The 144,179-nt window shown below is 34.4% G+C and overlaps 2 protein-coding genes and 1 long non-coding RNA gene across 3 annotated transcripts; 1 reads left to right on the forward strand and 2 right to left on the reverse strand.

The window, feature by feature from the left end:
* Positions 1–21,094: 21,094 nt before the first annotated feature.
* On the forward strand, positions 21,095–119,986 carry LOC149904963 (uncharacterized). Its single transcript, XM_090106738.1, has 12 exons — positions 21,095–21,255; positions 38,389–38,469; positions 58,033–58,110; positions 58,516–58,662; positions 82,783–82,863; positions 98,912–98,997; positions 99,211–99,363; positions 99,556–99,678; positions 100,621–100,734; positions 102,353–102,536; positions 103,035–103,202; positions 118,356–119,986. The coding sequence occupies exons 1-12, from the start codon at positions 21,232–21,234 to the stop codon at positions 118,560–118,562; spliced, it is 1,446 nt and encodes a 481-aa protein (XP_089962864.1). The 5' UTR covers positions 21,095–21,231; the 3' UTR covers positions 118,563–119,986.
* Positions 69,818–70,910, reverse strand: LOC149904964 (uncharacterized). The gene is made up of 3 exons (XR_016457145.1): positions 70,443–70,910; positions 70,273–70,350; positions 69,818–69,900 (listed from the first exon to the last, which is right to left on the reverse strand). It is a non-coding gene; the product is annotated as an uncharacterized LOC149904964 (long non-coding RNA).
* Positions 119,987–129,959: 9,973 nt separating the features above from the next.
* LOC149904965 (uncharacterized) lies at positions 129,960–132,262 on the reverse strand. The gene is made up of 2 exons (XM_090106513.1): positions 131,315–132,262; positions 129,960–129,974 (listed from the first exon to the last, which is right to left on the reverse strand). The coding sequence occupies exons 1-2, from the start codon at positions 132,260–132,262 to the stop codon at positions 129,960–129,962; spliced, it is 963 nt and encodes a 320-aa protein (XP_089962639.1).
* Between the last annotated feature and the right edge of the window lie 11,917 nt (positions 132,263–144,179).

The raw sequence follows: 144,179 nt of genomic DNA on the forward strand, positions 1-144,179 counted from the left end.
TTATAAGGATATTGGCCGCTTTCAATTTCATATCGATAATTCCTCCATAATGGACCATTGTGAGCTCAAATATATTCTCATATCGCTATCCTAAGTCTAATTTAGCTTCGGAAAAATTTATTTTCTCGAAGAGCTTACCTTTATTTTTTATAAAAGAAAAATTTTTGACTTTTAAAATAAATGCATTATTGGAGATGAATGCAAAAACTGTTGTTGGACGGATATAAAGAGAACGCTTCGGATAAAGAGAACGCTTCATGAATTCGATATTTTGATGATGCTTGAAGATGATACTGTTATTATATTTATGTATGTATGGTTACATTATTATATCTTCACATATTATTATAATCTATCCTTTTTAATCCATACTTAATATTATAAATGCGAAAGTAACTCTGTCTGTCTGTCTGTTACTCAATCACGCCTTAACTACTGAACCAATTTTCATGAAATTTGGTATGGAGACATTTTGATACCCGAGAAAGGACATAGGCTACTTTTTATCCCGGGAAAATGACGCAATCCCGGAAATCCCACGGGAACGGGAACTATGCGGGTTTTTCTTTGACTGCGCGGGCGAAGCCGCGGGCGGAAACCTAGTGTAATATAAATCTGTTTTAAATGCATATAAAATAAACTTGTTTCTGGGATTAAGATTTTTAAAACCCATTTTAACGTAACATTCATGTCTTTGACCTCGTAACAACTACTTTCCGCGATCTCTCCGCTAAATTAGCCTTTCATTCCCTCAGCTCGTGCTCCAATTATTTTCATAATATCATACGCTTTACTCATATTTTATATAAAAAAATACAATCAACAAACAAATAGTGTTATCACAATAGAGTTCTATCGAAAAAAAAAAAAAGAATTATCTGTAGTGTATGTCAACAAAAAATACGTATAAATGTGAAGTAAAATAATTTCATATCCCGGATATTCGTATAAAAAGTTTTATTTGAAACTTGGCGATGCGCAGTTCGTTGCAAATATTAAAATCGGTTACATTTACTCCATTTCTCGAATATCGCAAGCACAGTGTAAGTTGTAGTGTTACATAGACAACACACTCTTTGCTCCTCCAAGTGTAATATGTATGTAAATGATGTGCCCGATTATACCGAGCCAGATCTTCTCCAACTTTACTGAACAAATATCTTTATTGATTTTTTTTCCTAAACATTATAAACAATTTTAATGGATGGGTAAAAAAATTTCGCTGCGTAGGTACTAAGTAAAACAATCCATTCTTCAGTTTTTCATAAAATTATTTTTATTATAATAACATAGCAATCTAAATTTGGACGAAGGTATAGTTAAAAACAAAGCCGAGAAGGGAAAAGTTTATTTTAGCCTGCAGTTTTAACGATCTGTTGTTATTTCCACATTATCCACGCACTACATATTTGAGAAGCTGAGCGAGCGATGCTGATATAAGGAGATGTAAAAATATTCAGTCTGTGTACATGCAGTCATTGTGAGCGGATCTTCTGCCGATTTCCAATTGATGCGACTATCTGGGTTACCGGCTATGATCTTTATTCGCAGATATACGAAACGATGTTATTTACCATATTATCTCTGTTGGGCTTTGTGTTCTAAAGAAAATAGACTAAGTAGTAAAGAGGATGGTTTTATATTATATACGATAATAAAATATTGAAGCAGCCTCTAGGTACATTGTGTTTTGCGTTCTTAAGATTCGTGTTTTTGTTGTTAAAGTTGGGAGAACTTTTATACAAAGCCTTTTTCTTAACGTAGAAAATCACAGAAAATCATGGGAAATTAACCAACAAAATAGTAATGTGATAAACATTACTATTTTGTTGGTTAATTTCGTACGTTACGTTACGTACGTAAGATAAACATTTTTTCGTGAGTAATAATTGTTAGCTAAAACCTGGATTGGTAAGGAATAAGGACTAAGGACTTCCTTTGTCTTTACATGACATTTAGCAAGTAAATGCAAATCTCTGCAAATCTTATTGAAAACGATTTTAGTCGCGTGCGGCACCTAGTAACCAACACAAGATAATAATAGTGGAATATTTTGTAAGGAATAGAAAGCAATCAGTTTCGTTTGTACAAAGCCCACTCGTATTGTGGTCGCGGGAACAAAATATACTTATGAATACAAAAGCCCCTTGTAGTAAGCGATTCAGTTATAAGTTTCGCTCGACCAAACAACGGCCGAGCTGAATTGATTTTTCCCAAAATAACAAAAACAACATGTCAAAATAGAACGAGATTCCCAGCCTGGGCTTGGCGTTGAATTCTCTTTGACCCGCCAATGCAATATTTCATTGGACAGGTATAAATAAATAGATAGAAAAAAAAGCTTTGTATTTCAATTCTTGTAAGCGAACTCTTCTTTGTTTAAAGCAACAACAGTTTAAAAAAACTAGCACAATACGTGTACGTGTGTAATATGTACCTTAATCTGTGAATGAATATGAATAAATAACAAATGTAGAAAGCGTTCGTAGTTCTCACCGTTGTGATTCTAAACAATATAATATTTTAATATAATTCTGTGAAGTTTAGAAAAAAAAAATAGTAAATAAAGGCTGCACCGTTTTAGTGTGATTCTAAACAATATAATATTTTAATATAATTCTGTGAAGTTTAGAAAAAAATAATTATACTTAGTAACAGTTAAGTAAAGGCTGCATCAATTGATGGCAACCATGATAGGATTATGTAAGACTAAACAAAACGAAGACTTGAAGGAAAATTAATCAGCTTACACTCTTCAATAATGAAGCGATCAGAACTCGATATTGAAATTTCCCCGGGGAGTCGAACCCGGAAATCATCCTAGCCTTTCAGTTCAAATAAAAAATATTGATAACATAACATTGTAAAATGAATAGCAATTTTAAAGTACTATAGTATAATGTAAGAATCTTGAAATCCCATGTTTCTTCTCGTCGAAAGAAGATACGTTTTTTATCTATTTCACTGAACAATCTTCATCTGATATACCTGGTACTGGTGACCTGTTATACCTGTTAGATCTTTGTTTGAGTTTCCTTCAGGGGATTGTATATGCCTTCGTAGCATTAGGTACTTATTTTTAATAATAGATACAGCGTTTGTGGTGGAAATTAATAAAATAGTTCGTAGGCGTAGAAATACAGAAAAAAGTGAAACTCGTGCCTGTGTCAAGAATGTATTTAAACTTATAAACTAAGGTGGCTAATGTAAATAACAATAATGTAAAATTTGATAATTTATACAAATAAATAACTTGTTTCATAGTAAGAATATTTGTTTGTGGAGCCTACGTTTATGGCGTCAGTTACGACATAACGCGACGATTATTCTGAACAATATCCGCCAGAAACAGTTCCACTAAATAATAAATATACGTCGTTCTGTGCGTGCGAGACCGAAATAGAATGGCTTAGCTATGAGCCCCTTTTTGTTCCTACTTTTAGAAAAAATAGTATATTACTAAATACAATTTTTATTAACTGGAATCATGAAATAGTTTATATTATGTTTCATTCTCAGGCTGAATTGGTAAAGATGTTGAAAAATTGCGCACTTAAATGTAAAAAAAATAATGTCGATACATAAGAAACAAAAATCACATAGAATAATATACTTTATAAAACGTTGGTTAGGTTAAAATATAGCAGAGGAAATGTTTTGAGACACGTTAATGTATATTTGTAACTTATTAACTTACCGCTACATTAACTCATTAGTCTGTTAAGGAACAGCAAACCGCAGTATAGTGAGTAAGAGGTAGGTGGTTACATCGGGACCTTGCCTTTGAAGGGTTCTTATGTAAATAATACTTGTACGTGCTGTATTTCATATTTTCTAAATTGTTATTACTACGGATATCATTTTCTGCCTTGAATTTAATAAAAATGTGTTCATCATACTTTCGTATTAAATAATGGATGTGTTTCATTTACATTTATATATTTATATGAAGGTATAACTTATTGTAGTTACCTTTAGTGTTTTAATTATACTCGTTTTAATTTTAATATTAAGAAACGTCCATCAATATAACACTAAATTGAAACATGTTATACTAGTGTGTCGTAAAAAGTAATGATTTTGAATAATATAGCCATACTCTAGCAAAAAACCTTTTATAAATATTTGACTAGTCAACGTATTGTATACGAGATTCTGAAATAGGTTGGCAAGGATACAAACAGAGCTAGTACTCTTTTATAAAAATATCTCACGCAGATGTAACTTGGTTCATCCGATGTTGAATATGGCATGTTTCATGCGAGACCACAGAATGTTCATATAAATGTTTGCCCGATTTTCTGGATGTTCTTTTCAAAACTAACCATATTTCACCGAAACCGTATGTCGTTACAAAATTATAGAAAAATATTGTGGATGTAGCGAAGTCCATTTTAAATTTAATTTTAATATATTCCTTGAAAGATGCGATATGCGTTTCTCGGGAAACCACTATAATATTGTGTATGAGTTAAAAATATTTCATTCTGTATCTGCAGTAACAAATTACATTTTGTGATCTATGTTTTGTAATCCATCTCCAGACGTTTCATTAAAATATGTGTTTCGTTAAAGTATGTTAGATGTTAGATGTTATTAAAATTTAAAATCATTCTGCAATATTTAATTATCTAAACGATACAACGCAACAGGTCAAACTAGAACTACGGTATTGCAGAAAATTGTCACTGCAAAAGATCCCAATTACATTCTAATAGGATTAGTACATAGGACCTTTTGTGTTTAAACCGAACAAATGACCAGAGGCAGGCAACGGCTGAGATAATGAACAATGCTAGTAGCTACGCGCTACGAGCTACGAAGCCTACGAGGGCCATCCGTCCACTTAGCGGGAGGCTTAGTGGGCACGTTCCAGCCTCCTATCTAATCTGTGACCTGAATTCTTAATGCTTTTATTGAATTTTAGTTGTACTAATTGTGGTTTGTTTTGTATGACAATAAAAGAATATTATTATTGAATTATGCATATCATTACGAAACTGTATACACAATATTTTTGGAAAGGAAAAAAACATTTATCATGAATATGACGCAAATTATTGCTTAATCGTTTTCTCTACCATCAAAAAAATGTGATCAATTCTTTAAAGTACAACATTTTAATAAATGAAATTCCATTCAGAATGAAAGTATACCGTTTGGCCGTATTAAAGAACATACTTCACTACAACATGTAAAACTAAAACATTTTCTCATAACATCAAAATCAGTAGTTGTATAAGATTGGATGTAAAGCGTTCGTTGGACCGTGAACAGCGGAGTGGTTTCCAGTTGTTGCTCTTTATTTACGAAGTGCACTTCTTAGAGCAACTCGATCGCTTTGGGATGTATCAAAGGCGGACAAATGCATCGGTTTTGTTTGGAACGTTTCAATAAACTGCCTTGAAACTTTGTTATGTGTTATATTTGATGTTAAAAGTTAGTACATGATTGTAAACATTATTTAGTTCATGATAAAAAAGTTGTCTCTATTATTACTGAAACCATATTACAGAAATGGCCTTCCTTATCTTATTACATTCTGTATGATTTATCAGAATGTCTTGTTACATATTATGTATTATTCCGCTCGTTATCATTAGTGAATTATCGGAACTCACCTCATTACGCTAATTCAAGAAAATTCAGTTATTTAACACATTCATTCCTATAGATTCCAAATTCGGTTAAAACATTATTGAAGCATTCAAATGTTATAAAGAAAGATTAAAATAAAATATTAAAATACGAAATAAAAATTACATAGAAACTAGAAAATATTTTATGATATTACATTCACTACTTTAACGATAACCGTCATTTTTATTTCCCACTTTATACGTTGAATGAAAAATCGAATATTGCATTAGACTATCGGGAACGTTTTATAGGGGTCAAAGAACAGTCAATGGCTATATAAATCTTATAAATGACAACGTATTGAATGCGGAACCACGTAATACTTTGAGGCATGGCATAGAGCAGGGCAGGAAGAAGCTTAGGCAGGAACGAATTGGCTGGTTTGCACCATGATCCCTCGTAAAATCTATTTCAATTTGGAAGGAGAGAATAAAGATTAATTGTGAGGAGAATTGGATTATAGTTATAGGATAAGATTTCAAAAATGAGAGACAGCTTGATTGTTTTGCCATACTTGTTCTTAAGCGGATAAAATTTAAAAGTACTAAGAATTTTTTACCGTCTAAGCAGAAAAAACGAAATAATCTGTATTTCTTTTTTGCGTACTATGAATAAATGATGCTTTAGAAAATCTACGGTCTAATAATTTCTCATTTTATCATAAGCCTAGTGCCATTGTGCATTCGGTCACGTATAATTTTAAGAGCTGTCTAATAAATTATCTGTATGGCTTTAATGGGCATTATTTAAGTTTAACGTCTGCTCCAAGCTATTGACTTAGCTGCGATTAGTGCTGCTGGTAACGGATGATCTTGCTCCTAACTAACCTTGCAGTTTAATGTCTTGTGGAAAGTCTTGTAGATAGGACACTAACTTCCCTAGCAGATAGGACACTTATAGTTTCACTTTAAGGAATGCGCAGTCAAATGACTTCTTCAAAAGCCCTTTTCCGACCTAATTTTAGTGCATTTAATTATGGTTATTCTTTACGCCTTACATAATATATTATTATAGCTGTTATTCAAAAACTAAATTATTTAATCTATAAGAATATCAGAGTAAAGGTTTGTACATAAAATGTTAAATTTTTTACCTTGTTTTTATTGTCTTTACATGATTTATTATCATCTATATCGTCAAAATTCTAACGGTTTTGAATGTAGTTTGTATTTTTTAGAAGCGCTTTCGACCAAAAGAGCAAAATTCGTAGTTTATACTACACGCTTGTCAGATTACCTTTACAATGTACGCACGGTAGCTGCTGCAAAGCGCTGAGCTGTGATCGCTGTAATGCTTCAGGCATGATTGCAGGGAAAAGCGAATGCGACAGCGGGTAGAAAATCGAGTATATGATAGTACAAAGTACACACACATACAAAGTTAACAAAACTAAACGAACATATTAAAATATAACAGGCATTGTCTGTCATTCATTAATTTATGTCCAGACATAATATGGCTGGACACCCATTTTTTTGGATCATATTATCATTTTATTTAATTGTAGTAATGTAAACTGCTAACTTCTTGTTCTCACATTAAAATTAATACGACACTTAATATTTTGATATATGGGTGCAATGAACACTGCATCTATCTACTCTCACTAATGTTACATTTCTAGGTAAACATTCTCACCCTTTTTCATTGTATTTTATAGAGATTTCCACCATTCCATATTCATAATATTGACGATGTATGAGCTTACACAGGAGCATAGCAGCGCTGCACACAGCGTTTTGTTAATTAGAGTACAAGTTGCCAGCGCACGAAAAAACATTAAAAGTAATGGTGTAATAAAAACTCTTTACATACCTTTTATTTTGAATTATATTTTTTTTAATTTAAAATGCTTGATGCTTTGTTTTTGCTTAGTTCCGTAAAAGCAACTTGAAAATGATATCACTAACTTAATTTGTAAATACATATGTAATTTCATTGTTTCTATATTATGTGTCTTTTATTATTTCTGTGTATTTCATAATATACTGATTGTTTGAAGTGGATATGAAAGAACGTCCAACAAGCGATAAAAAAATCATTCTCTCCATCTAACGTTGACCTTGAAGTAAAATATATTAACATTATAACTTCTTATGTATAATAATTATGTTATATTCTTAGTATCGTTACTTATAAGAAGATGTGATGTTAACAAATTGTGTGAATTATTATTCCACGAAATATTTAATTTCTCTAATTAATAATTCGTTGTTTACAAACAAAACGTTCATAACACATAACTATTTTATTACTATTATATCTACAGTACATTGGATCCAACAAGCACGTGTAGCATCTCCTAAGCTATAAAGAGACTCTCAGACTACAGCGACAGCGACGCGTGGATAATCCCGGGCCTCGGGACGCGGGACGCCGCGCCGCGGCATGAATATTCACCCGGAGATCAGTTAGCGATCTCCCCACGATATGTATCTGATGCTTATTTGTGTATGTAACCTATGTATTAACAACGTTCACGAACATTTGTACTGATAGATTTACTTAGTGTAAGCGTAAAGATTTAGTATGTGGGCAATCCCTATACTTCGATTTGGGGATTTATTTACTTAAAAACAATTTTTGAAAGTACATAGAGTCCATAAGCACGCTCACATCAGTAAACTTCGAAACGTTGGCTACAATTCAAACCAGAATTTTCCTATTCCATAAAAGATAATAATTCCCAACCTTTCATCTCCTTATAATAATTATGAAAATTTATATCACATAATGGTGCCGATAACCTCACCTTCTCAGCGAAATGGTCAGCTCGCTCGGATTAAGTAAATTGAAACCGTTTCGCAGAAACATACGGACAGAGATAAGAATGAACCGAAATAAATTACCCTACCCTTCCGCAGAATAAAGGGGAAAATTATTACCTTCTGAATTGTCATTTGTACGTGAATTATTCATACGTTTTATTATGTTAAACAGTTTTTTGTAACGCGTTTTCATGGATTAACAAATTAGCGGCTTATGGCCAAATTGTAATTAGGGATCACGTAGAAGCCAGCAGTTATTATAATTTGAGATGTTTTTTTTTAATATTCCTTCTTCTTTAATCTAAAAGGGTTGTATCATAGTTATATTCAAAAATATATCCCAAAAGGATTTAAATAATACTATTTGTTTAAATAACATACGCACATATTTCGGAATTATTATAACAACAGTTAATAAGATAATAGATTTCACCTGGTTACCTTTACGCATACGTAACAAAACTCGGACATGAGTCTACCTAGATTGTTTCCTTGGCTATTCAAAAAGCTCACAGAATACCGAATTGTCCTTCTCACTCTCATAATATGTGTAGCTTAAATGAAAGATGATAGTGTGCTATGAACGCAACACGTTATCCTAGTGAGATGTGCACGGTGCCGCTGGCTGCAGTCAGGGGACTCACATGAATATGCAATAGCAGCATTGCTAGAGGATGCTTAGCTGCCTTTGTGAAGGAACCAATCTTGTGTGTTCTTAGCTTTTTTAATTATGCATTTTTAATCATAGGTTATTTTTATTTCATACAGTTATTTGGTTGAGATATTCAGAAATTGGATCGAAACGATTTAAATAAACCCTGCAACAATTTAAAATAAAGAAGGGAAAGAATAGTAAATAATTGTTATAAGTTTTGTTATTTTTTTGGATTCATATAAAATGAAGCATTAAATAAATATAAAAGATAAATCTATATAAATTTTTAGAAACATATTTCTTTATATAAAACTAAAATGAATGTTAGCTTGGTCTCGCTGACATCTGCGACTCATTAAATATTGAGATCCAATCGGAAGCTCAAATCTTTGAAACATAGAAATAGAGTGGTTCTTGTATGATGTGATGCTATCATAGCGAGAGTGGAAATTATTCATTTATATGTATTTTTTCGTTTGCGAAGTTGTGTTCTCATTTATAAAATAGAAGAAATGTGAACACAAAAAGTAACGTGAACGGGAAAGCATCACATACGTAAATTATTCGATTGTCATTACAAGCGACTTATTTTATAATATAGATTTTAAGAAATTATGTAAACTTGCTCGATGTTTTTCAAATGATCAATATTACCAATGACCTACTTATATTGTGTTGAAGTACCTTAACATAAAAGTGACACTAAAATATATGAAAGAGCATGCTCTATTGTTTGAAACCATATTAAAATATTTCTAAGTCCCTGATTAAAGTGGCCATTGCATTGAAACAAAGTAAATCCTGTAATATATGACAATTCATATAACGTAAAGCTTGCGGATCACAGAACACAATAGTGTAACTGCACACGTGGCCCCGATGGTGACACTGGCTTTAAACTGATTTACTGCTCTGTAGTCATACAATATTACGTAAGTACTAGGTCTCCGCCCGCGGCTTCGCTCGCTTTTCGTTATAGCCGTTCCTAGTACAAATAATAATAAAAAGGATAAAATTAATAAAATAATAAATTGTCTTATCAATTACATCCCCTTTAAGTTGAAGTTTTTCACACACAGTTTTTAACATCTATGTTAAAACTAGGTGTAATCAGACTACCATGATACCTACTAGACGACAGCTTTTTATTAATAATCTAAAGGTTTTTGTTTTGTCTTTATTTATTTTTTCTTGCTTACTATTTCTCGAGTTAAGACTAAATGTATATCCAATTATATAATTCAAAATTTGAAGCCATAATACAATAGGGACAGCAAGATTAACCATTGATGTAGAAAATTAGAAGTTCAAAATGGCCAAGTTTAAACAGATACAAGAGATTGGGAAACTGCAGCTAAATCTTAAATTGAATTACATACACGAGGTACAGCGGAATGTTGGCGAATCTCATAGACATACTTTGGTTTTGAAATTAGCTAAGTAAAGAGTGATAATTTCAGGCGATAAAAGCTTTTATAATAATACAAAAGATTATGTAGTCTCACTTTTTATATTGAATTTATACAATCAATAATTATTAGTAAAACACTTTTTTTTAACAGGGAAAAAACAAGGTAGAGTATTTAACACATTCGGATGTATATTGTAATACATTATCTGGAATTACAAATGAAAGATAAGCAGCAAAACTGTGGTCAAACATTGCAAAAAGCAAAAGCAAACATTTTTAGAAAAATACGCAAGAGTTATAATACTAGGGATGATAAAGATAGCACACTTGATTGACTGACTTGACAATGACGATTCAAAAGTACGTCTAAAAGAAGTCTAATTGAGTAAAAAAATGTTTGAGTTGGACTTTTGTACTATTACTTTATTTATTGCTCCATCTAGTTCGCTATATCCACGCTGTATCTCCACTGCACAGTACACTTCACGTGCGAAAATACATCGAACACAATAATCTAATCACAGTTTGTTACTATTCGGAAACGACACGACTTCGCACTCTCCTGCTTCATTATATTACCAACTCATATGCAACTGCAGATAATTGAAGCCTTTCAATAGCGACTAACTGAATACAAACATTTGTTTATTAATTGTTGAATGTTTAAAAATGAATAATATCGTGACAACATGTTCCCATGGTTCATAATCAAAACAAGTAATGTAATGATGTTAGTTGGAAAAGAGTGGATATTAGACGGATTTGGATACGACATGAAAAACAAATTATCAGTGTTTTAACAGATAATTTGTTTTTCAATAAATAAGAAATAAATTGTTAAAAAGGCGTATTATGTTTCATTTCATTTGTTTTGGGTTGAACTAGTATTCTTGTTACTGTTTGTTAATTATTCAACATAATATTTCAAACTCTCCCACAAAGTAATTGAGAGTTGAGACAATCACAATATTCGCTAAAGTTGTATAGTCTGTCGTCGATTCATATAATGCCAAGAAACGGCCTAACTATACAAGTTCAGAAGTAAACTACGAATTGTTATTTTTATTGCACTAGGACACAAATAATGATTATTGGAGGCTGTTTCGTTCCCGCGGGAAATTAAACGATTCTCTCTTATTGAAATGCTCTCACATTTAAGCCGCTTAAGGTTTTCCTCCCGACACAGCGTCGCTTCAGTGATTGCTGAGAAATTATCGCTGAAAATAAATAAATACTCGCTTTACCCGCGGCTTCATTTACTTTTAATTGTAGTGTGAATGTCAAACATTTTAAATCTATGTTGGATTGTAGCTTAAATAAAAATGGCTAACAATGTGTTGTGGTCACAGTAAAATATCCACATTGCAAAGCCATGACGCGTTGTACATATTATACAATCTGTTAGCTGACTCGACTTAATAATCTGTGTGTTATTGTTAAGCTTTGGCTATTATTATTTTATTTTCCAGAATTCGTCGATACTGAATAATTATATTAATTTTAAGTGCAATCTTAAATCTGATTTTTAGAAAGAGCCTTTCGAAAGATAACTACTTACATAAAAATTATAAATATATTTCTTCCATTACCATATTTTAATATTAGGTAAACATAATTATATGTATAAGGTACTAGATTTCATCAAAATAATAATATTTTCCATATCATTTCTAGAAAAGTGCAATAAACATTAATAATCATTAAATTCATACAATATTTCAGATTTATAAAACGAGTAGAATAGAATTCATAAATATATAGGTTGCATATAATAGAGTGCTCATCATTCATGCTATTTTTCATTCATATAAATCACAGATAAATTATGTAAAGTGTACTTTCATTTCGCTGGAAACATTCTCACATATTTGAGTTTCACTTTTCAACTTTAATTAAATTCCATAATAACGCTAATATTATGTACTTTGGAAGAGATGTGGAAGCTAAACTTATTTAGTCACGACCTAGGGAATATGGAATGAATAAAATGTTAGCGTGTGCGATTTGGATAAGAAGTTTATTTAATCTGAAAGTATTTACCAACTTTAAGCGATGGACTATTTTTAAACACTTCCTTAATATAAGCCGAGTATAAAGTCCATATTATAATGACGGACCTTAGAAAAAGACTGATAAGGACGGCTCTAAAAATCCAAATAATATAAATAATAAAATATAAACCTAATTGAGATTAAATATGAAGAGTTGAATCGTCTGACTTTCGTCTCATCGAGTACAAAAAACAACGGTTAGATTTTATGCTTATGAATTACCAACTATTGTAACATACTATTTTTTGTAGTCTAAGCTCCTTTTACATTTAAAATCATTTGAATCTTTTTAAAAACTATAAAAACATGATGTTTGAATCTAAGCATTAAAGTCTCTGCAACGTTGGTCATCAAAATTGATCGTATGTACAATCTTAGTTTGCCGTATTATTTCTTCTCAGTTAATTTAGCCTAGCACCAAGGAAAGCAGTAAGCCGACATTAGCGTCACATATCAGCCTGTCAGCTGACGGCGGCTGACGGCGGCTGACGGCAGTTGACAGCGTGTTCTGAACGCAAACGCTGACTTGCCTCAGTTATGTATATCAGAGGTCGGAGATGCCGCGTTATTTGTCATTATTTTCTGTGAATGTTATAACTGATAACATATTAATGCGTTAGCAAAATTTCTACAATATTATATAAATGTGAACATTGCGAGCTGTTATTTAAATTCTGTAGTTTTTGGTTACACATCAAACACATACTTCATTCTAGATAATGTTTCTGAATTTTATTTTAGGATTGCGATATCATCATTTATAGTACAATAAAACGTATTATATTTCTATTATTCAGGTATATAACTTGAATCAACGGACGGATAAATGTCTCCTGTAACACAGGACATTTCCTAGCATAGGAGACATTGTTCAAATATTACAATTAAGTAATTGTACCTACAGCTATGGTTTATGTTTTACTTATATGAAAGTTATCCCATAATTGCATGTACATATATATTTTTTGTTGTCAAATAAAGAGTTTATTATTTATTATTATTATTTCTAGTTAAGCTCGTGGAGAAAACACGTAAATATTTACCATACTTACTATGTATATATAATAATATATACCATATTATGACATAAGTGATCTATAATATATAGCTAATATGTATATGCAAACTTTTAACTTAGGGTTGATATACAAAGTATTTTTAATTAATAATAAACGCTGTCTACATTTCAAAATGAGAGCCACAGCAAAATAGCAAAGCACTGCAAATAAGAGCCTTAAATGCATGTTACATAAATAACTTTGCATTAAGCTTGTCGCATGTCAAGCCTTTACTTTAAAAACCATACAAAATATATGAACGTCAATTTAATTGAGAAGCGTTGTTACAAGTGACAGCATTACATAAATCACGGCATCATACGAGGGCAGAGACGTATTGTAGTCTACGAAGAGAGGCCTCAAAGCAGGATTAGAGAAATATCATATTGTGTAATAAAGATATACAATAGATTTAAAAGCGTGTGTAATTTAGATTTCATAACACGTATTAATTGTATAATGGATAATGATAATAAAATATCATATGAATTTTTGTATCTTTATAAATATTCGATAGGGACAATAATAAATTTAATACTGACCGATAATATTGATAAAAAATATAAGCACGCCATGACATGAAACCTTGTACGATTACCATTATTATTCCTCCGAGAAACCGTGAGTCCGGCTCTGTCGTGTTACCTCCTTGTTATAAATAATACGTGAAAGTTTATCACGGCCTGTAATATGTTGCATATCGTGTGCAGCCATCGCGCTTAAAATTCGAGGTATTTTCATATTTGTCATAATCTCATGATCGAATACATTATGCATTACCTTAATTTCCTTGATGATATTTAAAAATATTATGTTCTACGAAAATAAAAATTGTATATTATGTACATAATATGTGTACCTAAATACCTATTGTATAATATGTGAAGACTTATCTGCAATTTTCACAATCTCAAATATATAAATTAAACATCTTTTAGACGCTCTTTTAAATGGCCGTTATGTAGGTATTCGTAACACGATAATTAAATTAGCACTATTTTTTTATTTTTCGTTTAGTAATTTTAATATAATATATGTACATATAGTATATACACATACGACAATTTTTATCAATTTATACCAGAGTCCATTCAGGTTTAACAACAGTGTACTTCTTGTTAAGGGCGCGTATAAAGTCAAATCACCAATCAACTTTTAGTTGATACGTGTAATATTCAAGACCAAATATAAAAAATAAAATATATGTAAAACTTGATGATATTTTCGATTATATTGTCAGATCAAAAACATAAAATATTGAAATTGACTCGATAGAAAAAATTCACGAAGTTACCTCTAAATTTCACACTTTTACGTTTTTTACTGGACATGGTAATACTTATTAAGATTTTTTTTTCATAAACAATTATATTAAAACATTTGCAATATATTTGTCAGAGCATTTTGTGTAATTACTTTTAGTTTTGGTTTAATCACGATAAAACACTTTTGGCGCTTACTATATTTTTAATTACGCAAGAAATCATCTTCCATCGCACGTTCCGGGAGCTAAAAACATAATTCTATTTCATACATCAGACGCTATCGCTCCGTTGAGACGAGTAGACCACGCTAAAATTGCTGCGCCGTGTTTTATAATTACGCCGAATATTGATTTGTAAACAACAAAATGAGAAACGAGAACTAAAAAAGATTCAAATTGAAAAGATAACTAAATGTCGAAGGTAAGTTATAATAGTATTGTTATAATATTAATAAATAATAATTATAATATAAAAAGATAAGTCTTGATTTACCTATTTGAGAAAGTTTAGTTTCTGTAAAATAATTTCCGCGGGCTGAGTAGGTATTGACGCGATAGCAGCAGCAACTATAGATAGGTAAATAAAATTCATAGTGGTACCTAATTCTTACAGTCGCGGTGCAATCAATCAAGTCAAGAAAGATTTATATTATTATTATTACTATAGGCAGATCCTATGTTCGCTCCAGTAAATAATAATATCAATAATATGTAAACCGGTTGTGAATAGTACATATATATTATATGTATTTACAATCTGTATTAGATAATCATACATAACATCTATACATAGGTATAACAAATTCGTACGAAAGTCAAAACTGTACTTACATTGAATAGGTATTTTTTTATAATATACATAATATGTATATGTATATATATAATATATTCATAATCTGTATTACATAGTAATATGTAGTACATATCTATACATAAATATAGTTTTTAGAATTTTTGTACGTCTGTCTGTATGTATGTCTGGGCTCTAATTTTGGTGCAGATATAGCTTGAGACCTGAGAAAGGTCATAGGATGAGTTTTATCCCGTAAATAAAAAAAAACTGTCTGTGTTTGTCTGTTTGTTTGTACACGCTAATCTCCGGAACTACTGGACGGATTTGAATGAAAGTTATTTTGTTGTGTAGGTACTATTATATTATCCGGGAAATATAAAATAATAATTTATTTTGAAAACTGAAACACCTGATGCAGAACCGCAACAGACCACCTAAACTATAGATTCATTTGAGAAAGTTTATCCAGGCGAGTTTGGATATTATTATTTGTGTAAATTCTGTAAATTCGTTTCGGGAAAATCGGGAATGTTTTATAATATTATATATATATATATATATATATATATATATATATATATATTATAGTATTACTATAGGTAGATTCCTATGTTTGCTCCAGTAAATAACCAATACAAGTTGTGAATAGTAACTACACATTATATATATTTACAATCTGTATTAGATAATAATATTACAATCACATAGGTATAAAAAAAAATTGTACGAAAGTAAAAACTGTACATTGAATATTTTTACGAATACCTACTTGGGGCGTGATTTTCAATCGATATAGGAGCCAAATTATAGAATTTTTGTCTGTTTGTCTGTATGTATGTCTGGCTCTCTAAGCTCTAACTTTGATACAGAGATAGCTTGAGACCTGAGAAAGGACATTGGATAGGTTTGTTCCCGTAAATCCTAAAAAAACTCTATGTGTCTGTTTGTTTGTACACGCCAATCTCCGGAACTATTGGACGGCTTTGAATGAAAGTTATTTTGTTGTGTAGGTATTATCTGGGCAATATAAATATACAAATTCGAAGATCTAGAATGTATGATGAGGGACCCTGAGATCACACTCTAACATTTATAGGAGTGACGTCAACAAAAATTGTTGCGTCTGATGGAAATTTTCTGTTGATTAAAAAAAATCAAAGATCTGGAACATCTGATATAGACCCATAAGAGCCCAGCTACACATTTATAAGAATGATTTTATTTTTAGAATAATTGCTGAGTCGAAAAATGTCGTACAATCTAATAGTCCATTGAATAAAAAGTTCTAGAGTGCGTGAGTTAGTAACGTAAGATGTTTCTTCGGAAACATGTCAAGAGTCCCTAGGTAATAAACATACTAAAACCCCGGGCCACTAGGAGGAGCCCCGGAGTGGGGGGAGGGGGAAAATGGGTCCATTTTTTCATTTTTCGCTTAAATCTCAAAAACGGTACATGTTAGAGAAAAACTTTCAAGGAAAAGTTGAAAGGCCATAAAATTATCTACAAGTTGTACCTGAATCATTTTTTCCTATATCCTACCGTTTCTTAGTTATACGCAGTAAAACATGATTTTGGCTCAAACAATTTCCACATCAATCGATCAAAAAATATTTCTTTCTTCAAAAAACTCAAAAGTGCAACTTGTGACCGGTACTGATAGATTGCTCTTAATTAGGTCTATAATTGGTAAAATAAACACATTCCTCCATGGAAGCCTTTAGGAGGAATCGATTGTCAAAATATTATATTATGGTAGTTTGAGTTACTGAACTTGATCTTTTTATTTTTTTCTTCCAAAAAACTCAAAAGTGCAACTTGTGACCGGTACAGATAGATTGCTCATAATTAGGTCTATCATTGATAAAAATACTAGATTCCACCATGGAGGCGTTTACGGGGAATTGAATTTTATTAGGGTAGATACGATACTTGAACTTTTTATTTTTTTTCTTCCAAAAAAACTCAAAAGTGCAACTTGTGACCGGTACCGATAGATTGCTCATAATTAGGTCTATCATTGATAAAAAAACCAGATTCCACCATGGAGGCCTTTAGGAGGTATTGAATTTTATTAGGGTAGTTACGACACATGAACTTTTTAACTAACTACCCTAATAAAATTCAATTCCCCGTAAACGCCTCCATGGTGGAATCTGGTATTTTTTATCAATGATAGACCTAATTATGAGCAATCTATCTGTACCGGTCACAAGTTGCACTTTTGAGCTTTTTGGAAGAAAAAAAATAAAAAGTTCATGTATTGTAACTACCCTGATAAAATTCAATTCCCCGTAAACGCCTCCGTGGTGGAATCTGGTATTTTTAGCAATGATAGACCTAATTATGAGCAATCTATCTGTACCGGTCACAAGTTGCACTTTTGAGTTTTTTGGAAGAAAAAAATAAAAAGATCAAGTTCAGTAACTCAAACTACCATAATATAATATTTTGACAATCCATTCCTCCTAAAGGCTTCCATGGAGGAATGTGTTTATTTTACCAATTATAGACCTAATTAAGAGCAATCTATCAGTACCGGTCACAAGTTGCACTTTTGAGTTTTTTGGAAGAAAGAAATATTTTTTGATCGATTGATGTGGAAATTGTTTGAGCCAAAATCATGTTTTACTGCGTATAACTAAGAAACGGTAGGATATAGGAAAAAATGATTCAGGTACAACTTGTAGATAATTTTATGGCCTTTCAATTTTTCCTTGAAAGTTTTTCTCTAACATGTACCGTTTTTGAGATTTAAGCGAAAAATGAAAAAATGGACCCATTTCCCCCCTCCCCCCACTCCGGGGCTCCTCCTAGTGGCCCGGGGTTTTAGTATGTTTATTACCTAGGGACTCTTGACATGTTTCCGAAGAAACATCTTACGTTACTAACTCATGCACTCTAGACCCCCCCTTGGAGGGACTCATTCAATGGACTATAACCAAATTAATCAAAATAAAGTTCTGGAGGAATGTGTGTCGTCGACTGCGTATGTTTATTTAAAAATAGTATCTATACTCGCTATTTCGACAGACTTTTTTTACGGATTCGTGCTCTATACTGTTTCCCTAATATTGTTTTTTTTTATATATTACATACAGACAGTTTTTTTACTGTTTTATAATATGTATCGATTATCATTAATAATTATAAACAAATAATAATAAAAAGACATATTACATAATTTGTGATGATTTCAACTTCACTGTTTTATACAATTATTTTAGACAACATACCTACTAACTACCGAAAATACGCGTTGAACGAGCGAAGAATATTGTGTATAATTTAGCGTGCGATGAACTTTACGTACGTTGGATGAGCCGGGTGTATGAGGGTATTGTGAGGGCGCGCGGCATGGCGCGTAATGTGCGGGGCTTAATCGTAGAATTATCTGGCTTTATACGCACTCTTAATACATAACTGCAAGTAACAATCTCAACGAATAAGGCAATAAGACATTAGAGCAGTCTCCGTCTTCGCAAATGAAGCCGGGAACAAAATGCGCGACGCCGCGCAATCAGCGAGTCTCGACGTCTCTCCTAATGTTTGTTACATCACGGAGTTATGAACAGAATTATCTTATTGTGTGTGCTATTTTGTAGCCTTGATTATATGAAAGGCGCAAAAAAAATGTAGAGGATAATGAGTTTTGAAAATATTAGACAAAATATTGCGCATTATTTTTGCACTACCACATTTTAAATTGTATTTTATTGAACACCGATTTCTACGCTAAAAACAATAAAGAATGAACAAAACGAAGGAGGAAGTTGCAATCAGGGAATATTCAAAAAGTCAAACACAAAACCTTATTCAGCGCATGACTCTACTTTTTCGTATGAAGAAGTTTTATAAGCAATGTAATAATAGTAATTAATTTATAAAATACAAGGAATACATTGTATTTATGCGAGGCGATATTGGCAAAGGTCACTCACCCCGTTTAATTGTAGGCAGGATCCGATGTGACATCACAATTCGGTCCGACCGGTCCTTGCGCGCGGCCGAGTATCGAGGCCTAGGGTTGCTAAATACTACAAATATATAATCAATAATAAATTATGTAATAAATTGATTTGCAATCATTTGAATTTCAAATACGATAATACGACAATATGGTAATATTTTGTTACTTCTACACGGTTGTTCATTATATCATGTGTCAGGTATCAATCGTTAAGGTTTTATGAAATTTTCTCCATGATTATTTTTCCGAAGGCTTTTAGTTTATTATCCGTAGATTTAAGTTTATAATAAAATTCGAGTTAATATTTTAAACGATTGTTTGTTTTACTATATAAATAAAATAGATGTTTATCTGCAAATTTGTATATATTGCTGGTAAAAAAAATCATTACATTAATCCTACAATAATTGTTGTCTTCTGTTAAAAAAGTTTAAACATTGTAACATTGCCCAGGCAACAGTATTGCTAAACCTCATTCTAGTCACAGTGCATGGTCAATTATTGAAAGTTATTGATGATTTGAATAGAGCCTTTCATCAAGATGTCGACAAAGGCTAGCTCAATATAATTTAAGATGCAGATTGGTTCATCGAACTGTTACCTCGTATGAGGTATCCTCTGCTTACAAAGTTGAATTCCGTTGAGAACTTACTAATGTTCGTTTTAAAGGTAATAAATTTTTATCTAAATGAGGACTACGTTTACTTAAAAATGGTACTAAGCTATAGGCCGCGTTTTTATAATCATTTACTCCGCCACTCACACACGAATTTAATTTAAACGAAACATTTCGCTGCGAAAGTTTCATAACGCTGGTGTAACAAAATTGGGTTACAAACACCGTAACAAATTTTCATTTATTATGTAAGAAGATGATAGGACATTAGATAAACCGTGGTATTACGCCATTTTGTTTGTAGCGCATAACTTGAAGCTTTCGCCTTAAGTTTGTCAGCCAAATATAAAGTTGGTTATTACAATGACTGGATGTAACTGACTTCAGACATTGTTACTTCTAGTTTATAGGTCAGGCAGAACTTCGTAATCCGCGGATTTGCTATAAAGTTGCTTGTTTGTGTATTGCTACAAGTATTATAAAACGTAAGTGCAATAGAAATTTTGATGAAGTTTCATTTGTATTATATTTGTTAAGTTAATAAACATAATATTATCTCATAGCTAGAGTCATATAGTACATTTTAATTATTACAACAATTCAGTAAAGTTGATAGGAAAAAAATCAACGTTTTTCGTTCGTTGATATATTTTAAAAGGATATAATAAAATAATGAACTGTTTTAGAAAAACTTTAAATTTAGAAATACTTAAACGACTGTGGATGGATCTTTTATTACTTAATAAATTTGATCTTTTGTGATGAGAAGGCATTTTTTTTATTCTTCGTCATCGTTCCAATTTATTTGATGTTACGGTTGCCAACCCTAGCAAGACCAGTCAAGCCAGCTCGGCGGGCTGCGCACCCGCACAGCGAGCGCCCGCGCCGCCGGTCGCGCTCCCCGTCCGTCCGTCCATCGGTCCGTGCGTCCGTCAGTTTGTTTATTTCGCTAATGTGTGTTGTGTAGTGCTCCCCTGGCCCGTGGGGGGATGTGGCCAACATCGCAACATGTTGGCAGTTCGCCATGCCAAGGTATGATGGTTTTTTAAAAAGGCTTTTAAATATTAAAGTTTGCGAGTAAGGTGTATGTTTTTGTACATAGGTTTTTTTGCTATACAGGTTTTGAAATGCATCTTATGCAATATTTTTAATGTTATTAGACAGAGCGTTAAATAATAATATTTTAATAATTGAACAGATAAAACCAATGTTTCTATTATCCATTATAAAAGTAACCTAACTTAATAAACTTAAGCTTGAGCCACGGGGAATTTTGTGAAAAAATTTCAGGCGTTGCGAAATCATACGCATAACACGTGCGTATTAACAATAAGCTGTTATTTAAATTTGTCACATAACACTTTTTTATGTATTTGTATAGAACTGTTTGTACTACTGTTGTAAATTAAGAATAAAGAGAGAATATAAGTAAATCATGCTTGGCTAGGATATACCAAAAACACACGACTTAGTATTTTCAAATGGATTAAAACAGTTGAAAAAAAAATACCGTCTATATCATTGTACAAGCCACCATCTCATGATTAGTTGGAGTATAACGTACAATATACAACGTACTTGAGTACTCTAGAATCATTTAAAATGAACAGTGCTATCTTATTACAAAGAAAGCTGTGCCATTTCACCGTGAAGGTCGTCATAAGGTGAAAGAGCGCTTGTATTATGAATTCGAAAGCCCAGGACCTACTTTAGTGTATTGAGTACATAATTATGTAGGGCGGTGACGTCATAACAATAAGTATTAAATTAATAAACCCATTTATTTTTATTACTTTATTTCAAACACATTTCTCTCCAAGAACGACTTCAATATTATTTGTCCTTGGAAAAGTCAATATTTATAAATTCCTTTCGTAAATTATAAATGTCTCTCTCAGAAATATTTAATAAATTAATTTATCAAACTACATATTTTCACCGTTTCTAGGCTTTTACGTAGGATCTAATTTAATTACACGAAGAGACTTATTTTCTAATTACTTGATAATATTATAGAGCCTATGGGTAGAAGTAAGTATAATTTGCTAAGGAAATATTCCTGTTGTATCTTTTTATCTGTGTCGACTGCTCTCCCCTTACCTCTTAACCTCAATATCATACAACGCTGTGGTATAATTAACTACAGCCCTCTAATCAATAAGTAGCCTGTACTTATACCGACATAAAAGATTATTAATTGATTGAAAAGTAAATGTCAGCCATTTTGATATTAATGTAGATTGCATCTACATATATATTTATCTATATAAATATGAAGGAAAAAGCTAATTTTACCTCTCGAATGTAAAACCTTAATGTTTTGAAGTAGGTATATGATGCCAGCTCAAAGGTAAAATATAATAGAAACCTGCAAGTAATTGTTTTCTCTTTAGTGTTCAAAGAGTGGTTCTTAATTTTCATCTTAGAAAACGACAAAGTAACTACAGTAACAGGAATTATAAAAAGGAAATAAACTAAGACCATTTCTGTTTAATTTTCGCCACAAATGCACACTATGCTGTTTTGTTATCTCAAGCATAATATAAATAAAAATAGGTACGTTGTTATGGTTAAGAACAACAATTATGAAGCGCACGTTGTTCCGTAACTCGCTTCAAACAATTATGTTAAACACCTTTGAACAATAAAAAGCTCTATAATTATGTACAGTTATGCACAGGTGCTTAAGCTGCGAAAAATAATCAGTTTAGTACCAATAACAAACTTAATGTTTTAAACATAAAGAATGACCAAAATAAACAGATAATTGTATACTTAATTACTCGATGATCAATTAAGAGATAATTAATTATAAACAAGCACGTTTTACTGAAATTAAGAAATTGAATGTTAATTTTAAATAATTAATATCCCGGCCCATTATTTTTCGTTGGGTTAATATCATTAAAATGTATGCAATTTGATACTTAAATATTAAACGTAATAATTACGGAAATAATTAACAAGATTTTAATAATAGTGCAGCAAATATAAAAATAAGACTTGCAAACTTTAAAACTTGCGTAATATTACGACGATTAATCTTGTTTCATATTTATTTTTCTTCAGCTATAGAAATAATTTTTATAATAAGATCCTTTGCAATGTAATATTCAATGTGATGATATTAAACTTTACTATGTCGCAGAATTAAACCAATTTTGTCAATAATCTTAATATAGAGATTACCAAAACATCTCAAGTGCTTCAATACTACAATAATTTGGAAAATCCAAAAGTGCACGCCTCATAATTTTTTTTTAATAAATATTTATTAATTATTATTTTTGTTTATTTAATAACAATTAAACCACATCGAATCAGACCCTGAAAAATGAAAGGGTTCTATTCCTGAGCATACTCAAGCGTAAGAGAAAAAGAAAGACTCGATTAGTAAAGTATTTCGGTCGCTATCGTGTTAACAAGAAAAAGGATCCGCACATACAGACACACGGACGTCCAAGACAGAACTTTTTTAAACTGTTTTTTAACTAGTTTAAATAACAAAAATGACATCAAAAATATCATGAACGTTAAAAATAGTGTTTTTTCTTAATATGTGTGTGTATGTATTATCTTACAAGTGCAATGTATGATACATAAAGACATTTTAAGTTTGAAAAATCAGATGTTTTGCGCGAAGTGACAGTAGTACCCAATGATATTATATATAGAAACAAGAGGTAGATACGTCATCAACGCACCAAAACTGATTCCGTGAATTGGTCCTATTTGGGACCAATGCAATCAGTCAGATTGTCACCGGTCCCAGTGAGCGCATGTGCCGATAGGTACATTAAAGTTGTCGAAAATGCCTTCCTGTGTGTTCAGAAAGTGCACGTATTCGTGCAAAAAAATAAAGAAAGATAAAGGAATATCATATCACAGCAAAATATATTAAATTATTACAGTTTAAGAGTAAAAATAACAATTTACAATTCTTTATTAATGACACTTGCTTGACACGTGTATTGAAATAATGAAAGGGATAAAACATTGCTTCAATCACTAGTGTGACAAAGCTAGCGTACACTGTGTTCAAAGATTATCATGTAGACACGATTATTGAAAATAGAACGGTTATTTTATTAATTTCAATTTGGGTAAATACTTGATTAATTTTATATTTAAATCCACACAGTGCATATAATTAACAAATATATCTATTTATTATATACAATGAAATCGTGATGGCAAAAATGTTTGTTTGCAAAAATGATGTTGAATATACGTATAGTTACATTGAAGAAAAGATTATCGCTACTGACGAAAAATGCTATTTGCTTTTCTGTAAATAGCTATTGAACATAAATTTTATTTGTGTTTTAGATAAAAAAGGCTTATACTTCATCCTTTCTTTTATTTCATCCTTTTTTTTCATCTAGGCACCACTATTATTATAATTATCCTACAAGTTGGAGTGATGACCTTGTACGGGTTTCGGGAACTGCCTTGAAACGAATAGCGTAAGATCGGTCCTTATGGAGTTCATAAGGAGGACTATATGCAGTATGCTCAGCAGTGGGTGATTATCGGGTGAAATGTGATGACCGAAAACGAACACCACAGCTAGTAATAAATACTTAATACAGTTAAATATATCTCCAAAAAAGTTTTTTATTTTTTTTTCATTTTAATACGACATCATAATAATCATAAAATAGTAAATGAAATTGTCACATTTATTTACTTGTGCAGGAAACCTAACATCTTTAACATTGAACCTTCTGTGTCGTTAATCTATGCCAATTACCATGGCAACTATTTGTTTATTTATATTTAATTGGTGAATTCTTATGACTTTTGCTTACACCTGCGCGGAAGTGACAAACTATCTTTTTCTTTTTTGTTTATATCATTTTATTAGAGCCATCTCTCTTATACAGTCTGTCAATGTAATAAATTAAGTAAAATGAAAATTGTATTTGTGTGTGCCTGACACTGCATATGAAGCATTTTTTTTGGATATATTGTGAGTATATAACGTATCTATACATAAAATATCATTGGTAGTACCCACCTCAACGCTTCGCTTATGAGGCATGCAATACGTGTACGCTCGTAACATTTTTTCATAGTAACGATGACAGTGCAAGTGAGGGACAGCATTCCTCTCGGCCCTCAGAGGCTAATTGTACCTCACAAAAAGACGCATTGACTGACATACTGACAACATTCATTTTATTTCATTAGTTATAGGTACCGTTGTTAGCGCGTATTGATATGACCTATATTTCAATTAAGTTGAATGGATACGATGTGGATGCAGTTTTCTCTATAATTTTAAAGGAACGCATTTAAATTTTTAATAGGAATTTATGAAGATCATGTAGAGCGATATACCAATACATAGAGTTCTTTATTCCTATTATTGGAGGTATTCATATAATTTGAATACTTTATCCAGTTTTAAATCAATCTATTAGATTTCATACATTCACTCCTCTAGCAAAATTAAACGAGCCTAATTAATTTGGTGGCAAAATTTCTATACGAGTACTAACTCCATAATATTCAAATGCGACCCAGTGCCTCCATTTCTTCTAATAATACTAATTACTTGTAACTGAATGAGCTCTTAAACTTTACGTACGTCGTAAAATTATAATTACGTTTATCGTTTTATAGGTAAATAAATAATTAAGTGTTAATAGTTGGCTGGGCCACAAATGTTTACTTAACTGAAATGCGTATAATGTTGTTCATATGATCTCCATGAAATGTTTTATTATAATTTTTCTTATTATATGACAAATATTTATAAATTACAATAGCAGGCATACAGTTGATTCGGGTGGTAAAAAAGGAAGCCTGATTAAAAATAAACCTCTCATTATCTACTTAAAATATTTAAGTAGATGAAAGAAAGCATTATTTATAAATTAATCATATTATATAATATTTAATGTTCAATTCAATACATAGTAGGAAATATTAATAATATCTACTTTGCATAATTAATAAAACATGTTTGACAAACGTAATTTCACGCAATGTCGTTAATAAAAGTATTATTATAATAATTTACAGCATGAGAACGCTTCATAATATGATGTTTGCATAATGTATGTTAAACATTTTTGCATTACAATTGGACACTAAATAGTAAATTATTCCGAAATCTAAATGCGCTCTAGATAGAGCGGATTTTGGACATTTTATTATATCTATATATTTTTAAATTACACTGAAAAGTGCATAATAAACTATATCTAAAGTAATTTTATAAAGAGGAAAAAGATTAGTTTTTTTGTTTAAATCTACATACCACATATAATTTTCAAAATATATCTCACCTACCTACACAATAGATAGAATCTGCTGTTACATAGTATTCCAATTGAGAGGTTCAGAAAGGTATCTACGCTTTAGTGCAAAAGGCAGGATTCCTATCTACCGATCCGCGAAAACCGGGTCATGAACATTCTTTTTTATTTTATAAATAAAAAGTAACATTATCTTTACATATACCTAATGTAAATAATTATACAACCTCTTTAATATATAATATATCGCCATTGATTTGCATTTTCCTACTTAGAATCTAAAATATAGCTCATCTACAAATAGCTTAGATGTTTATATCAGGTCAAGGGTACAAATGTGTAGATTTTCAAAGGCCAAGTTCAGTTCGGCCGCGGGCATCGCATAGTACATCACAATATTACAGCCTTAAAGGAGAGTGAATGGCTCGCACAATAAAAGGAGCGAGTGTAATTATAGACCACTTGATGGACCGGTCCGACGACGTACGATACGATGGGCTTTGCAAATTTTTTTTTTTTTTTTTTTTTTTATAATAACCCTGGCAATAGGGCAGGCGACTCACTTGGTGGTAGGTGATAGACGCCGCCCATGACGATCACAGCGTTAGGAACACTGCGATCGTATTGCCGGCTTTAAGAAGGATATTGGTTTTTCAGGAAGGTGTAGGCTCTTTGTTTGAAGGTTCCCATGTCGTACTGGTTGGGGAACACGGAAGGTGGTAATTTGTTCCACAGGAGTGTGGCTCGGGGCAGGAAGTGCCGTGAGAAACGCACGGTTGACGAGCGCCATGCATCCAGGTGGTGTGGATGATATTTTTGCTTGTGTCGGGCAGTGCGGTTGTGGAATTCTGCAGGTGGTATTAAGGCAAATAGTTCCTCAGAACACTCCCCGTTGTATATGCGATAGAATACGCATAGAGTCGCAACATCGCGCCTCAAAGCCAGAGGATCCAGCCGATCGGTGAGCTCAGGTAGGTCGACAATGCGGCAGGCACGACGCTGAAGGCGGTCAAATGGAAGTAACTGATACTGGGGTGCTCCAGCCCATAGGTGAGAACAGTACTCCATGTGTGGCCGAACTTGAGCCTTGTAATTTTAATTCACTTCACTAGTTATTGAGTATTGGAGTTATAAATGCAGCTTATGATTCGTTGACAGGTTATTCATTGCCAGTAATAAGTAATAAGTTTATGAAAATATTAATACTAACAGAATAAATAAAATATAGTCAAGTCAAAATGTGTGTTAAAAATTATTGTTAACAAAACTACGTACAAAAACTTTCATAGTCTATTTCTTCAACTACACATTTTATTCATTCCATCACCTGCCTTTTCCTATTCATTAAAAATTTCATCCAAATCGGTGCTGTGGTTTAACCATCAACACCGAACACAAAGACGTTCGCATTTTGCACATAAAGTAAATACGAAATATAGTAATGCACAACTAAGCATTGCCTAGAGCTCAAGGAATGTTCTGTGACACTTAACGCATTGTGATTCCTCGTGGAATTTCTTTTTGATCTCGACTTTATGTTAGCTAGAACTTATTGTCCCACTATGTTTATAATATATCTTATATACATTCTTAGTTTATTTTAATTTAAGCACCAATAATAATTATCATCTTACCGTAATATTTATATGAATCTGTTTTTACATCAGAATATTATACCTACATTTCTCTTTCCAACCGAATTCTCCCTCGCAAAACGTGTGATTATGTACAAAAACCCGATATTACAATATTAAGAATGCAATAGATCACGATAATGCAGCTTCGCACGTGCACCGAACAGTCTGCAGATATTTTTGCTAGACTTTATGTCTTTCAATGGATTTTGAAGTACGCTATCTGAAAAATGGCTTCGGGATCATCCAGAATACGCTTAGAATTGGAAAGCAACCGACCGAAGGCGATGGAGTCACTATTTTACCATTACTTTGTTAGTTGATTGTATGTATTTTTCAACAACTTTGTATTAAAATGTACGACAAAACTTAGAAAAAGCCCCACCTGTTATCATATATTACATTGAGAATGTACGTACCTACAGGCTACATCTTCAATAAAACGATAGATTCAAATCTTAATTTGAAAAAAATATTCACATCATTGTCCTGAAAAGTAACTTTTTGTTTCAGTTTCGTACAGTAACGAAAATGTGACAACATACCTTGAAATAGTCTGTTGTGTTAACTTGAGTTCCAACTGGTCCGAGGCTTGCAATTGTTACGTGTGATTTATTCCCATTGTCTAGTGTACAAAGGAAGTGAAGCCGTTCCCACTATAAGCCCCATTTTATCTAAATAAGCGTAAAAACCTTTTCCGCTCCGTAAACAATACTCGGTAATTAATTCCATCAATTCCCTGTAGATACCATCACTTAATAAGAAGCATTGTATTGTTGTAGACAGAGAGCTAGTGATATATTTGCTATTTGATTGGATACATAGTCCGGACTGCATATTTATTTACTTACTTATTTGATATTTCTATTCATCAAGTGCACTGGAAGATATTTAAGCACATAAAGTCTGAGTAGGTATATCAGGATTTTAGATTTTTGAATGAAAGTAAGTAATCAGTATTTTAATTCAGTATACATGACAGACCAAAGTGAAAAACGTGTTGAGTACATAGGATTACGCACAAGGATTACGTATCACCACAAATTTCAATGTGTCAATGTACATGATGTAGAGATTTCAGCAGCTGGCTCCTAGTGCATTAGAATGATCCGCTAAGTGTTAGCAGCCGTACGAATAATGGTGATAAGTAGCTGGAACTTTGCGAGTAAATAATATGAAAATGAGTCGAAGCCAGATGGCGCTGGCGGCGCAAATCATAAAACACGCTCAATTTATTTTCAGTACGCGGGAGATTATTTGAATTATTCGATAATTATAGAAACACAAAATCGTCATTAAATGTATCAAAGACTTGTGTTAAGTTTGTGATAAAATTCATTCAATTTATCGTCAAAAGAATACGTCTCTATTTTCCATATTATGTCACAGATAATAATGTTTTCAATTTTTTATTATAATAAAAACATGTTTGGAGAATATTTCTATCTTCACCATACAATTTGACGAAAATGCGCTTTTTATAACGTGAGTAATTAAATTAAAGAACTGTCAAAAGCGGTTAAATAATTATAATAATATAATATATTTTATAGCCTTTGAAACGAATGAAAGAGGTGCGAGAAAATACAGAGCTAGAAAATCCCCAGCGACATTAAAACATAAATTTTAATTCAGTCTTATTTAACACGAAACGTTTTTATTTTCATTTGGGGCTTCAGCTCAAAGAGATTTGGCGATTGTGAAGTGCCCTGCTTTAATAGAGTTGTCAAAGGACGAGAAAAGGTTACAAGATATTTTTTAATGTAATTTCACATCATAACGTAGAATATCATTAATTATATTTTCCAGTTAAGAAAGTGGAAAAATAATCTTGTCTTAAAGTAAGGAAAATGTAAAGAAATGCAAAATTATATTATTCTGGGGACTGTGGTCTGTGGCTACTTTACAAAAGGAAAGAAATTGGAATGATATTATTATTTATATTATGAAAATTCAAGCAATTAAATTTAAAGCTAAAGATTTGTTCCTTGAAAGCTCTAATCTCGAAAATCATACGAGTAGAGCCCGATTTCAAAAATGCTTTCAGTGTTTGATAATACCCATTTATTAAGAAAGGCTGCATTATAATATTATCATGACGACGACGCGGTTGGCGCAGTGGTAAAGTAACTGCCTACTGAGCCGACGGTCCCGGGTTCGATCCCCGGTCAGGGCAAATATTTGTGTGATGAACTCAATTATTTGTTCTTGGGTCTGGGTGTTATTATCTATATATGTATTTATTAAATATTATATTTATCGTCGCCTAGTACCCACAACACAAGCCTTAATTGAGCTTACTGTGGGACTAGGTCGATTTGTGTAATAATGTCCTATAATATTTATTTATTTATTTATCATGACGCTAAGACCAATAGGTAGGAGCGAAGAAATGCGAGTGAAACCGCGGGGCACATGTAGAAAATCAATTGACACTGTGTAATTTTGATAAATTGAGGTGTCGTGTAGTTAAGTACATAAGCAATAGTGTAAAATTGGAATCCCAGGCAGGTACTAATATATGTATATGTCACCTTATCACCAATATATTTTCGTTCTTCGAATCACGTCATTCCAGGCTAACAAATAAATAAATAAACATACAGTCAAACATTAAGCCCTATTTGAAAAATGTATACTTCAATTTATTTAGTGGGCAAGTTTCGCAGTCAAACGGCGCTGTAAACCATCAAAGGAACGGAAGGACATTTCAGAATTCAAAACTACTTAAAATATAATGACGAGGTGCAGTGCAATTGAAGTTTTTCTCAAATAGCAGTTGTAAGTTGTAGCCAATTGGAAACTAAAAGCAATTTCTTCTGCAAAGTTTGCGAGCCACCTTGAATACCTAACTAGCAACGACCCGACACTATTGCTTTAGTTCTTTGATATTTGACGTGTGCAAAAAGTTCACTAACTTCCAACTAAGTGAGAAGATGAAGTATTTCATAGCGAGTACAATTAACTTGATGTTCACTTTAACGTTTTTGCTGTGATCAAATAAGACTACAAAAGAGTCATCTGCGTCATGCTCTATTTTGATAATTTAAGAACTGTGAACCAAACCCAACCACCGATTTTATTAATACAGTGTTATTTAATTAAATTGGACAAAATATATTTGTGAAGCCAAAACAATTGGTCGAATTCATAAAGTATTCATATACCCTAATACCTGTATGAAATCAAATTAATTTTATGGGATCTGAAAATTATAAACTTCTAGGCTAGGTAGCGATTAATTATTATTCAGTTGGGGAGAAATCAGTTTCGCTAATAGCAAAACTGAATTTCTTAACATTGATATAGTTAGTAAGTAATTTATTTTTAGATGAAATCAAATTATTAAAGTTCAAAGTTCTTGCATCAGATTAAGACTGATAGTTGAATAGAAGATTTCATATAAAATATATTATGATAATTAGTAATCTTCGTACATGATCCAGTTAAAATGTTTTTTATAAGTAAGTACCAACTTTCACAAATTCAGATGTGTTTCATGTTTGACTAACGAATATGAGAAAAATAATCCATACAACCAAGCCACATATTACTATGTCAGCAGAGCAGCGAAAAAAAACTAAAAATACCAATTCCATCCCCTTAATCAAAGTTTTAAACTAATTTCCCTACGAACGGATACTCACGATGCAAAGTTTATCTCGCGCCCAACAAACATTTTCGAGTGCAATCTGCACAGCCTCTTGAATTAAACTGATGGCTGCTTCAACTTCTACATTTTAAGAAGCGTACAATCGAACGAAATGTATTGAACACAGCAAACTGAGCATACAAATATAACTCGTATTCCGTAGGTGGACCAGCTAAGTTTGCGTGGAGGATTATCGAGTGCAACTTGAAACTTCTTTGATTAAAACTTCAGATCGCAAGAGGCAAGTTGAGTGCCGACTGTCTATGATGGATTCGAATGGAATCAGTTAAAAACTATTTAAATATGTATGGAAGTGTTCGCACTCTTCACGGGTGAAACTTTACCTACAAGAAATTTTACTTGGTTGCTGAAGCAATTGGTAGGTAGTTTTCGTTCAGCTTTTTATAGGAAATGTGTACCTATTAATTAAACTAAATTTCAAAATAATTGCAGCGGCATTTACAGGTAGTTAGTAAGAATAACATACAATGGTTTTGGTTTTTAAATTAGAATAATATTCGATATTTATTGCATTTTTGCCGCAAATATCTAGTACGACCATTTCTGTTTCAAAAACTTCACGTTTCAAAATGTTATAAACTGCTCTGCAGTTAATAAAATCTTTCCGCGACCTATTGTTAAAGTTTCGCAAATATTTATTGGGAATTACCATGAAAGTTGTAGCTAACGACGCTCGAGTCTCGAGGGGAAGTTTGCGCAAGTTTGCATGGCAGTGGACCGCCCGCCGGCCGCGCCTGCAAAACGATCTTTGACGGTACGTGACTGATAGCTAGCGCGGAAAACAACACATCTTTACGGATTACATTGTACTACCACAGTATTACAATATTAAGGAACTAATATTGTAATACTGTGGTACTACTTTAAAACATAGTTTTAAAAAACACGCTTATACCTACTCATGAAATTATCGTCGTCGATACTTGATAAGAGTACAGTACAAAGTTAGAATTAAATCTGCCTGTGTAAAGTGGGTCAAAATCGGAGTCGGTCACATACAAACGACAATACGAATGTACCGTGTAGGTATACTGAATGTACCTACGTGTTATAAACAAAAGCGGTAATTTAATATTATCGATACTCTATTCATTGTTGATCGTGTAAATAACTTTATTTTAAACCGACCAACACTACCTAGTATCTATTTCAAACCCAGTAAAGATATGTCCTATATTATGTATTCTGCACCTATTTCATTTCCACTAAACCATAGACAAATACTTGATTTTATTAGTCCATGGTCCATGACTAAACCTTCATTTAAAATATGGAGTCAATAAAAAATAAAAATATTTTATTTTGTATTATTTCGACTGTTTTGTAGGAATAATGGTGAGTTTAATTGGCTGAAAGGGTATAGATTGTCCCTGGCTGTCGAAGTAATTCGGTGGCACTTCTGTAGATTGAAGACTCGCCTCACAGTTCATAACTCAACTCAAACTCCAGACCAAAACCTTATTTGTATTCAAATACTGAAGAATTTAAAATAGATAAACCTTTCATGACGTGACTTGAATGAATTTTTTAACGGAACGTAGTTATTGTTAAAGATTTATTGTTCATTAGTACAGGAATACAGGTATAAGTAGGTATTATAAAATATATATAAAATAAAGTACTGGCACAGTTGACAGATATAAGTAAACCAGAATCTGATGGCAATTAGAGAAATCAAAATTTTGAGTGTGCAACCCTAGGGAAAATGGACTGAACGATCTTGATACTGCGTATTTTTTATTTTGTCCTCAATATCATTAGTCACATTACATAAGTGGACAATACTGTACTTAATAATGAGATATCCACTTAATATTATGTAAGTACAAACTTACATAATATATAATATACATTTTACTTTCATACAGGTAATACATATTATTATTTACACATACCTATATTTGTATATATTCATTATCAGTATACCCTGTGAAAATATCGATATAATGATAATGTAGATCAAAACTAGACTGCTTATAATTTTTTATAAAATAAAATAAAAATAAAATAAAACTCTGTTTATTTTCGTTAATATTTTAACAGATAAACACATTATAAAATTGACTTGGACAGCTTGGACTTGACAAATAGCCGTATTGGAAACTCCTGTAATAAGTTTTCATAAAATTATATTCTAAGCAACAAACCACAACAAACAATATTATAGTAATTACCTACATATAACATTTTTTAGGTTTTGCGACAGTCCCCCGTTTTGCGACAAGAAAAATTTTAGTTTTTACATTTTTTTATTTTAGGGGACACAAATAATTTGATTTCAATATTGAAAATGGTTTAACTGTTCCGAAATAAAATAATCACTTTGCCGATTTTAATCGAAATGTATTAAGTATCGTAAAAGTAACGGCTACTTTGGCGTCAGCTGTGGCAAAACAGAACTTAAAGCTAGTTTAATAGGAATTTTAATTATCTGTCGACTTCAATTTTCTATTTTTTAAATAATGTATGTTATAATCTTCGTAACACAATCAAAATATTTTGCGTCTTTCTTCGTAGTTAATAGTTACATGAGCATTGATGACTGTCGCAAAACTGACACTTTTTTTCACAGTCCCAATTTATTTTGATGATTTCTCGTAAAACAAAATATTAATCTGCAAGCAATTAAATATAATTTCACTTACTATGATGTATATTTAAAATTTCTAAATCAAAATTTTATTAAAAATGCAACATTTAAAATTTATCCATAAATTCAGCCATGGTACACTTTTTTTTGAAAACGCTCAACTTCATTAAAAAGGATTTGCTGCCATCTATATATTTTCTCCTGAAACATTAAAACCGTAAAAATCGGTTGGCGAGTAAGTGGTTTGAGTTCTAACCTTCAATGTTCTAGTATATGCTCCACCCGCTAGATGGCGCTCAAACTATTTATCTCTTGTTGTTAATAGTGATGATAGATGGCGCTGTGGCGAATATATTTGATGAAAGTAAACCAACCTATAGAGGTGCCCACGAAGTTATTAACTTAAAATTTGAAATTTTACATAAACAAGCGCAAAAGTTCAAATAATAATATTTGAACATAAGTTCAAGTAAAATACAGTAGCATATTCATTTCTGAAAAACAATGCCATTGAACTAGGTAGGCTGTGGAACTAGGCATTCTTCATTTCTCGACCGCGGGAACAAAGTCACAATTTAAAGCGAACACGAACACAGCGACGTAACCCGAGTCGGCTGCGGTCGACTTACGTCCAGCCGATAATCCTACATGCTAATAGGCAAGCCTCTTAGTTAACGGATCTGTTTCCTTGAAGATTGGGTTTCTTATGGGTGTAAGGACTCGCCTGAGCGTTCCACTCGCTTTACAATAACTACTTAGGTAGTTACTACTTTGTATAAGATACGGTTATTACAAAGCTGCACTTTCTGCCAATGAATCCTGATATTCATTTACTGTAGGTAGTTACTACAAAAAACCATTTTAATAAATAGATACCTACATCTTCTTATTATTTTTAAACGAATTTATTCTAATATAATATAAATGACAAGATAATAGAAATGACTTATTTAATTTACTAGGTAACAAACATTCATATGTCTAGATGTAAACATAACCCTCGGAGGTGCATAACAATTACTTGCTCTGTGGACTGTGGTGCATAATATAGGATCGATAAATGCATACAAGTAAAGCTGCAGGCTGTTGCTTTCCTCATGCGGCATGCATCATGCCGAGTGATATCCTCATTAAATCAGCACACGCTTGGGTTTTAATTAAATTCAAACCCGCAACTTGTGCCAGCAGACGCTCTGTTTACAATTCATTTACTGCTTGACATTTTGATTAATTGAAGACTATTCAGTTTTAGAAAACAAGCTATTATTAAAATATTAATTTTGTTATCGTACATAGTTACATAAATATAATTCTGAACATGTTTCAATTTTTACGTATTATGCAGTGATATATTTTTACATACTAGTAATCTCATATTATTATGACCATTTCCTCGTAATCCAGGTTTCAGACGTAATTGTTATTTTAGTATAAGACGTAATAATAAACGAACGTGCCTCGTCGTATGTTTTTATCATAAATCTGTAGCCAATCGATATAAATAACATACCACATTATAACATCCCATTTCCAACCCCTGCAACATGTTGTATTTAATGTAGCGTGTGTTACAACAATTAGGGTCACTATAGCCATTAAACATATTGTGAGTTGTGACAGTTCCCCTGGGAGCGTGTGCGATGGCTTAATTTGGTGTTGATTGGAACACTCGTCCTGATCCTGTAAACCATCTGTTGATCTTAGTAGCTACGTAATTAAATCCGATTTTAGTAAAATAATATTCTATATTGGTATATTTTTTGCCATTGTTCTTATTCTATGCTAAGGGTTTTAGAACTTTAAATTAATTAAAGCTCGGCATTCATCATCACTATTTTATGATCTCTGCTAACCGTGGCTGTTTTCCAATTACAGAGCATAATGCGACTCAGTGCCGCACAATGCCGAATTATGCTGATGCTTATTTGGAACGTGAAACGCCAGCAGGTTGCGCTAAGTTCAGTGTTGAAAAAAAAAATATTCATAGAGTTAGCAATAACCTCATTAATGTGTAAATAAAGTGGTATACATAATAATTTTGAAAAATATTTACGGTTATTTTAAGTAATTTGGATTTTGATTATTTCATAATTAACAGTTTTTTCAATGTTTGTACCTTTATCCATACTTATATTTATTTTTTAACACAATTTGAATTAACTTTGATTATTTCGAAAAAACTACAATGAAACGAAAGCTTTAATTTTTTTTCCAACAATTAATAATTACTAACGATAAATCGATTGCACGCATCAATTCACGCGCATTACTTTTTCTAGTGCTCGATTGTGCGAAGCATTGCTGTAGTTCCAACTACAGCAATGCTTCGAACATTCAACGTTAAGCATTATGCCGCATAATGCGCTCTAGTGCTGTAATTGGAAAACGGGGCGTATCTCACAGAGCAAGTAATTACCGTACTTATCTATAAATTTTTGATTGACACACCACTCATATAGTTTTTTTTTTTCGTTTATCATGGCAATAAACTCATATAGTTATTCTACCTTTGTTATGAGCCGTAGTTGATTTCAAGCTGTGATTTCAAGGGTATAAAAATAAAATTTAGTAAAAACGGAAATGTCAAATGACAGTTAGCATTTGACACTGACGTCTGACAGTTTTACGTTTAAATCTTATTTTACGTTACCTATTATTTATTTGTAAACATTGAGCCGTTTCCACTTTCCTCGTATATTTAACGTAATTAAATGAAAATGCAGATAACTGCACCAAACCAAAATGGTAATTTTTCAGTACTTACATTCCAATGCAATTTGCAAAATAAATTACTAGCCGTAACAACTTATTTCAATTCCAAATTCAAATTAAGAAAAAAAATATTTTATAGAACGATTAACGAATTCGATAAAACAAAAATGTGCATCAAATCATCAATGATCATCGATCAACTTTAATTAGTGTTAAAAGCATGGATTCGTAATTCGTATATCTTACGAGATGTGTGAAGATACTTAATCAAAGAATAATTATATTTTCATTTACATATTAATTTATCATTATCCACAAGATGTATTCATTATCAATCTTTTTTCAGTTATACAGTTTGTCGTTAAGTTTTTAGATGGATATTGCAAGAAGGGATGTAATTGTTAAATCAATCATATGATGTGGTTTTTTCTATTTTACAAGATCATCAAATACTGTACACTTACACTAATATAGTATGCGCATGTACTGCCTCCTTGCTTATATTAGGATATTTAAACAATTTATTTATTTTTCAGCAAGGTGGTGTGGTTACAAACCTTTGGAACTTCTCTGTCAAGTTAAATAAACCTGTAGTAGGGAAGCAGGGAAGAAATATATTGTCATATACCATGGACTAATAGAATCTTATTAGTCCATGCATATACTTAGTTTTGAAATAATCCAGAAGTAATGCACCTTTTTACTGAAGAAAGAATTTTCAAATATTAAGCTAAGAGGTCTTATATAAGTACCAGCTTTTAATTAAAATTATTACATGTTTTGCATAATTTATGTTTTTAAGTTAAAATTTCTACTTACAAAAATGTTTGAAAGAAAAACACAATTTTTAAACTGAGAGTTAGACTTAATATTTAATTATCTATATTTGCAATGATCGATAATAATGATACATTGATTGCTGAAGGGAGATTTTTAAGAAGAGCGAGTCATTTGCAGTTTTGCAGAGAGCCCTACTTTTTATTTTTGTGAGCGTATCCATGGTGTCAACCATTCAGATTGGATTTATTGTGACTTAAATTTTAATGCATATAGATTTTAAGTAAGTTGTACTTATGTACATTTGTACATACTGTGTATAATATGCTGTCAACTTTATTGTAAATTAACTGAATCGTGATACTTATATTTTTTTTATTTAAATTGATTTTGTACTAAAAAGAAGTGAAATAATGTCTGTTGAAAATGTCTTGTTTTATGCTTACAATGAAAATAATTCCCAAAAAGATCATTAGTTAAAAAATAATTAAAATGATGTGTGGCTTGTTGCAGTACCTGGGTTCATTCCCGGCGGCAGGCGGCGAGCACGCGGCGCGAGTCGACACCGTCACACGGAGACTGCATCTTATGAAGGTTAGTTCTTCAGAAATTAGGATACTTAATAGTTATTAATTATTTGTATGGTTATTATAAGTACTGGTTATCAAATAACAATCATAAATGCTGTGCGAATTCCAAATTTTTATAGGTAATTAATTAATTTTACTTTTAGTTTAAGTTTCAAGAATTAAGATTATATTAGAAACTTGCAACGCTAAAGTAATTTTAAGTTTTTTATGGGTTCTTTGCGCAGTGAATTTTTTTCTCTATGTTAGGAAATATACACAGACAGAGAATTTACAAGTACATAATGTTCATTCAAGCAGATGAGTTTGATAAATTATTAATTAAATGGCTATTGTGTATTGCAAGTTGCAACCAGACACCGGTCAAAATCAGTTTATCCTCCAATTTTTTCCTAAATCATAAAGCAGACAAAATATGTAACGATTTACACAAATTTCCATCTCGCAAACTTCATGCGAGTCATGTGCCATCAATAATCGGCTAACAAGGTGATCGAACAAATCGCCGCCATTTGTAGCGAGCCGAGGTCCGCTCCCAAAGCGCATTCATCTCCAAAACCCTTTACAACCTGTCCCATTTCTCCACCATTCAGCCCATGTAGGCCACACACTGTATGCCATTCAAATTTATATCCTATTTACAAAGTTGCTGAGCTTACATTTGAATGCAGCGCAAAGATTCTCGAAAATCTTCTAAAATACAACGATATTCTGATTTAAATTTTTGGCCATTGAGTTAGGGTTTGAATTTGTTACACTCGGCACGGCGGTTTTCAACTGTCCATAGATTTTCATAATGCAAAATGGTTTTGTGATCATAAAACTAGGGCTTGGTTTTTGGGAACTGCTGTACCTACATAAAAGAATCATCCTTTTAAAATGGAAAAAATGGGATGGTTTATTTATTTTAATTTTAATTTATTATAATTACAGTATAATTTTTGTAATTGACCTTCCTATAATTTACGGGTAACTCCTGTGTGAGTTATATGAAGTTCCTATATCTACAGGAATGCTTTTTTTGACCAATAATTATGAGTGACATTATAGTTTATGATTTCACATACCTATTAAATGCAGCCTTGTTACGTGTTGCGTATAAACATGTAGGTACAATGAAACATCATTGTGTTTAACAGGTACACTTTTTATAACGTGTGCAATACGCAATACATTATACATGCCAATCATTACATCAGTTTTGAGCTCAGTAAAGTTCATAGCTCAATTGTTGTGGATAATGGTTATAACATAGGGTGTGCCGGCTAGATCCGACCCGAGTAATTATAATATAATCATGGGTGGGATCTTTGCATAAACCTTCCGTATGTGTGATGTGAGGACTGAGATGTAATTTCCCTGGGCTTAATTTAAATTTAAATTTACATTATGATTTGGCTTTTTAAATAATTTACGTGAGAATTATGTTTTGCCATGCCTTCCCATAGATGTCAGAAGTTATTTTGACCTTGTAAGAAGGTATCAATTTGGAATGTTGAATTTTGAATTTACAAAAAAATCCCCGAGTTTATAATCACAAAGTTGGCTTAACGTTAATAGTAAAAATGTTGAAAAGAATTAAGTTTTTGGGTTCACACAGTTTACCAGACGGAAAGAAACTCGAAGTTGTGTCTGCGAAGCTGTTGTGAAGTTCTGGCGAAAGCTTCCGTAGGCTGCGGATTAAACTTTTATATTGCACTTAATGTACTTAACTAAACTTACGTTTAGGTATTTGAACTTGAGTTGTGGCAATACATTTTTAAAATAAAAATAATATAATATGGCGCTGGTTATGTCAGGAAGGGATAAGAATTTAAATTTTAATGTATAACTTTATAAAGTAAGTGTAAGTTTTACATATGAAAGTCCGTCATGTAAATTTAAGTTCAGAACAAAATTCTACCGCATATCGTCGCCGCAAAGCGCTTTGGCACAAAACGCACTATTGAGCATGTTTTAAAATTACTTAGGAGGTCATTACCCGGCAGGTTCCCTAGGGCTCGTAGTGGGCCCGTTTTTGCTATAATTACTCGAGGCAAAGGACCGATTCCATAGGGCTACGAGTAGTTAATTACTGTTTGCATGAAAGTGATGATTGGTTGGTAGGGTTGGGGACATTGGAGGGTGGCGCCCTTGGTGTAGACATGTTTGATTATGGTGTTGTTCAAATCGAGAAATAATGATTAGCTTGTTACGTTTCATTTAGCAGTATTAACAGTTACTTGCTCCTCTGAATACCTTTTGTTTGTCAAAGGATTAGTTACAATCAACAGATAGTTGGCAAACAAACAGTAGCTGTATGTTTCCATCAGTGATCTCTAAACGTCGGCTATCATCCTGGCGAGCCTCCAGGAATTAATCTGTTGTCGCCACAGATCATAGATTGACTAGTTACTGGATAGATACTAAACAAATAGATACAAAGTTTTAATATTCATCATAGTTTTTTTAATTTTCTAATAACGTCGAGTGCGTCTGGGATCGTTCTCTGTGATAATTAAATCTTATTAAATTGACAAATAACGTCAAGATTTATGCATTTTATCTTAATTAGGAGAAACGTCAAAGAACCATTACAACCAACATTATATGTAGTTGCAATAATAATTGTTTGTAAAAGAAGATTAAAATTTTCATTTCAAAACTTCGTAAAGTTGAGTGGCTTGTATTGTTTTCGTGACGTCATAAACAAACAGAATGCTCGAATTTCCTTGTGACTGACGCACTTGCGCCGTCTAGTTTATATTCGATCTGTGGTTGTCTCGTTTCGCCAGTCGCAAATAAAGCAAAAGCTCGGACAAATCAAAAGCCTTTGTGCGTAGGGCCTAGTATAATGCCGTCTGGGAAATATTAATATTTTTTACAACTTCCGTCTGCTAAAGCTGTAGAGTGTAGGTATGTCTGGACTTCATTTAATTATGAGAATCGAATTGTCTTCTCGTATTTCAACAATTCTTTCAGCGTTGAGCGTAAATTAACAAAGATATTCTCGATTTTATGTTTTTTAGACTCGTGTGACGGAAGAAAAGAAATAACAAATTTATTATAATTTTCTTCTGGGATACAATTAAACTGATAGAATAATACGAAGTCGAATCTATTAAAATATTCAGAACTACGTAGAAGGATAAAATATTAATTTATACGGTATATTATTCCGGATAACTAAACAAAGAATTGTTTAAGGATATTATAGTAAAGAAAGGCATTTATATCCATAAATTGTTTTATGCCGTAATTGTCAGGCTGTTGGTCGACCTTGAGTCGTCCGTAGCACTCGTAGTGCTCGTCGTAGCACTCGTAGCGTAACAAATGTTCTGTATCCAATCTGCGCGGCACCGCTACGGCGCCTGTGGGACAGATATAAATAGGCGTGGATTTGTATCGATAAATTCTTTATTATTTATTTATTTATCGATTTTGTTCACCCCTTTTCTAAAGCGTTTGTCTCATTGCATTGGAATGAATTTGAAAACAAATTTTGTAAATTAAAAATAGGTACTTTTTTCCTAATCATTTATTATGTTCGCTTTGCATAAAGATGGATATCTATATGTATTTCCATTGAAATATAACTTGATTTGGCAACTTTAAAGGGCTTTCTAATAATGTAATAACTTATAATCTTCTACTACGGATATAATTGACTAAGTTTCATATAATTTCAACATTATAATTAATCGCATTCTTTGATTTTACATACTAAGCACGTTAACAATATAAATAATATTAGAAATATTAGTTTCTTTTTTTTGTATCGAAGTTTTGCTAATTTTGAAGGGTTTTAATTTTCCGTTGCACAAGACGCATTACATAAAGTATTTTTGTCGTACTTCGAAATTGTCTCATTTTATCGATGTCTTGCGAACATCCCTAGCACTCAAAGTTCCACGCTGGTTGGTCTTCCGTCCCTGACGACTGGGTAAATTAGACTAGGACGAGGCCGCGCCACCTAAACGATCTTTTACTGCAGCTCACTGAGACTTACACGATGTATGTTTAGTGCACTGTAGTAAATCTATAAATGTACTTGTAGGGTTTAAATTAAGTGACTAGACGCTGCCCGCGGTGATGGTTGTTTTAAATTAAAATTACCTAAAATATTTGTTTTCAAGTTTCGTCCGCATTGCACACGCAATATAATAAATTCTATCTTTGTAACTGAAAATAGTATCTGTGCAGTATTTCGTTTACGGTTCAATTTTTATATTAAAGTTTTGTATACGTTGATTACGTAAAAAAATATTAAACAAGTTGTTAGGTTAAAATTGTATTGCAAGTGATTAGGCGCTATTTCTCGTAAATCTTTTTAACCCGTCCTATCTGCTAGAATGCTATAAAGAATATTAATAATAATAAAAGTTAAAATTAACAAAACTCTCCATTCTTACTTTATTATCCCATAAAATGGAGGATATTAAAAGTTGATGTGATGGTTTGTCGTTAATCTTTGATAATACGGAACGTACCTATGTTAGATTGTTCTTATAGACATACTAGTTCCTGACACAGCTCTGCTTGTATTTCATTAATTTTTATATACGCGTGCTAGAAACTGACTGACTTTGCTTTGGTTCAATGCGTCGCGTCGTCAAGTTGGCTTGCGCGTCGCTAATTATAGAGCAAATCAAATCAGAACGAATATTACTAAAAAATAATAAAAAATATCTTCATCCGGATAAATTTACTTTAATAAAATTAGTTTTTTTAACAATATTGGTCTTGAATTTTACATTACTCAAGTCACAATTTGTCACTAAAAATTTTGGTATCAAATTGTGAAAATTTACTTCCTAAAAACACCTTATCCGTGTCACATATCTATTTAAATTTTGATTGCACGCATGGATAAAACTCATAAAACACGTCCCGAGCAATGAAACTTTGATTATGTTTTTACGAGCTTACATTGCGTCCTCACCCCTCACTGGGATGATTGATAAATTAATTACTGTTGTTATAATACCCTATTTAGAAAACTCGTGCTATATTGGATACGAAGGAGTGATCGAAATTGGGAGAGTCTTCTTGTATGGTGATATTTATTATAGTTTCTATAGCGTTCTATAAAAATCTTTAATACTTCATTTAGACGCTTGCATTGGATAAAAAATTGGCTTTAGCTGTTTTGTTTCAGTTGTAATTCCTAAAAATACAAATGTACGCAATAATGTGTTAATGTTAAATATATTGTGTAAAATGTAATACTTTAGTGTAACATAAATGTTATCATCACTCCACGAAGGTCCACTGTTACGGTAAGGCCCCCTGGCCGTGCTTAGCTAAATGGAATTTCGTCCATTCCCCTTTATAGGTCTTAGAATTAGCTAGTGTCGAACCTACGTGACCTTTTATAAGGCTGAGAAATACCTTCCTGACTTTGCTTGTATAATTTTATTATTTTTCTTTTATTCGTCGTTTCGTTATGATCCGTCACGCCCGTAGCACACCTCCGCTGCAGAACTGTAACAGCGGAACCGCAGTAGTTTCGCTCTGTCTTGTCCCGTGTACGAGAAGCGAAACAGTAGCGAAACTGCCTGTTCTAACACATACATCTAACTATTTTTTATCTCTTTCTTCGCGCGGTTTCGCCGATCTCTTCTAACGCCAGCCACACTACCGCGCTCGCGCCGCTATTTGTTTGCGGTGCCGCATTGTTTTCGCGCGTGTTTGTCAAAACCGACAAAAATAAAACGCGGAACTACATTGTTTTTGTAAAAGAGTATGTAAATCATCAAAACTCTGTGGGGTCATTCTAAAAATACATATGTATATGTATAGAAACGATCTTCATGGGACTCGAGTTCTTTAAATAGTAGGTTTTCCCCTAATTTCTTTCTTTTTTTATTAATCTCATGCACCCAAATTCTACGAGTTTTATGTCTTTTCAAAGTTAAAGTCCACAATAATATTTCTTCTTCCTCTGACTCCGATAACGACGACATTTCGCTTTGATCGTTGCTTCCGGACTGACTCGCATGAGGTTTCGCCGATGCCGGTTCCGCTACTCAAACTACACTTGATCACAGCGGAATTCATCTAGCGGCTCCGCGGTCATGGTTTCGCAGCGGAGGTGTGCTACGGGCGTCAATAAAATAAATATCACCCATCATTTTTATATTAGTCGCATGCCGGACGAACTGTGGGCTGAGATAACGACATTGTGGAGCCCAGACACAGCTAGAAGGAGTCGCGGCAGGCCGAAGAAAAGATGACGCGGCGGGATGAACTGGACCAATTTAATAGAGACTGGTCTACAATAGCCCAAGCCCAATAGACAATAGCCCAAGATTCATATGGAAGCGCGTTGGGGAGGACTTTGACAAGGATTGGGACACAACCGGCTAATACAATACAATACAATGTTTATATTTATTAGTATCTATTGATTTTAAAGAATTTACAATAATTGTATTTTCACGATTCAAAAGCGCTTTTTACATAAATCTAGTTCAATAAATAAATGTGATAGCTTAAAGCTATTACGTTCGGTTTAGATTTTAGAATATATATTATGTATAGTGTAGAAAAAGAATATGGGTATCTAATTTCTGAATAATAATTCTTTTGCCATATTCGTATTTGTTTTTGATTACCTTTGTGAATAAAAGTAGATTCTTAAAGGGATCACGTGATCAGAAATTAAATGTTCTTCATTCTATAACAGGAACTCAAGTACCAAATTAATTTAGATGTAGAAATAGTTGCCTGTCTTTTTTATATAGTACTAGCTTTCCGCCCGCGGCTTCGCCCGAGTTTTCAGAGAAAACCCCCTTTCCCGTGGGATTTCCGGGATAAAACCTATCCTATCTCTCAAGTTGAATCGAACTGCACATGGTGTGCGAATTTTTTTCTTATAATTGGTTAAGTGGTTTAGGAGTCCATTGAGGAGAAACATTGTGACACGAGATTTATATATATTAAGATATGCGTGCTAAAAGTGCTTACAAGTCAACCAATTACTAAACACAAGATTAGCGTGGCTTGTAAAAATGCTGGTACATTAAAAATTTACGAGGCGCAGGTGAAACCAGTTATAATTTAGACGAGCGGCAACCTACCTACCTTAGATATTACGGGGCTCTATCGCTGATGACAATATTGAGTAGCCCAGTTACTGGAGTTCAATATCGTCGTTCCAAGGCTTTCTTGTCTTAGTACGTTTAACGTTTACATATGTTTAGTGACAATTTATTTAGTTTTATATACCTACAAGTAGATGGATTATTGCCCGAATTTTATAGGTATGTAGATTTTTTGAAGTGAAAGCTTCTTTAGCGGCGTTGAGCACTTTTTCTGTAATGGGTATAAAATCTTAAACTCGCGTCAGGACACGTGACCTGATCGAAAAAGCGTAAGATGGATACCATTCCAAAATATCAAACATGCTCAACTTTGATAATCAAGTTTTCACTTCTGCCGGCACTCCCGGAGTGCAACCCGTCTTTTTTTTTCATCTGGTTAAATACATATATATACATATTTACTTTACGTTTTAAAAAGGCGGGTTGTTTGTTTTTACGCCAATTTTTAAATGTACATACTATAAAATTGTAGAACCTGCCTTTCTTGAAAGTCGGTAAAAAGATAGCAGCAGCGCCGGCAGTCAGTAAATCATGCGCCCGTGGCGTTGATCGCATTTTTATGTTCACGATCTAAGTTTCAGAATAACTTGCTCGATTTCATCGTCACGAACAACTTTCGAGGTTTTTCTTGTTATATGCCGCGATTCGTTCCATCCTTGAGGTAGATATTAAATTAAAATACTGAAATGTTATTGGTTCTTTGCTTGAAAAATAAAACCGCTTTGCGAATCATATGAGCGAAACAGTATAATATCAAGAGTGCAGCCAGCCGATTTTATGCGATGAAAATACAAGAAAACGATACGTATGTGTATCGTACTTATTGTCGGTCGCCGCTTTTTTATAAATTCGAAGGATATATCATTGATACATATTATGCATTTCAGCTTCAAAATTAATTCGTTATGTGTTAACAGCAAATTAGCATCTTCAAATCTGATAATCTTCCCACAATATTAAGTAAAAAACATTTGATGCTTAAAACTAAAGTTAAGATTTTTTTTTGATATGATATGTATTATGTACTTTTCCATTCCAAATATGTATTTCGGCACTGCAACTGCAAGACTAATATTTCTCAGTGCCATTTACCGTTTAACGTATTGGACAAAAGAAAACAAGTCGTTGCGCTTCGACCCCGGGCCGTTTGTTTAAGCGTGAGCCCATTTCTGGAATTCTTGCATCTTTTTCGTACTTATGAATATGTATCATTGCGAGAATGGGATGGAGTTAATTGTTATTTATGATGAATTATTCACGCATCAATTACGTAAAGTTATATGCGGTTTTGAGTTGGTACTGATTTCGTTCATTATTTGTGCCTTACATGTCATGCCGATACTAGTTTTTTTATAAACAAAATAATTTGTCGAAATTGCGTTGGAAGTGTTTACAATTAATAATAATAACTCTCTATCAATAGAGTTACTACAAATAAATGATCCGGACATTCAATTATACCATAACGTTTCCGCGATAGACTGATGGACATCAAACCCTTTCTTTCACACACACAGAAACAACAACCACCTATTTTTTATTTTATTTTTTAGTTATTTTGTTTTTAGTACTATTTTTACTGTCTGTTTTTTTTGTCTTATTCACAAGCTTGCTGCAGATTCGATCCATAAGGCTGCTACATTGTATTTTAGATATACTAAATGGGGCCTGGTGACCCGTACCACAGGTTCTTCAGAACCCACATCGGGCACCAGCTCTCATAAGGTTGCCTAATATATATTATGTATTAGTATTATTCATTCTTTGTAAAGTTTTTAACCCTTGTGAGAGAGATAAATAAATTTATTTGACACTTCATTACACACATTATTTTATAAAATATAAAAGTAAACAATAAATGACAAAGTAACAGCTCCAATATGTGTAACGGGGCGGCCTTATCACTTCAGAGTGATCTCTACCAGGCGACCCCTCAGGCAAAGGACAAGTGTTTGCTGTATAAAGGGAGGCATCAAAATTTATTAAAAAAAAAACTAAACAATATTTTACAAACATACATATTACTTAATAATTAATAATATATACCTACTAAATGATAAACATACACATATAAAAATAATAGTTATTAATATTACTTAAAGTATTAAGGTCACTACTCGGAGCCATATTCCAGATCTAAATAATATTTATGTATTAGACGTTTATAAGAAGTTAAAGATTGTGCACGTCTTATATCCACAGGTAAAGAGTTCCACAATCTTACAGCGGTTGAAGCAAATGTATAACTTAGGAATTCAGTTTTTCGAGTAGCCACACGCAGTGTGAGTCTTTCTTTCGACCGTAGAGTATAAGTTTCATTCTGGAGGAATTCAAAGTTATTTTTAAGATAAGCAGGCGATTTAGGGTCAAAAAGTACTTGATACAAAAGACGGAGAAAATGTATATTACGACGAGATCGGATTGGCAGCCACTTGAGTTTTTTCCTAAAATACGAAACATGATCGTACTTCCGAAGCCCAAAAATGAAACGTATACAAAAGTTTTGCAGTCGCTCCAGTTTATTTAAAAGCTCCTGTGTAAGATCCGGACAGCAAGCGTCAGCGTAATCGATAATAGGCAAAAGAAGAGATTGTGCTAATATGATTTTCGTGGAGAATGGCAAGAAGTTACGCAAACGCCTTAGCGAGCAAGATGCAGCATAAACCCTACGACTCACCTCTTTTATGTGATCACGCCAAGAAAAAGTTGTATCAAGGTACACACCAAGGTTTTTAACAGTTTTGCTAAAAGGTATAACAATGCCATCAATAGAAATAGGTGTGAGGTTCTCCCAGTCAAGCCTTGAGATGAGACGGGGGCTACCAATGATGATGACCTGACTCTTAGATGGATTAATGGTAAGGCCATAGTTTGTGCTCCATTCAACAATCCTGGCTAAATCAGCATTAGTTGAGGCTATAGCATGTGATATATCTTCGAGGCTTGACTGAGTGTATATTTGCAAGTCATCGGCGTACATGTGGTAGAGAGAAGTTAAATTACTTGTGATAGAGTTTATAAATATCGCAAAAAGAAGAGGAGACAACACGCCACCCTGCGGGACACCATCAGTAATAGATGACCAGGATGATATTTTATCATCAACTATTATGCGCTGTCGCCGTCCACGCAGGTAACTTTGAAACCAATCAATCACCTCTGGAGATATATTAATTGAACGAAGCAGACCTAACAATACTCTATGATTGACACTATTGAAAGCATTACTAAAGTCTAAAAGAGTTAATACGGTTAGCTGCTTATTGTCCATACCTGATCTAATGTCGTCGGTAACCTTAACTAACGCTGTCGTAGTACTGTGACCAGGACGGAAACCGGATTGGAAAGGACTAAGGACGCTGTTTTTGTTCAGAAAGGTGGTAAGTTGTTGATGTATCAAGCGTTCTAGGACTTTGGAGAGGAAGGGTAAAATGGAAATAGGGCGGTAATCAGTGGGATTACTGGGATTATTTTTTTTTGGAAGAGGTATAATTTGAGCAGCTTTCCAAAGGTCAGGAAAACTGTTTGTAAATGTTTTTATTTATTTATTTATTTATTTATCTCGCTTGTCTATTTGTGCAAAACATTACAAGGAAATATGAAATATAAAATCTAAGTTCCCTACATCAAATTTTCCTGTATTACTTCGCGACAAGTAGCACAAGTTAATTTTCACTGGGCCGTTTTCACAGCTTCCTTAACTGTCAGAAAAATGTAGATGTAGAGCCAAATAGGCTACATCCACAAGCGGCAAAACCGGCCTAAAAACTTAATTATCACCTTTGTTATATGTAGGTAACAGTTATATGGTATAATTGAAAAATATTTTAGTAGTGGCCATATTATGTGGTATGTATATTAATAAAATTACCAATACATATACAATTTTTGATAGCTCTACATTTTCCATTTAAATAGATACTATTATTATGCATTTCGTTCATTCAGTTATTTTTAACACAGTATTTATGCGTTTCGAGTAAAAACTGTATGAAAAAATAACTGAAGTCTTTAATATTCTCCCAAAAGAAAGTGCGCGGACCTCTAAAACATACAATTTCTTGTAACATCCAAGTGCCAAGGTTTATGAGGGGCGGAAAGATAAGAAAAGTCTCAAATTTGAGGCTTTATCCTAGACTGGCTTTGTTTCGAATAGGCCTCGGGAAATTTTAACATCTACTTTCGTGTTTTAATATTAACCAAGAAAAAGTTCGTCTGAAAGGTACAACTTCTGGTTTTAATCGGTACTACATACTTTACCGAGAGTAATTTACTTTTGTAAAATTTGATTGTTGTTTTGCATGGTTTTTGCGCAATTGCAAATGGCTTATATAAAATGCCTATACAAAACTTTCGCTATGTTAACAAGGATCACATACGAAGCCTTTTTAGAAGTTAAATGTATTTGAAAATTCATTATTTAGTGTAAAAACTGAACACATTCTTACACATGTGTACAATGTACATACGTGTAAGAATGTGTGTGTAAGAAAATATTTTAATATATTCCTTTGCAATGCAACGTTTACTCGTTTCTTTACAAATTAATAAAATAATATGTCGACGTAAATACTACACGTAAAACATATTTGGAAAGAGCGCGCTCGCTAAAATATGAAAACGTTTTCATAAGCAAAGTTTGTATGAAAAAATTTAAATGTATGCCCGAGATGAACAGATTGAGATAAAAACCTTCAATTTTGTGGAAAATTCCTCGGAACAGACCTCTGAGCTAGTTAATATCTTATCTCTGTATTATCGTATGAAGGATGAAAATATTCATTCTCAGCATCAAATGTTTTATCTATTAAAGACTTAACGCAATAATAAAATTAATTTTTAAAGCTTATCATATTCTACTTACAATTAAGTATTTAAATACTATTTACATCGTCTATATTTTATCTGAAAAATATTGTTTTCACGTAAATATCAAATTTCAAATTTATTTATTTATTTGTTTTCACATTTTTTTACACTCATATAGATTGTAAATCCCTGGTTTTGAAAATTTGAATAAATTTGAAAATTTGAATATATTTTCTCTTATTAAGTACTATAAAATATAAATTGTTTAATTTGGTTAAAATTCTTAATAAGTGAAACCTCAAATTATAATAATTATGGTGTTTAAAGTCATGAAACTCAACAAATTGGAGAAATTTTACGGTAAACGTTTAAATTAACTTGTACTTTAATTCCTCGAGAAGAAAATACATATATCTATGTTTGTTTGATACTTACTTGTGTATCAGAAAACTAAAGAATATACAACTTCATGAGACTTATGGGCATTTGCTAAAACAAACGCACTAAGCAATTGTTGTATGTTTCTTAAGATTATTATATTTTAGAAAAATATTTTTTAAATTCAGACGAAAACAATTGGGTAAAGATTGAAAGTAGATGAAGATTTCTTAATATTTCAGTTATATAGGTATTTGTACTTTAAAAACAATATCGTCGTCTTCATAAGTAACCATGAAGCACTCTCTTTAACCACTTCATAGTTTCACGAAGACCCATTTTCATGAAAGCCGCTATACGAGTAATTCCTTCAGTCTCGCGCCGCACGTGGCTTCAGACGCACGTGTGCAATTTTTCCGCGCAATTAAACTTTCAAACTGTTATAAAAGTTTTATACGCTAGTTTGGAGAGGTGAGCATTTCGTTATAGTTGTGATAGAGTAGAATCTGTAATTGGCGTATGTTTTAAGAAAGGCCACGAAGCTCCCTAATTTATTATTCATTAGTTTTTTGCACATAAAGTTCTACGAGGTACATGCTCATACATTAATGCATAAGCCAAGCTATTCACCCGGTTTTGCCTGCCTTTACTCTACATACTTGCCAAAATTTAGGTTTATTATAAAGTAAATAGTTAAAAAATGAGGTTTTCATTATTTATATAAAAACGATTACATAATGCTTAAACGTAAACCATAAACTTAGTAAGCACTTTTACATAAACTATTAGAATATATTTCTTCTAAACTATTTAACCAATTTTGATGAGATTGTCATCCAATGAGAAAGTTTCATATTCAATAATATTAACATATAATAATATTACAATTATTGGTAAAGTCCCAGAAGATACCATAACCTTAAAATTTTTAATTGGCTATATCTAAGCGCTATCAATGCCCAAACTTCCATATGAATAATATTTAGCGCGCATTAATTATTCGTATTAGTTAAGTTTTCCCATTTACGTTACGGGACATAGAGGTAAGGCCGTCTCTACATTGAAATGGTAATGGTAATTTATAAATTCAAAACATAAAATCTATACTTTTATATTCATTCTTTGTAAAGCGAATATCGAAAACTCTTAAGTAAAAGACACAAATCAATTGTTCAAGATTTCATTAAACCTTGCAAAAAAACCTTTTTATATTTGTTTTCTCTTTATTTTGTGTATGAAAAAAAAAAGTCTTCTTCAATGTCAAATCTGTTGAACAGTGGTGTAGATAACCCATTTGGAATTGAACGAATTTCGTTTAAAATTTCTCAAAAGTTTATGTGTAGCAACTCCTTCAGGAATTTGATGACGACGATATCGTGATTTCCGTGTTGTACCGCAAGACGTACTGTCTACTGCTTACAATATGTGGCAGGAACGTCCCGTTCGCGTTGGCACGGACGGAGAATTGCTGGATATGCAAGCTCTGCTTCCAGATACAGATTTATTTAATACTATTATGAATACATATAAACTTGAATCAAAAGCACTTATTCTTATAAAAAATATTCGTAAGTTTTAAATTAACATGTAGGTAATGTATGCATTTTTTATTTATTATTTACGAGTTGCCAATTAGGTAAAACCCGTTGTTTACGATAAGTAAAAATAAAATATTTTAATTTTAATCTAATAAAAAAGCAGTAAGCTATACGGTTTTTGGGACTAAGCAGATATTATTATACAGATATTAGTTGAATACTGTTATACGGCGTAATGTGCACACACCATAAGTATAATTAAGCCTGAAGGGTAGACGTCACCAAACCGGAACAATTACTTTTTCTAATTTACGAGCTGGAAGTTAGCTCGTAGCTGCGAAACTTTGTGATTTATTTAAAGATGTTACATGACTTTCAAATTATATCTTTGGTTCCACATGAACTTATACTAAGTTTGAGAAAGACGTTATTCAACCACCTTGTTGGTACCTCAAGTGTAACTGTTAGATTGACCTAATCAGGATATTATTTTAATGAGGACAATGTCTATAATAGTTTGACAACGATAAATGCTCTGCATTATGCGTCTTAAATGACATTAAGCTTTGTTTTTCTTTCCAAACAAGCCAAAGAAGCCCTAAAACTTGTACAAATTATAAAGGAATTTAAACCTTCATAAGTATTCCATGTAAAGTAATCCGTACATTAATAGACCTACCCCACGAAATATTAGTATCGATTTGACATTCGAGTCAGCGTTCTCGAGTTACAGACGACCAGACAAACACGCCACCCTCGTAAACGGTATCTCAAGGATTTGCAGTGATTTCTATTCATCGACGTAAGCGCTTTTAAAAGGCAACCATTTTTGTATAGAGCACCTACTGGCACTCTTTGAACAAATATGTTTGTTAAAAGTAGATTTATAAGCGTATTGATAACATAATACATAATACTTATTTATACTTTTAAGGCAATGTCCATCATTTAATTTAATAGCTATTAATTTGCAGGAATTTTTAACACTATGAAACTGCTATTATATACCATTTGACGAATATAGCATACATTACTTTAAATTATTAGGTATATAATAAAAAATAAATAGATAAGGTGATATGGTTCTATTTATTTTTGAGCTTCACAATATTTATTACGTATTTACTAATACAAATCCGATCCAGGGATAATTTAATAACGTTAATAAAAATTCACGATCCTACATGATAAAATACGCTGAAATAAACAATCCATTATATAATTCGCTGATTACGCACGTTTAATCAGACTAATGAAGAGCACTCGAGATGATTGCGAATACTCATAATAAAATATAAACGATTATCGAGTGCGATATCAAATATGTGCATCGCAATCGAGATGTAATCGAGTCTCGTTCAATGGTACTTATTTTATTTACGAGTTAAATAGTCGCGCTGATATCATATTTACTGTTTATTGATGTTAATTTTATTTTATTTCATATACAAAAGGTCGTGTATAGTGTTTACCGCTTAGGCCATCATAAACTTTTGCCCAAAGCCTATGTTAATCAAGTTCATAATATTTACTATCTCGAATGTTAAACTACTTGTAATAAACTCTTGCATAAAGATGGTCGTTAACTTTGTAAAATTATATCTCACTCGACATATTTGCGTAATGTATGTGGATTGTGGAATTATCGTCGTCGCGTCGCCTCCTGACATAGAAATGTTAAAATAATAGTTAAATGGGATAAGAAGTAGGCACGCGCTTGCAGAACTCCAGCTCTACTAATGGATGTGCGCCTTGTCGTACGGTCCAAGTTACTAGCTTTTATTTAGACGAATAAATTAAGTTTGTTGTATCATTATAGATTCTTACATAAAATACACGTATAAATAGTTTTAAGTAAAAGGTAAGCGGAACCATTTTTAACTTTAAAAAATTTTAAAATTCACAAAGATCAATTTGTGATGTGCGCGTGCGGATGATTCCCTATTCCTATACACGTTTTATTTTAACGCTCGCCATAAAATGCAGCCTGTTTCTAAGGTTTAATCTAAGTCTAGGCTTATACATCACTTAATCATGGATACTTTATTAATAAAAACTCACAATACTTTCAATTTTTGTGATGAGTTCATATATTTTTATTTTTACTATTGCTATCCGAAAATCAAGCTCGCTACCGTCTACACCGTGTTCCACAAAATTATAGAGCCCTTCAAAAAATGGTTTTCGATGTACAAAGCGGAGAAGCTTCGCTGTTCCGCGTTCGCTTCGCGTTCGAGGGCACTCCATATCACTTTGTAGCGCCGCCTTACCACGCCACCGCACTGCAATAACCGTGCTTACAAATATTATCGACTGTATTGACGACGAACTTTGCCAAGAATGTTACATTTGCGATGATCATTACTATTTTTTTATGAAAAATAAATTTATGCGTAGGTACTTATATTTTTTTATGAATTAAAAAACCTACGTACCTCGTGGTATGAGAGCTAGACACTAACCTCACCACCGAGGGAGCGGTAATGTGTTGCCGGACGAGTTCCCAGAGAGTAGATTACTTTTGTGACACCTGGCTTTATATTTGAGGAGGGACTTATTAAGGAAACTTTGCAAAATTTCGTAGAAATGGCCTTATCAACTTAAAAATTTTGATACTTCAGATATTACATGAATTCTTAAGTGACGAAAATGTTTATGTCGCTTTCTGAACTATAAGATCCAAAATAACTTAATAACAAAATAATGTAATATTTGAAATATTAGATAAAGATAAGAATCAATAAAATATAATCCCTGCCTATCTACTATAACTGTGCAGTTGATGTTTGAATAGCCGTGAACCCAATTCAATAAATCCTTAGAATTGTATGTAATTCAATTTATTTGCTCCTGTCGCAAACGTAAACCTATACGGGTTGTTAAACTAATAATATACTCGTAAAAGTTTCAGTTTTCTGCGTACAATAATTTTATTGAAATACATTTTTTTGTTTACAATAACTAGATGTCAGTAATAAATTGCTAGACTAATCATCAAATGAATCCTGTTTATTATCGGTAGTTATATTTGCAAATAAAGTCAATTAATTAAATGAATTTTAGCGCTAGAGTACCCAAAGGATGCCTAAAGGGCAAAATAGAGACAAAATAGACAGATGTAATAAAACTTAAAATACCTTTCTGTCCCTAAATTTATTTATAGAAGCAATTTGATGGAAATTAGAGAGAATAAGGTTGATAGTCTATTCATGCAATTGAAAATTATACCTAGGTACTTTACATGAGCCCGTTTTTGTGTTGATACACATTTGGGAAAACAAGCTTTTAAGCTTTATACAAGTGGATGTCATTATTATTAACTTTCTATTAAAAGTAAGGGAATTTTATCAAACGTGTGCTTAATCATTGTTTTTTAATATAACATAGTTCTTAATCGGTCAGATTTGCATTTAATTAAATAGATCTGTTCTTGTATAACTTTCTCTTCATTCCCTATCGAATTTCGAAACATTACAATTAGCTCAAATGCCTTCCCATTTCAAACATTAGTAGTGATATAATGGCCCAATACTGAAACATTTAAAGGCTTAATTGAATAGAAGTCTAAGGTGGTCATTGGTGTAATGGACGTCATCTCAGCTGTAATCTGAATGGCTGAAGGTTGACGGGCGAGGCAGACGCTCGTTAAGATGAAATGTAGCGAATTTAGCGGTTTTAATTAAAGATACGTTTCATGGAGGCTTCCCGTTAGCCCGACAGTAAGTGAATGTACAATTTATTGTGCTGAATTAGTTGTTCCGTAACAACCTCCTTAAGCATGAAAGTATTGGAGATTTGTACAATACAAACATTCATTTACAATGCCTTTCGTTGAATGGTTTTAAGTGAATGTTTTAGTTAACAATCATATAGGAATATCTTTTGAAAACTACAATCACTGTGCCCATCGTTTTGTCTAATATTTTATAATCTATTCCCATTATTTGTTATGCAGAAAATTTATAGTAGATACATATTTCCCCGATATTTTGCACGTACACGAGTTGTTTAGAAAATCGTTATTTTCAGACATAAAAAAACGAAAGCATTTGCGGGCCGTAGAACCTGCAGTTGTAAAGCCATTACTTCCCTTGAAGATTGTACTAATAGCAGCGTAAGAAGGAATTCATGACACTCTGTGCAGGGAATCGTCATACATTCGTCAGCAGGCGCGAATGTCAAGAGATGCTTCGTTAGTGCTTGTTTTCGTAACATTTTGCGAGCTTCTTTGTTCCTTTCTGCTCTCAAAACTCGCAGTATTTAGGTCTCACACTTCGTTGTTATGCCAGAATTTTAATGTACCTTGTGTTTGTACTTTGTAGAGCCCGGGGCATTATAAAAGCTCTAATGACAAAGAGCACGCCTTAGGAGCCGATACTAGCATGTTATATTGCAGTGATGTTATATTTTTGAGTCAGTATTCTTATGTATTTATAGCCACATTATATTTTCGTGTTACCTTATAGATTTAATAAGGAAATAACTTTTTATCTACTATAAAAAATAAGTCGGGTTTTCCTTCCTGACGCTATAACTCCAGAACGCACGAACCGATTTCCACGGTTTTGGAAAGGTCTCGGGCTTCGTGAGGTTTATAGGAAAGAAAAGGTGTCTCTGGTGGCGAAAGGAAGTTCGCCCGGTTTGCTAATCCTGTTATATTTATTGTCTGCAGTTATCTATATCAAATTCTAAACTCAAACTTTGTTTAGTAAGAATGTTAAAAAAGTTACGTTAGATTCAGTCGGTCATAATTCAAGATGTGTATTTATCCACATAACGTACAGTACAGCCCTGAGTATGTATGTGATTTGTCTGTGTGATTTGTATTTGGGAAGCCTTTTCTGCTTTGTCATGAGCACTATATTGCTCGTTTCGGTCTTTTCTCACATGGAAAGTATTTTATCAGATCTTCAGCATAATTCAATTGTTGTTCATTACAGTGCGACGCGGTCGGAGTCGGTTTGCATATAAATGTGAGTTAGTTGCCCGTTCGTTCAGATATTGCGACCTCAATGCTGTGCGCGGTATCACATTTTTAATAAAATATTCTCAGTGAGATTAAATTCCGTTAGTTGATGAAATGCTTCAAGACAGTGATTGGGAGACAGGCTTAGTTTGAATACTCGATTAAAATTAATATAAAAAGTGGTTAGCAGTAAAATGAAGCGGTTTATACGTTAAGAAGGATTACATAGAATGTTTCTTTCACAGTTTCAGAAAAATTAATATTTTAATTTTCATGTTTCTCCTGAAAGAAGATACATTTGATAATTGCGAAATTATTAATTTAATTTTTTTTAATCATTTTCTTTAATGATCTTTAATGTTCAAACTGTAAGGTATGTTTATAAAGTTATAAGCTGTTATTATGAATGTAAGCCGTTAAACACACGGTAGCGGCGGCTGTGGGCAGGTCGGTGCACAATATTCGCTCTCGAGACAGTGCAGTCGGCAGTTTGCGATGCTCAGCATAAGCACTTATACTAACAAATTTTAATAATAGAGGCTTGGAAGTATCACGAATGAGTTTGGAATTTATATAAGTATAGATAAGTACCAAGTGGGGCCAAAGTATGCAGACTGCCACTTGTTGTATGAAATTGAATTTTCATTGAACCTAACACAAGTTGATAAATTATGATACAATCTTGATTGAATTCCTACTGTTCAATTATGCTCTCGTTAACGTTTTTTTTAACATTTTGCAAGTTTAAATGTAATAATATAAACTGAAAATTTAATAGTATTCTGTATTGTCAGCAGGAGAGTGGACACGCAGTGCCGGTACTAGTGGTGGTCGCGCTTTCCGGGGTCAAGGTATGCGACCCCGAAGACCAGGTCAGTGGCAGTTGTATAATTTATTATCATTCTCTTTATAGATCATTATAGAGTTTGTTTGTAGCAGATGTAATTCAAGTTTGTTTCACTTGTAGAATTTTATTTTAAAATAATTTTGTTGTTGTTTTGATATTCTTGATTCTTAATGAATTAAATTAAACGCTGAAACTACTCTTATTGTTTTGAATGTGTTTACTGAAATTTCGTTTGTCCTTTTCAAAATAATGGGGAAGCACAAGTTGACGCAACATAAATGTAACATATTTCACACTCGCCAATATACCAGTAAGGCAATCGTTGTATGCATAGAGCGTGCGTACAATAACGAGAAAGAATAAGCTACCATAGAATATACATACAATATTTGTCTCACTCCAACAAGTTTACCAATGGTTGTGTGCATAGAGCGTGCGCATGTCGCACGCGCTGCGTCGCATCTCGTACGCGACGTGTGAGGCGGCGCGCGCGCTGTTCGCGTTCGTGGCGCGCGAGCCGCGCTCCGAGCCCGCGCACCAGTACTGCCACGCGTTCGAGACCGACTCGCCCGACCAGGTGAGTGCACAGACATGCTGACATGTATGCTGATACGCACAGGCACAGGCTTTCACACACACACACACACGTGTCGTACAGGCACACGCATACGCACAACCCACACGCATTGCACACGTATATGCATATACGCACGAAAACACAGGATAGACAATATACACGTATATTGTAGAGACTGCGTAGTATATGTATTCTGGACAATGTTTTACAATGTGTAACATTTTAAATCGATCACAAGGTGGGATTCGAACCCGCATCTTTTTGACAAACCGGGGCAGCGCCAAACTCAGCCACCCGTGAATCTACCTCAGCGACCGCATTTCTTCTACTCTTTCGGTTTTAAGTGTCTAACGTTACTATTTTTATGGAGCATTTGAATGCTATATAACAATATTAAATGTCGATTTATATGTAACGTAATAATCGCATTAAACTAAAGATAAATAACAGACTTAGCAGTGTATTGTGGCTATGTTTTCAATTTTAATAAGCAATAAAGCATGCAGTATGCAAAAGTACTTAAGGTATTGCGAATTGAAAATGGAATAGATCCTTGAAACGGAACGCTAATAAAAGCTTCGATAGCAATCTGTGTCGGATCTTGGACCCGGAAAGGCACTCTGACGTATTGCCGCGGTATTGCGCCGGACCACTCCATCGTGTGGCCTATTGCACGCCTGCAAGATACAGGCATTGGCGAGATTCTGTTTAATAACATATGTATCATTATATTAATAACAAAATGAAATAGCTACCAACCTATATTTAATGATGGGTTTCAGGAATCTTTTTCTCGAAGTTAGGAAGGTAAATTATATCAGTCATCAGTGTAAGGTACGCCACCTTTTACTGTTTCACAATAAGATATCATTTATATTGGTAAGTGTAAATAAGTAAATTGAACATTATCTACATGTAATATATCCATCCATACCATATAAACTGAATATAAGCTAAGAGTTCATGAAAGAAGATAACTTGAGAAATAATTATTTGGCTTACAGCGAAAAATTCAAGACCCTTATACAACGGGAAGCTTCCATTACATTTCACGTCTTTGAAATTTTATTTTGATCTACCCAACAGTTGATCAATTTCATATTAAAACATTCATTATCTTTTCACTTACGCCGTGCAATTTTGTCCCACTTTTCGTTGCACTTGTGGTGTATTCCAGCGAAATTCCGGCAATGTGCAGTTCGTTGAATATCACTCAATACTTATTTATCAACCAAAAATATTCACCTTGGAATTTCAATGAATTCATTCCAATTTCAATTTATTAGTTTACTTCCTAGTATTTCAACAATTTTCCATCCCCGTTCAGCGGTTCAGCCACGTTTAGTGTTCCTCCTGTCCGCATTTCCCAAAAAATGTGATACATATTGATGATTAATATTGGACATGATGATTATTTTTTTAAACGTGAAAGCTAAACGTGATGTGCCTCTAATACATATTGGAAAATGAAAAAATTATAAATAACCCTCAACTTGACACAAATGGTATGTATAATGTGGTAACACGAAAATCGTGATAATCTATGTGTGTCATTGCGTTGCTACGGCCTTGCGGAGGCTGCATTCCAATAACTGAACGACTACACGGCTTGTTTAGATAATCCCACACGAATGCGTGTTTGTTCATTAGAAACAACGATAACAGCTTTTAAGCGTGTTTATTATTTACGATTAATTAATATAACAACTTTATTATTAGAACACTCTGACTTTCGTATACCCCGTTATTTACAATGAGTAGTGGGTACAACTAGTTACTTAAGCTTACAAGATCAATCAAAGTGATTTCATAACGACAAACTATTTAGTGTAGAAGAAAGTGGACCAAAGTTGTGTAGATGTTTTATACTGTGACGCGAGTTCAGCCAAAGAGATGTGTGAACTGCAAGGCGACGAGCACGTAGGTGCTCATGAGGTTGAGGAACACGAGCGACAGGCGCACGTCGATGGAGTACAGCCGCCACACGCGGAACTCGAACGGCCGCAGCTCCAGGAACCTCACCACGTCCGTTATCTTGTCGCGCACACACTCCTCTGGAAATTAGGGGAACGTAATCAATATGTTTTTCGCCTTAATGTATTAAATGTTTAAGTTTACAATTCTCCATTTAAACCATTCTTAGCAAAGTTTAAGAGGCCTTATGCTTAAATATAATAATCAAAATTGGCTCCACTTTTTTGAACAGACAATAGAACATACTTGCATTGCTTTGTATCGATTTTCATTTTAATGGATAGTTTTTTTTATTGTTAACTTATTTTATTTAAAATATAAATACCTTCAGAGTTTCGATATATTTCAAGGAGTGTTTTTTTAAGTTTCTCAACTTCATTTTTAGTTAGTTCTAACAAAATACAAGGTAGCAAAAATATAATAATGAAGGATGACGCTTCTACTGCTACGATCCATTTTACCTAAAATGAGTGAACTCATATGTATAGGATAAGTAGATACATATTTAATATATGTATTACAACTTCCATTGTGTATACATATAAAGTAATTTTAACCTCATTATAAACTGAATTGTTTGGTCAACAATTACTACCTGTTTGTTTTTGTTGAATGATATTCCTACTGTTATTACCAAAACGAAGTACATTGCAAAGCTGAAGTCACGAAAATTCTGAAACCAATAATAAACATGCTAACTCGTGCTTTAAGATACAAGTATTACATACAATAATGATAATGAATACTACAATTGTTTAAGTCAAGCAAATTCTTTAATTGTATATTCGGATCAAAGTGTTTTACCATTATCCTGAAAATCAACCCAGTTGCATTCAAATTTTCCAAAAGATCCTTATATATATCGGCATGCTCGTTAATCATTGCGATCTTGTCGGCTGCTTTTTGGATTTTTGTTTCAAATGATAATCGGAGACTTTTCATTCCATTATATGTCAGCTGGAATGGTATGGACCTGCTCAGATTGTGGAATAATTGACCCATCTTATACATACTCCATACCACATTTATTGTTTTCAAATATTCCTCAGGCACAAACTTATGACCTATAAAGTTCCACAGGCTATTCAATTTTTCTATCATTAAGATGATTAAACTGTAGATAATAATGAAATCTGTTCCGCAAATCTTTTTTTCTCCTATCCTGGTTTCCAATAGTAAACTCGATCGTAAAAAACTGTGTAAATCTTGTTTCCCAGTAAAAAATGACGCCAATGAACATAGTAAATAATCAAGAAGAAGTCCAATAATAACATAGAAATAATAATCCTTTTGTGTATTAGCAAATACTATAAATCCGTACGTATAGAAAATTAAAATGAATATGCAGTACACTCTTGATAAGTAGTTCAAGTACCACTTCTCAAATATATTTGAGTAATATCCAAGGACACATTGAATTGCACATAAACCGTTTATAGCTGTCACAAAGAAACGATTCATTTTGGGAACTATTAATATACACAAATATTTGATACGAAGGAATAAGGATGTGTTTTCTAATTCAATATTACGGAGTGAACCAGTTAATAGCATCGACTAAACTACGTGTGTGTCAGTCGTATGAGTAATATTACGAATGCGATACGATCATCTTTGTCTTAATGGGATTGGAAAATCTATTATACATATAATGAAAAAACTAACGAGTTATATTGAATTTATTGACGATAATTGATCCACAGATAGCAGGATACGCTTTACTAGGTATTTTTTTGGGGTGGTCAATTTTGAATGAGATTGTACATACCTAATATAGTTTGTTTAGTGTAATAGCATATACTATAAAACCATAGATATAACAAATTATAACGGATAAGCAATACACCCTTGCTATGTAATTCAGGTACAATCAATATGTAGTTGTCATTATTTCATGTCTGAACATGCTTAGCTGTCGAATACTATAAAAAGCCGCGTTCCTTTGACTCGTGGTGCATTCGTTCGAATCGTGCCTAGGGGCTCGGACGTTGTTTATACGACGTTCGACCCAACTACCCTCACTTTGCTAATATAGTCGTTGACTTGCTGCGATTTGTTATCAACTACCTACATCAATTAGGTAGCTGTGTAGAATCGCAGTACATTCTTATTACATTCAAAGTAATACTTCACCCGGTAATAATGTAATTTCTTATAATAATATTACGAAAGCGATAACGATCATCTTTGTTTTAATGGGATTGGAAATGCCTGTAGGAAGTTCATGCATAGCTCAAGGTTATTATCATTAATTTCCTCATTGTTTTACGTTTAAAGAGATCAATTGGACTACATTTAATATTTGTGTGTAGTCCAGAGATATGTTTATATCCGTGGAATATAATAAACATCTTAATTTAGCACAAAAAGAATATATTATTTTAACCATTCATAACAGTACCTATAGACTACAACATAGGACCGAAAGAGATAGAAAAGTTAAGTAAATATCAACTACTCAAGACTGAAGTAAGTCGTTTGTGGAAAACTCAAACAACGGTCATTCCGATTGTCATAGGAGCCACAGGGGTAGTAGCTAAAAACATTATAAAATATATAGATAAATTAGATACGTTTATTGACATCAGCATTCTTCAAAAACAAGCAGCCATACATTCATCAATTATACTAAGTAAAGTACTTGGCGATAACGTATTTATAAACACAGTAGTAAATCATAACACACAATGTATAGGACTATGAACACATACATCTCAACAAATGAACATACATCACACATCACAAACAGACGAACCAGTCAATCGATTAGAGCCACATCAAATATCTACAGACGAACAAACAATAAATACCTATACCGCCAGATTCAATTTCAACAGTTCATGCACCATGGAATCAAGAACAGAACAAAAGGCGAAGAAGAAGGTTGAACGAATAGTACTATATACCTTTCTTACATTTTATGACACAACTACCTATACAATAACACGATAATAACGATTTAATTAAGGGCATTCTAAATACTTTTATTCTCGTGGGATACGAGACGGAGTATTTAAAAGGTACCGACAACATGTCGTGAAAGTGGGCATCCACAAAAAAGGTTATTTTAACCATTCAACTTACGTTCATACATTTCACCTGTGTGTTTCAAGGAATACAATGGTTTAATATTCGGTAATAAAAAATAGTTACACATATAATTTTTTAAGCGTGTTTATTAATTTTTTATTATATTAATAACATAAGCATGTGTAGCGGGACAAATAACATCTACTTACAGCTGAAGCTATTACAAGACGGATATAAATAATAATTTGAATAAATGACAAACTCTAGAGTGTAAATGCAAATGGACCAATGTTTTTTTTTTTTTTTTTAAATCATTTATTCAAGGCTTTTGAACGAATGTTCATGGCAGCCCCATTGTAACAATCAACTTACAAACTAAACACAAATTAATAAACATAATATATATCTAAATAACAATGAGAACGCCTAGGAGCCAGCGCTATACGTTGAAAGAAAATCTCCCACCATGCCATACACCAACCCTGCCTCCTCCGAGCAAGGGTTGGATAACGAGCTATAAAAAATTCCCATATTGGCCCGCGAAGCATCTAGCTTTTGAAATAATTCCACACGTTTCGTCTCATTCCGGACACACTCCACAAGCACATGATGCACGTCCTCGGTCTTTCCACAAATTATACACAAAGGAGACTCTATTTTACCCATCATATGTGCAAAAGCTCTTAATGGCATGTGCCCGGAACGCAATCTATGTGCCAACACAACAATATTGCGCGGTATATTTCCAACAAACCAAGGAGAACGATGAGGCTGACTTTGCATAATTTTGTACCAAATACCCTTTGTTTTTGAACGGACATCAAAATACTCGCGCCACTGCTCCAAACATAAAAATTTAAATTTAGGTAAAAGTTCATAGTGATTCGGAAGAATATAAATTTCCGAACCGTCACTGATTGCTGCCTTTGCCAAACGATCAGCCTCCTCATTCCCTGCTAAGCCAATATGGGAAGGTATCCACTGCAGTTTTACATTTATATTATTTTCAATTGCCTTAATTAATTTACTTATAATATCGTATGCCATAGGATAGCCTCTAAAAGTCCCATTTAAACAGTGCAATAAATGTTGTATAGCGCTTTTACTATCACTAAGTATAACTACACTATCCTGTGCCTTATAATTATCTAGAATATGGGATAAAGCTGCTGATATAGCAAACAACTCCAAAGTCATGATACAAACAGGCGACGAATTTTTATAACAATCTTCTACTTTAGAAGTAACATCGACATAAGCACAACCGGAGGGCAGCCCGGTGCCCTTTGATCCATCCGTAAATATTTTAAAACAATGACTATACTTAATATTAATTTCACGAACAACTTCATTTTTTAAAACCAATGAATTATAATTTTTTTTTGAATCCCGTATACAATCCAAGTAATCACATATATATTCTTTAATATTTGCTCCAGGGACCCAATTTTTAAACCGAAACAATTCTAAAGTGTTAGATGTAAAAAGCCTCTCATCTTTAATTTCTATGTAAGTTAACGCCAACAGTGGCTGCTTTTTTCTAGACCAATAATTATTTGTACAAAGAGCACCGAGCTTGTCCAAAAGACTAGTAGCGGGATTATTACAAAAAGATTTGGCTTTAAGACAATATTTGTAAGCCAAATATTTCCGACGTATAGCTAGCGGAGGTATACATATTTCACTCTCCATTACGTGCACTGGCGTGGATTTAATAAAGCCACCAATAATTCTTAACGCTTGATTTTGTATTTTATCAAGTTTAGAAACATGACATTGTGCACTGTTGTCGTATAAAAAGCTACCGAAATCAATTCTACTCCTAATGATACTTATATATAGCCTTCTTAAGTGCTTAGGATGAGCTCCCCAACCGCTACCAGCTAAGACTTTCAATATATTGATGAATTTTTGAGTTTTGCCGCAGATTTCATTTATGTGCCTACCCCAACGTAAAGAGCGATCCAGCCAAACACCCAAATATCTAATATTTTCATTATATTTTAAATCTAAATTATTGATTTTAAGAGTAATATTATGTTGTCTTCGTCCCCTGCTAAATAGGCAAAAATTTGTTTTATCTACCGATACCTGTAAACCTATATCATGAAGTAAGGATACTAAAATATTTAATGCATTTTGAATGTCCTGAACGCTATTATTAATAACGGGATTACTCGAATATATCACAAAATCATCAGCGTACTGACCTATTCCTACACTAATGGTTTTACTAATCTCAGCAGTAACCAAATTAAAAAGAAGAGGAGATATTGGATCGCCTTGGCACAAACCGTTAGACGCCCACCTAACCAAAAGATTACTACTACTACAGCTACTATTACTATTATCATTACAGTAATCAGAATTATTAATTAGTAGATGTCTCTCACTTAAAAACTCCCAAAAATAATTGCACATTTTATAACCCACATTTAAAAGGTCTAATTTTTTAATTACGGCTTCTGTAAGAACATTGTTATACGCCCCTTCTACATCGATGAAACAAGCTAACGTCGGTATATTTTTAGTAAGACCAATCTGAATTGACGAGACAAGGCAAGCTACTGAATCTAGACAAGAACGCGATTTTCTAAACCCTGTTGTATGAACAGACAAAATACTATTTCTTTCCACATACCATTCTAATCTTTTACCAATCATATTATGAAATATCTTACATATGCACGATATTAAGGAAATAGGCCTCAATTTGACTTCGCTATTTAAATTTGAATTTAACTTAGGTATAGGTACAATTTTAATATCCCTCCATTGTTTAGGAATATAGCCAGTATCGAATATATCGTTAAAAATTTTAAGCAGATGGCGTTTACCTATTTCCGGGAGATTAAATATCATAGAATAAGTAATACTATCATTTCCTGGGCACGTGTCTTTCTTTTTGAGACACACCTCTAACTCTTCTAAACTGAAAGATGATTCAAGTAAATTATTTACCGATGATAATTCTGGCTTACGTGCTTTGACAAAATCAGGAGCTAATTTACATAGTAACTCTTGTAAATCCCGAGTCGGAGCCCTAAATCGGGAATTCCGATTACCTTTGATCCATTTAACTTTATGCCACATATCTGATAACGTAGTATTTTCATTAATAGAATCGCAAAATTTCTGCCAGTCAATAGACCGAGCTTTTCTTAATTCAGATTTAAATAATTCATTTTTACTTTCCAATATTGTAAGATTATGTGGAGTTGGATTTCGTCGAAATATGCCTAAAGCTAATCTACGTTGGGCAACTAAATGAGAAAGAGATGGGTTCCAGTATGACTTAGGCTTGAATTTATTCTCAGGGTCAATGCTTACTTTTACAAATGGAATATGTTTGTCAGCAGCTTCATTTATAATTTCAACAAATCCATCGTAAGCAGCTTGAATACTCTCAGATTCTATACTATATTCTAGTAACGCGAGTTCGAGAGCCCTAGAAAAATCTGTCCAATTAGCTTTTTTAAAATTTCTCTTTTTAACAAAGTGGCCAACATCCTCAAAATTTACAGAAACTTTAATTATCATGTGGTCACTACCCAGATTTTCATTCATTACACCCCATGTAAAATTTGCAATAACGTCAGACGTAACAAATGTAATATCCGGAGAAGTCTCTTGTACAAGGTTATTAACTAATTTAACTCTAGTTGCGGTTCCTGTATTCATAGCAATAAAATCATTATCTAGTGAAGCATCTAACACCTGAGTACCCCTGACATCACTTTTCGAAGACCAATTTGTATGATGCGCGTTAAAGTCTCCGGCTATTATCGTTTTATGTCTATACAAAGAAAAAAGTTCATCCCAATCTGATTGAGTTGTTCTAACTGATGACGGACAATAAATGGAAACTATATTTTGAATAAATTTACAATTTAATAATTTTAAGGCTACTGCTTCTATTCCAGGATTATTAATGTTAACATGATTTACTTCAGTTATGATTGATTTGTGAACTAAAATTGCAACCCCCCCATATGAATCAATTCTATCCTTTCTATGCATATTATAATTAGTCATATTTATATTTATTTCCTCATTCAACCAAGTCTCGCTTAAGATGGCTATATGTATCTTATTCTGTATCAACAAACATTCTAACTCTAACAGTTTTGGTTTGATGCTTTGCGAATTCCACTGGACTATGTTAATGAAGCGCTGCTTAACAGGAACGCCATCCATGACCGAAAATAGATAGAAGATTAGAGAAGAATTCTCCTCTTCTAAATAAATCCGCTACCAATGGGTAGCACTCCTCAAACATTACGCTTAACACGTCCGTGAATTTCTCGCTCAGCATTTTTCTTGATAAAATAATTTCTCTTAATCTATTAAGTAACCTAATAAAACTAAAGTTATGCTTCTCTCTGGTTTCATAATCTTCTCCATTACACTCACTTATTTCCTGATCTGCAGTTTTCTCTCTATCATCACGTTTTTTCCTGGGTTTATTTTTCATTTTTTTTTTAACTTCTTGTCCCTCTTTCACTGAAATGTTCTCTGACTCCTTATTTAAAAATTGATGATCGTTAGTGTATTCCTTATCTATATGTTTTTTATTCTGGTTTAATACCGCTCCACTGTAAGTTTCAACATTCCTATCGACGCTCATATCATTCGGTATATTTATACTTGTATTCTCCACTATTGTATCCTGACTTCCTAAAGAACCTGTTTTCATCTTCTCTGTATACATCATCAATGCTTTTTTATATGAACAGTTCTCCACGCTCATTATACATCTTATCTCTTTTTCTTTTTTAAATTCTGGACATATACTTCTTTCAATCGCCATATGTGGACCGCCACAATTTACACATTTGAAAAATTTTGTGTCACAATTCTCGTGGTTAAGACCACACTTAGGGCACACTCTTTTTTTATGTGGACAGAATTTTTTAATATGACTAAAGCGCCAGCAATTCGCGCACTGCGAGACTGGAAATGTATACGGTTCCACTATAAAACGACAACCGTATGCAGAAACATAAGGCGGTATAGCGGTACTCTTAAAACAAATTCGAATAGTTTCACTGTCAACCCATATTCCTTCACTATTTTGACGACGTAAACGCCGCAAAGACACTATCTCACTCTCACATACAAAAATTTCTTTTAACTCTTCTATACTTGTGTCTAAATCTACTTGCCTCACTATACCATAACAAAATTTCAGCTCATCAGTTCTATAACATCTCCAATCTCTCTTAATTAATTCTTCGCATTGTATTAAAAGGTCAGCATTCTCTTTATCTCCAAAAGCAATCGATACTTTATAATTACTTTTAAATTTAATTCTTACTATATTCTTAATGTTCAAGTCCCTTAACAGTTTTGCGAAAGCGATTTGTTTAGGAAGTTGATCTTTTGACGTCAAAGTTACCTCATATATTATATCCGAACATTGAGAGTGAATCGAACTATTGTTCGTTACCTGAATGTCGTTTACTGCATTTCTTTTCGACTGCTTCTTAATTAACCGCTTCGATTTTCTATTTACCTCAATGAAATCATCATTGTCTAAATCACTATAATCTCTCACCCGTTTACGATGTATTGATTCGTCCGAAGACATAACCGCAGACATAGGGTGTAAACCAAATAGTTCGCCACCCGATTCTTCGTTAAACACACTACCGCATGGTTCGATCGCACACGCATTGTCAGACATTTTTATACGACGTTAAGCGCCTGCGCGTAAACAACACGTACAGCTCACACGGCTGGCGCCGAGCGACTGTGGACCAATGTTGCGTAGTAGTTTTATACTGTGACGCGAGTTCAGCCAAAAAGATGAGTGAACTGCAAGGCGACGAGCACGTAGGTGCTCATGAGGTTGAGGAACACGAGCGACAGGCGCACGTCGATGGAGTACAGCCGCCACACGCGGAACTCGAACGGCCGCAGCTCCAGGAACCGCACCACGTCCGTTATCTTGTCGCGCACACGCTCGTCTAGAAATTAGAGAAAGGCTCATTTCATGATTTTTATAATTCCAGAAGTTTCCATATATCATCCAAAGAGGTCATGTGATTCGACCGAGAAAAATACTTTTAAATGTCGTTCTGCTAGTTTATACATACCTTCAGAATTTCGATATGTTTCGATAAGTACATTTTTCATTTTCTCAACTTCATTTTTAGTTAACTCCAACAAGATGCAAGGCAGCAAAAATATAATTATTAAGCATATCGCTTCGATCACTGTGTTCAAATGTATCTAAAAAATTATACATACATATAATATATTAAATAATAGTATTGTAAACATTTCTATATGGAAAAATAATATATTTTACGACTTGTAGTGTATCCACAGAGTGTATCTATAAAAAATAGAGATATTATTTTGTCTCAAGTACACCAGTCGTGGGGTTAGCTCATAGCTGTCATTAGTCTTTAGTTGTCAGTCGACGGCCGATGTCAGACTGGAACGGACGAGCGCCCGCATTATTGATTGTAGGAGTGAGCCATTGCAATTCTACCTAAGTACGTACTGTTAGGACAGTACACGACTTATGAATGCTACTTTAATTCTGCTAGATGCATCTTTAAAACTACTTTATGCTTTAATTTGTCGTAAATTATTTACTTCTCTGTTTTCGTTGAACGTAATTCCAATTGTTATCAATAAAGCGTAGTACATTGCAAAACCGTAGTCACGAAAATTCTGTAATAAAATATAACATAGTGAAATGATAAATAATGCTCAATTGAGACAAGCAATTCCTATTTAATTCGATTAATAAAAAAATATTTTACCAATATCCTGAAAATCACTCCAGTTGTATTCAAATTTTCCCATAAATCCTTGTAAATATGGGCAAGTTCGTTGATCATCGCAATCTTCTCAGTTGCATTGTTCGCACCAATGATTTTGGTTTCGAATGACAAACGGAGACTTTTCATTAAATTATAAGTGAATTGGAATGGTATGGATCTGTTCAGGCTATTGAATAACTGACCCATCTTATAGAAGCACCAAAATACACTAACTATTTTCAAATGTTCCTCAAACACAAGGTTATGCTCTGTAATCTGCACTATGAATGCCAATAAGTAGTAAAGTTTTCCCGTGATTAAAATGATAACACCATAAAAAATTATGAAATTTGTGCCGCCCATTTTGGCTACTCCGATCCTAGTTTCCAATGTTAAAGACAATTTAATAAACCTATGTAAATCTAGGTTTCCAGTAAACACTGACGCCAATGAACATAACAAATAATCAAAAAGATATGGTGCCATTGTGTAAGAATAAAACATGCCTATTTTAAGGGAAAATAGCTTTGCTCCGTAGATGAAGAAAAATATAATAGATATACAGTACACTCTTATTATACAGTTCAAGTACAGCTTCTCAAATAATTTCGAATAATAACCAAGAGCACATTCAATTGCACACAAACTCTTTATAGCTATCGCAAAGCAACGATTCATGATCAAAACTTATTGTACTAATTCAATATTGCTTTTCTACTGTAACGTTAGAGTGAGCCCGTCATTGACATCGATTTAACTACGTGTGTGATGTTGTTCATATCAAAGTCATATTAATAACATTACAAGAGCGATAACGATCATCTTTACATTTATGGGATTGGAATATCTATATTATAAGTATTATAATATACAATCTTTACTATACTACAGTCTACAAGTCATATATTTTGTGCTCTGAATCAAAAACTCAATAATTTATTCATTAAACAACACTTCTTTCAGGACTATTTCTGAATCGTCATAACATAGTTTACCACTTACCACCGGTTAAACTGAGAATAAAAGTAAACATAAAATATTCATAAAAGTTTATTTTTAATGAGACCGAAATACATAGATTTTCTATGTGACAGTGGATTGTGGAAAACGCCCTAATGTCATTTAATTGGCACTCACTGGTCGCTACAGCGACACGCTCGCTCGTCTCGTGTGCATAATAAGCAACCAACCTTAGCACGCCCGTCGCTTCACTCCTGGGTGTCCCAATTTTACACTATAAACTATTTAAATTTCCGATTGATGTATCCGGATTTCTTAGAGATATCCGAGCCCGTGAATGATATAATATACGAGGTGTGCCTCTTTTTTGCAATATGAATTTAGTTTCAATATCTGCTGCCCGGCTCCACAGTCTATATATTCCGTATGACAATTGTTACTATGAAAACAAAAGTAAACCAATGTAACGTATCTGTATCGGTGGGATCCCTAATTTTTCCAACTGCACATGCAGCTGAACAGTTTGTTAATATGTGCTCCCCGTTGTAGCTTCCCATCTTGTATTTACTCAAGAAATACAGTTTGTCCTTCAAAAATAATATCTATTTTCACCTTTTTTGCATTTTCATTGTATACAATTATTTTTTTGTTAACTGTAACAATAATGATTGTAACCTATTTGGTATGCGTAAAAGAGCTAAGTTTACTTCATCAACATATGGATTATGTCTATCCACATTCAATATAAAATATGATGTATCTTGCAAATAATAAGGTAGACCAAGAAAAAGGGACTTAAATAGATCCCTGCGGAACTCCAATGTTCAACGGCTACGGTACACGTAAGAATTTTCCTCAGCAAAGAAATGTGCCATATGCCAACGGTTTTATAGCTAAACCTTTGAAACTATAGACAAAGATCTATATCTTCGTAGTATACACGTACAGTTTATATTATTCAAGTTTTGAAAAAAAATAAGATATTTTAATAATGCAAAAATCTTACAATTTTTAAAATGAAGCTTCTTTAGGCGCGTTGAGAGTAAAATTTCAAGGTAGCGTCATGGCAGTACCGTCACGTAATGGTTACGTATGGTAACGTGTGGGCCTGATTTTAGTCAAAAGTTCACTCATCTTGATTTTAGTCAAAAAGATGAGTGAACTGCAAGGCGACGAGCACGTACGTGCTCATGAGGTTGAGGAACACGAGCGACAGGCGCACGTCGATGGAGTACAGCCGCCACACGCGGAACTCGAACGGCCGCAGCTCCAGGAACCGCACCACGTCCGTTATCTTGTCGCGCACACACGCGTCTGGAAATTAGGGGAAAGCCGCTACAATAGTTTCTTATTATTCAAAGTAAATTTTCGTCATAATTTTCTCTATAATATGCTTCTATGAATGGAAAAAGTCCGTTCATTTTACTATTATTTCGTCCATAATTCGTCCTATACTAGTTAATTACGTACCTTCAGCACTTCGATGTATCTCGATTAGTTTATTTTTAATTTTATCAACTTCATTTTTTATTAATTCCAACAAGATACAAGGCAGGAAAAATATCATTACGAAGCAGACTGAGTCGACCACCATATTCAATCTTACCTGAAATGATGATAATATATATTATTCCCTATAAAAGTTTTTCAAACGATATTGTACGTATTAAGGGTGGTACTGTATTAGCAATACTTTAGCAGGCGGTTATCATCTCAATTGCAACGGTATGCGTGGAAATTTTACTGATTTCTTGAGTAACGCTGACGCGGATGTTTTTGGGCAAAAGGTTGTGGTAGGTACCTCTTTATTATGATTGAATGAAATTCCTATTGTTACCGCCAAAATATAGTACATTGCAAAAGTGAAGTCACGAAAATTCTGGAACAAATTAAAATATATAATTTATTTTTCAACAATTTGAATTTGAAAATATAATTTGCGGGGCTTTTAAGTATGATATTCTTCATCAGCGGGTCAAAATTGAGATATAATAATAAATAAAAAATGAGTCAATTATAATTTCGAATAAAATACCAAAACCGCTTACCATTATCTTAAAAATCAGACCACTTGCATTCAAATTTTCCAGTAGAGCTTTGTATATTTCAGCATGTTCACTTATTATTGCGATCTTGTCAGCTGCGTTATTGCTAACAATGATTTTTGTTTCAAATGACAAACGCAGTCTTTTCATTTCATTAAAAGTCAGCTGGAATGGTATGGATCTGCTCAAGCAGTTGAATAACTGACCCATTTTATACATGATCCAAAACACTACCAATTTTGTCATATATTCCACAGGTACAAGCTTATACGACGTAAAGGCCCATAGGTAGTACATCTTGAGAATACTTAGTACGATATAAGCATAGAAAACAACGAAATCTGTTTTGCGTATCTTGGTTACTCCTATCCTAGTTTCCAATGACAAAGTCAGTCGTGAAAACCGGCGTAATTCATGGATTCCAGCAAAAAGTGACCCCAATGAACATAGTAAAAAATCCAATAGAAGTCCGATTATTGTGCAAAAATAATATGTGTCTAATGTATGAGCAAAAAATATAAATTCATATGTATAAAAAATTATGATGGCTAAACAATACACTCTTGCTATGTAATTAAGGTACCACTTCTGAAATAAATTCGAATAATATCCATGAGCACATTCAATTACGCATAAGCAGTTTATAGCTATCACAAAGAAACGATGCATTATGAAAACTTTCAGCACACTTTTGAAATATTTATAGGAAGAGATATGTTTTGAATAATTCAATATCCCTTTTCTCTTTTTACAGAGACGTTATCTAGTTACTGACATCGACTTAGCTAAGCGTCGATTAGAATGAAAGTTACGTTAAAAATATTACAAAAGCGATAACAATCATCTATATCTAAATGGCGGTAGAAAATGTAATTGCATGTCCATATAATATATTAAATAGGTACCTATGTCGGTTCGCTTTGTACCCAAATATTTTCATAAGAATAACAATTTATTTTGAATTTTTTCGGTGGTTAGATATCAAAAATCGTTTGTACCTACTCAATCATACACGAAGTTTTATATATAATTACATACCTACTGGTGCAGTTTATATTATCGTAAAATGGACATAAATTCTGCTTAACTTAAAATCACTTCGGTTGCTATGGCCCGTAAAAGAACAGTATCTCGTTGGGCGATAGAAGTTTAACAATTAGACTTAAAACGTCAACATTACTCCAACTGACCATTCACATGTCCCTCATCTTGATGAATTATCGCAATTACATACCTCCAATTGCGAAGTTAATGTCGGCATTCAATGTAAATTCGTAAGTTCATTAAATTCGAGAGGGTCATCAACCGAACTCGTCGCAGAAAACTTAAAAAAAAGTAAAAAATGCATACAGGTGCGCAAGCGTTCGTATTGTGCCCACTGAGGCTTTGGAACGGGTTATCGTGTCGAAGTTTGAGGGCTCGAAGCGCTTCAGTAGCGCTCGAGACTTCGTCGAGTTTGGCTGTGTGTAGTGTGTGATTGTTCAAATTGTGCTTGTGCATGGGATTGCATTCGTGAGACGCCAACGTGGGAGCATTCGGATCGGTATGCGCCTCTTTTATATCCTATGGGAGAAATTTCTCGTAAGATTCAGCTATATTGAATGATTTGTGCTTTAGTTATTGTGTGAGTTTTCTTTCCCAGGCTTCTCGATTACTTTTGCAAGTGTTATAAATAAATAGCGCCCAAACAACCGGTTTGTTTTGAATTAACTTTCTTGTAGTAATCAATTATTTTACCATGCGCAATTTTCTTATCTTTAATTTTCATTAGCATTTCATCACTTCGAAGATTATTAGCATCTTGATAATTGATAATTATGAATTTAATGTATAGGTAATAACTAATAAGTATTTTTTTAACAACTTAGACAATTCGTTTATTTTGAAGTAAAGATGTGTACGAAGTTATTATATGTATATGTTTTGGAACTGCAATGATACGTTACCTATTAAGAGTTTTTTTTTTACATTATTGTTCATAGTATTTATATTGAAAAGTTTTATAGGTTGCATTTTATAATATACCAAATTGTTTAATAAATCTCAAACATACCCATGTATTATTACCTCTTCATAATGATGTCCTAGCATCCATCCAGTCCACAAGGCAAGAATTTCATTAACATGGACAAAGCACGTGTATGGAACTAGTTAACGGGTGGTCGCGATAACAAAACATTCTACCTGATGTTTTAATTACTTTTACAAAGAATCCGACTTTTGTTTTTGTTATCATCGTAAACTGCATAATAGTGCAGGATAGTTGGTCGCCATGTGTCCAGAATAGTTTTATGAATGGCAATTTAAGCTCCAATTGTATTCATTAATCTTATCTTATAAGTAATTAATTAAAAATAAAATGAACGAAGCAACAGATCAAATAACACAACAAACTCAAATTGCATCATATTAATTACTATCTGCTATTATAATAGGTAGGTATAAACGCGAAGTTTGTACGTGAACTGGTTCACGCGAAAATCACTGAATGTCTGAATAGATTCTGATGATTCTTTGTAAAAGAATCGTAATTAGGTTGTTTGTTTCGAATTTTCAATGTTTCGTAGTTCCAAAAAATAAATATGAAATCATACCTAACTATATGTATCATCAAAAGTTTTACAATAAAATGTAATAAACTTTCACAGAAGTAAGCGCAAAATCCGCTCACGAGTCGCCAATGACTTGTATTAAAAAATATTTACCTGATATCTTAACGATTGTTTCACAAAAAGTTTTGCGCTTTTGTTGTTCCGAGTTTTTATTAGCGCTCGAGATAAACATGATGAAGTACTTTTGTTACTTACGAAATAGGACTTAAAAAGTAATTACGAAGGCCCTTTTAAGATTTCCTCCAAAAATGTTGGATTACGGTGAAAAAAACTTTATTTATTTTTGGGTACAGATAGCCTTAAAGCTGTTTTTAATTAACAAAAAGAGTTATGTGTCACTATGTTCTTGTTAGAGAAGTAATTAAGAAATAAATAAATACCAATAACTCCATAGATTACTTTTGAGTTTGAATAATTTGTAAATGACGATAAATTATAGTTTTATTATTATGTGGTCCGAATGTAAACTGAATCCCGTAATACAGTACAAAATACATATTTATTACATGAATTATTCAATGTAAAGCTATTGAATACGATATTATTTATTCAGTTATTTTATGAACATCGTGATTACGCCGGTACTTTGAATAAGTTTGAAAATGGTAATCTAATACTCAATATTGAAGATTTTATCAGCACTTTATAACGCATAAGCTCTCTTAGCCTGTAGAAGATTTCGTAGAATATGTTATAGATATTAATTCCAGAGAATAAATATAAATATGAATTCAAGATTGCGAAGTAGGTAGCCTACTTTTTGTACCTACGTGTAGGTATGTATTATTATATTTCTATGTCTCTATTCCAAAGCTAAAGTAAAAACTTAAAAACAAAAATTTTCACAACCCTTGAGGTGAAAAGTCATAGTTTTTCTATTATCACCATAGTACTAGGATAGCGTATATTGTGGGTTTAGGGTTACAGCCTGCAGCGTCTGGCTCATTTCTAGTAATGGAGCTTTGTTCCCAACCGCAGCTGGCTTAATTATCGGCGCATTGTTCATGCTCAGATATTTTGATGTACAAGCTATGATTAAAGATACAAATATTAATATTAGAGATAACAGAAGTAGGTATTATGAAACGTTTTATAGATCGATGTTTTTTGTAACATTTCATACACATTTCCTTGTTGCTAAGGACTAAGTTCTTTTACATTGCTTTTTGGTGATTTGATACAAACAAACAGGTCTACGTTTCATAGGTAGCCCTGTAACTGGAACTCGTCAATTTACAATCCTGCCTTATTTTCTTTCCTTGAATTTACACGCTAAGTTATAACCGATATTGTTTTTAGAAATAGACCTATCTTGAATTGACTGGAGAAGCCAAGTATAACTCTCGCTCATAAACCACATTCCACGAAATAAATCGATCAAAACTAAAACGGTGCACATTACGATTCTTTAATGCCTCACATACAGATAAATCGTATTGATTTATTGCTTGTATTTCACTTATCAGCTACTTTACTGGATGTTTTAAAAGGATTTCATGTTATGAGGTACTTTGAATGCGCTACTGATAAACGGTTTTAATACCTATTGACATGGAGTGTGTATTCAAGAAAAATCTAAGTAACAAGTCTTCATGATGACAATAAGTAAATTGGACGCGAATAGCTGATAGGTTCAGGTTCAGTTTTAGGAATCGGATGAGATTAAAATAAATTGAAACCAGGTTTGAATAGTCTGTATCTAATTAACTCCTGTAAAAAGCATTTTGTGTGAAAATATTTATTCTTGGTCCTGCTATAGAGACAAGCTTGCTGTGGAGCCTCAGTTATAAATTAAATAACTAATAGTAATGTTTTCGATTGAAGGTAGATACTTCGTTTTCAAACATTGATCGTGTTTCCACGAAAATATTACTAATTTCTAAAAATTACGACACCGTATTGAACTCGCAATTTAGCGTCTTTTTATAACCTTGATAATTTGATAAAACTATAAAGAGGAAAGTTTTACGAGCACTAATCTTGGCTGAATTCATTTGTTTGAAATCAGTTTTGCTCTGCTAGAATTAATTAATGATAATAATAATATGTGATAAATAATAAAGCTTGACCCGATTCTTCGGCTCTCTACTTAATGTTAAATGGGTCATATATGACAACCATCTTGGAAGAAATTCGCTTTAGACTTAGACACTTGACCCAGTGTTTTAACACTCTGATAGTTCAACGTTACTATATGTATCTCTACTTCAATGAAGTTTTAGAGATATGTCTGTATATATCTGTCTTGAATATAGCGAGAGGTACAGTTTTTTCCACTTGTTACTATAAAAATAATAAGATTTATGTAAACATTACGTGATAGGATGTACCCTTTATTGTTAAGAATCATCTAATTGCGTACAAAAAGCTGTGACCAGTCGTTTTTGTACATAATTAAATGACACGTTTCTTTTGGATCCTTGTTACTATATAAAAGTCGAGAATTAGTGGCTAATTAAGTGTAAAATGGGCGTTTGCGTGAGAAGACGAGCCTCTTCGGGGAATCAGTCGCGTTTCAAATTGTAATAATACGCCGGCATATTGTGTTACACTTTTGTTATCTAGATTCCAGTGTTTTCTTGGAAATAGTGTAAATAAATACAAAATCTAAATTAAAGGTAATACGGTAGTCTTTGTGTTAAATAAACCAATAACCTTAACTTTAATTAAAACGTTCATATAATATATATTATGACACCTTCTTTACTTTCATTTTGAATATAAAAATTAAGTATTCAATCACTATGTATCAGCTTTTTGCTCACAAATAAAAAAAATATATCGACTATTTCATGAAATACCAGCGTGATACCAACTACTATTAAAATAAGTTTAACCCATAATCGGTTCAATTTAAAATATCTATAAGTTTCGTAAAGCGGATATTACACAACAATATCAAAGTCCCGTATTACTTTAATTTGAAAATAACTAAACGTGAAATCAATTCCGTATCTGCAGGAAGACATCAATAAAGCACGCGCCCGCATCGGATCAAAGCGTAGTAAAAATAAATTTTATTACATAGTAAATATCCTTAAGTTAGGCCCTGCACACACGTGAAGTTTAAAGCGCGTTATATGCTTATTGCAATAAGTCTATAGATTTAATAAAATGATATGAAAATTGTGATCACGTCACAATCATTTAACACAATAAAATATAGGACTGGTAAATACTCGTTTAGGTGTTAAATTTAGGTAATGTGGACGACCCTATTTGAAAACAAATTTGTACCCCATCATCAAACTTAGCTTTCGTTGAATCACGTCTCTACTTTTTTATTGAATTATTAACATTAATTATGCATTAATTTAAATTAACACAACACTAACACGCGCTAACCAAAACAGCTGGGTGTTACTGAGCTTAAAGTTCTCGTAATTTTGAGTGCTTCGGATTGCTTGTTTTGAGAGGATGTTCCGAGACAATTTGATGAGTTTATTGGGCAGTTAAACTTTAGAGGACATTAGACACATTCTTCTAAAAAGATCTGCGACACTTCTGTATAACTGTAGATACATAGTTATTAAAAACAGGAGACACATCGGAATGTAATAGTCGTAAATACCAATGAGTATTGTAACAGGTGTACTTTATTTCTATAATATAGTATCATTACAAATAAAATCCAGTAATACCATTATTACTTTCCATATACTTATACTATACTTACGCAGTTTTTCCAGTCTAATATTTTAAAGTAAATTTTGTTACTTTTTGTCTGTATTATAATTAGTTCTTAACTTCATGTTCAGATTATAATAAGGCTAAAATAAAAATTACCAATCCCCAAATGGTTAAAGATACAAAAGAACATCCACGCTATTTAAATTAAGTTTTTTATCACATGAGTTGACTGACAAATATCGAGTAGTTCTCACAAATTATTTAGTAGTTACGTCGGTTGTTCACATCCTGTTGGCTTTAGGGTTCCGCCTAAACCCAAAATACACGTAACATAAAAATTATTTATTTTCTATACAGGCAGGAAGCCGATATGTTTACGATTCGGCCACACATTGTTAACATGCATGAAATTATATATTCCGTGGAATTCTATGTCCATGTTTATCTAAAACTGTTGCTTTTTCAATTCATTTCTTTTATAAGGTTTTTGTTTCAACGATATGTAAATCTATAGGTAAGTATAATTATCTATAATAATAAGGTATTCTAATTATCTATGTTGCATAAATATTAAGACCGAATAAAAAAAAAACAATTCACTAGATATTTATTTCGTGATAATGACTCACTTACATCGACTGGTTATTTTCTAACTACTATTAAACACCAATACTAAATTCATTTAATATGAAGGTAGACATAGATAGACAAATGAGACATATCAATGATAAAAAATGAAACGTGCGATCACGACAAAATTCAGAGGTCACATTTTTCCAGGCGATACCCCTCACACTAGTTTTTATTAGCGTCCCATCTCCATGCGATTGTATAAAATATTCTCCAATACTCGGGTAAGAAAATTGAATTGTATGAAAAGCGATAGACAATAAAAACGTAATTCGAGCGGTTGGCCCGCGCCCCGCTGCCAGCGCTTCATTTACATTTTATTCGCCGATACTCCGTGACACGCATTTCTACATATTGTATAATACGAGTTGTTTGCGATACTGTCTCTCTTTTATAACAAAATCTCCTAAAAACAGGACGGATTCTGAATCCTCTCCATCTAGAGTCTCTACATCGAGATACTCTCTACATACAGATATATTTCTCGTTGGTCTTATTGCTACAATTTGAAAAAAATCTTATTACAATTACAATGCTTTTTAAAATCAGGGTGAATGAAACAAATAATGACATCCAAAATGGCTGAATTTGCAATTCTGCTAGGAAAACGTTTAGGTCTTTTTTTTCTGCTTTTATCTTAAATATTTGGTTTAGCATGTACAATATTTACTTTTATCGGAGCTAGGATGTATACTATATTGATATATTCACATATTTGCATTACGATGTTGTAAATATTTTGTAATACATCTAGCAAGTATGTCATGACTAGTTTGTGGTTCGTAGCACTTACTCCATAAAGCAGTTGCATGTTAACCGCTACATAAAGAAAATCGTTAAAACTCATAGTCAACATTCCCATAGTTAACGCTAGAATAGGGAAATTAAAAGCGATTGGTTTTATGCTTTGCCATGCAGGAATATGACTGAGTTATAAATTATGAAAAATATTTAAATTGAGATCATGTAAACGGTATACAATTTTGACCTACATAAAATATATAATTAACCATATTAACGAAACTTCCAAAGCTATGATTCACTACTATTTCCATATATGTAAAAGCTTTTTACTGCTGTTCTTAATATTTCTTAGTCCGTAAAATTTGCTATTCAACAAGCCACAAAATACGATCAAGATGTTATTAGATCAACTAAAGTGGGATCGGCTCAAAGTACTTTATGATATAATCACAGGAAAGTGACCGAAGTAAATATTGATTTATTTGCAACGTTACAATGTAATAGCTGTGATCAATATGGAAGCAGATTGTATCTTAGCTTGCAATTTAATATAGCTAGGCACCGTATAATCAATGAAAATACAGCTTATACTTTGTGTAATATCGATAGGAATGAATAATTTATCATCGACATAGTAGAATAGGCTTCTAAAGAATAAAAGAAACAAACACAAAATAAATTAATTTGGTCTGGCAATTGATACTTAGCTAAGCTATGCATGATACATTTAGATGACAAACTTGAATATGTACTTCTTACAAATGTCGTTAACAGTTAGCAAAAAGTTTTACCTTTACAATGTGGCTAGAAGTGTGTGTATCTGCAGAATGAAAAGTGATAATGAGAATCTCTCACAATTAATGATACCGTTTTATTGTTCTTTTAATAGCTGTAAATTCACGCTGACGGATTCGGAGGCATTTAGTGAAATCCTGAGCGTTCGTCGTAGCTTCACGTCTGAATTTAACGTCGGAATTATAGGAGCCCGTACCTTTTGAATGAATTTAAAGAAAATACCTATATTACATCTTATTCGTAAGATGTGGAATTTAAGATTTTAGTTTAAACGAAAATAATTATACCATGTTAGTAACAAGTAGAGTTTTGTTGCATCTATTCAATGTATGAAAATATAAGAAAAATGTTTTGTAGTTTATGTCATATTTTAAAAAGACTTGTTTATGATAAAATTCTTAACAGAGTCGAGCATTTCTTGGCAATTTCAAAGTTAATTTCACATACATTATACGTCTGTTCTATAAATTTTAAAGCAATGCGGTATGTAGATGTAATCTAACGTTTCAGTTAAATCGATATCTGTGGTAAGCTCGGAGACTTTATCTCGGCCCACGACATTGGAAGCGGGTATTTATGCTTAGAGGCGTTCCCTCAATTGATGCGAGTGCACAGGTCTATCCCTAAAGACATGTTTGAAGTTTTACATGAATTTCAAACGTGATATAATATTACTCTTTGGAATGATTGCACATTGTCCATACGGAACACTAGACACAACATATATTTTGAATGGATGTATTCCAAACGGACTCTAGTTCTGGTACACATGAATAATATAATTTGTATTCCAAGAGCTTTTTGACGAAAAAATTTCTGTAACTCACATCACACATCTGACTTAAGAGAAACACATATTTATCATGAATTTGAATAATTACGATAAAATACAACGAAATTATCTAGTTTTTTTTACATTTTCAGGCGGAGGAGTTAAACGCGCTGGTGGGAGATGCGTTCCGCATGGCGTTCGCCTCGCAACTGCAGCCCTCCGCTCCGTTATGGGTATGTTGTTTATTTCAACTACCCACCATGATTTTATGTAATTTAAATACAATGTTCTAATGCTATTATGTGGACTAGTTATCTATATGGGAAATTCGAATAATATTGAAATATTTTGAAAATAAATTATTTGTAAATCACACTCCTATGTCCTATTATAATATATTCTTTATTTCTATAAATTTATAAATCCTGTATCTATATTTTTCTGACTTTAATTATACTTTTGAAAAAGTATTGCATATATATTCTATAGATATATTTTAAGTTACAAACATATTCAGAAAGTATTTTATTGTATTTCCTTGTTATTATTGTATGAACTGCATCACAATTCCCCTCGTATTCTAACAACCTATATAAAAAAAACCGGCCAAGTGCGAGTCGGGCTCGCGCACCGAGGGTTCCGTAAAATTTAAGGTTTTCGGAATTTTTCCTTTATGTGTACTATAAAACGTTGCTTCATGCCAAATTTCAAGATTCTAGGTCGACTGGAAGTACCCTTTAGGTTTTGATTCCCTTGCTAGTACTTGCGAGTTTCAAAATATGCAGCTTTAATTGCTGTATCTTTTGATTGCGTTGACATAGAAGTTTGATTTTTTCACAGCTTCAAGGGACAGTAGACCTGAGTAATTGATATAAATTTCAGCTTCATACCTCCACGCGTTCCTGAGAAAAAGGGTCTTGACAGACGGACGGACGGACAACAAAGTGATCCTATAAGGGTTCCGTTTTTTCCTTTTGAGGTACGGATCCGTGCCTAAAAAGGATGAAAGTGCCCTAAAAAGTGCCTTAATTTATACCAAAAAAATATATAATGTGAACTATTTCATCGCGAGCTACCGTAAATGCTAGTTTAATGATGACACAGTGTTATTTAATAGACGGTCTGCTATCATGTACTAATATTGGCTTACAACGCTCACTCTGTAATCATTTTGGGTCTTTTGATATTAATACCATGTTTTATATGCAGCTATTTCAACATGCAATGGGTTTTTTTTATAATTTATAGTTAATAGTGTTTGTGGAGGAGTTCGTGTTAGGTGAGATAGCAAGAAGTAATGTGACAGTAGCAAGATAAATTTATTATTATTTTTTACAATATTATCAAAACAATTTTGACACAATTGCACGCCTCATAAGCGAAGCGTTGAGGTGGGTACTACTGTCACTTCGCGCGAAACATCTGATTTTTCAAACTTAAAATGTCTTTATGTATCATACATTGCACTTGTAAGATAATACATACACACACATATTAAGAAAAAACACTATTTTTAACATTCATGATATTTTTGATGTCATTTTTGTTATTTAAACTAGTTAAAAAACAGTTTAAAAAAGTTCTGTCTTGGACGTCCGTGTGTCTGTATGTGCGGAGGATTTTCTTGTTAACACGATAGCGACCGAAATACTTTACTAATCGGGTCTTTTTTTAGGGTTCCGTAGCCAAAATGGCAAAAACGGAACCCTTATAGTTTCGTCATGTCCGTCTGTCCGTCTGTCCGTCTGTCCGTCTGTCACAGCCGATTTACTCGGAAACTATAAGTACTACAGTGATGAAATTTGATGGGAATATGTGTTGTATGAACCGCTACAAAAATATGACACTAAATAGTAAAAAAAAGAATTGGGGGTGGGGCCCCCCATACATGTAACTGAGGGATGAAATTTTTTTTTTCGATGTACATACCCGTGTGGGGTATCAATGGAAAGGTCTTTTAAAATGATATAAAGTTTTCTAAAAAACATTTTTCTTAAAGTGAACGGTTTTTGAGATATCAGCTCTCAAAGTCGTAAAAAGTATGTCCCCCCCCCTCTATTTTTATAACTACGGGGTATAAAATTCTAAAAAAAATAGAGGTGATGCATGCTAATTAACTCTTTCAACGATTTTTGGTTTGATCAAAGTATCTCTTATAGTTTTTGAGATAGGTTGATTTAACTGTAATTTATTATATTTGCTGCTACGGAACCCTTTGTGCGCGAGCCCGACTCGCACTTGGCCGGTTTTATTTTCTCTTACGCTTGAGTATGCTCAGGAATAGAACCCTTTCATTTTTCAGGGTCTGATTCGATGTGGTTTAATTGTTATTAAATAAACAAAAATAATAATTAATAAATAATTATTAAAAAAAAATTATGAGGCGTGCACTTTTAAATTTTCCAAACTACATATTTTAAAAGTACAATCCAATAAAAGATATGAAACGAGGAGATTGGCGCAGTGGAAAAGTCCACTTGACAGCCAAGAGTGCAAACATATATAATTTCTGGCTACAACGGGCATTATGAAATTTAGGCTACATTTATTATAACTTGTTTTTAATTAAAAATTCAATACTTTATCTTTAAAATCACCGTATGATATAGTCACCAATCTTCTAATATTTTAATTATAAACAAAAATAAAAATAATATCCCAGTGTCATTTCTACTCTAGCTATAATAATTCAATCGTAGCGGTGTATTTTGAAGTTTTTACCGGATTCGTTCAATTTTTTGCGTGGGTCCGTATCCGTCACGATGTACGTGGGTTGAATTGATTTACATAACGGTTGTTTGGGTCGTGTTTATAGTCGATAAAAAGTGTAGAAACCAATATACAAGGCGTGGTAAACAATAGGTGCAAAATTGTATGAGGAATGTCCCTTGATCCCTCTCCCTGTGGTTGACTAGCTGATGCATGTGACTTTGTTCGTGTTTATGAAGATTGGTTGCAGGTTTTCGTTGGCTCCATCTATTATATTGCCCAATATGTACACCTTATAACAAAAGTAATATGTTTGTGTAAGGATCAACGTAAGGATCACTTCTTGTATGAGCGAATCTATAATTCCACATCATTACCGTATTAATACGGTAATGATGTGGAATTATATAGTTATACTGATGTTAATAACATCAGTATACATTTGATACATTTATTTCAAATTATATTTTATGGAATAACATAATAAAGATTAAGTTATACGTATTACAAACAATATTAAAATCAGTACTCGACACCGTGGAACTATTAGAATTTATTGCCTTGTAAATTGATATTTTAGGTTTTAGAACATTAATAATATTATGTTAATTCTCAGTAAAATCATTTTATATTCGTTTCCATTATATTTGTGTGATACAAGCCAATTAGTTTTAATGAATGTATTAAACACACTACTAAATACTACAACTAATTTATTTCCTTCAGAAAATTTACGAGAAATTAACTGTTAACCGACTATAAATTTGAATGCACCAAAGACCTGGATTCATTCGAAAACGGTCACAACATTAAGTGTAATAATGAAGATGCGAAAGGGATGGGTATATGGGTACCATTGAGATAGAAAGGGAAAGGTGATATTAGGGACAGATTTAATTATTGTGGTAAGTATTTCTCTTTAGAAAGTATTCGTGAATGGCGAGTACTTAAAACTCGATGTATATTTTTAATTCGTTGGGTCGGTGACTTTTAAAGGGCAACGAGAAATAGGATACTGTGTGATCTGTTTTGGTGGAAATAATAATGATTGACAGTAAATGTCACAATACTACAAAACACAATAAAATGATGTGTGCAATGGGCTTTAAATAAAAATATAATGTCATCAACTCACAGATCACACTATACATTCTGAAAACTCTACGACAGATTTTTTTTGTACTGTAGATATCTTTATCTTAAGGTAACCTAACTGAACTTATTTATGGACTGTTTATAGAGAAGTAAGTTTATGTTTCCTGCCATAGAGATTCTAATTGGAAACTAATCGACTCATCAAAAACTACACGTCTGAGATTACAGCGGACAATCTCTGATCGGCCCGAGTTGATTATCGTTCAAACAAATTAATTACCTATAGTCTGTCCACTATAAGAATTACTTTTTGACAGCTCGACGGGTGATACCAGAAGTGATGTCCAAAAGATTATCGATTGTGATACCATTTCAATTATTAATTCAAAATATTATCATAAATCGAATTAGGTACGTAAATAATAATTACAACGTAAACGTACTAATAAGATATGTGATAAGAAGACCACATATCTATGCATTTTATGTTAAAACTAAACTAAACTAATATTTTATTATTTATTGGTTTCTATCTTACAATTTGGTTGTCTTTATGTTTAAATTATATAACTTATAAGAAGAGTTTTTCTGTATCGGATATATTTTCAGAGTATTTCTACCGATTATTATAATCTATCGACCCATCATTGAATAATTCTGTGTAGACATCACTGAGTGGGCGGGGCCTGTCCATGAAGTACAATAATTATTTGTATGACATTTTAACATAGACAATACAATCCTTCATAGGCGTGGAGCTGTCAAGAAGCAAATAATATAATGGACAGAGTATAAGTCTTAATATTTTCTACCATTCTTGCAACTCATAAAAGACCCTAAGTATATCAGACGCTACCCAAAATTGAGGGGCTAATGTAAAATGCGTGTTAATTTTAATAATTACTCGCAGAGGTCGGATTTACCCCCGTAATGAAACGCAAACGACCTCTGCTTGTCATTTGAATTATGTATCATTTGAGCGAGACATGCGAGAGCTCAGAGTTGGAACCATCTTAGGTCATAATTATGCAAATAAAAAGGACATAGTTATGTGCTCACACCACAGAATAAATAACGTAGCCACATCCTTTTGGAGAAGAAGACACGAAGGCAATGCACTATCGATTAATTTTATCTATGGGCAAGTTAGTGATCAAGCCTCAGTACTTTGATCAGTATCTTTCGAATTTATCGGTGCTCTAACCACCCCAACCCACCATAGATTATTCATACTAGTATATCCATAGCACCGCGTTAACTTCTTAGGTTGATGAAAGATTAATTTCATGCAAAAAATGTAATTCTAAATTTATTTCGTCAACAATCATGACTGAAGCTTGCAATTCTTGATACTTCAGAGAGCACGGTCGTGATTCAAAAACAACATAAAACATTTCAAAGTAAAGCAAAGTTGTTCATATCGACCAAACGGAATTTCCATTTCGAAGTTGAATACAAAAAAACGCAGTTGATGTTAAAAATAAATTCGCTGTCTACAGCAGACCCATATTTCACGAGTTCTTTCGTGATAGAAAACAATTTTAACATTTAGAACCCGCCTTAAACAATTAAGTCGAACTATTTTCATATTACATTGATATTTTTAGGAAGGTGGCTAGGGTTGCCAATGATTTTCTTTTTGTACAGATTGAGCGATACACTAAGAATTTCAATTGCAATCGTCGCCTATTCTCCAATTATTTACTGTAGGCATTTCTTTGATGACCTATTTTTACTTTAGTTTTGATTTGTTAGTTGTAAACTGCAAGTGTTGTATTTATACAACACTTGCAGTTTACGATTCGCACAAGCAATCATAATTTATGCACATGACAACATTACAATTAGTTAAACGAAATTGTAAAATATCCTAAAATATGTGGGATATTACATTTATTTATTTTATTATTGGTAATCTATACTTCTATACTAATATTATAAAGAGGAAAGGTTTGTATGTAGGTATGTATGTATGTATGGTTTTCACGCATAAACTACTGGACCGATTTTGATGAAATTTGGCACAGATAATCTTTAGACCCTGAGAAAGAACATACCTTTTATTGCGAAATATGTACCACGGGCGAAGCCGGGGCGGACCGCTAGTCTAATAATAAAAGAAATAAACCTTTTAGAGTTGGAATCAGAAGTCCTGTGCTATAAATATAACAAGGGAAAATAAATAAGTTATAAAAAAACATCGATTCTGACAACCCTATCGCTAGAAAGGTCTCTACAAAGTCAGGGGTGAGGCCGTCGTGCCAAGTGCTACTAAGCCCGGAACAAAATAACCCCGATAAACGCCCCAGCGATCGCTCTCCCCAAAACAATTGATTTTAAGCCTTGGATTGCGAGCTTTAATGAGAAATCTAAAGGATATATTTTTGAGGCTTAATTCTTCATAGTGTAAAAGGTCTCGTAATAATATAATTTAGATTAAAAGATTTCGTCCACGGGAATAGTCTTTTGCTTTATAATATTTTGCAAAATGTACAGTTTCCACAATATTCTAAAACCAAGCAAGATTCTTTCTTTCAGTCTTTCGCATTTTCTACCATATTACAAAGATTTAAGAATATCCTCTCAACAAAATAGCAAATGTAAGATTTAGTACAAACTTTTGTGAAGTAAACGGTCGGCGCTTATTTGCTGACTGAAAACGTGTCGTGCGCGTGACGGGTCCGTCCCGAACACTCGATACCGGTTCAATATCCAAGTATTTGTATCTATTTGTTGAGAATTGTATAGCTTTTAACCTCTTTCAGAGTGGAAACTATAATTGGATTGTTATTGTCGTTTATAGTAGATAGTTTTTAGGAATAAAAATGATCACCTAACTAGATATCATGTATCTTTATAGGGCAAACGGGTGTTTAATTTGATACAATACTGCATTAGAAGATAAATAGAGAACCAACTTATCAAGCTGCTAAGCGGTTGCAAAGTAACAACCCTTTCCTATTCGGTAAAAATATAGCCAATTATTTTTTTCTATTGATTTCTATATTTAAACTAGAAGTGTGACAAATGTCCCTGTCTATCTTGAAATCCATCACAGACACATCTGCCGTTCGTTGTAATTTTATCTTAATTCGCAACAATCGAGTCGGGTCTGTACTCCGTCCCAATAAAATGCTCTTACTTGATAGAAATCGCATCGTGTCCGTGACGGCCCCGCTCCGATACCGCTCCAATATTCCTGATTGAGACCATTGTGATAAAATGTTTCGGCGACGGGTTTCCTTTCAAACGATTTTCGTTATTTCAGCAGATTCGAACAAGATAAAGTAAACTTGTATTCTACGTATGTAGAAATGTTACTTGAGAAAATGTTACCGTTGTTATAATATAAACAAAGACCTTCTTGCTTCTGCTATTATTTCGATAATCTCAAAAACAACTAAAGGAATGTTCTATTGTTATAATATTTCTATTGTTCAATTCTTCCTGTCTTAGTTTTCAGTTTGAACATAGATAAATTAATCCTACTTAATATAATTTGCTGGTAAATAATCAAAGCATCCTCTGAATCCTTGGTTTTGTTTTATATACCTAATGTATTTCAATTTCAAATGCATTGATCAAAATTAAGCTTGTAGAGAATTTTATTGCTAAAATTCTTTGTGTCGAAAACACTTAATTCCGCGATCTAGATACAAGTTCACTCCAGATTAAAGCGGGCAAGTTGAACGGGTAACAAAAGATAATATGAATATTTAATGGGGCAAGTGTCGCAACTCGCAACCCGCAGCTTCCCGCCGCGCGCCGCGCGCCGGGGCCCACCGGGGCCATACCTCACGTGTTATATCTGCGATGCATTTAACGTACGCTCCCGTGCGCTATTTTGTTTTGGAATTTTTGAAACCCCACGGGTTTTACTGTACAGGTCACGTAATTGTCGATTGTAATATTTATGCTGCTTTTGAATATACACGGTTATCGATTTTATCGCAATGTGGTGGGTATAATTGACCGACTTCAAAAAAGGAGGAGCTATGTTCCACTTTATGTATTTAATTGACATATTTACTTGCTTCGTTCTGAATGAACCGAAAAGCTTCCTTTCTACAGAGACTAGTGTTATTAATTAATTAATTGTTATTATTGTGCTACGTAGTACGTCGCGGAGTATAATATTTTATTCACTTATAATACCACAAGAGCTTCAAAATTATCGGGTATTTTCCGATAGGTTCGTTGCAAACAAATGAAGGAGTCAAGTTTTTAGCCAAGGTTAAAAAATCACGAGCGCGAAGCGCGAGTGATTTTTCCTGAAAAACCTGACGACTTTATTTGTTTGCAGGGAACCTTGAGGGAAATGCCAGATAATTTTGAAGCTCGTGTGGTATTCGGGAGATTATTTTTCCGTCCCAAATGTCGGCCAATAATTTCACAATTGAATTGAACCAGTCAGTTTGACGTCAACGACCAGAGAAAATTTTCAAAAAATTATCAGTATAATACCATGTAGGTTGTACCACGTGACGTCGAATGGTGCAATTCTATTGGTCGATATTTGGGTCGGAAAAATAATCTATGGTAATTACTAATTACTAATTGGTAGTACCTAGTTATGTCATACAATAAAACTTTCAGGTTAACTCAATAGGTATATAATATTCACTATAGTACTGTTTCAAAACAGCGAAGTTATTTTTATAAATTATTTATTGACAAAAATGCTGATGTTGCGCTTGCTTTTGAAGATTTCTTTAGTAGTGTCCCTGCTAGCATTACTAATAATTTAAACTCGTCTTCAGTACTTGCAGAGACCTTTTTGAGGGACCATGTTGCGGGGTGCAGTACATTATTTCAATTGCGTCACGTAACTGCTAATGATATTGTTACAGCATTTAAGACACTTAATTTAAAAAACACTTGTGATCTTTGGGGAATGTCCGTAAATTTAGTTAATAATATAATAGAAAATATTGCAAACAATTTAGCTTTCATATTTAATAAGTGTTGTGACTATGGTACATTTCCTAATTTACTAAAGCTTAGTAAAGTTATACCTCTATTTAAGAAAGGCGATCAAGAAGACTGTAACAACTATAGACCTATCTCGATTTTACCAACATTAAGTAAGGTATTCGAAAAGTTAATATTAAACCAATTGACTAGTCACTTTGCTTCTAATAATTTGCTGCACACCAAACAGTTTGGTTTCACAAAGGGGCGCTCAACCACAGATGCTGGAGTTGCACTACTAACACATATATATAAGGCATGGGAAAACTCAAAAAATGCTTTGGGGATATTTTGTGACCTCTCCAAGGCATTTGACTGCGTTGAACATTGTACATTATTGCGTAAACTTAATCACTATGGGATTAAAGGACAAGCTCAGAACCTCATAGCCTCATACCTGCATGATAGGATACAAACTGTAGTTGTTAATGGAGAACGTTCTAGCGGTGCGTCAATTAACATTGGTGTTCCACAAGGATCTATTTTAGGACCCTTCTTGTTCTTGGTATATATCAATGATCTACCTTATTATTTACAGGATAGGTGTGAAATAGTTCTGTTTGCAGATGATACCTCATTAATATTCAATGTGGATAGGCATGACCCAAATGTTGACGAAGTGAACAGTACTCTTTTACACATATCCGACTGGTTTACTGCTAATAATTTATTATTAAATGCCAAAAAAACAACTTGTGTTGAATTTTTACTACCTAACGTTAAAAAGTTGAGCAGAAATATTACCTTGAACGGGGAGGTATTACACCCTACAGAATCGACTGTATTTCTTGGGTTAACATTGGACGAGAAACTACAGTGGGGAGCCCATGTCAACACCGCTGCAGGTAAGCTCAGTTCAGCAGCATATGCAGTCCGAAAGGTAAGGCATCTCACCGATGAAGATACAGCTAGATTGGTTTATTTCAGCTACTTTCATAGTATTATGTCCTATGGAATTCTACTATGGGGCAGGGCAGCAGATATAGAAACTATATTTATCTTACAGAAAAGAGCCATTCGCTCTATATATAATTTACGTGCTCGGGACTCACTAAGAGATCTCTTTAAGAATACTGGTATCCTTACTGTACCATCACAGTATATATTTAATAATATTTTGCATGTACACAAAAATGCCGACGTACACACAAGAGTAGGAGATAGACACTGTTATGGCACAAGGAACAGAAATAGAATTGAAATGCCAATTTTCCGATTAGCTAAAGTTAAAAATTCATTTATGGGTCAAGGTATACGCTTTTACAATAGAATTCCTCATAATATTAAAGAGTTTGGTAGTGCTAAATTTAAAACTTATGTAAAAAATATATTAGTTCAGAGAGCCTATTATAGCATTAAGGAATATATGGAAGATGAAAATCCATGGAGGGTTGTCGCGTAAGAACCACAGGACAGTTCTTTGGCGTATTATGATATATTATGTAGTTAGATTTAAGTTACAGATTATGTAATATTGACAATATGATTTTAAAAGAGCAACTATGGAGTTTCTTGCCGGTTCTTCTCCATAGATACTGCTTTCCGAATCGGTGGTAAATGTTAAAAATACTTATGTAATGACGATTCGAAAGTGCTACTAAAAGTAGTCTAATTGAATAAATAAATGTTTGAGTTTGAGTTTGAGTTTAAATCGAAATAATTTGTTTGTATCGTTGGATGTCGGGTCCCGTCACGCGATGCGGCTAGTCGAAGATATAAGACGACTGGATAGCCTTCATTATTAAAGGTAGGAAGGCTATTTTATTTAATGAAGATGAAGTCGCGATATTAATTAACTTTAGATCGTATATCACTGTGTTAAACATTAATAAGGTTTAGTTGTAATAAGTAACAACAAAGTACACGCAATATCATCAAGTAAAATATTCGTAATTCTGTATGATCTACAAAATATATCTTAAGATTGCGTTAAGCTAAAATATTTGTGTTAGTAATAGCCGGTTATAAATTATCATGCTCTTCTATTCTTATTCTCAATCTAAAAGAATCACCAAAAAATTACTTTTATAGCATTGTGGCTCCCAGCACTGTTTAAAACTTGCGGTATCTGGACAGAGCTAAGTCTGTGGAGACAGACAAATAAATTACCGGAAAAAGTTTACAAGCCAAATGTATTTTACGGTGACAAAGAGCTATGGGTGTCATGTTATTTACAATTCGATACTTTGATCCGGTGTTATAGTGGTAGACCGGGAGATACTGACACAAAATTTCGAGTCATTTGTAACAGGATGGTGGTTCTACAGGGGTCTTAGTACGCAATGACAAAAAGAAAAACGATGGTGTGAACGCTGGTACCGGCCGGCGGCTTAGTCGCGTGGGCGTTAGTCGAACTCGTTGGAAAAATAGCGAAGTCAAACGATTTGTAACACAAAAATTTTAGAATTTACCGATAGCCCATAAAAAAGAAGTAGGCGGTAGTGTCATGCCATACTTTTCCATACGTTTACAGCCCGCCATACCGACGCGAATGTGTTGATTTAAAAAAAACAATTCAACCATTTGTACCAGGCTAACTTTTGCACAGGTAACCATCGTCGTGTAGCCATTTACGAAAATCGCCATGCCATACTTTTCGGACGATTCCAAATGGTCGCCATACCGCCGAAAATCTGCAAATTTTTTTTACGCCGAACCATTTGTAACACCCTAAATTTTTTTTTCAACAACTCCTGAATGATTATAAATAGAAGTGTGATAATGCCATACCTGTGGGAGGTGGCGAATGTGTATAAGATTTTTTTTATTGTATGATTTTATTCGTATTTTCAACGATTTGTAACAGTATGGCATTAATCTTTCCTATAAGTTTGAGGTTCAACAAATATAAATACAAAATTTCAAAGATCTAGGTGGTAGAAATCTTCACTTCTATAAATTAATAATAAATTTATTTATGAAGTATGGCAGCACTTTTTCCCCCTACTAGAAGTATGGCAAATATAATAATGGTCACATTTTATCAAATACTCTCCAAAAATCCAAATGCAATACTGGTACAAAAAGTTTGGCGAAAAAAAAAATTTTTTGCAGATTTTCGGCGGTATGGCGACAATTTGGAATCCGAAAAGTATGGTATGGTGATTTTCGTAAATGGCTACACGACGATGGTTACCTGTGCAAAAGTTAGCCTGGTACAAATGGTTGAATTGTTTTTTTTTAAATCAACACATTTGCGTCGGTATGGCGGGCTGTAAGTCACACCGGAAAAGTATGGCATGACACTACCGCCTACTTCTTTTTTATGGGCTATCGGTAAATTCTTAAATTTTTGTGTTACAAATCGTTTGACTTTCGCTATTTTTACGACGAGTTCGACTAACGCCCACGCGACTAAGCCGCCGGTACCAGTGTTCACACCATCGTTTTTCTTTTTGTCATTGCGTACTAAGACCCCTGTAGAACCGCCATCCTGTTACAAATGACTCGAAATTTTGTGTCAGTATTTCCCGGTCTATGGACACGCATGATCTACTACCAGATGCAGTTTTGTATATTTATAAACATCACACTATGACGAGGCAAACAATGTTTGTTGGAAGTGGATATTTTCAGTTACGAATAGGTATGTATTTGTAAACATGCAAAAGATTATTTTCTATCACAAATCAACAAAATATAACAAAAATATCATATATCATGATATTGTGTTATTTTATAAAATTGATAAGCTTAAACACGTGTCTACGCATTTGATAAACATTAAAATGCCTTCTTGGTGGTTGCAAGTATGAAGATATCTCATTTAATCCTGGTTCAAACCATGTGTTAGTAGAATATTAGAAAATGTGTATTCGGCGTAAAATCTTAATAGATAAGAACGTTAATCTAGCTAACAAGCTACTCAAAACTAAAATATCTATGAAATTACTGAAAATATAATTTTTTTTTTGCTTATCGGACAATAATTTCCTTATTTTTTTACTAGGATAAGTAAAACTATAACAATATAAGCACAGTTGACAGATATATATACTACGTACATACAGTTAGGAAACTAAGCCCCCCCCATGAAATTATGACGTATAGCTATAGGGCTGTTACTTTTTGATATTTAACCGACTTGAAAAATAAAGGAGAAGGTTATCAATTCGGCCTGTATATTTCTGTTTGCTTTTTTTCACAGTTGATTTTGTGGTAATTTGGAGATTAAAACCCGTTAAAATACAAAAATGGTGTAGCCTAAATATGAATTTACAAGAAGAAACAATCCGCTTGTAAAAGTAAATACGTTTTTATCAGTGCTATATTTCGAAATCTAGTTTTGTTATGGACGCCGAAGGCTATTTAATGTACCTAAATTATTTATAATGCTTGATATTTGTATTATACATATTATATTCAATAATTATTTTAAACCAGAATTTACAATACTTGTATGTAGGTATACCTACTAAATTATTTTTAAAACGATAAATTAAATTAAATTAAAAAACACAAAATATGCAAAAATAAATTAAAATTATTATTATTATACGAGCATAGAACCTCTACCTTTTTGTTTTAGGAAGAAAAAGAAAATAGTTTGACAGGCTTAGTGCTTGACAAAGTGGAGACGCCACGTATCGATAAAAATACAATAATTATAATATCTATCTTTTTCTTCCCTAATATTTACGTAATTATGCACATAAATTTAAACAAGATTTTTTTAAGGTTTCCTTTTTTTATATTTTCGTGCTCTTCTAGATTGCGTAAAAAATAGATGCGATCTTTAAACAGACTGGACTCCTAATAGGTACTATTTGTAGCTATCATTTTGATAGAAAATATGTCAACATAATATAAAACTCATACTGCCATATCTATAGAAATTAAAAAAATAGTCTCTTTTTAACTTGTAGTCTGATATGGTATTTACAAATATATTTATTGAAAGGGCTACAAACTGAAACAATCGATATTTATTTAATGTGAATTGACATCACTTTAAGCTTTTTTCCATACTATATTCAAAATCTGTGGATGTGTCACCCGCTACCTTGCCCGCTACTATCGATCCCCCTCAATACCCTTGTAAACACGCTTGATGGGGGGGGGAGCCATTTCGAACATTTTGTATGAAGTTTCCTTACTGTATGTATCTGTTTATTGTGATATAAGTAGGGTAAACTATAATGCATAAATAGTGTTGTAAAAGCAGCTAGTGTGAGCGCGCAATGGCTACATTCCTCGGTCGGAATGTGAACCGACGACGTCTTGAACAAAAGCGCTGACATAACTTATCGTATTATATTCAATAGAGAATTTCATACAGTATCAAACTATTGTGGACTGCCTTTTATGTGTTTCCTTTTACCTTGCTCGTGTCGTTGTAATAATTATGATATAAGTTTTACTTAACTACTTTTTGCTAAATATATTATAAATATATTTTTTTATCTATTTTAGGCCTTCAAATAAAATATAATGCATGTTTCTTTAAGAAAATTTTCTTTAAGAAAAATGTACAAAACGCTATTGATCAAATTTATTACATGTATCTTCAACCTTTTCGATGAATTTTACAATTTAATCGATGTACCCTACTTACCTAATAAAAAAGATTTGAGGTAATATTTTTATTTTATTAAGTACTAGCGGTCCGCCCCGGCTTCGCCCGTGGTACATGTTTACGTTTTCTCTACATAAGAACCATCCTCGTACTTCAAGGAATATAATAAAAAAATAATTATCGAAATCGGTTCAGCCGTTCTCGAGTTATGCGCTTACCAACACATTTTGCGATTCATTTTTATACAGTGGTGGACGTTTAATTAGAAACACGTAACACGATGAAGTAGTCATCAAATTCATTTAACATTTACATATTAACGTAATAGAGATTAAGTATTATTTCGTATGTAATAGAACACCCGTTTATCTAGTTTTATAAGAAAATGCTTTATTTTAATCAAACATTAGCTTAAATTAATAAAAATAAACAACTTTAAGTGAAATACGATTTCTGAGTATTTTCAGTCTGGACAACAAATTAGAAACAGGATGCTTCGAGTGATCCAAAATCAAAACCTGTTGAAATGCCGCCAATATTCTTTCTTCTACAAATATTTTCACCGTTCTTTAAACATTCTAATCTAAAAGTTTCTGAAAATTAATTTGCTTTACAGTATAAATGGTTAAAAGTAAGATTTGTGACCCATCAACAAGAAAAATAATTTTAAGTTTACATTTTGACAAAAACTAGAGTTACAGGAAAATTGCAAATCATTTAGAGTGTTCGATAAAAATATATTCAATGGTATAGTTTATTTAAAAGAGCATGGTACTTCCGATCAAGTGCCTAGAAAAGCTCAACAATGAAAAACCGCTGCACGCAAGGATAGGCAAATGATTCTTTTGGCAAAGATGGATCCATTTAAAAGTTCAAATTCTATTATAAAATTAGTTTTTTCCGAAGATGAACCTCACAATGCGTCGATGAGATCGGTTCGCAGGCAGTAAATCGAGGCAAAAATTTTTGGGAGAGACGCCAGGAAAGTACAGCTTCTTACTAGGCAGTACAGGGAACGACGATTTTCATTTACTAAGAAATTGCTAGTGGAAATTCCGCCAGTGAAAAAGTTTTATTTTGGGATGAAACTAAGATTCATTTAATCAATTTTGATGGCAAAGGATACGCGCGTCGTTCAGTTAACCAGGCCTTAGATAATAAATAAACAGTTCAGCATGGCGGAGGAAACATTATACTATGGGCACGTATGGGGTTGTTTTTAGACTGTTATAATCTTTATAGACAACATCGGCTTTACAACGTCGTGCCTTAGATTGTATGAGATTTTAACACGTTTGCAAAAACATATTTTCTAATAGAATTGACACCTTTAAATGGATCCATCTTTGCGAAAAGAATTATTTGCCTATGCTCGCGAGCAGTGGTTTTTCATGGTCGAGCTTTTTTAGGCACTTAATCAGAAGTACCATGCTCTTTTAAATGAACTGTAGCATTGAATATATTTTTATCGAACACTCTAAATGATTTTATTTTTTCCTGTAACTCCAGTTTTTGTCAAAATGTAAACTTAAAATTATTTTTCTTGTTAATGGGTCACAAATCTTACTTTTACCCATTTATACTGCAAAGCAAATTAATTTTCAGAAACTTTTCAACGGAATGTTTAAAAAACGGTGCAAATATTTGTAGAAGAAAAAAATATTGGCGGCATTTCAACAGGTTTTGACTTTGGAACACTCGAAGCATGCTGTTTCTAATTTGTTGTCCAGACTGAAAATGCTTGGACATCAGACTTCACTTAAAGTTGTTTAATTTTATTAATTTAAGCTAACGTTTGATTAAAATTAAGCAATTTATTATAAAACTAGATAAACGGGTGTTCTATTAAATATGAAATAATGCTTAATCTCTAATACGTTAATATACAAAAGTAAATAAATTTGATGACTACTTCATCCTGTTACATGTTTCTAATTAAACGTCCACCACTGTATATAAGAAGATTAAAACAAACAATACGTTCGTTTCAGAGTAAGGAGCTAAGCGGGGGATCCTGCCCGCGCGCTCCAGACTCGCTGCCCGGCCTCAATCACCACTATCCTCATTGTTTAGACAGGTTTTTATTGTTTTCATAAAATAATTATGGTGTTTCAAAATAATAGTTATAAAAAAAACATATGGCAAACAGATTATATTTTTATTAAATACATATGCATTTATGTGCTATGTCCATAATATTTGTTATGTACCCATTATACATAACAAAACCATCAACGAATCACGACACAAAATTTCAAAGCCAACTCCCAACCCTTCCAATTGGCAACAGATCGGGCACGCAATGCGACATAGCGCACGCGAAGCTGGAGGGCTCCGCGAGCTCGGCGAGCGAGGCCAGCGAGCCCAGCCCCAGCTCGTCCGAGGACTGGAACTCGCCCGCCGAGCTCAGCTGCTACCGCCGGCTCGGCGACCGCGACCAGCGGTAATAACAAACAAAAAAAAAAAATAAAAAAAATAGCAAAAAAATTTTTTTTTGAAAAGGTTTAAAATGTCAAAGACGCTTTAAAGCTTTGTTGCAATGATATTTTTATATTGCAGTAATGTAATACAGCTTTAGCTTTTAGGCAGCCACATAATATGCATCTTTTTTCATAAAAATGCGTATGAATTCCAGTGTGGAGCGTGCAGAGCGCGAGCGGCCGCCGCTGATGAAGCGGCTGGCGCTGGGGCTGAGCGGCGCGCTGCTGCAGCCCTCCGACGACGACGCCACGCCGCTCGTCGCCGACACGCCCTCCACGTGAGCACACACACACACACACACACACACACACACACACACACACACACACACACACACACACACACACCATTTAATACGTATATAATGATAATAATATTGGGAATGAAATAAAGACACAATTGCGTTTTTTGTTGTAATCAAAAAACAACATTTAAAGCATTTAATCCACTTGAAAATTCTACAATCTATAATACAGAGCCTCAATGTCACTTTGAAATGTCAAACACACAAGTCACAACACACAACAGATAATCAATAGCACAGAAGAAAAATGTATTCTTTACACGTACGCATGCATGCACACCTATAAGCACGCAAGCATGCACGGTATATAGAAACACGTATACATGCGCATTAACTCGCATACAAACATATTATACAGCATACTTTTGTCCATGCTTACACAGGACACACACGCTTAAACACGCACACAATTACACATAATGTAATAAAAGTACTATTAACTATTTCATATATTTTTTATAGAAATAAAAAAGGAAAAAAAATATATTTATTTCCGGAATAAGGTACCTACACACAAAATTAAGGAACAGGAAAGAAAGTTAAATACATAAAATTAGACATTATGTTTGCTGAGAATTTCGTACTGTGTGTGCACTGCATTTCCAGAAAAGGGTCTCGATTTAGCTTTCTGCTATAGTCGCAGCAGGCTGCAACTACAGCGCTGGTATTCTGTCAAGACCGATTGGAGGGTGTGCGTTATAGCATTTCAACTCGACTCAAATCAAACATTTATTTATTCAATTAGACTTCCTCGCAATTTTCATACGTCATTACATATTTTTAAAATTTACCACCGATTCGGAAAGCATTTATAATCGCCCCGTAAAGCACAAGACGCGGAGTCGAATTCCGTCTCGTGATCGCATTTTTCTATTGTTTAAAATGTTGTTTTCAACAATAACAATATACGTGCAGGCCGACGAACGCGCCGCTGTGCCTGTCGGGCGGCTACATCAACGAGGCGAGCGAGCGGGCCCGCCAGCCGCTACACAACGAGTTCGACAACCGGCACAAACACATCACTAACGGGTTCGTTACATATTACACTTAATTTTAATAATAACTAAATATCATTGTATTTTTGTATTTTAATAGTAAAATGGCATATCTACAATGAGCGACGAGACTCACGATCACGCGTCAAATTCCTTTTCTTGAACTGTTAATTACATTCGAAGTCGCACATGCTTCGCGCTTACTGACATCTTCAAAGACCTATATTTTGAAAACTAACCTTCTAAATGCAAAAACATTTCGTATACATACCGAGGATATAAACTCAAACTCAAACATTCATTTATTCAATTAGACTACTATTTAGTAGCACTTTCGAATCGTCATTACATGAGTATTTTTAACATTTACCACCGATTCGGAAAGCAGCATCTATGGAGAAGAATCGGCAAGAAACTCCATAGTTGCTCTTTTAAATTATGTCAATATTACATAATATGTAACTTATATCTAACTATATAATATATCATAATATGCCAAAGAACTGTCCTGTGGTTTTTACGCGATAACCCTCCATGGGTCTTTATCGTCCATATATTCCTGAACACTGTAGTACGCTCTCTGAACTAGTACATTTTTTATATAAGTTTTATGTTTAGAACTACTAAACTCTTTAATATTGTGAGGAATTCCATTATATAAGCGTATACCTTGACCCATAAATGAATTTTTAACTTTAGCTAATCGGAAAAATGGCATTTCAATTCTATTCCTGTTCCTTTTGCCATAATCGTGTCTATCTCCTACTCTTGTGTGTTAGTCGGAGCTTTTGTGTACATGCAAAATATTATTAAATATATACTGTGATGGTACAGTAAGGATACCAGTATTCTTAAAATGATCTCTTAGTGAGTCCCGAGCACGTAAATTATATATAGAGCGAATGGCTCTTTTCTGTAAGATAAATATAGTTTCTATATCTGCAGCCCTGCCCCATAGTAGAATTCCATAGGACATAATGCTATGAAAGTAGCTGAAATAAACCAATCTAGCTGTATCTTCATCGGTGAGATGCCTTACCTTTCGGACTGCATATGCTGCTGAACTGAGCTTACCTGCAGCGGTGTTGACATGGGCTCCCCACTGTAGTTTCTCGTCCAATGTTAACCCTAGAAATACAGTAGACTCAGTAGGATGCAATACCTCCCCGTTCAAGGTAATATCTCTGTTCAACTTTTTTACATTTGGAAGTAAAAATTCAACACAAGTGGTTTTTTTGGCATTTAATAATAAATTATTGGCAGTAAACCATTCAGATATGTGTGAAAGAGCACTGTTCACTTCGTCAACATTTGGGTCATGCCTATCCACATTAAAAATTAATGAGGTATCATCTGCAAACAGAACTATTTCACACCTATCCTGCAAATAATAGGGAAGATCATTAATATATACCAAGAACAAGAAGGTATATACAGGTGTAACATACTAAAATATAACGGAGATCTAAAACCTGACCCTGAAATCTGTGACTGCTTCGCGTGAAATGCCCCATATATTATAGCATATTCAACTGTTTCGAAAAACAGTTACTTAATTATTTATTTAATTTCAAAATTCAAATGCAAAAGTGCACAATGTACAATTTCATAAAGATGTTCGTCATAAAATATTTTTTTGAAAAATATTCCAGTCGGCCATCTGGCGTCAGTGTAGCAGCATCATCATCATCAGGCGAGTCTTCGTGCGGGGCTTCACGGGACTCGCGGGATTCACGGGATTCACGGGATTCGCGGGACTCGGGGAATAATAACTTGCGGCCGCTTGAACCAGAGCTGAAGAATGCGCCCTGGTTCCAACAGGGTATACCTAGAGAGGTTAGTGGGAGTATGTGTGTGTAACCAGTGCTAATTTGTGAACATACAGTTTGTAATAATAATAAAAAATAATTTGATTTGAATATGATGAGTTTACAAATTAAATTGTGAGTATGTTTAGGTATGTGAATGTGCCTATGTATGTCTATGTATGTGAATGTGCCTAGAACAAAGTAACTATTTAGTATTCTTTAGAAGTGGTTTGTTTTAAAGTGAAACTCATCAAATATGCCTTTGTGTGTTACGATATTGCACTTATAATTCAAGTAATACGGCAAAGTGCAAAGGAATAACTTTTGATCGGTAAAAAATCTAAGATGAAATCCTAAAATTGTAAAATATCATCATTAGAGCCCCGCTTTGATTTGCTTGATTTTCTAATTTGCTTACGACATCGATAAATGTGCATATATATCAATGTGTATGGTTTCTGTCGTTGGATAATGTACATAATTATTTATTTATTTATTTATTTATTTATAATATGCGCGTGCTTAGATCGCGCTGGAGGTGCTGTCGGCGGCGGCGCCGGGCGCGTTCCTGGTGCGCGGCAGCACCACGCAGGCGGGCTGCCTGGCGCTGTCGCTGCGCGTGCCGACCCACTTCGCGCCCTCCGGCATCGCGCACTACCTCATCCTCGCCACGCCCAAGGGCTACAAGATCAAGGTGTGCATTGTGTTCCTGGTGCGCGGCAGCACCACGCAGGCGGGCTGCCTGGCGCTGTCGCTGCGCGTGCCGACCCACTTCGCGCCCTCCGGCATCGCGCACTACCTCATCCTCGCCACGCCCAAGGGCTACAAGATCAAGGTGTGCATTGTGTTCCTGGTGCGCGGCAGCACCACGCAGGCGGGCTGCCTGGCGCTGTCGCTGCGCGTGCCGACCCACTTCGCGCCCTCCGGCATCGCGCACTACCTCATCCTCGCCACGCCCAAGGGCTACAAGATCAAGGTGTGCATTGTGTTCCTGGTGCGCGGCAGCACCACGCAGGCGGGCTGCCTGGCGCTGTCGCTGCGCGTGCCGACCCACTTCGCGCCCTCCGGCATCGCGCACTACCTCATCCTCGCCACGCCCAAGGGCTACAAGATCAAGGTGTGCATTGTGTTCCTGGTGCGCGGCAGCACCACGCAGGCGGGCTGCCTGGCGCTGTCGCTGCGCGTGCCGACCCACTTCGCGCCCTCCGGCATCGCGCACTACCTCATCCTCGCCACGCCCAAGGGCTACAAGATCAAGGTGTGCATTGTGTTCCTGGTGCGCGGCAGCACCACGCAGGCGGGCTGCCTGGCGCTGTCGCTGCGCGTGCCGTCCCACTTCGCGCCCTCCGGCATCGCGCACTACCTCATCCTCGCCACGCCCAAGGGCTACAAGATCAAGGTGTGCATTGTGTTCCTGGTATCTGACGCCATGTCTCCGTGTATAACTCATCTATCTGCAAGTGTTTATAACTTCAGAGCATGTCTCCGCGTATAACTGATCTGTCTGCAGGTGTATATAACTACAGAGCATGTCTCCGCGTGTAACTGGTATGTCAAGAGCTGTATTTAACTACAGAGCATGTCTCCGCGTATAACTGATCTGTCTGCAGGTGTGTATAACTTTAGAGCATGTCTCCGCGTATAACTCATCTATCTGCAAGTGTTTATATCTTCAGAGCATGTGTCCGCGTATAACTCATCTGTCTGCAAGTGTATATAACTTCGGAGCATGTCTCGGCGTATAACTGGTATGTCAGCAGCTGTATATAACTACAGAGCATGTCTCCGCGTATAACTGGTATGTCAGCAGCTGTATATAACTACAGAGCATGTCTCCTCGTATAACTGGTATGTCAGCAGCTGTATATAACTACAGAGCATGTCTTCGTGTATAACTCATTGGTTTGCAGGTGTATATAACTTCAGAGCATGTCTCCGCGTATAACTCATATGTCTGCAGGTGTATATAACTACAGAGCATGTCTTCGTGTATAACTCATCGGTCTGCAGGTGCATATAACTTCAGAGCATGTCTCCGCGTATAACTCATCTGTCTGCAGGTGTATATAACTACAGAGCATGTCTTCGTGTATAACTTATCGGTCTGCAGGTGTATATAACTTCAGAGCATGTCTCCGCGTATAACTCATCTGTCTGCAGGTGTATATAACTACAGAGCATGTCTTCGTGTATAACTCATCGGGCTGCAGGTGTATATAACTTCAGAGCATGTCTCCGCGTATAACTCATCTGTCTGCAGGTGTATATAACTACAGAGCATGTCTTCGTGTATAACTCATCGGTCTGCAGGTATATATAACTTCAGAGCATGTCTCCGCGTATAACTCATCAGTCAGTAGCTGTATATTACTACAGAGCATATCTTCGTGTATAACTGGTATGTCAGCAGCTGTATATTACTACAGAGCATGTCTTCGTGTATAACTCATCGGTCTGCAGGTGTATATAACTTCAGAGCATGTCTCCGCGTATAACTCATCTGTCTGCAGGTGTATATAACTACAGAGCATGTCTTCGTGTATAACTCATCGGTCTGCAGGTGTATATAACTACAGAGCATGTCTTCGTGTATAACTCATCGGTCTGCAGGTGTATATAACTTCAGAGCATATCTTCGTGTATAACTCATCTGTCTGCAGGTGTATATCACTACAGAGCATGTCTTCGTGTATAACTCATCGGTCTGCAGGTGTATATAACTTCAGAGCATGTCTCCGCGTATAACTCATCTGTCTGCAGGTGTATATAACTACAGAGCATGTCTTCGTGTATAACTCATCGGTCTGCAGGTGTATATAACTTCAGAGCATGTCTCCGCGTATAACTCATCTGTCTGCAGGTGTATATAACTACAGAGCATGTCTTCGTGTATAACTCATCGGTCTGCAGGTATATATAACTTCAGAGCATGTCTCCGCGTATAACTCATCTGTCAGTAGCTGTATATTACTACAGAGCATATCTTCGTGTATAACTGGTATGTCAGCAGCTGTATATTACTACAGAGCATGTCTTCGTGTATAACTCATCGGTCTGCAGGTGTATATAACTTCAGAGCATGTCTCCGCGTATAACTCATCTGTCTGCAGGTGTATATAACTACAGAGCATGTCTTCGTGTATAACTCATCGGTCTGCAGGTGTATATAATTTCAGAGCATGTCTCCGCGTATAACTCATCTGTCTGCAGGTGTATATAACTACAGAGCATGTCTTCGTGTATAACTCATCGGTCTGCAGGTATATATAACTTCAGAGCATGTCTCCGCGTATAACTCATCTGTCAGTAGCTGTATATTACTACAGAGCATATCTTCGTGTATAACTGGTATGTCAGCAGCTGTATATTACTACAGAGCATGTCTTCGTGTATAACTCATCGGTCTGCAGGTGTATATAACTTCAGAGCATGTCTCCGCGTATAACTCATCTGTCTGCAGGTGTATATAACTACAGAGCATGTCTTCGTGTATAACTCATCTGTCTGCAGGTGTATATAACTACAGAGCATGTCTTCGTGTATAACTCATCGGTCTGCAGGTGTATATAACTTCAGAGCATATCTTCGTGTATAACTCATCTGTCTGCAGGTGTATATCACTACAGAGCATGTCTTCGTGTATAACTCATCGGTCTGCAGGTGTATATAACTTCAGAGCATGTCTCCGCGTATAACTCATCTGTCTGCAGGTGTATATAACTACAGAGCATGTCTTCGTGTATAACTCATCGGGCTGCAGGTGTATATAACTTCAGAGCATGTCTCCGCGTATAACTCATCTGTCTGCAGGTGTATATAACTACAGAGCATGTCTTCGTGTATAACTCATCGGTCTGCAGGTATATATAACTTCAGAGCATGTCTCCGCGTATAACTCATCAGTCAGTAGCTGTATATTACTACAGAGCATATCTTCGTGTATAACTGGTATGTCAGCAGCTGTATATTACTACAGAGCATGTCTTCGTGTATAACTCATCGGTCTGCAGGTGTATATAACTTCAGAGCATGTCTCCGCGTATAACTCATCTGTCTGCAGGTGTATATAACTACAGAGCATGTCTTCGTGTATAACTCATCGGTCTGCAGGTATATATAACTTCAGAGCATGTCTCCGCGTATAACTCATCTGTCAGTAGCTGTATATTTTTACAGAGCATATCTTCGTGTATAACTGGTATGTCAGCAGCTGTATATTACTACAGAGCATGTCTTCGTGTATAACTCATCGGTCTGCAGGTGTATATAACTTCAGAGCATGTCTCCGCGTATTACTCATCTGTCTGCAGGTGTATATAACTACAGAGCATGTCTTCGTGTATAACTCATCGGTCTGCAGGTGTATATAACTTCAGAGCATGTCTCCGCGTATAACTCATCTGTCTGCAGGTGTATATAACTACAGAGCATGTCTTCGTGTATAACTCATCGGTCTGCAGGTATATATAACTTCAGAGCATGTCTCCGCGTATAACTCATCTGTCAGTAGCTGTATATTACTACAGAGCATATCTTCGTGTATAACTGGTATGTCAGCAGCTGTATATTACTACAGAGCATGTCTTCGTGTATAACTCATCGGTCTGCAGGTGTATATAACTACAGAGCATGTCTCCGCGTATAACTGGTATGTCAGCAGCTGTATATAACTACAGAGCATGTCTCCTCGTATAACTCATCTGTCTGCAGGTGTATATAACTACAGAGCATGTCTTCGTGCATAACTCATCGGTCTGCAGGTGTATATAACTTCAGAGCATATCTTCGTGTATAACTCATCTGTCTGCAGGTGTATATCACTACAGAGCATGTCTTCGTGTATAACTCATCGGTCTGCAGGTGTATATAACTTCAGAGCATGTCTCCGCGTATAACTCATCTGTCAGTAGCTGTATATTACTACAGAGCATATCTTCGTGTATAACTGGTAAGTCAGCAGCTGTATATTACTACAGAGCATGTCTTCGTGTATAACTCATCGGTCTGCAGGTGTATATAACTTCAGAGCATGTCTCCGCGTATAACTCATCTGTCTGCAGGTGTATATAACTACAGAGCATGTCTTCGTGTATAACTCATCGGTCTGCAGGTGTATACAACTTCAGAGCATGTCACCGCGTATAACTCATCTGTCTGCAGGTGTATATAACTACAGAGCATGTCTTCGTGTATAACTCATCGGTCTGCAGGTATATATAACTTCAGAGCATGTCTCCGCGTATAACTCATCTGTCAGTAGCTGTATATTACTACAGAGCATATCTTCGTGTATAACTGGTAAGTCAGCAGCTGTATATTACTACAGAGCATGTCTTCGTGTATAACTCATCGGTCTGCAGGTGTATATAACTACAGAGCATGTCTTCGTGTATAACTCATCGGTCTGCAGGTGTATATAACTTCAGAGCATATCTTCGTGTATAACTCATCTGTCTGCAGGTGTATATCACTACAGAGCATGTCTTCGTGTATAACTCATCTGTCTGCAGGTGTATATAACTACAGAGCATGTCTTCGTGTATAACTCATCGGTCTGCAGGTGTATATAACTTCAGAGCATGTCTCCGCGTATAACTCATCTGTCTGCAGGTGTATATAACTACAGAGCATGTCTTCGTGTATAACTCATCGGTCTGCAGGTATATATAACTTCAGAGCATGTCTCCGCGTATAACTCATCAGTCAGTAGCTGTATATTACTACAGAGCATATCTTCGTGTATAACTGGTATGTCAGCAGCTGTATATTACTACAGAGCATGTCTTCGTGTATAACTCATCGGTCTGCAGGTGTATATAACTTCAGAGCATGTCTCCGCGTATTACTCATCTGTCTGCAGGTGTATATAACTACAGAGCATGTCTTCGTGTATAACTCATCGGTCTGCAGGTATATATAACTTCAGAGCATGTCTCCGCGTATAACTCATCTGTCAGTAGCTGCATATTACTACAGAGCATATCTTCGTGTATAACTGGTATGTCAGCAGCTGTATATTACTACAGAGCATGTCTTCGTGTATAACTCATCGGTCTGCAGGTGTATATAACTTCAGAGCATGTCTCCGCGTATAACTCATCTGTCTGCAGGTGTATATAACTACAGAGCATGTCTTCGTGTATAACTCATCGGTCTGCAGGTGTATATAACTTCAGAGCATGTCTCCGCGTATAACTCATCTGTCTGCAGGTGTATATAACTACAGAGCATGTCTTCGTGTATAACTCATCGGTCTGCAGGTGTATATAACTTTAGAGCATGTTTCCGCGTATAACTGGTATGTCAGCAGCTGTATTTAACTACAGAGCATGTCTCCGCGTATAACTGATCTGTCTGCAGGTGTATATAACTTCAGAGCATGTCTCCGCGTATACCTCATCTGTCTGCAAGTGTATATAACTTCAGAGCATGTGTCCGCGTATAACTGGTATGTCAGCAGCTGTATATAACTACAGAGCATGTCTCCACGTATAACTCATCTGTCTGCAAGTGTATATAACTTCAGAGCATGTCTCCGCGTATAACTGGTATGTCAGCAGCTGTATATAACTTCAGAGCATGTCTCAGCGTATAACTCATCTGTCTGCAGGTGTATATAACTACAGAGCATGTCTTCGTGTATAACTCATCGGTCTGCAGGTGTTTATAACTTCAGAGCATGTCTCCGCGTATAACTCATCTGTCTGCAGGTGTATATAACTACAGAGCATGTCTTCGTGTATAACTCATCGGTCTGCAGGTGTATATAACTTCAGAGCATGTCTCCGCGTATAACTCATCTGTCTGCAGGTGTATATAACTACAGATCATGTCTTCGTGTATAACTCATCGGTCTGCAGGTATATATAACTTCAGAGCATGTCTCCGCGTATAACTCATCTGTCAGTAGCTGTATATTACTACAGAGCATATCTTCGTGTATAACTGGTATGTCAGCAGCTGTATATTACTACAGAGCATGTCTTCGTGTATAACTTATCGGTCTGCAGGTGTATATAACTTCAGAGCATGTCTCCGCGTATAACTCATCTGTCTGCAGGTGTATATAACTACAGAGCATGTCTTCGTGTATAACTCATCGGGCTGCAGGTGTATATAACTTCAGAGCATGTCTCCGCGTATAACTCATCAGTCAGTAGCTGTATATTACTACAGAGCATATCTTCGTGTATAACTGGTATGTCAGCAGCTGTATATTACTACAGAGCATGTCTTCGTGTATAACTCATCGGTCTGCATGTGTATATAACTTCAGAGCATGTCTCCGCGTATAACTCATCTGTCTGCAGGTGTATATAACTACAGAGCATGTCTTCGTGTATAACTCATCGGTCTGCAGGTGTATATAACTTCAGAGCATGTCTCCGCGTATTACTCATCTGTCTGCAGGTGTATATAACTACAGAGCATGTCTTCGTGTATAACTCATCGGTCTGCAGGTATATATAACTTCAGAGCATGTCTCCGCGTATAACTCATCTGTCAGTAGCTGCATATTACTACAGAGCATATCTTCGTGTATAACTGGTATGTCAGCAGCTGTATATTACTACAGAGCATGTCTTCGTGTATAACTCATCGGTCTGCAGGTGTATATAACTTCAGAGCATGTCTCCGCGTATAACTCATCTGTCTGCAGGTGTATATAACTACAGAGCATGTCTTCGTGTATAACTCATCGGTCTGCAGGTGTATATAACTTCAGAGCATGTCTCCGCGTATAACTCATCTGTCTGTAGGTGTATATAACTACAGAGCATGTCTTTGTGTATAACTCATCGGTCTGCAGGTGTATATAACTTTAGAGCATGTTTCCGCGTATAACTGGTATGTCAGCAGCTGTATTTAACTACAGAGCATGTCTCCGCGTATAACTGATCTGTCTGCAGGTGTATATAACTTCAGAGCATGTCTCCGCGTATACCTCATCTGTCTGCAAGTGTATATAACTTCAGAGCATGTGTCCGCGTATAACTGGTATGTCAGCAGCTGTATATAACTACAGAGCATGTCTCCACGTATAACTCATCTGTCTGCAAGTGTATATAACTTCAGAGCATGTCTCCGCGTATAACTGGTATGTCAGCAGCTGTATATAACTTCAGAGCATGTCTCAGCGTATAACTCATCTGTCTGCAGGTGTATATAACTACAGAGCATGTCTTCGTGTATAACTCATCGGTCTGCAGGTGTTTATAACTTCAGAGCATGTCTCCGCGTATAACTCATCTGTCTGCAGGTGTATATAACTACAGAGCATGTCTTCGTGTATAACTCATCGGTCTGCAGGTGTATATAACTTCAGAGCATGTCTCCGCGTATAACTCATCTGTCTGCAGGTGTATATAACTACAGATCATGTCTTCGTGTATAACTCATCGGTCTGCAGGTATATATAACTTCAGAGCATGTCTCCGCGTATAACTCATCTGTCAGTAGCTGTATATTACTACAGAGCATATCTTCGTGTATAACTGGTATGTCAGCAGCTGTATATTACTACAGAGCATGTCTTCGTGTATAACTTATCGGTCTGCAGGTGTATATAACTTCAGAGCATGTCTCCGCGTATAACTCATCTGTCTGCAGGTGTATATAACTACAGAGCATGTCTTCGTGTATAACTCATCGGGCTGCAGGTGTATATAACTTCAGAGCATGTCTCCGCGTATAACTCATCTGTCTGCAGGTGTATATAACTACAGAGCATGTCTCCGCGTATAACTCATCAGTCAGTAGCTGTATATTACTACAGAGCATATCTTCGTGTATTACTGGTATGTCAGCAGCTGTATATTACTACAGAGCATGTCTTCGTGTATAACTCATCGGTCTGCAGGTGTATATAACTTCAGAGCATGTCTCCGCGTATAACTCATCTGTCTGCAGGTGTATATAACTACAGAGCATGTCTTCGTGTATAACTCATCGGTCTGCAGGTGTATATAACTTCAGAGCATGTCTCCGCGTATAACTCATCTGTCTGCAAGTGTATATAACTTCAGAGCATGTCTCCGCGTATAACTGGTATGTCAGCAGCTGTATATAACTTCAGAGCATGTCTCAGCGTATAACTCATCTGTCTGCAGGTGTATATAACTACAGAGCATGTCTTCGTGTATAACTCATCGGTCTGCAGGTGTTTATAACTTCAGAGCATGTCTCCGCGTATAACTCATCTGTCTGCAGGTGTATATAACTACAGAGCATGTCTTCGTGTATAACTCATCGGTCTGCAGGTGTATATAACTTCAGAGCATGTCTCCGCGTATAACTCATCTGTCTGCAGGTGTATATAACTACAGATCATGTCTTCGTGTATAACTCATCGGTCTGCAGGTATATATAACTTCAGAGCATGTCTCCGCGTATAACTCATCTGTCAGTAGCTGTATATTACTACAGAGCATATCTTCGTGTATAACTGGTATGTCAGCAGCTGTATATTACTACAGAGCATGTCTTCGTGTATAACTTATCGGTCTGCAGGTGTATATAACTTCAGAGCATGTCTCCGCGTATAACTCATCTGTCTGCAGGTGTATATAACTACAGAGCATGTCTTCGTGTATAACTCATCGGGCTGCAGGTGTATATAACTTCAGAGCATGTCTCCGCGTATAACTCATCTGTCTGCAGGTGTATATAACTACAGAGCATGTCTCCGCGTATAACTCATCAGTCAGTAGCTGTATATTACTACAGAGCATATCTTCGTGTATTACTGGTATGTCAGCAGCTGTATATTACTACAGAGCATGTCTTCGTGTATAACTCATCGGTCTGCAGGTGTATATAACTTCAGAGCATGTCTCCGCGTATAACTCATCTGTCTGCAGGTGTATATAACTACAGAGCATGTCTTCGTGTATAACTCATCGGTCTGCAGGTGTATATAACTTCAGAGCATGTCTCCGCGTATAACTCATCTGTCTGCTGGTGTATATAACTACAGAGCATGTCTTCGTGTATAACTCATCGGTCTGCAGGTGTATATAACTTTTGAGCATGTTTCCGCGTATAACTGGTATGTCAGCAGCTGTATTTAACTACAGAGCATGTCTCCGCGTATAACTGATCTGTCTGCAGGTGTTTATAACTTCAGAGCATGTCTCCGCGTTTAACTCATCTGTCTGCAAGTGTATATAACTTCAGAGCATGTGTCCGCGTATAACTGGTACGTCAGCAGCTGTATATAACTACAAAGCATGTCTCCGCGTATAACTCATCTGTCTGCAAGTGTATATAACTTCAGAGCATGTCTCCGCGTATAACTGGTATGTCAGCAGCTGTATATAACTACAGAGCATGTCTCCGCGTATAACTGGTATGTCAGCAGCTGTATTTAACTACAGAGCATGTCTCCGCGTATAACTGATCTGTCTGCAGGTGTATATAACTACAGAGCATGTCTCCGCGTGTAACTGGTATGTCAAGAGCTGTATTTAACTACAGAGCATGTCTCCGCGTATAACTGATCTGTCTGCAGGTGTGTATAACTTTAGAGCATGTCTCCGCGTATAACTCATCTATCTGCAAGTGTTTATAACTTCAGAGCATGTGTCCGCGTATAACTCATCTGTCTGCAAGTGTATATAACTTCAGAGCATGTCTCGGCGTATAACTGGTATGTCAGCAGCTGTATATAACTACAGAGCATATCTCCGCGTATAACTGGTATGTCAGCAGCTGTATATAACTACAGAGCATGTCTCCTCGTATAACTGGTATGTCAGCAGCTGTATATAACTACAGAGCATGTCTTCGTGTATAACTCATCGGTCTGCAGGTGTATATAACTTCAGAGCATGTCCCGCGTATAACTCATCTGTCTGCAGGTGTATATAACTACAGAGCATGTCTTCGTGTATAACTCATCGGTCTGCAGGTGTATATAACTTCAGAGCATGTCTCCGCGTATAACTCATCTGTCTGCAGGTGTATATAACTACAGAGCATGTCTTCGTGTATAACTCATCGGGCTGCAGGTGTATATAACTTCAGAGCATGTCTCCGCGTATAACTCATCTGTCTGCAGGTGTATATAACTACAGAGCATGTCTTCGTGTATAACTCATCGGTCTGCAGGTATATATAACTTCAGAGCATGTCTCCGCGTATAACTCATCAGTCAGTAGCTGTATATTACTACAGAGCATATCTTCGTGTATAACTGGTATGTCAGCAGCTGTATATTACTACAGAGCATGTCTTCGTGTATAACTCATCGGTCTGCAGGTGTATATAACTTCAGAGCATGTCTCCGCGTATAACTCATCTGTCTGCAGGTGTATATAACTTCAGAGCATGTCTCCGCGTATAACTCATCGGTCTGCAGGTGTATATAACTACAGAGCATGTCTTCGTGTATAACTCATCGGTCTGCAGGTGTATATAACTTCAGAGCATATCTTCGTGTATAACTCATCTGTCTGCAGGTGTATATCACTACAGAGCATGTCTTCGTGTATAACTCATCGGTCTGCAGGTGTATATAACTTCAGAGCATGTCTCCGCGTATAACTCATCTGTCTGCAAGTGTATATAACTACAGAGCATGTCTTCGTGTATAACTCATCGGTCTGCAGGTGTATATAACTTCAGAGCATGTCTCCGCGTATAACTCATCTGTCTGCAGGTGTATATAACTACAGAGCATGTCTTCGTGTATAACTCATCGGTCTGCAGGTATATATAACTTCAGAGCATGTCTCCGCGTATAACTCATCTGTCAGTAGCTGTATATTACTACAGAGCATATCTTCGTGTATAACTGGTATGTCAGCAGCTGTATATTACTACAGATCATGTCTTCGTGTATAACTCATCGGTCTGCAGGTGTATATAACTTCAGAGCATGTCTCCGCGTATAACTCATCTGTCTGCAGGTGTATATAACTACAGAGCATGTCTTCGTGTATAACTCATCGGTCTGCAGGTGTATATAACTTCAGAGCATGTCTCCGCGTATAACTCATCTGTCTGCAGGTGTATATAACTACAGAGCATGTCTTCGTGTATAACTCATCGGTCTGCAGGTATATATAACTTCAGAGCATGTCTCCGCGTATAACTCATCTGTCAGTAGCTGTATATTACTACAGAGCATATCTTCGTGTATAACTGGTATGTCAGCAGCTGTATATTACTACAGAGCATGTCTTCGTGTATAACTCATCGGTCTGCAGGTGTATATAACTTCAGAGCATGTCTCCGCGTATAACTCATCTGTCTGCAAGTGTATATAACTACAGAGCATGTCTTCGTGTATAACTCATCTGTCTGCAGGTGTATATAACTACAGAGCATGTCTTCGTGTATAACTCATCGGTCTGCAGGTGTATATAACTTCAGAGCATATCTTCGTGTATAACTCATCTGTCTGCAGGTGTATATCACTACAGAGCATGTCTTCGTGTATAACTCATCGGTCTGCTGGTGTATATAACTTTAGAGCATGTCTCCGCGTATAACTCATCTGTCTGCAGGTGTATATAACTACAGAGCATGTCTTCGTGTATAACTCATCGGTCTGCAGGTGTATATAACTTCAGAGCATGTCTCCGCGTATAACTCATCTGTCTGCAGGTGTATATAACTACAGAGCATGTTTTCGTGTATAACTCATCGGTCTGCAGGTATATATAACTTCAGAGCATGTCTCCGCGTATAACTCATCTGTCAGTAGCTGTATATTACTACAGAGCATATCTTCGTGTATAACTGGTATGTCAGCAGCTGTATATTACTACAGAGCATGTCTTCGTGTATAACTCATCGGTCTGCAGGTGTATATAACTTCAGAGCATGTCTCCGCGTATAACTCATCTGTCTGCAGGTGTATATAACTACAGAGCATGTCTTCGTGTATAACTCATCGGTCTGCAGGTGTATATAACTTCAGAGCATGTCTCCGCGTATAACTCATCTGTCTGCAGGTGTATATAACTACAGAGCATGTCTTCGTGTATAACTCATCGGGCTGCAGGTGTATATAACTTCAGAGCATGTCTCCGCGTATAACTCATCTGTCTGCAGGTGTATATAACTACAGAGCATGTCTTCGTGTATAACTCATCGGTCTGCAGGTATATATAACTTCAGAGCATGTCTCCGCGTATAACTCATCTGTCAGTAGCTGTATATTACTACAGAGCATATCTTCGTGTATAACTGGTATGTCAGCAGCTGTATATTACTACAGAGCATGTCTTCGTGTATAACTCATCGGTCTGCAGGTGTATATAACTTCAGAGCATGTCTCCGCGTATAACTCATCTGTCTGCAAGTGTATATAACTACAGAGCATGTCTTCGTGTATAACTCATCTGTCTGCAGGTGTATATAACTACAGAGCATGTCTTCGTGTATAACTCATCGGTCTGCAGGTGTATATAACTTCAGAGCATATCTTCGTGTATAACTCATCTGTCTGCAGGTGTATATCACTACAGAGCATGTCTTCGTGTATAACTCATCGGTCTGCTGGTGTATATAACTTTAGAGCATGTCTCCGCGTATAACTCATCTGTCTGCAGGTGTATATAACTACAGAGCATGTCTTCGTGTATTACTCATCGGTCTGCAGGTGTATATAACTTCAGAGCATGTCTCCGCGTATAACTCATCTGTCTGCAGGTGTATATAACTACAGAGCATGTCTTCGTGTATAACTCATCGGTCTGCAGGTATATATAACTTCAGAGCATGTCTCCGCGTATAACTCATCTGTCAGTAGCTGTATATTACTACAGAGCATATCTTCGTGTATAACTGGTATGTCAGCAGCTGTATATTACTACAGAGCATGTCTTCGTGTATAACTCATCTGTCTGCAGGTGTATATAACTACAGAGCATGTCTTCGTGTATAACTCATCGGTCTGCAGGTGTATATAACTTCAGAGCATGTCTCCGCGTATAACTCATCTGTCTGCAGGTGTATATAACTACAGAGCATGTCTTCGTGTATAACTCATCGGTCTGCAGGTATATATAACTTCAGAGCATGTCTCCGCGTATAACTCATCTGTCAGTAGCTGTATATTACTACAGAGCATATCTTCGTGTATAACTGGTATGTCAGCAGCTGTATATTACTACAGAGCATGTCTTCGTGTATAACTCATCGGTCTGCAGGTGTATATAACTTCAGAGCATGTCTCCGCTTATAACTCATCTGTCTGCAGGTGTATATAACTACAGAGCATGTCTTCGTGTATAACTCATCGGTCTGCAGGTGTATATAACTTCAGAGCATGTCTCCGCGTATAACTCATCTGTCTGCAGGTGTATATAACTACAGAGCATGTCTTCGTGTATAACTCATCGGGCTGCAGGTGTATATAACTTCAGAGCATGTCTCCGCGTATAACTCATCTGTCTGCAGGTGTATATAACTACAGAGCATGTCTTCGTGTATAACTCATCGGTCTGCAGGTATATATAACTTCAGAGCATGTCTCCGCGTATAACTCATCTGTCAGTAGCTGTATATTACTACAGAGCATATCTTCGTGTATAACTGGTATGTCAGCAGCTGTATATTACTACAGAGCATGTCTTCGTGTATAACTCATCGGTCTGCAGGTGTATATAACTTCAGAGCATGTCTCCGCGTATAACTCATCTGTCTGCAGGTGTATATAACTACAGAGCATGTCTTCGTGTATTACTCATCGGTCTGCAGGTGTATATAACTTCAGAGCATGTCTCCGCGTATAACTCATATGTCTGCAGGTGTATATAACTACAGAGCATGTCTTCGTGTATAACTCATCGGTCTGCAGGTATATATAACTTCAGAGCATGTCTCCGCGTATAACTCATCTGTCAGTAGCTGTATATAACTACAGAGCATGTCTTCGTGTATAACTCATCGGTCTGCAGGTATATATAACTTCAGAGCATGTCTCCGCGTATAACTCATCTGTCAGTAGCTGTATATTACTACAGAGCATATCTTCGTGTATAACTGGTATGTCAGCAGCTGTATATTACTACAGAGCATGTCTTCGTGTATAACTCATCGGTCTGCAGGTGTATATAACTTCAGAGCATGTCTCCGCTTATAACTCATCTGTCTGCAGGTGTATATAACTACAGAGCATGTCTTCGTGTATAACTCATCGGTCTGCAGGTGTATATAACTTCAGAGCATGTCTCCGCGTATAACTCATCTGTGCAGGTGTATATAACTACAGAGCATGTCTTCGTGTATAACTCATCGGGCTGCAGGTGTATATAACTTCAGAGCATGTCTCCGCGTATAACTCATCTGTCTGCAGGTGTATATAACTACAGAGCATGTCTTCGTGTATAACTCATCGGTCTGCAGGTATATATAACTTCAGAGCATGTCTCCGCGTATAACTCATCTGTCAGTAGCTGTATATTACTACAGAGCATATCTTCGTGTATAACTGGTATGTCAGCAGCTGTATATTACTACAGAGCATGTCTTCGTGTATAACTCATCTGTCTGCAGGTGTATATAACTTTAGAGCATGTTTCCGCGTATAACTGGTATGTCAGCAGCTGTATTTAACTATAGAGTATGTTTACGTGTATAACTTATTTGTCTGTAGCTGTATATAACTACTAAGCATGACTCTGATAAACTGTCTCATGCTGTACATTAACTGGAATTAAAAAAAAATTCACAACTTGAAAAATACCTGACCTAATTTTTTTTTTAATTATTCTGATAATTGGTGTGGCATTACCTGTCAGAAAATTACGACTCGACGTCGACCTCTGGAACACCACGTATATAAAATTACAGTCAGTATATAAAAGTCGAGTGACACTAATAATGTCTGTCGCAGGGTTTCACGAAGGAGTTCAGTTCGCTGAGCGCGCTGGTGACGCACCACAGCGTGATGCCGGAGCTGCTGCCGGTGGCGCTGCGCCTGCCGCGCGCGCCCGCCCGCCCGCGGCACGACCTCGAGCCGCTCGACGCGCTCGCGCAGCTCGTACGGCGGGACACACACCCCCCGCCGCCGCACCCCTACCGCGCGCCGCTCGACGTGTGACTACCCGACTAGTCGGGAAAGACTAAACTTCGACGATTAATATTTCTGTTTTCTCACTACAACACTTATAACCGAACAATTCAATGTGAAATCTCTTAAAAAAATAGTAAAAAAGCATGCAAATATTACATGATTTATAAACGACCACAAAAATTCCTAAGAGGAATTAAATCATAAAGGACCGATCGTAATATCGACGTTACAAAATATAATATAATCGTGATTGTGAAGTGCATTACTCTTTGAGTTTTAAATTATATAACAAATATTATAAATTAGGCGAAAAAGCGTATAAGTCATCGTTGGGAAGTCATTAAATTATTGAACGTTGTTTACTGGTCGCTAAGATAGGTTTTAAATAATGTGATAATTATATAGTGTGTATTATATATATGTAAAATGTATATGATTGTAATTATAGTGATTTTGTGTCATATTTTTTTACGTAGGGAAGCAATGCGGTTATGTTGTGAGGTCTAATAGTGTCACTTGATATAGGAAATTAATGATTTGTAATATAAGAATGGGTAAAACCTTGGTAAAACACTACAAAAATTGATTCTTTGACCAAATTAATAGAATATTATTAACATTACTCAGTCTTAGAACTACTGAAAATCAATCATTAAAATTAAATACTGTAACTACTCATGAAATTATAAAAAGTGACAATCTAATTGTTCTATGTCAAGTGACACGTATTAAACCCGTTTTATCACGCTATTTTAGATATCTAGTCTTAAATTTTTGTATAGATTAATTTTGAATCCATATTTTCTGTAATCGTAAAATTAAATGGCATGTTTCTGAGTATGACATTATTTAAGTATGCGTTATATTTTGTCTGTATAAACACAATACTGTCTGTTACAATATTGCAGATAATAATTAGCCTTTGTTATATAAATGCAATACTTAATAAAAAAAAAATAATAATGTGCAAATTATAAATCTTTGGTTGACTTGAAATTATTTGGATTTGAGTTTTATACATATTTTATTTTATTTATTAAATAAAATTATTCTTATACTAAAATGTAGTGTATCTAAAAGCTTGCATTATAATAAGTACCAATATCACTGCCATAGTACCAGTAATAATATCAGGATCCAATAAGTAATTTTCAATAATCGATACTTAAAAAAACTGATATAGTTACTTGCTATTTATATAATATTATATGTAGGTACCTACTTATATTTTGCCAAGAAATATTCTTACTGCATGATTTTTCATTTGTGCAATTCAATTTATTGGTAACTCATAATTTTAATATTTTGTTTTTAAACACCAAGAATAAAAAATGTACTAAGATTTTTAAAACACGATTGATTTGTTCTATTGTTGTAGTCATTTTATTTAATCGAGTAAATGTATTGTTCAAATAACTGGGCACAATAATTTGGTATACAATGTATCATGTAATTAATTGTATTATTCCATCGAATGTTTTGGAAACATACAGATGTACCTTTATTGTCTATTTCTCCAATGATTATAGGTAAAAAGGTGTAGATATATAGGTATGTTAAAAGCGCGTCGAAATGTGGCTAGTTAGCCAGAATTTACTTCAGTTGTCTCTTTTTCGCACACGATATTTGAATCATGCCATCTCACTTTAACCGTGTGTGTACCGTTTTTGAAGATCGAATGTTGAGTTGGTAACCTATCTAGTATCTACCTTTTTACTTATCGTTTCTCTAGACTATGCTTGAACTCAATAATCTTATAACCATCTCATTGTAGCAGCCGTTAATTTATTCGTATATAAATAAATAAGAAATACGTTTATTTACATTTGTTTTATTTATATTACCTTTTACAAACCTTTGATTGATATCAGTATGAGATTGAGGGTAAATAAATATACCTATTAATTCTTATTATTTCAACCAAACATTTCTGAGAAGGACAAAAATTTCATTAAATTATGTTTAAATTTTGAATTTCGTTACCTAGTTACCTATCTTTATTTTTGATTTAATTATTTGTAAATCTGGTTAGGTAGTTAAAACATAATAACACAACACTATCGTGAGATAGGAATGGACTAAAATGTCTGGAAACCTTATTAATTAAAAACTAGTTATAAAATATGAAACAGTGACATCTAGTAATCTTATTCAGTACTACAATGCATCATCAATTTACAATAGCGCTATTTAATACCGTTATAAAAGTACAAACTCCATTTCATAGATGTCGCTGTACTTAAAAAGTCTTAGAATTGAAACGAGAATCGTTTTGTACAACTTTTTTATAGATAGAATCACAGACTAATAATAATATACTACGTATACAAATAGAATGGATAGAATATAGTAACTATATTATATAGTACAATATTTATGTATCGAGTATAATAATATTACATAAACTATCTATAGTACATAATAACATTGCAAGGTATGTTCGCTGTACGTTTGTATGTGTTCCATTAAAAGTTTAATGTAAAGCAATATTAACGAAGTACCTAAACCTCTATACGACTTACGAGGGTTCGAACATTTAATAAAGACCAAGTGTCCTACACAGCCTTTAGGTAATGAATATTCAGCAAGTTTAATAATAAATTGCGAACTTTGAGGATTTCGCTCTTAGATTGCAACTACTGTTTCGACGGCGTTAATTGTTGCCAAATATTGTTATTTTATTGTGTTTACCATATCTTTGCATAATTATCTAAGTTGGATAAGACTTCTTGCAGACGACAATATTATTATAATAAACAGAAGCTTTGTATCCAGTCCACGTAGCGTATTTCCAAACTATACATAGCCAGAACGCACCCATAGGAAACTGCTCGTGTATACTTTGTAATGCTGTTTTTAAGTTTGTTATTACAATATATACACGAATTTTGCGTACTGATCGTGTATACTTTGTAACGCGGATGCTTGCTTCCTCGTTCCAAACTATACACGATCAGTACGCAAAATATGTAGGGTCATTGCGCTGGTTTTCGTCCAGTTATGGGAGTTGCCAACTTTGTGATGCGAAGTAAATATTTTGGAGCACCCTTCCTTAAACATATAATATTTTTATTTAGTCCTTATATAGTCTTCTTTAAGATAATATTAAGTGAAAATAAATCATTTTGACGTATCTTTTTATTTAAATTATTTTCTGCAAAAGTAGGGTAAATGCTAGTTTTCGTCCAAAAAAACTGGTTTTCGTCCTAGTGTAAGCTAGTTTTCGACCACCGTGTAGAAAAAGGAGGGTAGGTCAACTATTAAGCTAAAAACCAATTACAGGTAAATATATACTTTTATTTAATCAACATCACAATTTCTCACTACCTTACAGGTTTAGTTTTACTAATAATAATCAATATAACTAGTCAACACTGAGATCTATGTAGCACTTGGCAGTCTTTATATGCGTTAGTGATGACTGTTTAATCATTCGTAGTTAATAAAGAAAGGAATGCGTTACTTACAATGTAAATGAATAAAGTAATAATTATAGGACTGAGAAATTACATCAAAAAACAGAAATATTCATTCTAATACTTTGTTTATCAAATGAAACGTACTACATATATTAAACACAGCCATAATAATACGTTTTAGCTACTAAAATAAACTATACTATACCTTACTGAACTATGCATTATTGTCTTACTGATGCCTTTATTAAAGATTCTTCAGTGTAAGTAGCGTTTTTTTTCTAGCTTTCTTAGACTCCTTCGAGGCCATCTAAAAACAATAAGATCTTTCTTAGGATACGTTGAGTAAGTAGAATAAAAAAATATTGCATTGGCAAAACAGACCTAGAATAAAAGATGATACTCAAGTGAATGATAATCAAGAAAAATACAGTGTATTATGTCTGACCTACCCCCATTTATGTTACGAATAATTGACTCACATAAGGAGAATGATACATGACTGAATGAATGATAATATAAGGTATTAGGTACCTACAGCACTCTGGCCCTCACCAATTATTTATAAGGAAGATACTGAATAGAAAACTTTTCAATACGTAAAAAAGACGAAAAGTAATGCAAAAGAATAGCTATTTTTAATTTTTGTCCACTCCAATACTCTTTCATGGACGAAAACTAAAACGTTTAAAGCTAAATTTAGTTTTCGTCCACTTCTTTAAATATTTTTTTATTTTGGCAGCACTGACATAGCAGTGGACGGAAACCAAAAAATCTAAACTAATAGCAATAAAGATCACTTCGGGAGAAACTATTCAGTATTTTAAAGGTCCGATACAGTAAAAAGAACCTAATAAATATTCACGTAGCTGTTTGAGTTTTCGTCCACTTGGACGAAAACCAAATATTTTGAGAATTTGGTAACCTAGTATCCGTCCACTTAATTTTTCGAAGAGTATTATAAAAAAAGTATAATAAACACTTCTAATTGCGTTTAATAGGCTTATAACTAAACATACGTACCAAAAACATTACGTAAACTAGCTAAAACAGTGATTTAACTTACCATGAACTTTTCTCGCCGGCAAATTTTTCTCTCGCGCGATGACATCTGCAAGGCACGGACGGGAAGCGGCCACTTTTACGTTAATTTTTTGAACTCTCTTCTTGTCAAATCAAATATTTATGTTGATAGTACTGTTGCTTACAAGGTACGTAAAGCTGGCGATGAAAAATTAGCGAAATTAAAAAAAAACAACACCAGAATTTGTTGCTTATTTGTTGCTAATTAGTTGCTATAATGACGATTTTGTTGCTCAACCCGTTCGCTGAAAATCAGCAACAGTTCTAGCTTAACGTTAAGGTAGCGTGAAGAAATCGGAAAAAGGGATGGATCGTTGCAAAAATGCAGGTGAATTTGTTGCTAATTTGTTGCTGCATAAAAACAGTGAAAATTTTGAATTTTTTTCATTGGCGCCAAAAATAACACTGGCCACGTCAACTTAATTGTCGATTTTCGGTAGTGAAACATAAAAAAAAATTTGTTGCTCCTCACATCGTTCACTGGCACAGTGTACAGAGCCAGCAACAAAATAGAAACCGGAAGTAGAGTTAATTTTGAAACCGGTTTGCTAGAAATTCGTCCACGCCAGCTTAACTGTCGATTTTCGGTAGTGAAACATAAAAAAAAAATTTGTTGCTCCTCACATCGTTCACTGGCACAGTGTACAGAGCCAGCAACAAAATAGAAACCGGAAGTAGAGTTAATTTTGAAACCGGTTTGCTAGAAAATCGTCCACGCCAGCTTAACTGTCGATTTTCGGTAGTAAAACATAAAAAAAAAATTTGTTGTTCCTCACATCGTTCACTGGCACAGTGTACAGAGCCAGCAACAAAATAGAAAAAGGAAGTAGAGTTAATTTTGAAACCGGTTTGCTAGAAAATCGTCCACGCCAGCTTAACTGTCGATTTTCGGTAGTGAAACATAAAAAAAAAATTTGTTGCTCCTCACATCGTTCACTGGCACAGTGTACAGAGCCAGCAACAAAATAGAAACCGGAAGTAGAGTTAATTTTGAAACCGGTTTGCTAGAAATTCGTCCACGCCAGCTTAACTGTCGATTTTCGGTAGTGAAACATAAAAAAAAATTTGTTGCTCCTCACATCGTTCACTGGCACAGTGTACAGAGCCAGCAACAAAATAGAAACCGGAAGTAGAGTTAATTTTGAAACCGGTTTGCTAGAAATTCGTCCACGCCAGCTTAACTGTCGATTTTCGGTAGTGAAACATAAAAAAAAAATTTGTTGCTCCTCACATCGTTCACTGGCACAGTGTACAGAGCCAGCAACAAAATAGAAACCGGAAGTAGAGTTAATTTTGAAACCGGTTTGCTAGAAAATCGTCCACGCCAGCTTAACTGTCGATTTTCGGTAGTAAAACATAAAAAAAAAATTTGTTGTTCCTCACATCGTTCACTGGCACAGTGTACAGAGCCAGCAACAAAATAGAAAAAGGAAGTAGAGTTAATTTTGAAACCGGTTTGCTAGAAAATCGTCCACGCCAGCTTAACTGTCGATTTTCGGTAGTGAAACATAAAAAAAAAATTTGTTGCTCCTCACATCGTTCACTGGCACAGTGTACAGAGCCAGCAACAAAATAGAAACCGGAAGTAGAGTTAATTTTTAAACCGGTTTGCTAGAAATTCGTCAATTTATTCACTCTAATTCCGGTTTTTATTTTGTTGCTGGCTTTGTACACTGTGCCAGTGAACGATGTGAGGAGCAACAAATTTTTTTTTATGTTTCACTACCGAAAATCGACAGTTAAGCTGTCGTGGACGATTTTCTAGCAAACCGGTTTCAAAATTAACTCTACTTCCGGTTTCTATTTTGTTACTGGCTCTGTAGACTGTGCCAGTGAACGATGTGAGGAGCAACAAATTTTTTTTATGTTTCACTACCAAAAATTGACAGTTAAGCTGGCGTGAACGAATTTCTAGCAAACCGGTTTCAAAATTAACTCTACTTCCGGTTTCTATTTTGTTGCTGGCTCTGTACACTGTGCCAGTGAACGATGTGAGGAGCAACAAATTTTTTTTTATGTTTAACTACCGAAAATTGACAGTTAAGCTGGCGTGGACGATTTTCTAGCAAACCGGTTTCAAAATTAACTCTACTTCCGGTTTCTATTTTGTTGCTGGCTCTGTACACTGTGCCAGTGAACGATGTGAGGAGCAACAAATTTTTTTTTTATGTTTCACTACCGAAAATCGACAGTTAAGCTGGCGTGGACGAATTTCTAGCAAACCGGTTTCAAAATTAACTCTACTTCCGGTTTCTATTTTGTTGCTGGCTTTGTACACTGTGCCAGTGAACGATGTGAGGAGCAACAAATTTTTTTTATGTTTCACTAACGAAAATCGACAATTAAGTTGACGTGGCCAGTGTTATTTTTGGCGCCAATGAAAAAAATTCAAAATTTTCACTGTTTTTATGCAGCAACAAATTAGCAACAAATTCACCTGCATTTTTGCAACGATCCATCCCTTTTTCCGATTTCTTCACGCTACCTTAACGTTAAGCTAGAACTGTTGCTGATTTTCAGCAAACGGGTTGAGCAACAAAATCGTCATTATAGCAACTAATTAGCAACAAATAAGCAACAAATTCTGGTGTTGTTTTTTTTTAATTTCGCTAATTTTTCATCGCCAGCTTTACGTACCTTTGCTTACACATTATGGAACGTAAAAAGTGCAAACTTGCGCGGGAAGGTAGGTTTGTATTCAAGTTTTACGCACGTGATTGTAGCAGGTCAGTCAAATGGACGAAAACCGAAACTGGACGGCAAACCAGCGCAATTACCCTATAACTAAATATAGCTACTACACCCCTTACGCTTGAGCGAAATAATAAATATATAGGCAATCAAAGACTTGTACAGCTATATCTATCTACTTTTATTCTTGATTGATTCAGTAAAATATGGAATAAAAATATTATTAGGTACGCTTAGAAAAATAAATAGGTAACAGATACCGGGTTACCTATGGGTTAGGTTAGGTTCGTGTTTTTTTAACTACACAAAAATAGGAGCCTTCGCAACCGTCTTCTTCTGGACTTATTAGGTTCTTACATTTTAGCACTATTGTCAATTGTAAGTCGTGCAGTATAGTCGGGAACGAAGACACAAGCATCCTCGATACAAAAAATATACGATCATACAACGCTACGTTATATATACAATACACATGCATTTTAATAATAGATTTCAAAACAGCAATACAATAATATAAACGCGAGCAATGGAAAGACGCCGCGCTTACTCCGAAACATACACGATTAGTCCGCATGCGTACTGGCGCTGTATATTTTGTAGCGCTATTCTTACTTACTTCACTACAAAGTATACGCGAGTATTTGCGTACTGCTGTTGTATAGATTGGAAGAACTTTGTAAAAAAGTTATTTCCAAACTATACGTGATTAGTTTCACACCGTTGCGTACTGGCCTTGTATAGTTTGGAAAGACGCGTCCACGTACCCTATCACATGAGTAGATTTTCTTCATCATGTTTCGATTATTACATTGCACTTTTGTACGGAAAGTCAAACAACAATAAAAAAAAATATTGTATGTATTTAGAGTAGAGATACAAAAAATATTCAATTGAAAAATTTCTTCAAATAAACACAAAACTAAGAATTAAATTTAATATCAGCATTTCCAAGGAGTACCTACCTAAAAATCAAACCCATGTTTTGCCTGCGATATGGACTAAAAACCATTTAACACACACAAAACGTACATTTAAGTTAAAATATATATGACCAACTTCACAAGTTTAATCATAGTACATTACAGTAAACGAAATGAGAGAGTGGCCTGACGTCATTACCGTGAGGACGGTGGACAGAGGACAGCGGAAGGCATTTACATAGGGTCACCACTTGCTAGTTGCTGAATATGTTAATGTGTGGCCAGTGAGACATGCAATAAACGTTTTATTACCAACCCTGCAACTATTTGCACTTGTATTTGGGCTGGTGTAAAGAGGGTTTGTAATAATATATAGCGTGGTATAGCTGTTCCGGATCCACTCGGATTGACGTTAGGCTGTGCAGGCAGGAAAAAAGAAAGGACTTATATATTATGCAAACATAAAAATTGAATTTTTGAAATTATAATTTTTTTTTTTTTTTTTTTTATTTATTTGGTCCGCTAACTGGACGTTCCAACATTAAGAAATAGTGAAAATACAATCATAATATTTGTGACTTTTAGTTGGACGGCCTTCTAAGAGCGAACACAACATGCAACAATTATATAAACCTACACTTATAATAACAATTAAAAATAACGATTAAAACATAATATTAGTTACATATTTGGTAGAGAAAAGAAAAATTTTTTGATTGTACTGACCGATGCATTAAACAAGTCGAGATCATGGCAGACAGTGTTATAAGTGGTACACATACGGTTGATAGGTGAATTTTGGCCGTATTTAGTGCGACATAGATTTAAGTTAAAGGTCTTATGAGTGTGGATACGGGAACCAATTCTTGGCGCGTTAAAATTTAGGAGACCAAGCAGATCAGGACTGTCTACCAAACCATGAAGAACCTTGTATAAGAAGACCATGTCCGCTGACTTACGCCTTATAACTAGGGAAGTCATATTATAGTGTTCAAGCCTAGAATTATAGGTGGTTAAGCGTCGGCAGAGGTTATTGGTATACGTAAGATGGTATAGGAATTTCTTTTGAAGTTTTTCAATTCTATTGACATGGACTGTGTAAGATGGGCACCAGACCTGACTACAATATTCAAGCAGACAGCGAACGTAACAATTGAAGAGTATGACGGGAATTTCTGGATCCTTGAAGGCTTTAGTTTGTCGGATCACAAATCCCGCAAGTCTTGCCCCTTTACGGGTTATGTGATCAATATGCTCTCTGAAATCCAATTTTTTATCAACTATAACACCCAAGTCTCGTAAACTCGAGACCTCTTTTACTTGAGCGTCGTTTATTTTATAAGAAACACTATTCAATTTTGAGCTTCTAGTGAACTTGATGTGGTAACACTTGGAGGCATTAAGAATCATTTTATTTGATTCGCACCATTTAGTAACATTATCAATATCGTTCTGCAAAGCAATAACATCCTCGCTATCACGAATGGTTCTATAGATCTTTAAATCGTCTGCATAAAGTTTGTACTCTGAGTTTATTACAGAGCAAAGGTCATCAATAAATACAATAAAGAAAAGAGGTCCGAGGTGGGATCCCTGCGGTACGCCAGAGGGAACTAAAATAGGCTGTGAAGTATAGCCTCGAATGGCAATAAGTTGGGGCTAATTTGGGACTTGAAGTGGGAATATGATATTTTTTGGATCATTGATTCGAAAACTTTGCCAAAGGAGGAGAGAATAGAAATCGGTCTATAGTTAGTCACATCACTGTGGTCGCCATGCTTGTGGATCGGTTTGACGTAAGCTGTTTTCCATTTACTTGGAAAAACACCGACATCTAGTGACTTGTTAAAAATTATATGCAGCGGAGTAACTAACTGGGAGGCACAATTTTTTATGAACATAGGTGGTATAGCGTCGGGTCCAGGACCCTTACTAGCGTCGATATTCTTCAGGGACTTTAAAATCTCAGATTTAGCAAGGGTACAGGAGCCAAGGGAACCCACAAGACTAGGAGAATTGACACGTACTGAAGAGTTATTGGCATTATTGTTGTAAATTGTTTGGAAGTATTTCGCAAATAAATCACAAATCTGCTGCCCGCCCCTAGCCACTTGACTATTGTGATACATCTCATCCGGAATTTCATTGCTATTGGATCTCAAAGATTTTATATATGTCCAAAAATATTTAGGGTTATTTTTAATGTGGGATTTAGCATTTGCTTTGAATTGAGATAAACAATGAGAAAGCATATCGTCACATCGCTTGCGCAACATTTTGAATGTGACGTGGTCTCTGGGATTTCCATACGCCTTAAATCTCTTATGAAATTTGGCCTTTTCTTTTAAGGCTTTAATTAAGGGAAGGCTAAACCATGAAGGGTAGTTATTTTTCCTTGGATTAGATAATGGAGTATGTTTTTGTATAATGTTGTTTAGGACAGAGTAGAAATTATCAACAGAGTCATCAACCGAATAATTAGATTTAAGATGCGTATTCCAGTCTACAGTATCCAACTCTTGGAGGATGCGTGAAAAATTAGCTTTGGAATAATTAAGAAATGGTAATGCTTTAATCTTAACTCGTTTTGGCGGCTTAAATTTCATGGTAATACTTAGAGCAGGGTGGTATCTGTCAGTACCTACAAGAGGATCATCACATTGTCGAACAATGAAAACGTTGGTGACATTCGTTATAATAAGATCTAACGTCTTTCCGTTTATGTTAGGAACAGAGTTTACTTGGTGAAGATTATTAAACGAGAGAGTATCTACAAAAAGATTTTCTATTGATGAATTATTACAACTTGGTGAAAGTGAATGAGTACTGTGGTCGAAGTGCCATGATAAATTTGGTAGATTATAATCACCAGCTAACAGAAGAAGACAGTGAGAGGGCAGCTTATGCTGAATAATGTGTGAAATATTAGTTAAAATCCTGTCGAAGCGTTCGTAATTAGCGGGAGGAGGTATATATAATGCATTTATGCATAGAGTACGAGTAATACCGCCGTCTTTAAATTTAATACCAGAATTAATTAATTTTTAATTAATTAATTTTAATTTTTTACCCAGAGATCTTCATCAGTTGTTTCCCATTTAAAATAGCGAACTGGTTCATACTTACTTAAAATAGCGACAAGAACCCCTCCCCCCTCTTGTTTAATACTGCTGGTGGATGATCTGTCACGTCTAAATATGGAATACCTATTGTCCAATAATTCATGGTCGTACACTGAATCATTCAACCACGTTTCCGTTAATATTATGATGTCAGTGTCCTGTTTTAATGCATTGGTCAGTATAACATCGGTCTTAGTCCTGAGTCCTCTGACATTTTGGTACAATATTTTAAGGTTACACTTTTTATTATTATCGTTGATTAATAAAACCATCGAAATATGTGAAAATAAAAGCAAAGAAGATAAATCAAATTGAATTTAAAGAGCTTAAGTCCTTAACGATAAAGCTCTTAGAGGTTGTAGTCCGGGATACATCGCCCATTTTTGCAAGTGATTACTATCAAGCTAATTTTTCGTGAGTAGCTTTATTTTGATGAGATGCCCAATAATTTCATGTACGAAACTCTCGATTGTGGTAGCTACCAGAGGAAACAATGATAAAAAATTTTGATTTGACGGTTCTCAAATATTTATTACGTAATTTGTAGGACAATATGTCTGTTGGATTATATAAGTATTAAATAAGTGAAAATAAAATAAAACCGGCCAAGTGCGAGTCGGGCTCGCGCACAAAGGGTTCCGTAGCAGCAAATATAATAAATTACAGTTAAATCAACCTATCTCAAAAACTATAAGAGATACTTTGATCAAACCAAAAATCGTTGAAAGAGTTAATTAGCATGCATCACCTCTATTTTTTTTAGAATTTTATACCCCGTAGTTATAAAAATAGAGGGGGGGGGACATACTTTTTACGACTTTGAGAGCTGATATCTCAAAAACCGTTCACTTTAAGAAAAATGTTTTTTAGAAAACTTTATATCATTTTAAAAGACCTTTCCATTGATACCCCACACGGGTATGTACATCGAAAAAAAAAATTTCATCCCTCAGTTACATGTATGGGGGGCCCCACCCCCAATTCTTTTTTTTACTATTTAGTGTCATATTTTTGTAGCGGTTCATACAACACATATTCCCATCAAATTTCATCACTGTAGTACTTATAGTTTCCGAGTAAATCGGCTGTGACAGACGGACAGACGGACAGACGGACAGACGGACATGACGAAACTATAAGGGTTCCGTTTTTGCCATTTTGGCTACGGAACCCTAAAAATCAGCTGGTTAGTAATCATTTATGATGACTTCGTTATCGATACACATTGGAAAGGGGGACTCTTTAATCAAACCATAGATTTTGTAGGACAAATATTTTTTCGAATAATTTAGATAATTATCTTGAGATTGAACAAAAAAAAAACATTCAGTTAGTAATTAATATTTGAGAACCATCAAATCAAAATATTTTATCCTTGTTTCCTCTGGTAGCTACCACAATCGAGAGTTTTGTACAAGAAATTATTGGGCATCTCATCAAAATAAAGCTACTCACGAAAAATTTGCTTGATAGTAATCACTTGCAAAAATGGGCGATGTATCCCGGACTATTGTGTTTTTACGCATAAAAATTTTGCCGTTACGCACCCACACGAAGTCGAACTTCTTTTCTCTAGCAACCTTTCTAGCAGCGGCATGTAGTTGTTTGCCAGCAGGGGTTAGATGTTCACACACGTAGATGGGCTTTTTTTCATCGGTGGCAATACCCAAGTGAGATGAGTTCAACTTATCGTCAGTGTGGACTTTATTGAATGTCTTGACAGCAGCTATAAATGAATCGCGAACCAGGGGGCTAGAGAGCTTTACTATTATAGACCTGGGCCTAGCGGAGTCCTTGTTAAGTTTTGCAACTCGGTGAAAGTTAACTATTTGGTTTTCAGTCAGGTTGTGTCCCACAGTGGCAGCGAGTTGATAAACCACAGTCTTAAGATTTTCTGATCTGTGTTCAGGGACACACTGGACTTCTAAGTTGCAGTCACGTGATTGTTGCTCAAATTGTTCCAGTCGGGAAGATAGATCCCCAACTTGAGTGCGCAGGCCTCCAACTTCAAGGTGCAACTCCTTATTTTCCGATTGCAATTCCTCAATAGTTCTAGTTTTACTTTCCAAAGCTTCCCTCAATTGTTCGTACTTAGCAGACATAAAGTTGACACTTTCTGTAAGCTCCTGAATCTTTAAACGGGTATCAGAGATTTCAGCAGAGAGATCGCGGCGAATATCACAGTGGTGTTTTTTCAGGGTTTCTTCAAGTTTGCAATTAAAGTACTGTTTTATATCTTCGAAGCTACATGCAATAGGAGAGCTAGCACTGGTTAGATTAGCGGCGAGTGAGGGGCTGGTGAGGGGACCCTCGCCAGGCCTGTCAATTATCTTGCAGTCAGTACACTTCCACGCAGATTTATAGGACTTCGATTCTTTGGCGAAATTTTCTGCAGTTACTCCTAAGCATTGGTAGTGGAATGCAGCTTTGCACTTCGAACAAGTTTTGAGGTCACTAGTTTTAATTTGTTTAGTGCATTTTTTGCAGGTGCTCATTTTTCAAATATTCCCAAAAACTTGGTAAATTTTTACAAGATGGCAACCCCACCGCTCAATCAGAGACAAGAAATGACGTTGTCAGATGGATTTGACAAATGACAGTGTCAGTTGAGTTTGACAAATGTGTTAGAATTAATTTCGAGGGTAGTTCTGGTTCTTCTTTACAGCACTTTTCAAAAGTGGGTATATAAATGTAACTTATCTTCGTAAGAAAATCCGTATTTGCAGTTCGAGTATTGTTTGAAAAACAACTGATGTGATTCCTTGTGAGTTTAAAAACACTGTGCAAACACAATCACTTTAAATTTTTAAACTTTTACTATGAAAATAATACTTTGAGTTGGGAGCTGAAGTGTAGTAGTTAAAGAGTTGCCAGCCATTTTTCTGCCAGCAATTTAATATGTATCTCATGAAATCTGAAGAATCTTTAAATTATATTGGCCAGTTACTGATACTGACGATAATAATAATATATATTATAGGTGAAACGGTGAATCGGGTATTGAGATCATATTTGTAATTTCAAAAATCTTGAATTTCGCTCTAGAAATAACTCTATAATCAATATAGAGTACATTCAAAGTGCTTTCTAAAATATTTCCTAGCCTATTATTGTAAGAATAGAATCTATATAAAATATATGAATCTAATATTCGGAGCGCCGAATTCTCTATAACAATTACGCAATTATCAGGTGAAAGTAATGCTGAGTTATAAGACGAAGGGAATATTCAATGGGACGCTAATTAAGGAATCAGGGGAGTTGTCACTTAGAGTTGGACTATACTATAATATTATATTATTAAAGGATGATTAGATGCTTAAGTTACGAGTTAAAGCGTTGGTTTATAACGAAGAGGTTTTATTTGATTTGCGATTGATTGCTGCGGTTGGCGACCTGGCATGGCATTCTGCAACAGTGTAATTTCACTTCTCACTACGAGAAAATATTATTTAACAGGGTCTGTTATTATGAATGCTTTAGTAGTCCCAGTCCATTTGGACATTACTCGATACAACTAAATTTTCATATTACCAAATAATTGACCTGCGCTTAGGTATGTAATATATAAACATTACATAGTTACAGTTATATACATACATGAGTACATTCTAATGCAGTCAATATAACCACCTCCTTTTTGTTGAAGTCGGTTAAAACGCTAGATATCATTAAATAATTAAAATCAGCCAATACAAAATAATACAATACAAATAAATCATTACCTGACAAACCGTAATATTCTACTTAGAATCTTTCCATTGCATGCAGCAACACATAAAAAAAGGATAAAATCTCGTTCTCTCGCAACTCGCATTGGGAATCATTCGCAAGGTGTCCGCGAGCGCCGATAATGGCTTTCCAATTCGTTAACCCACTTTACACTTTTAGCGTCCCGCATTCAAGACGTTTGTTAATTTAGATTAATTCTCCATGAATAATCCAAGAGTTAGATCACAAAGCTCCTGGGTGATAATTTCGAGAAATGTTTATTTGCTGAATGAATATTTCGTAGAATGAAGGGATACCTTATCAAATAATAAAAATATAGTCGTCGAGTTTATCATAGTTTTACCTAATAGGAACAATTACAGTTGCTAATTTTATATTTATATTAACTAACTACAAACGTGGTTCTGCCAGGTCATTTATCACCTAGCGGTATGAAATATAAGATATTATGCTTTATGGCCTACTCTTAGAAACATCGTGACAGGAGAAATTCATAGATAGAGATGGATTAAATTTATTTTCAATTAATCCAAAACATATAAACTTTACAATTTTGTATAAAATAAGTTCAAATAAGTATCGCTTCATTTCATCTTCGACGTCATCGGGAATTTAAAAGCTGAACCGGAAAATCATTTTAGCCAAGTATAAAAATCAGAGAGCTCTATAAAGTTGAACTAAAAGTTACTTACAAAAGGTCTGGATAAGAAATATTATGAAGTAGACAATTTGGAGTTCCACCAGTCACCACTAATATAATTGCACTGTGGCAAACTCGATAAAATCAAGGCATGGTTGGAACCGCTCGATAATATTGTAACAGAATTCTCAGTCATGTAATCAGAACTTATTCCAATAAGGAAATTAAATCATTTCGATTCCCCGACATTCAGAGTGGATAAAATTCCGGGCAGACTAATCCGATATAAGAAAGACGTCGTTTGGAATAAAGATAAATCTATTCAAGTGTTACACAATGGATCTGTGGATGAAACCGTAGAAAGTACTGGATTGAAGAGTCAATGCTTTGTTCTTTGTGTCCCTTTACTTAATGTTCATAGCACATTCATAGTCTGCTAAGTCTATAGATACTGGGACAGAATAGCATCGGCGCTTTATGACAATACTGTCTCAAAATATATAAAAGCCAAGTAAAAGCATTTTATTATCGAGCAATAAATGTCAATCTTTGCTAAAAGGAAATAGTTGCGCAGTTGTCGTTAAAAAGGAATATGTTGAAAAGGTTAAATGTCATATCGTCATGCGGAAGTCGCCGTTACTATTGACATATTTTATAATATTTTGCAAACAATTTATAATAAAAGATAAGAGATATAACATTTATCGTAGGTACTCGTTGAATAAAATAGTAGTCTCCGATTTTCGATAAAGCGGTTCACGCGTTTCAATAAGAATATTTTTGATTAATATCAAAAATATTCTTATTGAAACGCGTAGAGCTGTGGACACTGATTTTAATTATCCCGAAATAATAAAGACACCGAAATCCAATATAAACTTGTTCAGTTCTACAAGAACACCTACATAGAATTTGGAAAATTGCGGACTTGCAAGGACCCTGCTCATTGACTGTGACACACTAATGGTCCCATTACACAAATGTAGAAATCGTAAAGTTTAAACAATTTCTTGTCGCCACTTCCGAGCCATCCAAGATGACAAAGCAATCAAGTAATCAGCACATAAATCGCTGTGAGCGCTGAGTCAAGTGGTGCAATAATAAGGCTATAAACGTCAAGCGCTGTAGCGCTGCATCCCCCGGGACAGCGGGTAATTGAAACGCAATTAGCCGGTGCTTTCACGAAACAACGCGTTTTCCATTCTCAACGCAACATTTTGTGACACAATTTAATTTTAACTTTACGGCTTTAGGATACAGTTGGGTAATCGTAAATTTGTATTTTAGGGTAATTTAGGTCTCTGCCTACATCCAGAACACAGACTATATAACATTTTTTATTTTCTACAATATGAAGAGACGAAAGCTTGCTAAATATGAAGCTTCTTCATAGCTTATATTAATTGCTTGTGATAAATATAGATAACTCTATAGCTAAAACCAAATTTACCTACTTATATTGTTGCATTATTATAAGCATATTTACGAACGACAGCATACAAATAAAGTAGGTATTTTCATAAAAAGTCTTTTGATTTTGGTGCAATTTAAACTGAGCATTGAGCAACATCATAAAACTTTGCCACACCATACCTCAAAACATCTAATCTCTAACACTACATGTTGCCAAACTAAACCTTTACCAATCGAATAAATCGCCAAACCACATTGAAATTTATTATTTTTGATATTCGGATAAACTGGCGGTAATCCAACGTTATGATATAGATCAGAGATTAAATCTCGTCTAGATACGGCCTTCGCTACAGCACGTACCGTAACCGTGCTTAAGTAAAATTTTATTATTTTCAATTGTTGTGGAAATAAGCCTGCTATTGTAGATACGTGAGTTGGGCTTCTTTGGAAGATTTTTACTTCATTATGTCGGAAAAGCTGCATTAGGAATGATAACTTGTATAAATATATATAGTAAGGACTGTGAAGTAAATATGAGACACATTTATCCGGATAGCATGCTATTAGCTATTGTTACACTATTGCATAACATTGCCCATCAAATATTCTTATTGGGTTCAAAAATACATTCTAATGCAAACTAATACTCACATTTTTCATAAAAGTTACGCCTTCATGTATAAAAAGATTATAGTAACTTTTTTAGAAGCGTATGTAGAGCGAGATAGCTCACCAATAACAGAATATTTATAATCTATGTTCATGACGAAACAAAGCGTCTCGCATTTTCCTATCATTATTATTTTCAACGTATCTACTTAAAAGTAAGCTATACTTAGTAACAATTTACAATGACCAAATACCAAAAGGAACTTACCTTCGTGTTCAGATGCCGAAAGAACTTTAGAGTTCTGATAGAAACTTAGTGTTTAGACATCTATAGAAACTGTTCTAATAGTTGTATCCAGTGTTCCCTAAATCAGTGATAGATAATTTTCGCCACAGCTGCAGCAAGGAGTTATTGCCCCCCCGCGCCCCGCGCCCCGCGACCTGCTTACGTGCCTTACATTTATTTTAACTGCTGTTTGCTTTATGATCTCCTGGTGACTCTTGAGACTCTTTACATGGCGAGAATTTTAATTAGCTTTATGATGCTCTTACGGCAGTTTAAGGCGATTTGTGTTGTGTTTATGACTGGGACAGACTATGGGAATACTCTTATAATATATAAAAAGGGTGCGGATGGTAAGATGGAGAAGAAACGTATTAATGATTTGATCTGGATGCTGGTGGATCATTATATGGGGGGACCTTTTATGGAATGAAAGAAATTGTAAGTGATTTATTTAAATAATTACTTAAAGAAGTGCAATATGGCGTGGTATAATTTCACGCGATAGCATGGATTACTTGCGAGTGAAGTCTAAAGATCCCTCTTTGGTAGGAGGGAAGTCTATATTTTCTTCTATTATCCTTAACTAGCATCATAAACAGGCAGCAGGATCTAAAAACTTTGTTCCTATTCCCGAAATATCTAAGTTATACCATCATAACAAAACGCGATCCAGTAAACCGTCTAACGTAACACAGCATCCATATTTCATCAGCACTTGTCTCTTTTTACTGTGCAAATAACACTGAAACACAATAAATAAACAATAACTTTTTTATTTCGACTCAACGCCGTAAATAAATAATATTTTATGCGATACATAAGCTCGTAATATTTGGGCATAAACATTTGAGTATTGCAGATACTCAGTAATCAAATTGTAAACGACTTTATGTCGGAAATTCTGCGCTGCGGTTCGGAGAGACTGGCTTCAACCAGTATTGGACGATGAGGGGATCAGAGGTTCTTATCACTGGTATATATCCGTCCTATGGCGAAATACACTGAATTTTGTTAAAAATAAAGCTCTACATTTTTTCTAAGTGTGTACTTTCAAATAAGAACTAAACTAACTGATCAAACAAGAAGTTGATGTTGAGTGTTACTTGAGTAATTATGGTCATGTAAAAAAATCGGTCGCTATCGACACAGATGACTGATCACTTAACAGGAACTCCATCCGTGAAACAGATGTGGAAAATGCACCTGCTCCAAATTCCTCGTGAAATTTCAAGGATAGAATACATCCAATTAATAAATTTCAGAAGTAAATTTAAAATTAAGCGTATATTTAAAAATAGTTTAAAACGTAGCTCATTTCACTCAGTTCACGAGTATTACATCGCTTCGCATTTCCAACATTTCGATGTCTTTCCGCTCTCCCGCCGTGATTCTATTACCTTTGTACTTCTTAAATATATAGGTATACAGAAACTGTTTCGTCTGACTGATTTATACGAATCGTACAGAATTTATTTATTTCACATTATTGGTTTTTAGCTTAATTCGATAAGAATTGCTGTGTACGGTTTTCTATTACAATTTTCAACAACTATATATCAGTGGCAACTCTTTATTTATATTTTTTAATTATGCATTGGGAAAAAGTATAGCAAAAGCAACCTACTTATGTAATATCCATTTAATAACTTGTCTCATAATTACTAAAATTGAACAAAGCACAATACATTTTTTTCGATGAACCAAATGTAATCAGTTTTATTATAATAGAGTGTTGTGTTAATGGTAGAGCGTACCCGCGTGAAACAGCTAGACTTGTAAGATGCGCTGACCTACATTGTTTTAGAGCACGAGTTGAACATTTTACACGCCTCAGAAGTGCTTGCTCAAACACTATTTCGTTCTAAAAATCCATATTGTTGAGTTACCGCTCATAACAGCTCAGCGGTCGTTTATTTGTTCAGAATATGTTGCGAAATTTTATTGGATTGGTGCTTTTTTGTCTCTTAGATACAGGCTTTATAAATCGTTAATTCACTTTGATTCAAACAACGTTAAATCAAATTAAGTAATGACATTTAATTAAACATAATTTGCGTACCTTCATGTATGCAAGATTGCTTCTGCGAATGGCAATACCTAGCGTAGGTATGTATATGTATAGGTTATGTTTTAGTTAATTTCCTGTCCTTTGAATCACGTCTAAAATACATACGGTTTCGATGTTATTGAACCTCGTTAATTTAAACGTTTATTTGAGTTTAATATTTATTATGTGGATGATATTGCAGTACAAACGAAGAGATGGAGTACGAATCCTGATTCTCTTATTCTCTTCTTCAAAAACTAAATTTGCACAAAACACCGTTATTAGTTAGATAATAATTATACCGAATCCGTCTGGCTAAATCCACTGGCTAAATCTGAGTTGAGAACTTGAGTCTAAATCAATCAAACAAAAAAATCAATTGTTTGTTTGATTGTTAATAACATGGCCAGTCCGACTCCAGATTTCTGATCATCTATGGGCACGTATTGAAAAATCCCCCAATGTAATAGATGTGCCTCTTAGGACTTCATTTTTATTGTTGTTTTTCAAAACAATAAAGCTTTAAGAGCGAGCCATTCAATCAACCGAAAAACCCATATAGCATGTTTAAACGATTCCTGACTCGTGGCAGATTGCCAAGTTTTCACGCACTATTGCTATGAGCTATTCTGACCTTTGACGGGGTTCAAGTTTCTAGATGTATTTTATAAACCATATTAGTAGATGGTTTTATTTGATTGCTATCCATGACTTAATTTGTGAATGGTTTGGGTCAACGTTTCGGTTTTTATGTCAAGGAATGAATACAAATCAGCCACTCGATACGTATGATCGTAAGGTTTTGGCCAAAATGGAATATATTTGCTATATAGATAGACTGTCTGACTAATGTAGAGGCATTTTAATATTTTTTCAGAGAAATACCGATAAAAAATTTGGTAAATAATATTATGCCTTCTGTTTCAGTGGTTATTTAATAATTTAAAGAACTTATTATTGAAGTAGAAAAGATATATATTTGGAGCAGGCATATTTTGTTCATCAAACTACCATTGACAATATTTATAATTATCAGTCACATAAACCTATGGCATCGACTTCCACAATCAAAACATATTAAAAAAAAGCTGTTAGTGGTAAGGACTCAGCCAAAAGGTAACAAAAGGGGTAAGAAATAAAGCGATTCCTGTCAAGGGGCAAATAAAGCTGAGTCTACACGAGTGCTTCATCAATCATCAGTGGGAAATCGGTTAAAATGTGAAACGGGAGACCATTAGTTACATCGCGTTTGAGTAATTGCACAGATTGTACGTTACGAGAGTGTCGACTATTCAATAGTTTTCAATTATTGTAGTATTTCCTGGTGGAGTTATCGTAAAGTATGGGCACTCGGATGATGTAAAGGTTATTGCGCTGGATATTATTGCTGCTTATATTATAATATTTCAATATTTACAAGAATATTATAATGTATTATGTACATTTATTGTTTAGAAATAGAGAGGTTTAAAATTGAAAGCCAATTTTTTATTGTTTTTGGTCTCCTTTTAATGTTTTAAAAAACTACAATGTTTGTCGTTAGATAAGTCATTGTGTGGTATTTTACGTTTATGGCATTAAATTCCTTCCACATTAACCTTTCTTGCCAGTAAGTACACATAATATGTGAAAACATAAAATATCAAATTAAAAGAATCAGTGAATCGTACTGTACTTTCTGGTGTCTATAGAATCGCTAAAGACAAAGAAAAGCGATCAGTGAGCTACGATAAATCATGCTAAAAGCTATAGAATTACTAAACAAGAGTCTATACTTTTTTTTCACAAAAGCTCAGTAAGTATTGTCACACGAGGCGACCAAATTCCGATATTTACTTCATTCAACTTTCAGTTGTGTGAAATTTTCAATCTAAGTTTTGCGGGAGAATTGAATTCACGGGAAATATTATAAGCTTACTGTGATATCTCTTTGTTGCAGTTTTACAGTTGTTGAGCATCAGATTATATGAGTTTCTACCCTAAATGCAGGTTATAGGAATAACCTTATTTTGATGAAAATGTGTGCAATATTTCAAAAATTGTACCTTAATGATATTTAAGCGATTGTAGAAAACCTCTCTATTGTGTCCATTGAAATAATTAATAATAACGCAATCAATTTGTTTAAATAATTGAACAAAGTGCAAGTTAATTATAACATCCAGATTATTAAAAACAACTCAAAATCTTTTTAATATACCTAGTAGGTACCTACTTCATAACAAAAACACGCAAATATAAAAAGTTCACATTTTTAATATAACAAATTGTGTTTTCGTTCGATCTCATTTAATCCGTCTAAAAATCCGAAAATCCTTCCTGGAAAGCCCCGCATTCAATGCCTTATCTAATGATAAGGATAGAGATTTAATAACCATTGACTTAGAACCCTTGTTTAAATAAATCGATGATTTGAAACAATAAACGGTCGAGAGTTCAATGGAAGTGCAATAGAATTGACTTCCAGTTGGTGATAACTGCGTAAAGACGTTTCCAGAAGTTAGTTATCGAGTTTTACATTTCACACTCGATCCGATCTCAGAACTTGACTTGAACGGAATCTGAACAATTATTCAATTTTCTATAGTTTTGTATAATTTGTTAATTCCAACAAAATGTAAAATTTTTAATTATAAAGTGCGTGGTTCGGATTGATATATACCTAAGCCTTTTGTAAAAAAAATTGGTTGTCTGTAAAGTCGGTTTACTGACGATAGTTGAACGTGGCATCGTCCGATTGTGCTTCTTTGTCGCTCGTTCCGCGCTCTCGCTTGCACTTCAAGCCTTACATGGAACGCCTCAGAGCGAGGTAACGCCGCATGAGTCATGTTTTTTCGTGCGTGCAGCCTGCTCTATCGAATTATAAGACGTTGTCACGTCAAAACACAATTTGACAGTCTTTAAATCTAAATAAATAATTAGTAATAAGATCATCAATATTGAACAAAAATATATGAATCCACCCGCGTCCATTATTAAATATCCATTATTATTAAATTATAATATTGTTTTAAAATATATTATTAAGTAAAAAGATAAAAATATAGATACCATAATTATATTCACGCAAATTTGTCTTGCATTCTATTCACACAGCAAACGGGTTTAATTACAGTCAAGATAATGTTTCTGTATTCACACCAAAGAGTTCAAAAATTTAATTAATTTTACGTTAACTTCTCAACGCATTGAATGGAAAGATCCCGACTAGATTTGCGTTACCGAGTGAATAAGTTTTCACCTTCAGCGCTCAATGTTTGAGACCTGCGGCTTCAATTCAATTCAAACTGATGATTATCAGCCTTAAGAGAAAGATTTCATTGACCCAGCATCTTATAAATGTGGCTGGATACTGGAACTTAAATAATTAATTTGTGAATTAAATAATAATCCCATGGCAAATCTTAAACTAAGCTTTTAAGATTCTTTTTTTTTATTTGTTGGTCTTAAGAATGAACTATAAACATTTTTATTTGTCTTTTAAATATATACAAAAATTTCAGATCGTACAGGTTTAAACAATCTCAAAAATCTCAGGTACAATATTTTCTTACATTCTGTTGTCAATACATCCTAGCATCCTGACCACTTACATTATTAAATTATGAACAGAAAAAGAGCGACAAGATACATAATCCGGCGTTGAATTAGTAAACTCAGTCGCTATCTGTCCGTCATGTCCTAAGTAATGAATGTAATCCATTCATCCGCGGTTAATGATCCGCCCAAAAATAACTTCATTAGACCGTGCTGTTGGTAGCGCGGAGTGTGTGAGCGGGTTATCATTTATATCAACATTTTGAACAAAACGGATGACGGTAAAAAGGATTTTCTTTGTGTTTTAATGTATTATTAGGGGTATGAACAATTATGAGCACATAAGTTAAGCTGATCAGGACTACTCAACTATACAGAACATGACTTATACATAGTTTATGAGCGTTACAACAATTGTAAATTAATTCCAAAAATTTCATCTTTTAAATTACAAGCAATAATTGAAATAAGTCTGAAAAATAACAATATTTCTATTTGAACTCGAATCTAACCGATCTGTAATATTCAAATATTCTAACCATAAGATGAACGAGGCAATTGTAAACATGTGAAATGATGAACATCATCCCATTTTTTGTTTACACTGTACGCCACATAATATGAGGATCTTGGCCATAATTCACCACGTTAGCAAATATAACAAAAATGATGGACGTTTTATACTTTTATGAAACCCATAAAGAATGATAAACAAAATATTAGACAAGAAGCACAAATAAGCTATAAACGACAGTCATAATTTGAAGTTTTATCTATGTAATAGCATTATTCATTGTTCATCATAAATCATAGCCTTTCTTTGAATAAAGAAATCTGTAGCGAAGACAACTTTGAAATACTATGAAACCTAATTTAAATTTAATTCCGCTCCGATTCAACAATACTCAACTGTCAAAATATCAACTAGAGACTATCAGCATTGAATAGAAACTGTTCCCGAATTAATTATCTGAAAATAATTCAGAACCTCATCAAAGTCGTAGTATTCATTTTATAAGTATGTTTAATAATTCAATTTTAACCGAAAGTTAACTTTATTAGTTATAGTTTTAGGCATCTAATTGCAATTTCACATTATAATGCAATTAAAATATATTCACTAACATGAACGTCAAGTCTTATTATTACAACTATATGGAGTTGTTTTTAACTACTGAAACTACAATAATTAAGTAAATAAATGTATAATTTTTATACGTATTTTTATCCTTGAGATATTAATTACGGTAATAATTTACAGTAATTCAGAATAAAACAATAGACAAGCGAACTACGTGGCATTAATTCATCCCTTTCTATAAACGGGGCGTTAGTCCAACAATAATCCGCATGCGGTCAAAACTTTTTAATTTCGCAATCCCAGGACTTAATGAGACTGAATTCACTTAAAGCTATAATATAAGCGATTAAAACTGAAGTTCTCTCTTGTTACTGGTCTCTGGCATTTGGTGAAAATAATTGCTATATGAGTGAAATAATATTTTAAATCATACTTTAATATAATTAACATTCAAGTCAAGTTAATTAATTAATAATTTAAAAAATGTTCTATCATTCTTTAAAGTTAAAATTAGTTTTATTTCGAAAGTATCATCACACACCTTCAATTTTGATTTTACAAAGGGGGATGTTTTTAAATAGTTTGTAATTAATTCCTTATTATATTTTACATTCTAGTATTTGAAACATACTCTCCTATATTAGATATTGTACGTACTATAATGTATTGCAATTTTATGCTAACGTAGCAAAAGCTACGAGTGTGCTACGCCTCTACGAACAAGTCCGCTACGAAAGGTGAAACTTTCGAATTATTTGCCGCATCGTTCTACTTTGCTTTTTCTCAGTTTTCTAATTAAAACGACTGTTCTATATTTTTACGTTATAATTACAGATACAAAAGTGTAATTATGAACAAAAAAGTTTAAAAATAATTACATTATTCATACAATAATATGACGAATATACTAATCAACACAATTTGCTGAATCAAATTAGCTAGTATTATTAAGACCTAGATCGGAAATTGTTAGAGAAATCGTGCGTATAGTTATGTTAGTAAGGGTTGAAATGTTTCCTATAATTTGCAAATAAATGATCCTTTAGGAGCCTAAGTGTTAGGGT

This window comes from Colias eurytheme, chromosome 10 (genome assembly GCF_061535395.1).
Source record: "Colias eurytheme isolate Ceu_HAF_F1 chromosome 10, ilColEury1 Martin Lab GWU primary, whole genome shotgun sequence".
NCBI lineage: Eukaryota > Metazoa > Arthropoda > Insecta > Lepidoptera > Pieridae > Colias > Colias eurytheme.

What these genes read in the sequence shown, in the direction of transcription:
- LOC149904965 (XM_090106513.1), bottom strand. Translation starts at nt 132,262, where the DNA reads ATGAGCACCTGCAAAAAATGCACTAAACAAATTAAAACTAGTGACCTC.
- LOC149904963 (XM_090106738.1), top strand. Translation starts at nt 21,232, where the DNA reads ATGTTGGCAGTTCGCCATGCCAAG. An exon ending in GGAGACTGCATCTTATGAAG is followed by an intron (nt 38,470 to 58,032) that starts GTTAGTTCTTCA and finishes CTGTATTGTCAG; the next exon opens with CAGGAGAGTGGACACGCAGT. An exon ending in TATGCGACCCCGAAGACCAG is followed by an intron (nt 58,111 to 58,515) that starts GTCAGTGGCAGT and finishes TTGTGTGCATAG; the next exon opens with AGCGTGCGCATGTCGCACGC.